The sequence below is a fragment of the Poeciliopsis prolifica genome, unplaced genomic scaffold (genome assembly GCF_027474105.1).
Source record: "Poeciliopsis prolifica strain line A6 unplaced genomic scaffold, Auburn_PproV2 SCAFFOLD033, whole genome shotgun sequence".
NCBI classification, from domain to species: Eukaryota; Metazoa; Chordata; class Actinopteri; order Cyprinodontiformes; family Poeciliidae; genus Poeciliopsis; species Poeciliopsis prolifica.
In genome coordinates this window covers 3,452,400-3,578,026 of record NW_026562408.1, presented here as the reverse complement: position 1 = coordinate 3,578,026, position 125,627 = coordinate 3,452,400, and the positions used below count along the sequence as shown (strand labels likewise).

The following is a 125,627-nucleotide window of genomic DNA, read 5'->3' as shown; positions in this document are numbered from 1 at the left end:
CATTTCAGGGGAACAAAAACGTGCTTTCCTGCCCCGTGTTATTTGGACTCTTTGCTTCTGTTATTTCTCTGTATTGATTCCTTATTTTTCTTCTTCTTTAGATATTCACAACAGGCTGTATCTATTAATTTTGCACGACTGTCATCTATTGGGTTTAATTTCTTATTGCTCGTCAAATTCTCCAGATGAGACCAGTTTTTTTAAAATATCTCATTTTCCTTCATTACTGTTTAACTGAACAACCACATTCTCAGATTTAAATTCCCTATTATGTTCAATGATCTTCTGTGATTCACATATTTCCTACAACTAATAAAAACATAGTTTCTGTGGTATTACAATTACATAAACCAGTAAAACGTTTCCCTGTTTTAAGAAAAAGTGCCTTTCAGAAAACTATGACAAGTTTTTATTATATTAACATTTATCTCCTCCCTCCTGTCTATTCCTCTAATTCTTATAACCTCAGCTGTACTTTGTGTCCTGTATCAAAGGGCACAAAATACTTTGTACTTGTGTCAAAGTACTTGTAATAAATTTATTTATTTAATGTCATTATCTCACCTCATATTTCATAATTTCTAACTTTATTTCCACTGTTGCCTTCAGTCCCATTTGCATATCAATAACTATTTTGCCTTGTGTCAGTCAACCAGCCCACCATTTACTCCAGCTGATAGTCATTTATCTCATTAAGTCTCATTCGCCCCCTTTCCCAGCTGTAGTCAGTTTCCTTACTGGTTCCTCTCTCTCCCTCCTCAGTTCACCTCTTTGCTCTCTTCTCATACCTGAAACTTGTCAGCTAGTCAGGCCCAGTTTTGCGGTCCAGCACCTCAGTATTTAAACCTGTGTCCTTCATGGATACGTTTGTAAGTTTCAGTTTTTTCATTCTTTATCACATTTTTAAATGCAACTCAAATTCTCAATCTGCTGCATTTGGGTAAAACACCAACAGACATCATGACAGTGTCAGGACAGTTATGTTCATTTTATAGCTATTTGAATATTTGCAAACAACTAATATTCCAAAATAGCATTAAAATAAATGAGCATTCAACTTAAATCATGAGATTGAAATAATAAATATAAGCTGAGCTTGTTTTACACCCTGAGATCTGTCAGGATGTTCTCTGTTGATGGAATTCAGATTGAATTTTTAAAAAGAAAGCAGAGATCTGTCATGTTTTATGTATATAAAAAAATAAGCACATAAGAACAGGATGGTTTGGTAATTCCTATGAATTTTAAATCTGTATCTATTCACACACACACTCATGCCTGCTCATTCATACTTTAGAAACATCTCTCTTGATGCAATGATTATACAGGAGTTAAAATTAGACCTCTCTCTCTCTTGCTAACACACTCACTCAAGTGTGCCTTTGTGGAAGAGAAATATCTTCCAGATCGCCGTGAAACGCGAGACTGAGCACTGTTTGCCTTCCTCTCACCTCGGGAGAAAGCCTTCACGTGTGTTTCTAGCCAAATGAGGGTTTGTTCTGAGGAGTGTGTGCTAAGGCTTTCAGTGCGACTGTGTTTCACACAAGACTGTTGTAACACAAAGTCAAAGCCCATCTCAGGAGATCCTGCTGATTCGCGGCGGTAACAGCCCCATGTGTCATCTTCATTTTAAATACCAAATATTCCCTCCCCGATTCTGCTCTTTTGTGTCTTTGTGTTCTTTACGTTCCCTTCTTCTCTGCCTCTGTTTCACTTTTTTTTTTCTTTTACACCCACACTCTCACTTGTAGGCTGAAATTTCCCTGTTTAATTTTTTAATATGAAAAAGAAGTATACATGAAAAAGCATTACGCTTTATTTATTATTATTTTTTGCTGTTCAGGGACACTGTTTCCCAAATACATTGTCACAGTTTTTGTGTTGGACTATAGACAAGCAAAACTGTGAAACACTGAGCCTGCTTGATAATTTTTCTTAGCATATGTCATTGTGTGACTGTGATTGTGCTGAAGCGCTTGTATGTATCTGAATGTGTGAGTTTTGTCGATGAACATTGCTATTGATGTCTGGTTGTCAGGGATAACACTATCCTGCTAATTAACACTTTAATTGGAAGGTTGAATTTAAAACAATATAATCTCTGGATGGTGGAATCACTGGAATTCATTAAATTGCTATTCAATGTTGCATTTTTGTCTCTTAAATGTTTCAAATCATCAATAAACAATGGAATCAGACAGCGATTAAAAAAAATAGTACAAATAGCATCTTATTTATCAAATGGTAAATGGTCTACTCGCTTCATCAAATCCAGAGCAGACCAAATCAGCAAAAAACTTAAACTTATATTCCCCGTTCTTGTTTTGTACATTCATTGAAGCTTTTTGTTGTACAGTCAATCCGGTTCAATAAAGAAGGCTTCAGGTGAATCACTGCAAGCCAAATAAATTCATGCTCACAACTAAACTCTGTAGCACAAACACATGAGCAAGATTTAGATTATATTTGTCATATTCTAAGTTTTATTTTTATAAATGACAACGAAACTTACATTTGCTGTTCAAATGTGTGAGGACTTTTCAAATTCAATCATTTCTATTAAATGTTACATTCTGTCTTTTACATTTCATTCTGTCAACAACATTTCTTGGTTCCTTTAATAGTATCAGATTTGCTTATGACTAAAATATGAAATCTGTAAAACTGCAATTTGAAGATTCCCAACTGGGTCATTGTCTTTCACTTTATTCCTGATGCTCAATCATGACCTACAAATCACCAGTCAAGAGAGAGAGAGCATGAGCCTACAGTATGTAATCCAGCTCTGCTCCCTTTAATGATCACAGCCTGAGTATAAAAGGCTGTAATGCCACAATCCTGCAGACAAAATGTGCATCATGAAGACGACGCGACACACCAGAAATAAATCAAATAAAATAAAACTGTAGAGAAACTTAAAGCAGAGTTATGTTCCCACTAGGAGTTTTCTAGCATGGTGATTAAGCACAATTAATTACTATACTTGCTTTGTAAGCTTTGAAATGTTGACATGCATGTTTCCAAAAAATAGTCAAGAATATGTTTTTATTGTGTCAAACCAAATTCAAATTGTGATTTTAAATTTAAGGTAATTGTGGTTTAAACGTAAATCTAGAAATGTTAACTGCTTTGGTGGAATGATAATTTATCGTTGAGATATAGGCAACAAGCTACTTCTTTGGTTTTATCAAAACATTTTTTCACAGGAAAATTTGAGCTCACCAGTTTGACTCTCCAAGTAATTTGTATCATGTAATAATAACATGTTAAACTTTTTTTTCTTAACCACATGTGTTAACAGCCCTAAAAATAACTCATAATGTTTTTTTGGGTTTGTGACTCGATTCTATTAAAAACATGTATAAAGTGTAAAATTTGCTACCCACTGGTTTGCAGCATGACAGTTTACTACAGCTCCACTAACATGAATGACTGTAAGGGCAGAAAGCTCAAAGGAGATAATTCACTTCTGTTTAACTCTTTAAGTGGTGGTGCTGTGCTCTGACTTAATTTGGTTTTTACCCAGGCTGTAAAGAGATTAAAACATAATAGACATGTTCGTCTGTCAGTAAGGCAATGTAATACTGCACGTCTGACATATCTGTAACAGTACTCTCAGATAAAGACCATCATATGTGTGTTTCCCATCTATGTGAATGTGTAAAGAGAGAGGGAGATAGTATTGTGGTGCATGCTATGAAACATCTGTGCTAGCTTTTATGCTCGGGACACAAAGAGACACAAATCCTGCTGTTTGAGCAAAGCCTGAGATTGCCATCTTTGTGCCATCCAACAGTGCTAGTGGGTGGCTGCTGAACAGAACAAGCATTTAATAATCTTGATATTGGAAGGTTTAGTTTGTAAATTTCATTGTCTTAGCTCTAAAAATAAAGATTTAGAGTTTTTATGAGGAACATTTGTTTATTTAGACGACCACTGCACTCTTTGCTCCTTCTTTATCCCTCAGTCTCCTGCCCACTTGCTGTAGAACCTGCCTTATGCATCTTTTAAAAGATGACAGGGAGGCTCCACTTTCTCACGAACATGCATGGCGTGATGGGCGAGAGCACGAGACAGATGAGGCAGAAACAGTAAGTAGCAGCACAGCCTACAAGAACACATCCAGTCATCGCACCAGAACGCATCTATGAAAATAAAAAAAAAAGGTCTTTTGTTTCCCTTGAGCTCTGACGTTTCTGCGTCGTGAGGTCTTCCCCAGATCCTGCTCCTCCTCTTCCTCCGCATTTTGTGCTTCTCTCTGTGAATCTCATCAGGATAATTATTCGTGCACAGGCATCCCAAGCACGAGCATCTGCCTCTCCTTCTGTTGACCTCCCGCTTCCTCCCCCTCATCCTCTCTTCTCCCTCGCCTACCCACAGCATTTGCTTCCTTTCCCAGCTTCACCTGTCCTGTTTTCCATGCTCAAGTCTTTTACTTGCTAAGTAGAACATCCTTCCTATTTACTGGTCTTTGCAAATTTTTAAAAATAATGAAATACAAGGCTTTCAAAGGGGGACATAAAGTGTTTATCGTTCTCCTAAATAATCTATTTTAGACTCATCTTCCACGTTTGCTGTTTTCCCTGCATGAGTCGTAGATTTGTTTGAAAACTGAAAACAGATTTCATAGCTTTCTTTTTGCCTCTTTTCAATAAAGGACAGATTTATAGAGCGAACGTTCTGGTTAATACATCTCTGTAGCTACTCCAAAGTTACCATGGGCATCTTGTTTGCCTCTGAGAAAATGATTGGAAGGTTCTCCACATGATCTGAGGCAACCCTAATTCAACTACAGCATATATCCATTATCAATCTGTCTGTAGTCATAGATTGCAAATCTTATTTCTTAATAAAAATCCTGAGGTTCTCAAAATACATTTAGTGCCTAAAAGATGACCAGACTGCATCCTGCTGCAATAACCACAGGGAGCGGGATGTTATGAGGTTTGGCTATTACCGCCTACATATGCCCTTAAATGTCCTAATGCAATCAATACTGAATCAGAGATGTGTTACAGGCACCTATTGTGAGATCCCGCTGCATTCTACAAAGCATGTGGTCTACAGATGCTGACCTTGTATTATCACATTGAAGATGATAAATATGTGTGCAGAGACAGGGCCAACACATTACTTTCACAAGGTGCTGCTGGGAACCGCATCAGTATGACTCACTCATTTGAAATGTGCTTTTACTGGATTTAGATAAGTACCAGCCCTGCATTGGCATCTTGAAAAGGTAGATTGATGTATCGGTGTCTGCATGTAACTCTCTGCTGTCATTTGAGGGACAAGATGAAATATAAGAACCAGCTGCAAAGGTTGGTTGGATCTTTTTGCTGATTTGAGTCCTTTTCTTTGCTCTGAACACACCCAATGCTATAACAATTCCAATCTGTGCTAATAAATGTTGCAATCAGGTCTGCTTAGAGTTTTCATTTTCGAGTTCAAACTTTTCGCCACACTAACATTTCACCTAAATGCAACATCCCTGTGGGAGAGACAGTTCAACATTTTGGTGATGAAATGTTTCATGCAGTTTGGCTTTTGTCTCTGGTTTTTAAACTGCCGTAATTCAATTTTACCCAGATTCTTACAAACCGTTCCCCAACCCCAAAAAAGAGATTTGTGAGCAAAATCTTGCATGTATCTACAGTGAAATTAAGAAGCTACATTTAACACAGCATGTTAGCATGTCAGATTGTTCACATTTAGCTACATAAAACTTCCCTTATTCAATTTGGATCATGTATATTGCTTATTTATTTTTTCATCCTCTGTGTTTCAAAGACATATTCAGCAGCAAAAAAAAAATAGTAAGCCTTTATAAAAGGTTCCACATGTATTAATATCGTCTTTACCTTCACAGCTTGCTCTGGTGCTAATTCTGCGTCCATCTGTTAGCACATTTCACTGGCACAGACTAAATCTTTAAATAGCAGAAACTGCTCTGTAATTATTTTATCCTTCTTTTATGCTGAGTTTAAACATCTGCAAAGCTACAGAGGGATCTTTAAAACAGTTTTGGTTAAAGAATATGGGCCTAAGATGGTTTTAAAATCAAAACATGTTGATTTTAAAACATGTTTAGCAATAAATCAATAAAAAAAAATTTCAAATTCCATTAATACAAGCAAACAAAGGTTTGAAAAACAAGACGTTCTCCATATTCCCATAAAAACAATTCTTAAAGAAACTCATCTTTCTGTTCTGGTATTTACAAAAATCTTTATAACACGTTTATCACCGGAAACTTTACCTGTTGCAGAAAAACAAATTAGAGCATAATCATTAAGATGAAGTGAAATGACACACAATTTCTGCCAACTGAGAAAGGCAAGGATTATAAATGCTCACCACATTTTTCAGATTTTCACAAATCTTTGTCATTCACTACTGATACAATCCTATATGTAATCCTATAAATCAAAAAGCCATACATGCTCTCTTAGATATTGCAGATATATTCAGAAAACTTTGAAAAGGTCAGAAAAAGACAAAAGAACAAATTCGCAGATGAAAGATTTAGTGAGACACAGCCAATCAAACATATAATTACATCAGTGTAAAATTAATTAAATGGATGATAAAGTTACGCAATGAGTGAATCTTTCATGCAAAATTAGAGCACATTTACATTAGACTTTGGATGTAATATTGGGGGATGGGGTCTCCTCCTAACTGCCGCAGCAGGGGAGCTCTGAACATATTCATATTGAAAAGACAACATAAGGCACAGGATATTGCACCAAGATGCTTCAAGGGCAGGTGCAGTACTGTAAAGAGTGTAAAATCCAAATGTCCACAGTGCATGAGTCTGCAATCATGCAAATTAAATGTAGACATGATCCATATAAAACAGTCTGTACAGCTCACAAAAGACCAGTTAGGTTACAGGGAGACATAAAGGTTGGGGCATCAGCATGACATTGTATGGCTAAGACCTATTAATTAAACATCAATGGCCAGTGAGGGATCACTCAGGCTAAGCTGAGCCTATTTTTATATCCCACAAAAAACCCCTGTGCTAAGCCGAGCCTCAAGCCCAAAAATAGAGCCGCGTTGATTAAACACGAATGCGGCCGTTGGGTGAGTTTAATGTGCGAGTGGCTCGCCGGGTCTTTCCCCAGAGCGGTTCTGTTCTTCTCCAAGGTGACGCCGGTTACCATGGCAGCAATGCCAGCTCTGAATCTCTCCCTCTTCCTTTTCCTCTTCCACCCATTTATCCCCCCTGTCTTTTGCTCGCTCGGTGCTCTTCGTTCCCCCTCATCCTCCCTCTTTCCGTCTTTTTTGGCTCGTCGTCTCCGCAGCCTCCATCACACAGCACAGTAAGCGGGCCACCAGCCATCATTTGCATCATGGCACAGTTGGTCCGTATCCAGGCTCCCCTCAATCCTGGCAGAGAGATTTACTGTAGGTGGAAATTATAGAAAGGTCACAAAAATCACCAGCAAGTTATCTATAAGTATGAGGTCATTTCTACATTTTCATTCAACATTTTACTTTCTCTTTTCACCTGGATTGTTGCACAACAGTTAAATAGATAATCATTTTCATATGCTGTGTATTTTTTCACTTTTATTCATATGTTGTGAGGATACATGCAAATGGAGCTCAATCTGCTGTGCTTTAGTTTAAATGAAACTTACTTGCTGCAGTTTTTCTTTGATTCAGTGAAGAAAAGCATTGCTTTGCATATTTTTCCCTGATCTGTGCATCCTGCCTTCTGTATCTAGTTTGCACACTGAATCAACATTCATCAGCACCAAGATAAGGACAGGAGGGCGAGTGTGATGATGAGCAGGGACTGCCGTTCCCTGTGGAAATCAGCATCATAGTAAAATGTGTGCACACTCACATTATTTTCATTCTGTTGTCTATTTAAATTCTTTTTTTATTGTGTGTTGCTAGATTTATGTATATTGTTATTTATTCCACATTTGAGTGCAGCGCTAACAAAAAGATTGTCAAATGTTCAGAGTGACTTAGAAATGTTCCTTGAACTTTTTCAGAATTATTACTTCACTTTCTCAAACTTCAATGTATTTTGTTGATATTTCCTTTTTATTATCATGGGTAGAAAAGCTGGTGAGAGTAGAAGGTAACTTGGAATGTTTTGCACAGGATAAACCTGAAAGCATGTACTGGTGGCATGTTTGTCAATGTTGTTGCAGAACCAAATAGCGGACAGTACAACTGATAGGGTTGCAATGCAGATGAAGATTATATAGATTAGAAAACACAATTCAAAGTTCAGCAAAATCTTATTACAAACTGTAAGGTTCAATGCATTTGCAAGATGGCTGCTGCAGAATACTGACATGGATGGAATCTGTGTGAATGTGTGTAGCTCTGGTATTTGATCCACTGTGTGTGTGAGAGAGGGTGTGTGTCCTTCAGTGCAGTGGAAACAGAGAGGGTGTGGCTGGTGGGCAGACAGGGTCCCAGTCTCAGTCCTTGGTGTATGATAACAGTAATTCAATTGCGCCAGGGAGGCCTGGCCTGTGGGACTCACTGTGGTTGTGTGTGTGTCTTTCAGTCATTAGGCAACCTGATCCTACTGCCTCTCTTCTCAGGTTTGAATGAATAAGTGATCAAGGTCTGTATCATCCTGTGTGGGTGTGTGCATGAGTGTGTGCTTGTGTGTTTGCTTTCTTCCTGATCTTTCCTTTCTTCTCCGTGGTTCAAACTGTTTTCATTCTCACTGTTGGCCAACTGTCTCCCATTCTGTTCATCTGTATGACTAATCAAATCAGGGTTATAAATACATAAATATCCATGAAGCATAACTTTGGGGATCTATTGGAGTTCATGCTTTGCCTGGTTCACACTTTTGGTAGAAAAGTGTGGGACAAAAACATTTGATTGGTGTAAAATGGATTGAAGGCATTTCAAACAGTACTTTTTATTGTTAAGCAGATGACAAAACTTACTAATGGCAATTTCAGTTTTGACTGAAGGCTTGAGGCTTTTGTACATCATTGCTTTCTCAATTAATCTGCGCTTTTTTAAAAGCTAAAAGATGTATCATTTGTTCTCAAGTAACAAAGCAGCAGAAATACATGGTTAGATAAACAATAGTTTGTGTAATCTAAATAATAAATAAGAAATTCAGCTATAAGGCAAAAATAAAAATATTTTCATCTTTTGTTGTTTTGACTTCATTTCTCACATCATCCACCCCCTTTTCCTGCTTGAGCCAGTGTCTGGCATTGCCCACTCCTCTCTGGGCCAAATGAAAACAAATGGCTGCCTCTATCTGCAAGAGCTTGATGATCCACACACGTGCATAAACACGGCTGGACATGGTTTCATCAAGCACCCACGGGTGAGCAATGGGATGCACACACAGAACCAAACATGAAACACGCTTGCTATGCAACAGCATGAACAAAAGGTCCCTTGAGCAGTCACAGTGCATGCATGTGGCAGATTCATGGCCACACACAGAGCGACAGAAGAATTGGACACTGAAATGGTCACATGACTCCATCCTGCAGCGATGTTCTGGTGTAATCCTTGGTTTAATATTTGCCCCAGAGCAACATTAGCTTGCTTTACTATGTCGAAATCACACACACACACATACAACACATATTTGGGTTGGACCAGATTCTTCATGCCAACTAGTTCCAGATTGGGTCCTCCTGGTGACAGGGTAATGAGAGCAAACCAATATGTTTCCTGCCTTCTTGCCTCCCTGTTTTTGCTTCCTTGGGAGTTGGGATCCTTTTTTCCTTCTCTTCAGTTCCAAGCCTTGGAGAGGCTGACCACCTCCCACTGCGCCCACTTACAAGCCTCCCTCCTCTGTCACATACTGTTTATCTGACGTGTCACAAAACTGCAGGAAGAGAAAGGGAGAAAAAACACAAATCTACTGCAGAGTCAAAAGTCTCAATCTGAATATGAGATATGTTCGAGTTCTCACTAAAACCAGAAAGATAGAGCACATAACACCAGTCTTAAAGTCCCTGCACTGGCTCCCTGTTGCTCAAAGAATAGATTTTAAAATCACTGACAGTTTAGCACCACAATACATCAAAGATCTGCTGTTGTTGTATCAAATTTCCAGACCTCTCAGGTATTCTGGTTCTGGTCTGCTCTGCATCCCCAGAACCAGAACAAAGAGAGGAGAAGCAGCTTTCAGCTTTTATGCACCAAAATTTTGATTTGATTTGATGTGGAAATCTTTGCTTTAACGGCAATGAAGTTGATAGAATGTAAGATTATTGGCCATAACTAAGAGCAATTGTGCTAAGGATGCATTAATTACCCATTTAACAAAGCCATCAACATACGGTAAAATGGTTGCATTATGAACATAAAATGTAAATATGATTTTTTGACAAGAATCACATTGTAGATATGAAATGCAAAAATCAAGAACCGTGTCAGAGTGGGAAAGCTATTTGTTGCTGCTGTAACAAGATTCCATGTTCTTCCTAATGTTGTGCAAAGTAATCTCTGGAGCTTATGACTCTCAGGAGATGGCTGCCACTCTGATGTAAATCCACCATCTGTATACATTATACATCTTTTTCCGAATGGGTTTTCATAGAACAAATGATGTAAAAGGATATATGTTTGGAACTTTCCACAAATTTGGCAAAACCCACAAAACTTCAGAGTAAAGACCTGAAATATGAGGTAGAAGTAAACCATATTCAGCCCCAATTTTAATTCTAATGTGCAAAGAATTTAATTATTTGTAGGACCACCTTCACATAACTCTAACAGCTGAAATTCAGTCCAACTGCATACACTGTGTCTGTCAATAATTTTCCAATGCTACCACATATTAGGAACTGCATTTAGTGTTTGCTAACACATGAATATGCTTTGATATAAACCATTCCAGTCATACACCTGGTTTTAGATTGGAGTGTGAAACTCAAAACAGTCTCAAAACTTTTGCAACCTTCAGAGGATTGCCCCATATTTAACCCCCTACATCTTCCTAGCAACACTGATTGAAAGGAAGAAAGAGAGCCCCACAGCATGATGCTACCATCACCATGCATCACTGTGAGGAGTGTCCTTTCAGGGTGAAGTAAACTAAAAGGTTCAATTAATGTTCTCCAACAAACCTCTGGAAACAGAACAGATCGTTTCTATTTATAGTGACATTATATTACATACAGCTGGAGACTGTATGTAATATAATGACTTCTAAAAGCAATTAATTATATTAGATTTTATTGAGGGGCTTCAAAGGGGTTTCAGAATAATGGGGGCTGAATACAAATGCCCACCACATCCTTAAGTCTTTATCTTCATAAAGCAAAGGCGTGCAACACAGACTCTGTTACGTCACTCTTAAAAAAACACAAAAGCAAAAAAATGACTTAGAATTGAAAATCTAAACATTATATTATGTAACATCCTCAAAGATGAAGCCTGTGTCCTTAAATTGGATAATTTAAAGAAATAGATCCTTCATATGTTTTAGGTTCTTCCTGGAGCTGTAACCTCAGCAAAATGGATGACAGACAAATGGAATCTCAGTCCGATGTTATTTTCACTTGTTTCCTTACATTTTTCTCCAGTCATGCAGGTGAAAATAGATCTTCCTTTCTTCTTTCCCACCTCCTATTTAATTGAGCTGTTTTTCATTCTAATTACACTCACGGTGGCCTTGTGGTGACCTCTTCCAGTATTTCATTACTTGAGATCAATGAGGCCTGAGTGACAGATTTTGCCCTCAGGACTTTGTTTTTATTTATAATATTACATTACAGAACAATTTAATATAAAACGATGTCTGAGGTATTGAAACAGCCTGTTACGTTGTGCACTCAGAGGATAGTCTCGCTTTTGTCTTATTACAAAGATTATTTTCATTGTTACATGATGACACGGCTTAACCACATTTACTCTCTATGTAAACAATGAGACACTGAGGTTACATCAGAGTACATGGGGTACAGGTCAAAAATTACAATTAGACTGCGCTTCGAGAAAAAAAAAACATTTCTAAAGTTTTTCATGCCATGATGCTCAGTACAGCATCATAGAGCATAACTATGACGATGGAAAGAATGACTAAACATGGTTGTGTGGTCTGTATTTATTCACTAATTGTTGGAAGAATTTAGCAAAAACACAAAATCTCACCAAGTATTTTTGTTTAGTTTTGTCATAATCTTGGCACACTTGAAATAAGACCAAATTAAGTTAAAGTAACTTTTTTGCCAGACACAGGATCTTGTTTTAAATCAATTATTCTTGAATATAGATAGAAAAATACTTGTTCAATTGGCACATTTCTGCACTTATGGCAAGATGTGTTTCCCATTTTATAAGTGAAAACATCTTCTTCTAAAACTACTACTTTTAATCTGTGTTAAAGAATTTAATGAAATCAAGCTCCTATATTTTACTGAATAGTTACTTGTAGGTCAGCAATGTCCTTATTCAAGTGCACCAAAATATTTGCAGTAGGAACTAGACAAAAATGCTTGGTAATTTATTTTTTTCAGTGTTAAGTTTTACAAGATTTGTGTCTATAATTGTATATTGTGAAGCTCTGCCAGTTGGCTACAGGTGGCTGTCTGGCTATTCTCACATGAATATGCTTTGAAGTAAACGGGTGGCCACCTTCAGTCCTCACGAATGCATGTCCTGAATGTTTTAAATGTGTCCCTGCTCCAACAAAGATCACTTAAATAGCAAGGTTATCTCTGCAGCATGTCATCAGGCTCTGCGGTAGCCTGCACATGAATCATTCATTTAATCCAGATCTGCCAGAGGAGAAAAAGTTTGATATCGCTAATATAAACCCTTCCATTGTGTGTGTCTTAAGGGTCTTTAATGTCATATTTTTAATATGTATTTGGTACGGCACACCTATGTCAAATGCTAGCATTACCTATTCAGCATGTCTTTAAGAGCTGCAAAAGCATATTAATCACTCAGTCCTTTAAGTGAGGTGTGTGGCGGCAGGGAAACACCTAAACATGCATTACCAGACCAGGACTGAGAACCACTGCACAAACTCCCAGTATCCCCCGTCTAGTTTGCTCCATTCATCTTTCAATCAACTCTGACCAGCTTTCTGTGCTGTTTGTGTCTTCAAGGTCATGTGCTGAGCTGGTTTTCTGCTGCACATTGTGTTTTGTATTTAATAGTCACTGTGTTCCTTCATGATCTGTAGCTTTTTCATTTTCTAGCAATGGATTTCTTACTTCCAGTAAGGACAAATTAATATCACACTTTTCATAGTGTCATTTGTAAAAGAATCAGGAATTGTTAGTCCTTCTCTTTCAACTTCACAGGTGTGTTGTTTGATTGCAAATAGAACTAAAAAATACATTCAAGTTTGTGAATGTAATTTTAAAATATATTGAAAATACTACCTTTAATAATTTTGAAACAAAATAAGTTTAATGATTAATGTTCTCTGCCTTATTTACCCACCTGCAGGGCCACCTGCAGCAAAGAGGGCAAAGCACGCACACACACACACGCACACACGCACACACACACACACACACACACACACATGTTTCGCCCGCTCACCCTGAATCACATTCTCTTCTTCCTTCCTCTCTCCCCCTCACTTTGTTTCACGACTTCATCTCATGCAGGTTTCACACACAGACAGATCATTGCTTTCGCAATAAATACATTTCATGCCCACGGATGAGGGGGAATTTTAGGACAGAGATCTAATCTACAGTCATGAAAAATGATGAAATCTCTGTGTAACATCTGACGTGACACTGGGGAAACCTCGATTTAAAAAAGAATCAGAGTTGCAGATGATGGAGTATTTATAATTGTATCTCGTTCTTTCTTTTCTCTTCTATGTCGCCTACATGATTCATAGCCACCCAAAGACTGAGGCGGTGCTGGAGTCAGCAGTAGCAGGTGCAATCTTTGGGTCATGCATTTGCATATGTCCCTCTGCGGCCTCTTTGCAGCTTCTCTCATCTGCTGCAGATTCTGCTGCTTATGGCTCAGGTGCACATACAGAAACAAAGAGGGTGAGATATGATTTCACTACTGAAATAACCAAAGTATATAATCTGGTTGCACGAAGCTGTTGATACTTGAACTACTCGGAGTGAATTGACAATAGCCAACAGACAGGTGTGTTCTGATGGATCTGATTTGATCGGGATGAGGCCAGTTTTGGAAGCTAAATAGTGTCAGACAACATTCCTCTGCACCACCAGTTGGACTGTCTCCTGCCTAGCAAGCCACATTATCTTCACAGCTCCAACCAGCCATGCATGTGCCTTTACCAGAGCTGGAATGGGAACAGCCCTATCAGCACTTTGCCTTTCCACTGCGCTGCAGTGTGTGTCTGTGTGAGGGAAGTCAGCGATTGTGAGCTGGCGTGTTAACAAAACAGTGTGCTTCCCTCTCTCTGTGCTCCTCTGTCTTTGTCTCTGCTCTTCTGCTGCCCCGTGATGGAGTGAGTTTGTTTGTGTGCAGCCAGCAGGGCTGAGAGGGAAAAGCTTCATCAGCTGAATTACTGGAAGTTAGCTGTCTCAGTCAATTAGATCTTGCTGGCTGGGACATAAACACATACACACACATACAGCCAGAGCTGCAGTCTCCTTTCATGTCCTCTTCTGTTCTGCCATCATGTCGTTCTTCATTTAGTCTCCTCTCTTCGTTTACTTAGCTTGTCCTACAGCGCGTCCCTTCTGTTGCGCTGCTAATCCACATACATATGCAGCAAACTGCATTCCCCATACTGCGTGCACACCAGGCGAGATGGCCATCCACAAAGACAAGCTCCAGGTAAAATTTGCTTTTGCTCGTCTCAGTGAGCTGCGGCTCGTGACAGAAAAGGCCGAGAAGAGGGAGGAAGATCCTGAGGTCCAGAGATAAGCTGCAGCCGCTTTTCACTTTTTCTTCCACTGTAGAAATGCTTGGAGCATCTTCACAAACCCAGTGTCATCCATGCTATCTTACACATGCACACAATCACTGCTGCAGGTTTCCCCATTAACTGCTGCTCTTCACTTCTTAAATATGGCTTAAAAAGGCATCATTTAGACTGACGCAATGACAAAGGTTATATATATCACCCCAAAGACTGTCAGGATACCAGGATACTCTTCCAAGCCAGTACAGCCATAACTTTGTTTGCAGCAATATTTGTTATTGTACAAGTTGAGGAAGATAATGAATGTCAAATTTACAAGGTTTAATGAATAAATAAACCTTGACCTTAGGAGAGCAGTGACCACAAGCTGGTGCATTTCTGGCCAAGTACATAGCAACATCACAAAAGATGTCTTAGTGATGTTGTTTTAATGGGTGAAAACAACATCATAAATCTGGCAGTATGTGAAATGATCAGCTCAAAAGGTCAGTGAAACTAAAATGATTAACAGTTTCTGTGACTTCTCAGTGATCAGATTGAATCCAGATTAAGTGGTTCTGTCAGATTAACTAATCACAGTTCAGCCTGGATTGTTCATTTGTGTGACTCAGATTTTGAATCAAGTGCAAAACAATATTAAAGGAAAGATACAGACATGGCCAAGAAAACAAACAGAAAAAGAAAAGATAAAAAACAATCACCACAACTTCTCTCTTTCTGTTTCCTATCCTACTTATATGTGGCTTTAATAACATCAACAAAAACAAATAAATAACGGAGGAAGTAACACCCGCAATTTGGACACTATGCATTTCTCTTTCGAACTCAGCTGACTTGGAACAATGCGCTCTCAGGGAACCTTTGATGTATATTGACAGTCAGAAATTATATTAAAAAAAAATAATAAACTTTTTAGATTATAACCTCTGGGTCATAAAGAAGATAAGTATTTTGGAGATTTTGCGGTAGTTTCAGCATTGAAACCATTATCTTATCCTCCCTTATCCTCCACATATTTTTCAGCTGACAAGGAAATCAGCTGGCAGCCGACCGATTAAAAACATTCTTTATTTTAACAAAAACGCCTCAGAACAATTTGTTTTAGTATTCCTTAGTTCAGATCACTTTAGTTAAATGTATAGAGCTATTTCTCAATAAATGTGATTTGAAGGCACTTTGTAAGACAAACATAAATTTTTCTTTCAGTAGGTTGTATTAAACATCAGTTTAAAACCATCTGATTCATTCCAGTACAGTACAATCACAAAGCAAATGCATGTTTATTTACAACCACCTCAGTTCAATCTAAATGACCTTTCCATACAGTCAGTGTTTGTTTGTTTGTTTGTGTTTCTTAGTTGGTGATATGTTCTTGAGAAAGGAAGCACATCTGGTTACAATAACTTATTTACCTTGCTGCAATTCTTCCTCCTAACCAAGCATGTGGTGTCAGCGGAAAAATTTAGATAAAATCCTAAAATTCTGTCACTGTCCAGCTCTTTAATTCAGAAAAGAGCCACAGTTGAAAATTGAAGCATGAACAGGTTTGCTTTCCATAGAAAAGAAAAACATGGAACAAGTACATAGTTTATTGCCACAATAAACAGCGTCTCTTTCCTCAGAAAGAGATGCTGCTAAGCACAAGCACAGAGTACGAAACATTTTCCACGGCAGGTCTAATTTGGATATGTCATTAGCAATTAGGAAATAAAAATGGGAGGCGGTTAAAGATCCACTTAACCTGGTGATAGTTTCTTTTACAAATTGCTGATTTGTCTCCTTTGTTACACAGTTTTCATTCATGCTAGCACAATGCCCAAATGTTTCTGTCGGGATGCCCACACACAGCTGTGAATTTTCTAATCACACCTGGCAGGTGGAGTGTAGCTAAAGCATAACAGCATTAGGCTTGTTCAGGTGGATAATAATTGGCTTGTCACATAATGTTTGCAGGTGACCATCTGGCTAGTTTCCGATACGACGCCAAGCTTATTATCAGCTGTCAGTGCTGAGCTAACACGCTCAGTGTTGCATTTTTAACGCAGCGGGATGTCACAGGGTGCGTTTTATTGTGACTAAAAAAGAGGTAAAGCTACGCTGAGAAGAACAAGATAATCATGTGATTTGTGTCTTGAGATTTCCGTCCAACAAAAAGTGCTTTTGTGTTTACACTGCAGGTCAAAGTTTAATCTGGGCGGCTCCTTTGGGGGTTTGTGCTTTAACTGCTATCTTATGTGTTAGGTCTTAAGGATTTTGTTATATCAGTCTGTATGTGTGTATGTGTATGTCAGATTTGCTGCATCCTCCTCCTTGTAGTAGTGCAGATGTGCCCAAGAGACAAAAACAGACACAGAGGCTCACATGGAAGAGGTCACATGGGCTCAGCATGTGCTGCTGCTGGAGGCCTCAGGAACTGGCTTCAAGCAGCAATCCTCTCTCTCTGTCTGTGTTCATGCAAACAGCACTGCATTAAGCCTGTGCACGTCTTGTTTGGATGGCCAGGCTCATTGCAAAGAAAAAAGTCCACTTCATTCCAAAGATATAAAAGTTGCATCTTTTTATTAAAAGGCTCATTTATTCTAACAAGCTTGATTTCAATAAAAAAAATACAAATTTAATTTTAATTTAAGTTTGACAAAAACCCTTTATGTAGAAAGAAAGTCTGAAAATGTCAAGACTGATGCTCAAGAAAGATAAAAAAAATTATTCTCAAACTGTTAGAGGACCATGGAGTAATTATCAGATTCTGAATAAAAGATGTTTCACCAGAAAGTAAAACAGAAGGGAATAGATCTGCTGAAGATAAAAGGGATTCAACACTGGTGTACTTTTCTCTTTCTTGCTTTTTCTTACTGAATTCTGGAATTTAATAGAAATTGTTTTCCTTCCACTTCATGAATATTTATTATTAATAAAGTTTGTGGCTGTAAAGTCTCAAAACGTGTAAGCTAATAAATTAGTTGTCAAGCGTGGCATCAGTTTGACTTTAATGATTTATTTTCTGAACGGTACTAAGACAAAACAAAATACCTATAAAAATGTATCTAAAAAGCAATCAAAGTAGTTTTTATTTTCAGCTTCTCGTTGTTTAAAATTGCCTGCTTTGTCTTTGTCTGCAGGAGTTTGATGTTGTTCACCTGTTTCTGTGGCCTCTGACTCTCTTTGCTCTTTTCATACTCTATGTACAATGTTCACAGACGACACAGGCAGGAAGTTTCGAGATGAGTGAGGAGAGGAGTTAGAGGCCGAAAGAGAAAGGGGAAAAAAGGAGGCAAATGAAAGGACACAAGGGAAGGTCACATGCTGCAGAAAGGATTCAGTGCACAACACATCTGAGTCAGAGTATACGACCAAGAGCAGAGCTGAGAGAGACAGAAAGAGGTCAGTCAATAAAAGAACACGGTGACTCCTACTTGTGAAGGAGTGTTGTAAGCTGTTTTTATGTAGCACATTTAGGAAAAACGTTCATGGAAAAGGAGAATATTTGTACGTTTTAAGGTTGTTTTCACACCAGAACCTTCATATTTTTAATGATTTGTGTGTTGTACCAAAACGCAGCACAATTCTCAAGAATAACTGAGAATTTTCAGTAGTTTCAACTGTACCTGCATGTGTTGTGTTGACTTTTGTCGAATTTCCCTCAGAAAGACCACTAATGCACCACAACAGGAGTTTTAGTCCCACACTATTCATCAGCTCCTCAGTCTTATGAAACCTGATCCAAAGTGACTGATTGGAGCGGAGAACATAGAGGCAGAAAGTGATCAAATGCATTGAATGAAACATTTTTCTTTTAGATTAAGAGAATGGAAATACACAAGGCAGTTTTTACATAATTTAATTTATGAAGAGAAATGTTTGTTTGGAACTTTGCTGCCAGACCCAAATAATCAAGAAATCTCTGAGAGTATTTTGAATTTATACAGACTCATGAATAAATAAATAAATAAATAAATAAATAAATAAATAAATAAATAAATAAATAAATAAATAAATAAATAAAGGGAAATATTAAATAAATCAAACTTAAAGCTGGTTGTAATAGAGTGGAATAGAGACCAAGGAAGCAATCTTTACATTAATGCATTCTGTTTCAGATAACAGAAGAAAATAGGACAGCAATGAAGTTACTTTTTTCTTATTCTTTCAATTATGTTGACTGTTTGTTTCTGTTCATATGCAGGAGAGTCAATACATTTTTAATGTGTCAGGTGATATTTATAGAAATTTCACAGTAAAAGGTGAATGCACAAGCAACATAACAGATGTTCAAAAACTCATTTTAATGACAGGATGGGAAAACAGTGCAAAACAGACGACCAATGCCAAGGTAGATCTGGACCTGCAGCATATGCAATGGTTGCTATGTAACCAGAGGTCGCGAGCTGGCGTTTCAGTCACACAGTGAGGTCACTTTATGCTCTCGGGAGTCAGATCACTTATCACATCAGGTCCACAGTGGCACATTTTTTCTGTCAGGCTGTGAATTTGAAACCAGTTCAGTGTTTCTTAGTTCTTTTATGAAGTGCAAGGAAAAATATAAGTTTGACTGATTTCTCTTTTCTCATCAATGGATTTGGCAATGCGTTGGTTCACTCTTTGCTGAGTTTTTCACCATTCTTCTAGAATTCCATGTAAGAGATCAAACACTGATGTTGGGTAGTAAGGTTTGTCTCTGAAGCTTCACTCAGATTTATTAAAAAGTGGTTTTACCAGGTAGAAGTTATGACTTTGAGATGATTTAAATGTCCAACTGAGAATTTATTTTGTTGAAATATTAAAATCCCAGGAATTTTAAAAAAAGTGGGGATTTAGATTGGATCAGTTAAACAGAGACAAATAGTGAAGTTAGTGAGTATGACATGAACTGACATGGAAATCTGATCTCTTTAAAGACATAATAGCTCCTGAAACTTAATAAGGCAAGCCAAATGTAGTTTCAGCTCACAGGGAAAAGGAAAGTTGCTTTTACAAGAGCCTATTGGGTCAACAGGAAATGGATCCAGTCGCTGGCAGCTAATGGTGACAAAGAAGTGTGCCATGCTGCACAGCGGTGCCCCAGATATTAGAGCAGGTTAACCAGGTGTTGCACCTCAAAGCAACATGTGTGTTGTAGAAGCAGGTTAATAACCTGTGTATTCAACACAGGGTCACAACAAGACAACAGGAAAAATATCACCACAATAGTTCATGAAGGAGGTGTGACACTACACTCACATTTAGATCTATTTAAGTTCATAAAGATTATTTTAATATACTTTTAGTTGCAAGGGATTTATTTTTTGTTCATCCAAGCAAGTACTTAGAAATGAGATGGTAAGTCATCCTGCTCTGCTTCCCAGATATGCCCCAGAAATTCTTATGATTATGATCCTCATCAGAAATTGTTGTTAGGGCTTAGAAATGGAGCACCAAACAAAGTATGTCACACATCTGCAAGATGCAACCGCTGAAAATTAGTAAAGAGCAGAGCTATGAGTTTGCTCTATTCTACCCCGAGTAGATAAATAAGTATTGCAGAACTGAGCTTGTATTTTACTACCCAGTGGAACTTTTTGCAGCAGTACAGTCCTTGTACTGTCAGATTTATGCAATATGTAAATAAAGTACTGTCTTGACATGAATCTAATATTATTGTAGAACAAGCTTGTACTGAAAATGAAACGACGCACAAGAAGAAACTACAATGAAACTAAACACAAGAATAACTCATTTGTTAAATAATCATCTGCTAAAATATTTGAGTGTATTTAAATTACACAATTTTGACTTGATGATGTTCTGTTCATAAATAGCATAAAACCCTTCATGGTGCCAAACATGCTAAGGTTGACCACACATTATATCAATAACTGTGTTGTAAAATCTTTTGGACAGGACATTTTGGATTGATTTCTGATATCATTACAGTTAAAAGCAGCAACTGTTGATAAGAAACGTCTTCAACCAAACTACAAAACAAGAGTTAAATAAAAGTTTTTGTATTATCTTTTTATTCCCTGAAAAAGATCTGAAATTCTTTCGGGTTATGTAAACCTGTGAACACTGCAATATGACCTAACACATGCTCCATCTGACTAATGGATGCCATGTGTTCAACACTTCTACAATCTTAAAGTAATAGCTTTTTCTCCCACGACTTCACCAACTACATACAGTATCAACATTCGATGCTGCTGTCGCCCACTTACTGTCTTTTAGATCTGAGCTTTTTTCATCTGTCAGCTTTTCTAAGCTTTGTATAATAACATCTATTATAACACCAACACAAGCTAATCGTAATCATTGCATTATATTAAAAACAGCAACAGAGGTCATTGCAGAGTGTGATGCATATATACAAGGATTTATTCCTCTCTGTGGTTTTGACAGTGAAGCAGACTTGATTATTTATTTACACACTAAACTCAACCCCAGATTAGGACTGACCTACTTATCTATTTCCCCACCCAGGCTCTGAGTTTCCCTTTACTATCTTCCATCGTGATTCTTTCCTCCATCCCTCTGGGTTTTTCTTTCCTTTATTTCCCTCTTCTCTCCTCTCCTCTCCTCGATAAGCAGCCATTCGCACTTTTGCTGCCATGACGGGTCGTTGTTCACAGCAACACCAAACGTGATATACAAATGAAAATGGAGAAGAGCAGGAAAGGGAAAACTGAGGAGAAGGGTGGACCTCAGAGAGCACAAGTTGGGAAAGAAGAAGAAAGGTGTAAGAGAAGCAAATGTTGCAGAAATAAAGATTAAAATTGGATAAAAAACATGTGAGAGCAAATTGTTTATCTTAAAGAAGGGATACTGAAGTGACAAACACATTTGTTCTTTCTTTTAAATGATTCATCCATGTCATTAGGGTTCATTTCAAGAATAACGCTGCATCACTTCCTCATGTTGTCATGGTAATGTCATCACCCTATTTTTACCACACAAGGAAATTTTGGCAGCACCAAGACACGCAGGCTCACACACGAGGAACAGGTTCTAGGAGAAATTAGGAGTGATCATGACAAATGATGTTGCTGTCAAAGCGATGCCATGGACGTTTGGCCATTAAGTCATGGCAGAGCAACAAGATTCATTTAGAAAAAAAAAAAACACTTTTCTGATTGCAAGACAAAAGATGATTGATGTCCATCTCAGTTTTGATGTTAAGAATGACTGTGCAGTTTTTCTTGCACGTGGCCCAATCTTTGTCTATATGCTCCACTTTCCCTTTATTTTTAAAGTCCTTATGTGTCCAAACTTGCAGACTGGGTCAAAAAATTATGACAGGGGGTTTGAAGAGACAAAAACCTCCATTCTCACAGTCACATTCATGTGTGCAGACAACACAACAGACAAATGGATCGGAACTGGAGTGGAAGAGCAAGGTCGGGTTCTATTTTTCCTTCGGGGTGCAACAACACCCGCTGCAGAAGACGACAAAATGGAAAATGGAAGGATCTATTTCCATAAATGATGAGTTCTTCTTGACCTCAATTATAGCAGTATATCAGGTGACGAGAAGTTTTTTTTTTTTTAGGAAGAAAAAAATGGATTTAGACATCTATTCCAGCAGAGAAGAGGACAATTAGCAGAATGAATTGTAATGATTGCACATTTTTCCACAGGGATAACAGAACAGTATGTCTTTGTGTCCTTGTGGAAGACACATGTGCATATAAATGCCATCTTTTACTGGCAACTCCTCTCAAGTGAATGCACAATGGAATTTGTAAATGCAAAGTTTAAATTGGGATACAGTAACTAAAGTAGTCATGGCTTCTTGAGAAGCACATGCATAAAATGTAATATTGGAAAGTGAATGATAAGGAAGTATAGCGTGTCACGAATTCCAGGTTGCGCCTTGAAGCTTAACTATTAATGCTCTGCCTGTGCCTCTGGTAATCACTGTGTACAGACATCTTGTGAATGCATACACAGCGGCAGTTCTTGCATAAGTTGTTCTCTAAGCAGGCCATTCCTTCTTAAGTAATAAAAATGTTGAAAATTGTATGAGATTTGAGGGCAGTTCCACATAAAGACACATGACCTTATCTTTAGTAGCATACAGGGGCAGCAAATTTCCCATTTCCTGCATTCATGAAAGCAATAGAAAACATGTTCAAGGCAAAACTAATACAGAAGATATATATTTTTGTTTTGGTGCTTGCTGCTGCTCCTCGCTCCTTTTTAATGCCACCCTGTGCAATTCCCATTTCTCTCATGTTAAAAACATACACTACCCCATTCATCCTAATAGTCAAGAAGAGTTAGTCTGTATGTTAATACAATCATTGAATTGTATTAATTCAATGATTTCTGATAGCTATTATGTACTACTACTGTTTTTGTGGTACCATTTATTTGGTCATGCAGATGACCAGTTTATATTATGCAAGCTCATTTGAATATTCAAATGTAAAAAAAGCAAGAACCTGGTAGATTGTGTTGATGTTGAAACATTTTAAAGAAAATATTGCACATATCTAGAATGATGTTACCCTCATATTTAGAATGTAATCTTTTAATTTTATTAATATGCTTTATCTGAATGGGGTCACTGGCTTCAAAGCAGCTTTACTATTGTGATCATGGATAATCTGTGGTATGTTTAATTGAATTCTGGCCCATTATATTTAGGTGCCTCATGCATCACCTAAGTGTTGCTCAGGAGAGAAGGAACGATTGTCAACGTACTGCATAAAAAAAGTCTGAAATCCCAGAAATCGTTGAAATGAATCCTCCATGGACCAAGAATGTCATCAAATTTTATGACAGGCAGTTCTCACACAGTGAGTTTTACAACGCTGAGCTTTGGAGCAGGTGTTTAATCAACTCACTGAGTGACAATCTGGCAAATGAACACAGGAACTGAAATCAAGTAAATTTTGCAGCGATTAGGTCAGCAGCTGAAAATGAGCAACAAATGTCACTCAACAAAAAGCTCAAAAGTTTACCTTGAATTTATTAGCGATAAATGATGAGATGTTACATAATGTCAAATCTTCACTGTCTTTGTGTCCCGGGTTATTTAAATTGTGACTTTTTGATGAGATGTTCCTGACAAATTCACAATTTATTTTTACCCTTTATTTCAAGGATGGTGGCCAATTATCCACACCAGATGTCATACAAAGGAGCTGTTTGTTACTCAATAACACCAATGTAAGACAATACATAGTTTATTTATCCATAGGCCACTTTATTAGGTATAAATATAGAGGCATGTTGACGTCATTTATAAATTTGTTATAAAAGTATTACTGATTCAACTTTAGCTTTAATAACATAAAGCTACATATTTTTTTACGTTTAAACAGTAATATTTTGATAACAAATTTATGTCAGATCATGATTTCTTGGTTAATGTCAAGTTGTCAGAGTGAAGACATTTTGAACAATGTTAATTTTGTACTAAAAGTGTCATAATTCACAGAATGACACTTTATGACAACAGTCCTAAATATTTATGAAGCCTTACTCATGTTCATGACAGGTGTTATGTCATGTTTATGATGGTGTCATGACAGTCTTATTCACAACCTGTAAAATAAAGTGTCACCCAAACAATATTCCATGGAAACTGTTTGCAAAATTGTATAATGTTTGATGGTCAAATCTGAGATGTGACACTATCTGCTAACAACGACTACTCATATCCCCAAACCATAAAATACAAATTATCCCTTTACACAATCTATTTGTGCATATATTCAGTTTTTCACCTTTAAAAACAGTTAACCACCACAACCACAAGTTTTAGCTGCATCTTTTAAAAAAAATTCCTCCCATTTTTAAAAAAAATGGTGAGAAAATAATTGCTGACAATCATTGTGGAAGCTTTTATATGTGTCCTGTGGCAGTGAGGAGGCAGAAGAAAAAGCACAGGGCAACTAGAAATGTTTGCTTGTGACCTATTTCTTGTTCCAAAAGCAGATTATGCTTCTTAAGAAATTGTGTCCAGAAGTAGGACAAAGAACAAACAGTTGTTTGCTCTTTGGAAGGAAAAGGACAGATTTTCCTCATCAGTGGTGGTCTGCACATCATTTCAGCAGTCTGGGGAAAAAAAAATTAATACATCACAATGGTTTGTCATTCAATTATATGCTGGTTTACAGTGACTTATTCTCCAAAGGATGAGTACAGTGTATGGATTGCATCTGCTGTGAAGGCGGAAGGAAGATTATTTATATTTCTGGTAATAATTAGATTAGAAGAACTTCACGAGTCGCTCCTGGAAACACATTTTTGTTGACATCTTCTGTTTAAGGAGTGACATCAGGGTGGATATATTTTTTGTTGATTTGGGGCAGTTGAATCATTTTCTTTCTCAGAGAAAAAGAGGAAAAATAAATCTTCAATAATCTAAGGCATCATAAAGGTCAATTTTTTTCTGTATTAATTAAGAAAATGAACAGTGATCACTTCAAGCCACTGCCAACCCCTACTAATTTTACAAGAGTAACTGCAATCAAGTGACAAGAAACTAAAGACAGCCATTGTTAGGATTACATTTTAAGCCCTGAGCATTGCAGAGTACTGAGTTTTTTGTAGTTGATATCATTTTCTAATCTAAATTGCCTAAAAATAATAATATTTTTAGAGTTTACAGATCCAAGATTGTTTTTTTAAACCACTCCCCCTCTGTGTACCATAAGTCGCAGTGCATCTATATCTCACTCATGTGTGCGTGTTGAGAATCAAGTCGCTTGCTCACAACTTGGCAGAGCTCAGCTTAGACCTTGCTATGCATCTCAATTACTGCAGGCACACTGCAGAATGAGTCAAGAACAGCCGACACTGTGAGGGCATTCAGAGTGATCACTGGCACCAGGTTTACGTTTCTAAAGGCTGAAGTGTTTGTGGACTAGTGAGTGCAGCAGAGGGAGAGTGATGGAGAGAAATGTCACTTAGCATCTGTTCGCTAATTAGATGAACTTCCTGCAGTATGATTTCTTAGGTTAGAGGACGTACAAATGTGCTGTGTTGTAAAAACAACATATGCACTGACTGACCTGCAGGCTAAGATGTCTTCTCACTGTGTCCCCTATGCTGGCTTTCTTGTGGTGCCTTGCATGCATAATGGTATTATAAGTAAATTACCTGTCCTAACAAAAAAATTTATGGTCCAATGACTCAGATGGCTTATTAAAGGCCAAGGTGTGATAATAAGCAGCATGAGCAGCAGATTGTCTATGGGTGGTGAGTGAGTCAGTGGCAAGCAGGCAGCTTCCTGTTCTGCTTTAATGCATCACTTGGGGATGTTGCTGTCATAACTCACAGCTTTGGTCCAACTCCATGGCCTCTTTGGACATTGTCAGCTGTGTGCTTCAGATTCATCACTCCACTTGTAATATCCTGCAAAGGCTTAATGGGGAACCATTAATGGTTTCAGTGCCATTATTTTTTAAAATCTAATCTTTCAAAGGCAATGTTTTGCAGTAAACATAATATTTCAGACTTATAAATATAGTTATTGGATGATAAAATAATCTAAAATAGTTACAATCTCAGAAATACATAAATACCGGTATTTAGATGAATATTCAGTGTTTGTTTCTGAATTGTAAAAACATTTAGCTGGTCTTTTCAAAAATGTTGAAAGTTCAATGTTTCTTTATTTGCCTCCGACGGGAGAAATTTGTGTTGGACAACATAATACAAAGATAACAAAACAATAACATCAATAATAAGCTTAACCCTTATAGACATTTACATGAAGTAAGTAAAGCCTTCTTTAGGTCAGCAATTGGTGTCTTGCTCCTTGAACACATCCAACATGTTAAGGAGTTAAGACACTGTAAGGCAAAACTTAAGCACGAAACAGCTTTGCATATGCTGCAAAGTAAGAATGAAATGTTCTGATGAGACCAGCATGATTCAGTTAAATAAAACTGACCAGAGGTGGCCGTGGTTGACTTGGCAACCAAATCTATGTGGTGCCGTTGGGATAGAAACAGACTGATGATTATTGAGATGTTTAACTCTTCCAACTATATGCTTTCATAAATGTTCAAAATTGTTCCATTTCCATGTTCACTGCAGAGACTGTAGTCCCAGAAATATCTGTAAATAAATACCAGAAAGTACAATTTCTTGTCAAACTTAAAAAAGAAAAACTACAGATTTAAATAGAATTTGATCAATCTTTCAGATTTGAGATTTTTCACTTATTTAGTAGATGCAAAATGGATGGATTGACTAAAAATCTGAGGGACATTGTTCAATGAAAGCCATCCATCTGTCCATGCTGGTTTCTGTGCCTCTTCCTCCGCCTCCTCCGTCTCCTCCTCCTCTTCTCCTCTGCCTGCTAATCATCTGCTTTTTGCTCTCTCTTTCCATCCTCCTCAACACAGTCATCCTCCTCTGCCTCACACTCTCTTTCTCCATGCACCTTGACTCATCACATCATTCTTGTCCTTCTCCATTTGGACGAGAAGCAGGACCCTGGGCACTCAAGACTGCAGCAAAATGGGGTCTGATGGATTTGGTGTGTCTTGATAAACAGCCTACACCAAGATTACTCACCATAAATCAGGAACAGGTCGATACCTCAAGTTCTTATGGACTTTAGATGTTCAGATCTGAGAAAGACACAAGAAAATTCTCATATACAGTGAGAAAAATACTTAAAGAGTGCTTGTGTATTTCACAGTGTGTAGGCATACATGAAGTAGTATGGGTGAACCTTTACAATGCCAGTGCACTGAGTGATGAGGCTGTGTCAGTGGGGTTGTAAATCTTTGATGGGGTTTGATTTTACCATCTGTCCACAAGCACTGGCTCAGGAAGGAAAGACCCTCTGTAGACTGGGTCAATACAAAAAAATGACAGAATAAATTTAGCTTGGACTGCAATATTACAAAATATTCTAATCATATCCTACATATTTAAAATATTATAATACAGGAAAAGTAAGTGCTCTTTCTTTGACTTTGTTCCCAAAAGCTTTATCATCCATGATGTTTGGTAGACCTGGAGGGATTTTTGTGAGTAAAGTAAAAAGCCTTCAAGAATAAATATATTGACAGGACTGTGTAGAATATATTCATAAAATACATCCACAGTCTCCTGCAATTTCTATTAAATATGAGCAAATAAATTAAGAGAATCTGAGATTTTTAGGTTTTAAAATAACGATCAAATTAAAATATCTTTGCGCACATCACTGCAGTTCTTGCTTTGGTTTTTTTTTTTCATATGTCATTTAGTCTTCCCAGCCTTGTTAAGATGTGGCATTAACATAAATCTTGTATGATTCAGTTACAAAGGAACAGCTTTAAGCATAACTGTTCGCACCTGGCATCAAAATCTGTCCTAAACGATCAGACGCATCATGAGTTTCATAGGAATGAGCATGTAGCTGCACAATGGGCTGTCAACTGAAGCACAGACTGTACTAAGTAAATATACAGTATGTACAGGCAGCAGACTTACAAGTTGACATAATGGTCAGCGCAGAGCAGATCTATTCTGGGTTTACTTTAGCAGATGGTTACTAAGAGATCATCCTCAACCTTGCGTCGTGATCTGCACTGATTCTTAAAGCGGCAAATGTCTGCAGTACGGGAGGAATACAGGAACTCCACAACTAAAATCCAGAACTTAAGCAGCACCATGAAATGTAGGGTTTCTTTACTTGACAGTTAAATGTATAAGTCAGCCATAGGGTGAATTTCTGTAGTTGCATTGAAAGTGGAGGTATACAGTCATTCAGTCTGTTTGTATTGATGAAATCTCTGTGTGATTTAATTTGCCGTCAAGAAGTCCTCCAGCTGGCACCACCATCCTAACACATTGTTATAGCAGCAAATTTGTAACAACATTCTTCTAGTGTTTGTCTCTTTATTTATTGTGCAGAAGACCTTAAATGTTGTTTGTTTTAGTCAGGACTGTCATTTGGCCTTCTAACCAAGTTTGGTTTCCAAGTGTTTTAGCACTTTTACAGACTTCATGCCTTCATTTGCAATTCCCTTGGTGAATGCAGCTCATTCAGGCTGCAGTGCTTCATTTCCAGTGACATGTGTGGATCCATATTCATTGAATGGTAACCTCTACAATTTTGACATCTGAAAATAGGATGTTAATGCACTTTTTCCAGCTCCTGGTGGTATTTTCCTCCTGCGCTTGGCCAAAACGCTTGAACACCAAAAGTTTTCTTTGTGATGTCGTTAGTTTATTAACTTCCACTTCATGATTCATATCTCATCACCTTTTTTTTTGAGGTTTGGCTCAACTCTGTCTTCACCACAAACTGTATGAAACAGTTCTGACAAGACAAGATACTTAAACTTGAGACAAATACCAAACCCCCTACAGACTGAGCATACTGTTTATATTTAGACTGAGATTTCAGAGATTTTTTTTAAGGCTTACTCCCAACAGTCATCAAGTTTTCCTAGATAATCATCAGCAAACTGCTGGTGGTGCATGTTTAATGGTAAAGTCAGATGATTTATTTCTGTAAATCTCTTTATGTCACTTTAGAGGGCAAAATATAGTTTTTCTTGTAATAATGAAAACAATTAAGTTTTTCTATAAGGTTTTTTGTGATCTAATATAGAACATGAATTAAATGTATGTATTATACAGAGCGGAAACTTTGTAAAGTCAAATGTCAAACAGTGACCTGCAACATATACATTTGCAGTAGTTTAAGAGTTTGCTAAATTTATCTTCAACTTTCAACTGTTGTTTGAAATATTTCTAAACTCAAAATGTGTCTGTCTTTGGTGGTGTTTAGCATATCTAAAAAAATTGCGCTATTTTTTACCATGTAAAGAAATAAGACATACTTTTTTTCTCTTTATTTAGTAACTTCATTTGCATCTTCAGAGGGAAGAATCACACATTATAAGGGAACATGCTGAAGTACTACGGATCTTATGTAGTATTGACTTCTGGGTTCTGTGATGTTAATGTGGAAACCATAGTATGATTAATGCATGTTTACAAAGAGCACATGCAGCATGCTAATGAACATTTTTAGTGATTTTTACTCCATAGCTATGCAAGAATGCACATAAAATTTTCCTTTGCATGGATGCATGTAGGGATGGCCTGTCACACCCCACCCCAACTGTCAGATTACTGTGAACCTCACATGACCGCAGTGGCTGGTGACTGGTTGAGCTCCCAGTGAGTGTGATTATAGCACATTGATCCTGAATGTGTTATACTCCAATCAATGGCTCTAACTACCAGTGGGGCAGATTGTGAATTCTAGAAGCTTAGGTCAATAAATGGAACAGATCCTGAGGGTTTCTGAGAGGGTTTGGTAGGTGTGTTCATGAGGGGGTGGTGATGGGTAATTCTCCTGAAGACCTACACTTTGTATACTATCAATTCACTGGAAAGGTCATGTGGTCTGTCTGCTTGATAGTGATGTTAAACGCTGCTTATCCAGCAATCACCCCCCCATATCAAACAGGATTAGTGAAATCTTGTTAAGTCTGGTGACACACAGGGCCTTCATATGTAACCTTCTGTTGAATCAACTGGGAAAAGATAAATTCCTGAGATTTTGCCTGAGTTTATCAGAATAGGAAGCAAAGCAGTGAATCGTGTTCTGTAACTTTAGTGAACACATTTAGGAACTCTGCTATCAGAAAACATGCTACTATAAAAGCTTTGTTTTAAATTGGTTTTAAAACTCCAATTTAAAACACAATTAACCTTTAGAACATTTCAAATTGGACATACTAAATGCATAAAAAAACATGCATTTTGTCATACTAGAATTTTATGTATAGAAAAATGTAATGTGGAGACTCACAAAAAGGATACATAGTTTTATTTACATTTTTTACAAATAAAAAAATTGGCAGGCATTTACATGCAGAGGGTATGTTTCTATTAGTTTTGCACAGGTGGAAACTCTCTGTACTTTATCCCTGCTAGTTCCATTGGTAGATAAATTTACTTATAACAAGACAACTTCCCCAGGTTTTCAGTGAAATAATCTACCAATGGAAATCATACTTTTTCATCAATACCAATGAATTATTTACTTAAAGCAAGCTCATATATCTTGCTGATAAGTTATTTTTAAGTAAGTTTTGTCTAAATTCAAGCTTAGAAAGATATATGCGCTAGAAACTAGAAAAAAAAATACTTGGTAAGATTTTGTATTTTTACTAACCCTTGGCAAATCATGACTTTTACATATGAGACTAAGGCAAAATGGAATGACAGGTTCTTCACATGTGGGTTCTCCCAAAAATGGCTTAACTCTTAAGATTCAGCCAAAGGGATGGACACATCAGATTTGGTGGTCGGGGGTGTATTTCAACTTGCTGGAGGAAGCACACTTTGACTTCAAGCTGGTAGTCAAAGTGTGCATCCTATTCATACAGTGTCTGCTTCCTCTGCCAGCTGACACACACATCGCAGTGCATCACATTGTCCTTGGAGGAACAGCTGTGTCCACCGATAAGACACTCTGGAGGAATACCTCCAAGTTAAAGAGATCTTGATGAGCCAAAAGCACAAAAACACACGCACATACACGCACGCACAGACACACACACACTTCCATACACTACTTTGACTTGTATTTCAAGGTGATAGTGTAATATAAGCAAAAGTAATTGTTTCAAATAGTAATGATTTCTTTAAAAAAGGACTTTAATCTTTAACATACGCAATTCTAACACACAGAGAAGCGTGAAGACTTGGCCAATGCCTGGATAAACAAAACACCTTAACCTACCTACACATCAGAAACTTTCAGAGCTTAAGAAGGACAGTCAATAATTGATGAGGCCATATGCTGTTTACCTTTATTGGGGTGGGGAAGAGCAAGTCCTGCTTGACTCAGCAGTTGTCTGTTCTATGCTTTTTCTTTTAGCTTCGGTCAGCATGCTGAAAATAAGTGTATGTGAAATTTTACAGACAAGCACAAAAGGATGAGGAGAACCCTGTGGGATGCCTTACAGTTTTAATCAGGAGAGAAACAACCAGACTATTATATGAAATCTTAATTTGTGGATCAATTGTATGAAGCCAAGATATCGGTTAACCTGAAAACAGCTCCAGTAGACGTTCTTTATAAGACAAAAATCAAGGAATATGTGTCCATTTATACTTTTGAGATATTTTTGCTCCTTGATCACAAATTAAGCTAAAAGAATAGCCATTAAAAACATTTAAAATACCCATATTGTTATCCCTTCTGGGCTTTTGACTTGAACACAATCCAGTACAAAGACAAATTTTGGTTCCTTTCAAAGTGACATCCAGCCAGGCTCATTAGACAAGCTTGGAGAAGTGCCCAGAAGGTGAATGAAACCATTCTGCCTTTTGAGATACCGCTATCCAATTGATTTCACACAGACACACAGGTGTATGTCCTTTATCCATAATTATCTTCATCCATAATAAACACAAGGTTTTACAAAACATCAATACTTCTTCTTATACTATGCTTGAAAAATGTGGATGAAAAGGCGATGCAAACAAGCCTTTTTATATGTCATGAGTTCAGTGGATGACTGTACAAGTACCCCGAATTTGACATCACCATGGCAACTGCAAATTCCCACACCAGACTGCCACATACGGTAAAATCTGAGAATCATTAAGCATACGGGAATTAGTTTAAAGAGAGTTACATTCATCTTGTGCACATTCTTAAACCAGATTCATAAAATCAGATTAATAAAACTGTATTGGTCATGACAGGATTAATTAACTAATTTCTGTGGAGGAAAAGTAACCTGATTTGCTTCAGCAGGACTTGAACATTTGAGAAAAAATTGAGACTACCTGGACAAAAAATGTACATCAGTGCAGAGCGGGATTCTGCATCCTGACCAAAATAAGTAAATCCATGAAGGAATGGTTGGTAAATGAAGTACGAAGTAGAGTTCTGGACTGAGTCAAAGCTCAGTTCTTGTTCTCTCTGAGATGCTTTGGAGTGACAGGATGTACATGCAAGAAACTCATCAAATATCTTTCAGCTGAAAGTGAGGAGTGGAGAAACCTTCCTGAGATTGTGCTGATGGATAGAAAAAGCATTTTATTCCAACCAAATGGAGTAAAATCATCTGTTTCATGGTTTCCTAACCTGTTCAATAAATGAACATAAGTTATGTTTTGATGTACCTGTAATGAGATTATTTTCTTTCTCAGAAATAAACAGTAATAAAAAAACAGGTTTTGCTTTGCAGTATGATAATTTCTTTCAGAATATTTAAGATGTGTCCTGGTTTCTTTACATTATTTTAGGATTTTCTGTCTTATTTAGAGGCAAGAACTGTCATGAGATTATAAAATAATGATTTTTTATTTTCAATTGGACTTGGTAAAGATTTATAGCTCCAACTAGAAGCTATGCATTTTCTTTCAGTAAATGCAGCTTTTTTTGTACTTCACCAGGACAAAGACGTTAATCTTGCTTATTTAATTTGTGCCATTTCCAAACAAATCCACTCTCAATGCACTTTTGCTATACAAAGAGGTCAAATTCACAACCAGTTAGATAAATGACACTCCTACAATTAAAGAAAGTCAATCCAGTTTATTTAAGTATATCCAACTGTTGAGTAACACTTAGATTAAATTACAGAGTCAAATTCTACTCAAGTCTGTCACATCCTCTAAAAGGTTTTCCGTCTTAGGAAGTTCAGTCACTTACAGCAAGTATTTTGCAGCACTGACTCGACCTCTTTCATAAAACATTTTCTCATAAACCTGCAAAGAAGGGCTTCTTCTTTTTTGTCATTCATAAATTACAAGGATGTATAATTATACTTCATAACTGTGTATGCAAAAATATACCTCCTGTTCCCCAGTATGGGACAACAGGAGTCTCTTCTGATCTCAGTAATGTGCTGCTCAGCAGATCGGGAGGCAGGTGGTACACGTTGAGGATGGTACACTTCTTCTTGCTTGTAATTTAAAGTATTAAATGGATTTAAAAAGCCTGTATGAGGATTGCTGGCATTTTTGGGAATCTCCCTTTGGAAATTCCCTTCAGATTTAATGTAGGTAAATGCTGTATGTTGTAAACCACCCCCCTGTTGTTCCACATCCAAACACCAATAATGTGAAAGAACTAAGTGATCTGTGATAAGGGTTGGTGGTTGTACGTTTAACCCAGAACAAAGATGTGAAAGGGGTCCATGCATGATGGGTTAGATTTCAGCAGGCATAGACTCCTAAATACAGACATTTAGACATTTGTTGATGTCTTAGGATAGTAACTAAATTTTGTAAAAAAAAAAAAAAAAAAAAATAATAAAAAAAAATAGACTTTCTAAATGGAGGGAAATTGTTTTGTTCTTTGCATTGCACGACATGCATCAACCCAACACAACACTTACCGGCAAAACTACAAAATGAACGTAGTCTCACACACTAGCAATTTTTTCTGATTTGAGCTGACATTACACTAACTTGTAGTGATTTCCTGGGGGTTTTCTCTGACATCAACTATAAAAACTATTTGCCTATAACCCTCACTCTAATCCTCCATATCCTTAAGACTTGTCTTTACCTTAAATGATTTAATGATTTATATCACGATGACTTGCTGTTCACCCCAAAAAGGAAGATGAGTCCTCTTAATTAGACTGTGTAAACAGGTTTATGTCCCCACAACCTAACCACACACACACGCACACACACACACATCATAGACCCCCAGCTGCTGCTCTCTTGTAATTTATTATCCCTTCGGTACCCAGTGGAGTCATGAAATCAGCCTGGCCATTGCAGCACATACACACACACACACACACACACACACACACACACACACACACACACACACACACACACACACACACACACACACACACACACACACACCCCCACACACACACACACACACACGCACACATGCACAAATACACATATGGATGGTTGCACACATGCATCCATGTGCTTTTTTCAAACAGTCATCCCAGCCTGCAACCCAGAAAGACCTCTTAGGCTTAATTAGTACAGGGTCCCCAGGGAGAGCACAGCAGTGCAAAATACACTAGACGGATGAAGGATGTGAGACGGTTGAGCTGCTGGAAAAAGCTGAACAAAACACTGACAAGACACTATGTTCTGTTGTATAGACAAGGGGCAAAGTTGCAGATTTTTCCTTTCAGTTTGAAATAATTGAAATGTTGATTTATGACTGTCACTTTACGGCAGATCAATATGATCCCTCCCCCATCTTTTAACCTCATTGCCAGAGGTCATTTGCATCCCATAGAAACACCCGGAGAGTGCGTCCATATTGTGTTGTTAGCTACATTTAATATCTCTGAATATTTTATGGAACCCAAACGCAGTCTTCAGCTGTTCTTCAGCAGTTCTTCAGAAGGCAGAATATTACACAGTTGAAACTGCACATTAAACATATATGTTTTCATATCATTTGTGATGTAAGACATAAAGCCATACCAGGGAACAGGATTATTTTTATACACTGCATGGAAAATTGTTGATATTACAACTTTATAAGCCTCCAGTAGGTTAATTAAAAACGTTTGTGTTAAACTGAGACACACCTATGGATTTATTTTAAAGGATAACTTGAATCTGCTTCCTTGTGTAATTACAAAAGAAATCAGACACAATATCAGGGACAGAACTAAGAATCTAATTGTGCAAAATGAGCACATCAACTGCCAAACAAGCCACTTATAAAATAATTTTGTTTATTCTAACTGACCAAAACCTGGAAATGTTTATTCTGGTTTGATGTCAGACAGTGAGAAAAGAGCCTTTATGCAGTGTATGTACCTCAAAAATTTGGTTTCAATACAGCATAGATTACACCAAAAGATAACAAATATTCCCATTTAAAGTCACAAGCAACAATTCTTAAATGCTCTTGGCTTTTGTAGTTCATTCCGAAAAAAACTATGGCTCAATGCAATCTAATTAGCAAGATAAAGTAGTTTTCTGCGTGTAATTCTTCAATCTTTTCTTAATATTTTTATTAAGCAAAATTACAGTTACAAAGATTGGTTGGATTATGATTGGGAATTTTACTGGGACATAGAAGGGACTCATAACCCTGTTAAACAGGAATGCTGACGCCTGTCTTCACAACGCACTTCTACTTCTGCTCACCCTGTGAACCTGATCTGTTGGAGTCAAACAATTACATTTTTGAACAGAACTTTTCAGCTAGAAAACAGTTTGAGCAATCCATGTGCACAATTGCAGTGATAAACACACTTGTGCACACTGGGAGGAATTGCACCATAATTGTGCCTAAGGTAGGGGAGATTAATTTTTTAATAGATCTAATGTTTTATTCATACTACTGTTCCACTATTGGCTAACGCAATCTGCCTAAAAAAACATAAAACAACCACACTGTGAACACATGGCAGAACTGGCAGTTTGCAATTTCACACAGTCCACCAATCCCATATCTCTGAGGCTTTGAACAAAGTAGAATTTCAGGGCAAGGCTGTCGACGTCGAGATAAACATCATTATAATACATATGTATGTATTAAGATATGTAATTTCTCTCTGCTTTTTGGGACTTTCTATGTTCTGGCTTCAGAGAATTTGATTTAAAATCTGTCTGTGACAAACAGTGAATTATCAACAAAGTGACCGTGACAAGAATAGGGTGTTGTCCTCTAGGTGAGGCCAGTAGGACCGGTTATTCTGTCCTAGAAATCCATTTACAGAGCCTAGCATTATGCCTAATCATCCCCCCCACTGTGAGAGGAGTACATTAACCTGTGCAAACAGCACTGCAAAGCTGGAGCACATTTAGGACTTTCAAACATTTCTCCTTCTTCCTGCTGATTCTCATCCTCCAGTGTATGAATAAGATCTCACTTGAGCAATTCTGTTTGTGGAGCAGAGGGAAGATTACCAGATGAGGGGAAAGAAATGAAGGTTATAACGTGGCTTTGTTCTGCATATAAAATAGAGCCAAACAGCAACAAAAGAAGCCAAATGTTACCACAATATTCTTTAGGCAATCAAAAGTGCAACTATTTTATATTTTTGCACACTTGTGCATGATGGTTGTGGGTTCAGGATTAAGGGATTTTTTGTGGGATGTGACTCCAAATTATTCTAGGCAAACATGCATATTTGCAGATTTCTGTCATATTTGACAGATTTGTGTTTAAAATGGGCTTTTATTTATCATTAGCATGGATGTCATATTATTTGTTGGATTTTCAGTCTTGCTCTTGGGCTGCTATTTTAAAAGAATGGTCATGACTTGCACTACTTCAGTGAAAGCAAAAATGTTTGACCCACACTGTACCCCCTAATAAATAGATAAATTAACAAGCTGCATCTTGATCACTTGCTTTTTGTAGTCATCAACAAAATAGAAAAATAATTCTGGCTGGACATTTGCCCCCTCTGCTTGGCACAAGTGGAAGAAAATGTCTCAGCTGGTTGATTTTCTGCCACCAACACCTCTTTTAAGCATAGTCCATGAATTTCAAATTGGCCTGAGGTTATGACCATTCCAGACTCTTAATGTTAGCCTGCTTTATTAGCTCCATAACACAGCTTTGAAGTGTTTCTGCTCCAAAAGCACAATCTTTATGCTTGACTAGTATTTACGGCTTGGCTACTGTTTGAGCTTTATGATCAGGTGAGACAAAGATTTAGTTGTTGAACACAATGGCAAAAATAATGTTTGAAGGAATCAAAGTTAATCCTTCAAAACTAAAAACAAACACCTGTCAGGATGGTAGTGGGAGCGTCATGCTGACGATCTAAACTAAAACTTTGGAGTCAACATATCAGTTATTCAAGATCAAACAGATTCTAACAGCTTAAGGGTTTTACACCAAGACGTTTGTAGAAGTGATGGTGAACTTTAGGAAACCTAACTCCAGTTCCACTATTATTTATTATTTCTTCAGAGACCATCTAGTATATTTTTGAAAAATAGAAACGCTGTAAAACTTGGACACTCCTGCAAAGTTAGCTAATCGGATGGTTCACATTTCATTCAGATACTGCTGTAAATAAAAACTCTCAGACCTCCTCCTCTTCTTTTGTTTTGCTGTTTTAATTGCTGAAGTTTGTAATGGGTGTTTGTCCTGAGTAATTTATGTAAGTAGCTTCTGGAGGTTCAGTGACTAGGAGAAATTCCTAGCCTGTGTGAGCTTGCTTGCCAATAAAATGCATTCTGACTGTGATTCACTGTTACTGGTTATGTTGCTTGACACATAGTGGGTGGGACTACAAATTCATCATCTTCTCTACAGTTGATAAGCAAGATGGTTTAAACTTCTACACAGTTATGTCTTCCTGCAGGGGAATCCCAAATCATCAAAATTAGATTTTAAATTAAGAAAGCAGCCTGATGCCAAAACTTCAGAATGGCCCCAACCTCCATCTAGTATCGATAGACTTTCCTTGAAAATCAAAACCATTTCAGGAAACCTACAAAATTAAATTGGAATGGTAAATATTCAGCCAGAATTGACCCTAATCTATTAAAAGTATCCAAAAAAAATTCTTGCTAAAAGACTTGATTAACTGTTAGTAGGGCTATATGTAGTTGTGTGTAGGGTAAATCTTATCTTGTCTAATTCATACAATGTTTCATTCATACTATTAAATAAAACATTCAGCAGTATGAATTAAAAATTGTCCAATAGGTTGAGACTTCCTCCCTCAGTTGATGTTTTCAAAATTCCCTGAAGTTGTTTGTTGATCAATCATACAACTTTTAAAGCTAAAAGGTCCAGAGAAATCATTAAGGAAACTTTATTGGCCCATGATATGTGAAAGTCAAACCAGTCCCGCCTATTTTATATAAATTAATTCAAAACAAAATACTGTTATGAGTTCAGAATATTTGGCTCTTGGTGTATTTGAATGTACAGGAATGCATGAGCCTGAATAATTTTTGGAAGCTGGGAACTGTTATCATCAGACATGTAATCTATTTTTTTAATCGGATTGCTTTAATCGTCTCCCCTCGCCTGCTCATCCTTTCTGTGCATGCTTAATAATGCAGGACACCGCAGATTTTTCTAATTTATCACTCCCTCCCAGCTGGACTTGAAGTGACAGATTTATTAGATAGCCATTTCAACTGCATGTAATACTGCCATTTGAGAGTCGGTCAGACTGACAGAGTCAAAGCAGCTTGATGACCTCTGTGATAATGACCAAACAGGAGGGAAGGACATAGAGGAAAGAGGACAGGGAAGCTGATAAAGACATGTGGGGAGTAGTGTGGGTGGATGAAGAAATGTGGCCAGGATTTTCAAACATGAAGAGAGTGGAGTAAGAGAATTGTTGTGCTTGTTGATAATTTATTTCACACTGTAATACAATAGAAATAATAGAATAATGCACATGTTGCAGATTGTAGCACTCTTTTACATACATAATGAAGCCATTCTTAGAACATCAGAAGATTGATAATATTCTCATGTCTGCTCTTTAAAGGGGATATATTACATAAGATTGACTTTTTGAGTTTTATATCATGTTAAAATGTTATTCTCTTGTCAATATGAAACATGAAATTCCTTGAAACTCCCCTGACAGCATACCCTGAATGCTCTCACGAAGCGCCGCCTTTTTCCAAAAAGTTCCTCCTTGGAGCTCCAGCTAAACCTCCACCAGCTTGGTGGAGCCAAACAGAACTGAGTTAAGTTAAACAGGACCACTTTCCCAGTCACATTTATGTCATGTCATCTGTTTTAGATATGTTTTTGATTAGCCATGATGTGTTGCTTTAAGGCTACTTTCTGTTGTTTGACGGGCTCCACTTGAGAGATTTCATGATTCTACAGGACTGACAGTAATCACGGCTGGTTGGGGTTGATAAAATTAAACTTTTTTGGAGCAATCATATGTTCAAATAGGTTGGTTTGGATAACTATTTTTCTTCACCAATTGAGGTCATAAGAGCATTTGTATTGAATTATATTATGTTTTTGCCTGACATTAGGATAAATGTGATAATTTGAAACATTTAAGTGTGGAAAACAGCAAATAAACAAACGAGGAAATTGTTAATGGGGATAATTATGTTTTCATAGCACTGTTTCTATTTGGTTATGTTTAGTAATCCAACAATAACTGAAACAACACCTGCAGGGTTACAACACAAAATGTGATTTTAGTGGAGCAAAGTTCCCGTGTGAAAATATAACATCGTGTTTAGCTGCATTGCATTCATGAGTGAAGGTGTTAATTTTATTTTTAACTTTGCACAGATATGTCCGAAACTAACACATTATCACATGTTTATGCTGATCTGCTTGATCACACCAATTGCCGGCATGCGTTTTGTTGCACATCTCATGATCGGTTCTAATGTGCTGCAGTTCCGCCCTCTATATGCAAATAATTTGCAATATTTATTATTTCTTTCGCAGATCAACTTGTGCTTTATCTAAGTGATTGATGTGGAGTTCTGTAATTTTTTCCTCTAATGGACCCACAACAATTACAGTCCCTCATCTGAAGAGGTGCAAAAACAGATATGCTAATACTTAGGCCTGTTCTATTTTACAAACTACTTTTGAATGGAAGCTGTTGGAAAACCAGGAAACAAAACAATACACCTTGATCCAGAGGAGTAAGAGGAAAGGGGGCAGGAATTTGTTTGGGAATACATTAACAATTATCCATCATCTTCCTCTCTCTTCAAAATTTCACACTATTTAGTGTTGGTATTTATAAAGTTATTTATCTTATCTTATCTTGTATTATATTATTTTATCTTATCTTATCTTAAAAAAGGCAGAGAAGAGCAATATGTACGGCGCTGAGAACCATAATATAAAGATGATGTTTCTCGCGTTGGGCTATAAAAAGAAGATATTTTGAAAGATAAATAACAAAATCATGCATGCATTGCATATAAATCCGCGTTATTTAACTTCCGTCTTTTACAACAAAGGATCATTAGATGAAAGATAAAGCCTGGTTGAAGAGATTCTCATTTTCTTTCCATCCTTCTAAAAGGGAAGTGGGCCCGGGTACTCATTTTTCTCACGACCTGCTACTGGCTGCATCGTGAAAGGACAGGACGGTGGTGGGAGGAGTCTCTTTCGCTGTTCCTGACCTCCGTGGGCAGTACATATTGATATTATGGGTGTGTTACTGGTGCATGACTGCTAACGGATGAAAAAACTGGGCGAGATCACTGACTAGCCGGTCCAATCGTGTATCGAGGTGTGCCTCCTTGGAGGCGGAGCCACAGTGGTCTGGGCGGTCCTTGAAGCGGAAGCGTGCCTCGGCTGATCTCTCGCTGTCATTCGGCCACGGTCGGTTCCAGGAGAGAGGGGCAGCCTAGAAACACACACAAGGATCGGCTGGCTCTGTAGGAAAGACAGCAAGCAAAAAACAACCCCAAATCAAACGGACAATGAAACCGATCGAATAAGGCTCAAAAGGGGACCCCGCTCAGCTACCATATTAACATAGCTATTCGATGATCGAGTCCAGATCAGAGACAGCAGATAGAGAGCTGTGTCATTGAGAGGCAGGACACGTCAGGAGAAGGGAGAGAGAGAGAGAGAAAAAAAAGCTGACCGACTGCACTGTACGACTCAGCTATTAAATCGCCTCTGAAAAGCTTTGCCTGCCGCACTCATCGCTTCAAGGACATCTTCTCGCTCTCAGCCCGAAGCAAAGGAGCTCGACGAAAAAGGCATCTCCGAGGTCGAAGGGGGTGATCAGAAGGTGAAAATGATTTTTACTCGCCCGCATACACAGCCTGTCCAGCGAGCTAGCATCTGTGCTAACAGCCGTTAATAGCTAGCTTGCTAATGTTAGCAACGGATAAAAAACTTCCCTGGTCACCTTTATAAATTATAACTGGCTGTATGTCAACAACTGTCGCAGGAGTATAAAGACATAAAATGAAAAATACATATTGTCTGGTTAAATGTGAAACGTTGTTCCCAAACTGAAACTTATCTTCGATTTAATTTGATCATAGTGTCTCCTGCTGACAGCTGTCAAAGCAAGGTCGACTGTTTTATTCCCAAACGTTAAGGCGGTTAAGTTGTCATATTTTAAACATTGTCCGAGTGATTACGTTTGTGTGTTCGTGTCGTTGTCGTGCTGTTTGTAGTTCAATGCCTGTCAGCTAATTTGCCTTTCTGAAAACCTCCTCCTCCTTCTGCTGAAAGAAGCCTGTCCTCGACACAGCAGTGTTTCTGGTTTTACGGGAGGCTGACTGGAGCTCAGCTGGGCTCCTACAAACTGGCAACGTCACGGGGTTATAATTAGCTAAAGATGGAACGTTGACTTGTTTTTTTCCTCCGTTGTATTAAGGGTCAGCTCATATGATCATGGTTTATTATTATGTGTCCATGATTAAATTAAAAAAACGGCTACTATTGATGAGTAGTTTATACTTACAGAATAAGTAAGTATTAAATACATATAAAATGTATTTAACACGTACATAATAAAATGCCACTTCTAAATCTGTGTGACTGCTACAAGGTTTGTTTAAATAAAAAATTGTTGGTAGACTACCAATTTTTGTAAAGCCTTTGACCTGGTGATGCTAATTCTGGTTTTTCTTTAAAAGTCTAAATATCAATATACTAATGAATTTCAGGATCTTGCATGTTTCTAGTTTATTAGCTATGATGTCATTTTAAAATATGTTGCTTAACACTAAATTATGTTGAAATTATATTTTTAACAACCATACCATCTGATGTTATTGAAGTAGTCTTGTATGGGGAAATAAAATGTCCCCTTTATAATTTATACATGCTGTAAATTTGCACCTCTTAACTAACCTTTGTAACATATGCCCTATTTATTACAAAAAAAAAAAACCCAAAATAAAAAAACAATTAGTTTCTACAGGTTGGATTTAGATGAGCACTGCATCATCTTACCATTGTTTGGAACTTTGGCACTATATGAGATTATATGAGAATATCATTCAAATCATTTTATAGCCTTTCTGACATTCCTGATCACTATTTATTTATGTTGGAAGAGAGTTGACGTCACTTTGGGTGCATGAAAAGGCATTCTCAGGAAAACCGGTTTTCCTGAGAAAACCGATTATGACAAAGACATAATCTTTATGACAAATATTGTCTTTGTCATAACATTTTATGACAAAGACAAATTGATGACATAGTTGAAAGACTTTAGCAGTTTAGACAATTATGTCTTCATAGCTGCATTTAAATCAACAATAAATACAACCAATATTTCTAAAATTTGTCTTTTTGTGTGTATATTCTCTGGAGAAAGTATATTTTTATCTTTACTATCAGCTTTTCAAAAGGGTACCAACATTTCTAAATCCAGTTTCAAAAGCTGAAATGAACAAAACGGCCTTCCTGTTATCTGCTGAAAGTTTTGATGTCATCCACAGTCTAATATTGGCTTGATATGTCTTGAAAATTGGAGTACAGACGTCACAACCGGGCTTGGTTATCCTAATTGGTACAGTTCTAATTACTGTTAGCAGTATGACATTTTCATGTGTTGAGGTACACAAATAACACGTTCACATGTTACTTAACTTTTTCTCAAAATAGCTAATTATTTTGCACTGTAAGCACTGTTAGACTTGTGCCGACTGGCAGTACCTACTTCTAATGTATTCAGTTATCAGAAAAAAGACATTGGATATATGAGTTTCAGACTGATTGGCCAATGAACATGAAAACTGATTTATTTTGACTGAACAATTGACATTAATGTAAGTCGATTTTGGTAGAAAGCATGTTTTTATGAAACTGAAAAGATTTTGTTTAATTTTTTTCATTTTTACAACTCCAAGTGACTTGGGATAATTCTTTTGTGTCAGAAAAGAGATCATATGTCATCATATTTTTAGACACATTAAAGTCAATTCAGAATTTCTGTTTGAATAATGAGCCAGGAAGCTGAAAGATGTAGATATTTATATAGAGGCCCCTTTTGAAACAGGGGAAGCTAACCTCACACCAACTCAGATTTTAATCGTATTGCCGAATTTCTTAGGCAAGATATTCTTCTCACCATCTTATCTCAAGTAAAAGCAATATCCAATATTGTATTATTTAAGTTAGGTTGCCACTTCTGTAATTAGGAACGCAAAAGCAAAGCAAGAAACCTTTTATGTGATGATGTGGAACCACCTGGTGGATCCTAGATCCCTTGGATCTATTGGATAATGAAAGACTGAGTGCTAACCTGCATGCCTTTCTGTTTGCTTTTTTCACAGTCTGACCAAAGAGATCGCAGAATAGCATTTGTTCTGGGGGGAGAGAACAAATGGGGGATTACGGGTTCGGAGTCCTAGTTCAAAACAACACTGGCAACAAGTCTGCTTTCCCGGTCCGAATCCACCCGCATTTGCAGCCCCAGCACCACCACCAGAATGTGTCTCAGAGCCCCGCTGCTTTCATAAACAGCACTACAGCCACAGGGAATGGCACTACGGGAGGTTCTCCTTGGCTCTTCCCTTCCTCTGCCACCCACAACAGTGTGCAAGACGAAATCCTCGGGGGCGCAGAGAAGCCCAAAGCACAGCAGCAACAGGAAATGCAAGAAACTCAAGAAAAACAGCAGCAGATATCTCCTGGAGGTCACCAGGAGACTGGGAGCGGTGGCGGAATAATTGCAGAACTGGAAAAATCCCGATCAGAGGAAGCCAAGACAGAGAATGGCACATCAGAGGGCAGCAACGGAAAAGAGAAGCAGCTTCGTCTTGAGTCACCTGTCCTGACTGGATTTGATTATCAGGAGACATCTGGTCTAGGTGGAACAGGCCCAGTACCGTCGAGCACAACCTCGTCATCCCTTACTGGCTTTAACAACTGGTCAGCTGCCATCCCACCTGCACCGTCAACAATCATCAATGAGGACGTCAGCTTTTTTAACCCAGCCTCTGCTAACAACGGGCCTCTGCTATTCCAGAACTTCTCACACCACGTCAGCCCAGGGTTTGGGGGAAACTTCTCACCCCAGATTGGACCAGCTCCGGCCTTGTCCCAGCACCACCCTGCCCCGCCACCTCACCCCCATTTCCAGCACCCCCACAACCAACACCAGCAGCACCGACGCTCCCCAGCCTCCCCCCACCCACCGCCACCCTTCTCGCACAGGAATCCGGCTTTCAACCAGTTGCCGCATTTGTCCAACAGCTTGAACAAGCCCCCATCTCCCTGGGGTCCGGCCAGCTACCAAAGCCCCTCTCCATCCCCCGGCTCCTCCACCTCTTGGAGTCCTGGAGGAGGCTATGGAAGTGGAGGTGGTGGCTGGGGAGGATCTCAGGGCCGAGATTATCGTCGTGGGCTTAATGGAGGGATGACTCCCATCAATTCCATCTCTCCACTGAAGAAGACCTTCCCTAACAATCACGTGGCATCCCAGAAGTACCCCAGAAACAGTCCCGCCGGCTTCAACCCAAAGTCGTGGATGGATGATGGAGTAGGTCGTGATAACATTTTCCCTTTTCAGGTCAGTTTTCTTGTGATAATTTCACCAAACAATGTTCTTCTGAGCTACCATTATGTGGCATTGCTGCTATTTTTAGAAATGGGGGGTGGCATGGATTTGCACAATTTGCTTGTTACTGTGTAAAAGCTGTCACTGGACTCTGCACTTTCACAGTTGAATGTCCCTTGTGGTGACTCACATGGATATATCACTGCAGTGGCGTGTGCCACGTTGGTGGAAGGAAGAAGGGGAGGCAATGCTGGGAGGAGGATGGGTGAGGGGTGCATTTGATTTAGTCAAAAGATGGGGAAGGGAAAATGGAAAAGGCAGCTAGGAATGAAGAGATGGAGAACAGCTTCAGTGAAAACGGTCGGAAATGACCAAGATAATCTGAATGAAACCAAATTATCTTCCTGAGCCTTCCTGGTTAGTTGCTTTTTTGACGTAAAGGGTTTCAATCTGTTGTAGTTGTAAACATACTTATCCTCAGACAATAGAAATCCATGAGGAATAATATTATTCATCAATACCAATATTAACAGTTGCACCAGATTTGTCGTCTGCACGTCTTTCATGAAGGACTCATATCACTGAGTCTTGTAGACTCTGTTGTATTGAGATCTTGTGAATCTGGAGGCCAGGGTTGTACTGTAAATTCATTGTATTTACAGTTCAAACCAAAAAACAGTTCAACAGGATAAGGTGAGCTTTGTGATGTGCTGCTGCATTATTGTGCTGAAAGTGTCCATCAAGAAATGGATGTGGTCAGCAACAATAAGAGTTAAAACAATGCTGAACTGGTACTAAGTGGCCCAAAATATGATTAGAAATATCCCATTCACCACAAACACTGACCTGAACTGTTGTTTCAAGGAACGATGCACTCGTACTTTCATATTGTTTATATGAAATTCTGAAACTACTACATGAACATAATGTGTTGTGCAGTCAGATTTTATTTAATGTGTTTGGGTTGAAGCAAATTTTTATTTGAGCTTGCTATCATTTTCAAAACCTTTTCTGGGAAGTCTGTTCCTTCATATTTTACTTGCTCGTAAAATACCTGCTGGTTAGATGTTGCTCGGTTCGTCATTGGTGAAATATTTTGAGGTTCGTGGATGAACGGCTTTGCAAGGCTGTATCTGTATGCTTTCAGCATGCTGGTTCCAAATTAAGTCAACTTAGTTTTTAACAAGTAAGACCTTCCAAACTATTTTGTTCATTTTTCTTCATTTGCATTCAGTCAATCACAGGGTTCCACAGGTTAAAATTGAAGGACTTTGTTCTGACATGTCTTAACATGCCTTGACTGTTTGTGTACATGGCAAACCTAAATCAACAATATAACAATCAGACAGCTACTGTAAACAGTAAGTAATCTCTGTTGGTGGGCTTCAGGTTTATGCAAGAGTACATTTTTGGAAACCAAATTTGACTTTGATAGTTACATTTGTTCTTGTGGTTCTTAAAGCATTTTAGACACATTAAAAAAAAATGCATTGATCTTGGTTTGTTTCATGCAAGCAGAAGGAAGAAGTTGCTGTATTGCATTACATAATGACCAATATGTTGTCACACTTTAAGTGTGTGCACTTTACTGCAGTCAGGGACATAAATATCAGAGAAAAAAGAACATCACAACTACCTTGAACTAATTAACACCAATATATATAAAGTACAATTATTTTTGTATATCTGAAATAACTTCCTTTCAGCTTCATCACAAGTCTTTGTGTCTAAATCAATATCAAAATACAGAATTAGCATCCTGCTCTGTTTCATCCAAAATATAATTTTACTCAAAGTCATGATTCAGTTTCTTGAATCCTTTTGTTACAACACTTTGCAAAAGTATCTATACTTCTTTTTATTTTTTATTTAATCATTTATTTATTTTCACATTTTGTCAAGTTACAACCAGAAATTGCAATTTATTTTGGCCGGAAGTATGTGTTGTATGCACAAAGTAACATGCTGGAAGGTGAAGGTAAACGGCACTCAATGCAATGTGGGAGTATCCTTTAAAACCAGAAATCACCTGATCAGAAAAAACACTTATGCCATGAAGTCCTCAGTTAATAAACATCCGAATAAAGACTAAGGAATGCCATAATTTCTGGAAAGATTTTCAGAAGGATCAGCTGATAAAACGGTATTTCCAATCTTTAAACTAGAGATGGAGCAATGTTACACCCATTTCCTGAAACCAGAGAGTGCAGCATAACTGCAAACCAAGAAGATATTCCCATCAACCTACATTGGCAAGTTACAGAAATCCACCGATCAAGTGAAAGCAGTGGATTTCTGCTCAAGTGGGATTTTTGGAGTTAAATTACATCCCTGGTATTTTAACTCCAAATATCTGACAAATAATAGAAAAAAAAAAAAACATGTAGACTTGTTTCCGGTAGACTTTCAGATGTCTGCAAAACAGACTTCTGAAAGATGTCTGGTCTGGTCAGGTGAGAAGAAACTCCTTCATGGCCAGCATGCCAGAAACACCTAACCCACCTGACATCAGGATCCTGTGAGTGGCCGCTTTTCTTTTCAGGGCCAGGGGAAGTTGGTCAGACTTGATTGGAAGATGAGTGGAGCAAAAGTAATCCTGGTAGAAAGTCTGTTGTGGAAAAAAAGCTTTGTCTTCTTGCTTGATGACAATCTGCAACATACAGCCAAAAGCTATAGCAGAATGGTCTACTCCACATGTTAATCTTCCTCCATCCACACCAATATCTAATTGAGAATCTAATTTAAGATAAAGGCTATCCAACAAATTTGAATAGTCCTGACCAATTTGGTGGTTTTACAAAGTATTCACTCAGGGGTGCTGAATACACAGGCATTCCACAATACATGTGAACATTTTTTATAGTTTTCTTTTCAATTCACAATTAGGCGCCACTTTGTGTTGGTCTAACACAAAATCCCAGTAAGGAACTGTGTGACTGTAGCTGCAGCTTGTTGTTATGTGTGGCTGAATCAGAACAACTAAAGTAGCATTGTCCTCCTGGCCTCTTGACTCTGTAAGGGCAGATTGGGCATGGGACTGTGAATGGGTTTTCTGTGTGAAGGAGAGAGTTATGTAAATGCGGCCTATTTGACAAAAACAACCAGACAGTTTGCAATTAAAATTATCAACAAGTAGGAAGAATGTTTTAAGACTTAAAAAATGGCTTAAGCAGAGAAGGTGGCTTGTTGTCGCTGTTTGTTTTGGTCAGCTGGTGCAGCAGGTGGTCTGTTCTCCATATTTGTATTCAGGATTTGTTCAGTAATAGACTTGGAACAAAGTGTCCAACAAACTGGTGTTCTCTGATCCCTTCTGGTTCCATATGAGTTTCAGAATTTTTTTTTATTGTTAGCCGCAGTCCTCCGCAGTATGATCCGGAGCAATGACCTTTGTTTTTTTTGGGGGGGTGTTAAATTCCCTGAAGTTGATCTCGTCCATCTCTTCCTTCCCTCTTTCAGATGACTACCCAATCACTATTTCCTTTAATGTGTTTTGTTGTATACCGAACCCTTTTAATTTTTTCCCAGGCACTGGCACGCTCATGCTTAACTGACCTTCATCTGATAACTTGTACTTTAGGGAAGCAGTAATTAAAAGGGAATCTGATGGCACTACTGCTCGGATAACTCCGGCAGTTTCCCAGGCAACGAAACATAGGTCACATTTTGCTCCTCGGAGGCACCAAAACACAAATCATTATTGATTTTTCCCAAAAAATTAATATTTGCTGCTATTGTTTCCATCAGAACTTTCTTTTTTGGCCCGCTGGGAGTTATTCTTGGCTTATTTGTTTACCAGCCTTAAACAGATCTTAAGAAAATTCTAAGATGGCCGCTTCTACACTTGTTATAAATATTTCAAACTTATTTTGCCAGTGTAACTTACCAGGGATTCAAATTTTATTATTTATATTTCCTTTGTTTTTTTCTGCATATCAAAACCTCTGATCTCATTATGCAGATTGGCAGCAGCTAGATGTAGCTGTGCATGATTCCTCTGGAGTTTTTATTGTTTGCCAGTAGAAATTATGAAGAATGTTGTTCCAGCTAAATATTAGTACTGCTAGGGTTCATTTATTTTGAATTCTTTAGAAAGAAAAACTTAATCCTACTAACTTTTAATCTTGATAGTGATTACTTTTGTGGAAGAATATTTGATGTTAGAATTTTGTTACATAACTCAGTTTCAGAGTGTTTTATTTGTGGTGGCAAATTTATTCTGATGCAGTGTTAAAGCTGTTACTATAGAAACTATTGCTAAATGACGAAACTCCTCAAGGTTGGAGTAAGTCAACCTTACTACACCCTACTTAGTCATATGTTGCATTTATACTCATGTCTTAAATTGATTAAATAACTGTTCAGTTTTTGCTTCTCCCTTTCTTTCTTCTTCTTGATTTATGCATTTTATTCGTGATAAACACACTGATAACATTTGCCGATGAATTCAGGCAGAGCTACGAACTGTGTTGACAGAGCAGCTCTGGTCAGTCTCCCAGAGACTGGAATAGGACTGTTGTCCCTGATTGATTTTAATTCTGGGAATCTTGAATATTTCATTAAAACTAAGATCTTCCAATATTTAGTGTTCTATATAAACACATACTCAGCCGAAGGTTAGCATGAGTTAAAATGCTGTATTTAAAAAATGTGTGTTATTTTTCTTCTTTGTGTTATGGATCGAAACTGAAATTGGCAATCATACTACAAGGAAAACTGCTAAACAGTATTGTTTGGAAAACACTTGATTAATGCATAACTACCATATGATACAGGGAAGCACTGAGTTCTGTGGAGAGACAAATATTCCCAAACTGTCACTCTTTAGTAGAAACCTGAAAAGCTACTTACTGACTTTAAGTTGAATCTTTTTTGCTTGATTAAAATCCGAACATTCTTTTATTATCCATATCCGACTTGTTCAATGTTGAAGAGTTAATGTTTTAAAGAAGTCTACTTGAAAAACAGGCATCTTAACTATTACTCTTATGGTGCATACTCCGTACTTTTGAGAAGTGTTGAAGTAACCTTTGTATAAAAACATACCAAAGCTTAAAAATACCAATTAAAGTTTGCAATCATACTTAACTTGCTTTTGATAAGTTGTTAGGTTATTTTTTATAATTCATGTTGGTTATACATTTAAATCCAAGTTTAGTTTATTAAAACTCAGATAAACCCTGTTAAAACTAAAACAATATCTTAAAAATGAGCATTATGTTACTTTAAATATGACAACATACCTCATAAGTTCCATCATAATCAGCTTTGGACAATTTATTTCATTCCCTTCCATTTAATTTCATTTTCAATAAGATCTGAAAAATAAAGTTTTCTTGTATTATTTTTACATACATCCTTTCTGTACATGTTTTTAGTCCAGATTACAAAATGCAACATGAGCTCCCAGGTTTTAGTAAATTAAACAGGATAACAGTTTGCTAACTGAACAGTCCCCATGAGGAACCAATGTCACACTTTCCCACTGTAAGCTCTCCAACTGCTTCACATACTTCCCATTTTAGCACCGACGCGGCAGATGAGGGATCAACGGCTTTTGCTTTACACTTGTCATTGTTTGGCCTTTTGTAGGCTTTCTGAAACTAAATTCGCACTGTGCTGCTTGACTGCATGTTTTTAGATCGATAAGTTTTTACGGAGCTGTTTTGGATTGTTAATTTAAAATGCGTTTTCTTCAGAAATGGAGCTTTATAATGGGTAACTCCCATTACAAGGATCAAACCTCTTTGTTTGCCTCATGCCTTGGATTTTTGAACAATAGTAAATGAAAAGAACACTATTTTAAAGTAGTTTGAAGCACTGTAGCGTGCACAACGTTTCCCTGCACCACTGAAGATTTCAAATATTAGCACGGTGTAATACTTAGAATGGGCCTGTATCCAGCCAAGCTGCTGCTAATGCCCTGTTCAACCAGTATGTGCTTTTTAATCAAACATTTTTACTTCCATATAGTTTTGTTTAGCTTCTCTTTCATGTTGCTTCTGCCCTGAATCCTCACCTGTTCGACCTGCTGTTGTGTCAGGTGCACACACTGGGCTGATTTGGACTGAAATTTGACTTGTGACCAGGTCAAGACCCGCAGGGCTTGAGGGAAAGTGAGCCAGGCCAGGATATTGTCTCAGTAAGCCACCTGGGTTACTGCTGGTTACTGTTCCCCTCTTACTGTTTGTGCAGCTCAGAAACCTTCAATACGTAAAAGGACATTATTAAACAATCTCCTTACTTCATTGCATAAGCTTTATGTGAATAAAATGTATATTTTTGAAAATGACATAGCTTGCCCCTGTGGTATATAAAAATGTCTTAGGAAATGCATCAATCTTTCTATAAATTTTATTGATTTTACTTTTATTGAGTAGAAAAGTGGGGCAATATAGTTGACTACAGTTCAAAGTTTTTTTTTTTTTTTGTTGGATCAAATGCAGAATCAAAAAAACAATAATATTGTGCAGAAGTGTGATGAGAACTGTCTGACCATCATAGCACAATGGAAAGAACCATTCAGATGAAAGTTGAGTCAGTCAAATAACCAATTAGGCCTGATTATGTATATATCTAAAAAAAAAAAGCCAAATCAGAATGGGTAAATTACTATATAAAGTACTCTATTCCTAAGAAATGTAAGGATGAGTGGTGATGATGAGGATATTGAAGACCTCCCTGCTTTTTTTTAGATAGTACACATTTGAGGGACAGATGGCAAAGATACTGTAAGCTCAAAGGTCATATAACAGCGTGCTTATACCAGGCTCATAGCATATTTAATTCATGTCCTTTCCATCAGTTGCAATTTTTGCTGACTAGTTTGTAGTTGGCATCAGGAGATTTCCTGGACCTGATATTTTACTAATTGCCAACTATAACACCTAATGGAATCAATGTTCTTAACAAATAGCACCAAGCCAGCATTACAGCATAAGGTATACTTTCTTTTATTTAGCATGAAATCCAGGCAAAATTAATTAAAACATCACCCTTTTTAGCTTTCTAAAAATATTTTTTAAATGGCGCATGTGAAGCGATGACCATCTGTCGGCCACACGTGGCCTTGATAGGAGAGTGGAAAGTAGAACACAGTTCCTACTGTGAAACATGGTGGTGACAGAATCATGCCATGGGATGTTTGTATTCAGCAATGGGACTGAAGCCTGTCAGTTGTTGGAAATATGCAAGCAATTAAATTCAAGACAATCCTGCCAGAAAGACGTTTTGGCCAAATCAATAAAGAAAAAAAAAACCTGCCCCCACAAATTTCTAACATTTTTTTTCTGTTTTGAACTTAAAGAAACTTTATCTAACATGTATCTTGTTGGACATTATTTAGCTAGATAGAAATTAATATAAACTTGCTTGAACACTTTATATTAAACTGAATTGAAATTTGTAACAGAAATGTCCAATGAGATACTAGGTCTGAAAGGTAACATGCAGAAGGTCTGCATACGTTAAGAATTTTTATTTTTTTTTTACACATCCTGTATTTATGTACACAACCTGTTGCTTTAGAGCCTCCTAACATATCAGTAACTGAGCTAATTTCATGTGCATCTGCTTCTAGGGTTACTTTCTGTTTGAAAGAGTAAAAAATAACCTACTATTCAGCTTAATTTGCATTGGTTTCTTTTTGCTGTTATACTGTACCCAATTTTGTATCCAGTTTGAGTATATGATTTAAGCCTACAGTTACACACCTAGTTTTACTACAGAGTATATTTTCCATCTTTTCACTTCTCTATTGTTGTTTTTCCAGAGGGAATTGACTCTAAACAACAGAAACCGCAGACAGCTTTGCACACAAAACCTTTGCTATTTTCTTTTTCTCTCTTCATTCCAAGGTGATTTAGTTCTTTAACTGCAAATGTTCTTATGCATATATGGTTATTTTACAATAATAACATATTAAAATGGAAACCAATGTATGTTTGTGAATAACAAAGTAATTGTGTGATATGTGCTTGCCAAACTACAGGATATTTTGAGCAGCACAATAGCAAGCTTGCAAACGTTATCTGTACCTTGTGTTTCCAACTAATGAGTGGTCTGAGCTGCACAACGCGGCTCTTAAAGGCCTTGTTGTAGCCTCCTCATACCCCTGACAGACGCTTGAAAACAGGAAGAAAGAGCATCTCTCTGCACATGCGTGTCTGTGCTGGACTCCTAATTAGTCCCAAGCCTATGGTTTTCTCCACGTGTTTTGATAAAGGAAGAAGGCTAAGCAGAGCCTCACTCCTAGCAGGAGTCTGTTAAGGTTGAACTAATCCTAGAGCTGAACAAATACTGCTGTAACTTAGCCACTCCTGTTAAAACCGTCCTAAATTCACTCATGCACACACTATTGAGCTATTCAGCCAACACTGAGCAATTGGTTGGTTTTGACAGTTGGGGGTATTTTGTGTCATTATGGGCCTTTGAAATATTCGACAAGGAGAAATGGCATCAGAAGCGCAATCTGCTTCCCTTTCCTGCCCTCCTTTCTGTTCTTTATACAATGCTTTGCTTGCCTTCCCTTTTAATTTTGGTTTTCTTTCCCCTGTTGTTGCCTTCTAATAAGTGACCAGAGGTTAAAATTTCCAACTAACTCAAACTACCTATTGACTGTAAAATCCTTAAATTTCATTTAGATCCAAAATGTTCATTCTTCACTTTTAATTCCAACTTCTTATTCTCCTTTTAATTAAACAGAAGCAGCTTTTACACAATTTAATTTGGAGAACATTTTGATAGATTTTAACAGGTGCCTGACTTCTGTTGAGGATGAATAACATCATTAAAATGAGCAAGCTTGGACTCTATGGTGCAGAGGTTTAACTGCTTAGCTTTTCAAAAGCTTGAACTGCACCTAAATTCTGAAGGTGCTATGGGAACAAGGTATGTTGGTCTCTTTATGAATATGTCTTACTTTACAATACACATGGTGTGTCATACAAAAGACCTTTACTCTATACTTTTTCACAATCCATGACATCATGACAACAGACTTTGGATTTTATTGGGATTGGATCATGGAGTACACTTGTATACATTTGTTTGCCACAAATGCATACAAGTGTGGCATACGTTTGTATTCAACTCTTACTTGTTCACTTTAATGAGATCCAATACATCCAGTAGACTTCTGAAGTGTTTGCTCAGGAAGTCCATTTCTTTTTTGATGCAGACTAAAAAAGCGAAGTCCGATCCACCTAAAAAGCTTGATCTGGGTTTGGTTGGAGTGAATGCCAAGCGCACCGGAGACCACTCCAAAATTTGGAAGCGGATTAAAGAGCAGGGCATTCTGGTTAAATAGAACCAAAACCAACACAGAAGTTTAATGTTAGCTATAGAAATTGCTTTCAGTCTTTTGCCAAGAAAAGAGATATCCTACCACTACTAAAATCTGAAGCCACTCCACTTGTGTTTACATTTTGTGATGAAGGAAGTCAAACTTATTGTGTTGTAAGAGGTGTTTGTTTTACAATCTTCAATGGTTCTTGGTACAATGTCACGACAGGCAAAGCTCCTTCTGGGTTTTTTCAAATGGTTGATTTGATTGTCTCACACTGCAGCAGCGGAAAATGCAACAAACGTTACAATCTTGGTCCCCAGTCAAACTGAAACTACCAGGTATAATAACTTTATAGAAGGTATGGTTTAAAAGAATAAAAAGTAAAATAAAATTAGCTTTTCTAAAATATTTGATTGTGTAGGAATGACCCAGTCAAAATATGTGAAATAATCCATTTGAGAATCTATTGCAAATCTTAAAAATTGATGTTTGGACGTTATGTATTTAATATGAGTTTAAGAAGTTCCTACCAGTTTCCGCTGTAACAAAGAAAATTTGAAAACAAGGTGTGCCTTCACTATCATTCCTTTCACATTATATTTATGAGATGCTTTGTGTTGATCTGTCACAGAAACCAAAATACACTTAAATTGTGGTTGTGATGCAGCACAGTGTAAAAAAAATAAATCTTGGAGATTTTGGATAATTTTAGGAGATGCAGGTGAAGTCTTCATAAATCCACTATTACGATCGTCCTCCATCATCTCAGACAAAACATTTTGTCCCCTCAAAATGTTTTTTCTTACTATGTTTTTTTTCAGATCTGTTATTTTCTTTCAGATCAGTTAGTTATTAATTTCATAATCAGCTATTGTTCTTATCTGATGAGTTATTTTCCAGTTGTCTTACAAGTATTATGACATTTTTAAAAAGCAATTTGAGCATTTTCACAGTAGATAAGATTTAACTGTCAAGTACACATTTCTATCAAAAATAATAAGATGTAAATCTACTTCCAGCAAAGAAGTAGGTTAAAGTTTTGCCAAACAGCTTACCAATGTATAAACGGTTTTACAGTGCTGGTAATTTTAAATGTTTTGGCAGCATTGCCCAGGTTTGTAAATTTGCAACAGGGTTTTCACAGGGTTGTAAAATTTATTAAATTTAACTTAAGAATATCGGCATTGTGCTGTACAGTGCCTTTTTATTTCAGTCGAAGAAATGATCAAAAAGAACTAGGAGATTCTTTTTTTTCCCCTCCATGTTTCTAAATGTATGAGTGTATAGGAGAAAGTAATGTAGTGCTTTCACCTAAAAAGAAAAATGTTCCTAATTCACAATAAGGATGATTACAATTAAAATTCATCAATGTGTTAATAAATACCAATATCTGTATCCAAAGGTCATTGTTACTTGGCCTGATAAGATGCTTCCCACCAACCAGTCATCATAAAAAACATAAAAAATAACCCCCTTTTTGTGTGCACTGCTGCCTCCCCGTCATTTCAGATTTCATTTTTCAGACAGGATGATTTATTCACCACTTGCATCTCCGAGGTACTGTTAGCTCAGCATAGGATTATGTTTTAGGTCATGGTGAAAGATTCATAAATTGTAAGACGAGTCTGTTGTCTTGCAATGTATAGAAATAAACCCTATTGCACCAAGTTTTTTGCTGATTCATCTTATTATAAGGTGTGTCGTGGCTTTTAGATTCTGTTTAAATCCCATACCCGGCCACAGATGGGTAGAATGAGGTATTTTATTGATCCTGCAACAATGCAGCAACAAATGACAAGCTATGAGCTGAACCTGTGACCTTTGTTAACTGTAGGTCATTTCTCATGGACTCATGACACAGACTTCCTTTTAAATTGAGTCTTTCTCATTTCAGATGTGCTCAAATGTGTATCTGTGCATGCCCTTCAAGCTGATATGTATAAACACTGCCCAGTTGTTGAGATAGAAGACTTCTCAGATCTGATGATAAATCAGATCAGATGGGCTGAATTTTACCAGCTGCAGAGTACAGTCCATACTGATTGTACCAAAGCTACAGAATGAATTGCTTGAGAATTGCTTCAGCTTCTTTGTAACTGTTTATTGTGGCTTGGGAATTTGGTTTGATTTCGGTTGTAAGGTGCTGTTCTTTTGCAGATCTGTATTTAATGTCTGTTTTGTTTGACCTGAAGCAATGGCCCAAGCCTTGCATATGATACTATGGAGGATATGAGAAAACAGAAGACCCAGTTTGGCTTGTATTCCCGTGCTGATGTTTGTTCTACCGTGTCAGTTCTGTTTTTGCATGTTCTTTCAGTTAGTGTGGGAAATCTGCTCTTGTACAAATCTAAAATGTTGGTCAAAGCTTGGCAAGTTGGGCTGTTTTCAGACATTTGTAGTGTGTTGCTACATTTTTACATCCTTCAAACTTTTTCTAATTTTGTCACATTACAGGAATGTGACAAAATGAGTTGTGACTCATTCCATTACAGGAATAGAATAAATAAGTAAAATTCAAACTCAAAATTCAGTGAGTTTGAATTTTATAGGAACAACACAAGGTTGGGGATAATCTTAAAAATATATGGCAAAATGTGCTTTTGTGTTCAGCCCTATGAATAAATCTCTTAGAACTGCCATGTGCTGTAATTACACCTGCAAGAATTTGCAGTGTACGTCTTTGGAATCTTTCTTTCCCTCCAGATTTTGAATGTTACACAATTCTTCATGTTAGCTTCACATTAGCTTTTAATTCTTGCCACAGATTCTTTATTAGATTTGTTGTAGGTCTGGACTTTGACTGGTCCATTCTAAAATATACATATACTTTAATCTTAGCTGTTATATTGTAGCTCTGGTTGTACATTTAGGATTTTTGTTCTGCACGAGGATAAACTTTGTCTGAAGGCTTTTGTTGGCTTTGAACTTCTTGAAGGATTTCCCTGCATTTAACTACATCCATCTTTGTATCAATTCTGACCAGATTTCCTGTTCATCCTAAAGCGAAGCATTCTTACATCATAATGCTGCCACTTCCATGTTTTTCTGTGGGGATGGCATATGAAATGTGATGTGACGCATAAGAAAGACTGTCCCTGAATGAGGAAATTCTAACTTTAGTGTGCAATATGGCTGCCACACATGTTGAATGTAGTGAAAGATGCCAGCATAAACAGCATAGTGTTGTAAAATATTTATTTGTATGTATTTGTTTATATTTAAATGCATGAAATTCTGAGAAATGCATAATTGGCTAGTATTGCTAATGGTAGTTCGTGACTTGTAAAATTAGCTAAACTTGTGGGTGACGTCATTACCAGATCCACACTCTGATCAATGAGACAAACATTAGCTCCACAGATTGTCCTTTCAACTGTTATCAAGTATTCTGTCCCTGCTAGAACATAGCAGATCCTCACAGCATGATTCTTCCACCTTGGCTCACAGTAGGGATTGTATTTCCAGGGATTATTTCCAGAGATACAGTTTATTTTATGCAAGTTCTCTATTCATTAGAAAAGTGACTACCAAGAGTATCAACTGAATCCTCTAAAATTATTTTAGAGGAACTAAAGTAAATGTGGCAGAATGCATATTCACAACACACTTTTCAAATTTTTCTTCATAAAAAATTTGAAAACCATCATTTCTCTTCCATGTTACAATTATGAGATTCTTTGTATTTGGGTATCACAGCAAATCCTAAAACAACACACTGAAGGATTTTGACTGCAATACTACAAAACTTTGGATGTTGTTAATACTTCTGAAAGGCATTGTAACTACGCTCTTTAACCCGTCAGACACATAAAGTAGCTTCTGAGTTTAGAAGTGGCTCCAAACACCAGGGAGGGGATGAAAAAGTGAGGTGCCTGCCTGGCAGAGCGTAGGTCATGTGGTTCACAGAAGTAGGTCTGTTTTTCTGAACCCTGTAGCATTTAACCCCTGTGGAGTTCATGGTAATAGTGTGTGCTATGAGCTTTGCTTTCCACAGTGCCTTCACCCTCAGGCTTTCTTTACTCACATAAGCTGCAGTTCTCCAGGATTTTAACCTGGTTTTTAATAAATACTAGAAAATCCCAAGACAGTTGCACAGACTCAACTACAGCATTGCAAGTGAAAATGCTGTGCATCTATATTACTTATGTTGACTGGTATGTTGCGGTTATTCCTCTTGTGCAAGTTCTGAGTTTTACCAGTCACAGTGGTAGTCTCTGTACATTGTTGTTATTGTCAAGATTTGTTTCATACTTTCCACTTGTTTTTGTTTCTTTTTTTTTTTTTAATCACAAAGCATGGCAAAACTGAAACTGTACTGTTTCAGTTTTGAAACTGTACAGTAAAAGTTCAGATTAGATAATGTACACATTAAGCAGGCAACAGTAAGCCCAAAAACTAAACCTTCATAGAGGCAAATAAGGTGATGAACTAATAGCTCAGAATAAAACCCCAAGAAGGAAGCATCATAATATATTTGATTGTATTCTCAGTGGGGGAGTTAATGTGAATCCACTTTCCTTCATCTGAATTGTTGGCTCAAATATATATGTCTGACATGGATAACTATAAAGCAAAACCAAGAAATCGCAACATATTGCCATCAACATTTGTGTCGGCTGATGCGAATCATGTTTTGACATATCGGTAACGGTCCGAAAAGTGTCAGGTGATGTGACAATGATGGAGTACAGGATTGTGACATTTAACCGAAGCAGAGAAGTCATATAGTTTGTCACTCCTGCACTTTTGAAAGTAGAGGGGAATATGCATAATACATGGTTTAATATCGTCTATTGGCTGACCTGACCAGGATTTTAAATTATTTCACTTGTCCCAATTACTAATGTAAGTCATTTAACATAACAACTTTTTTTCTTTCTGAACTTTGATTGTTGTGGTTCAGATCAAAAGAAAACCCTTATTCTAATGCTGAGTGCTAATCTAAGCTTCATTAAGTTCTGAGTGTCTTAAAACACGTTTTATGTTGCAGTCTGAAAATCCTCCACCGTTATTAAAAGTTAGTATGATGAAAATGTCAGACTTAGCAAATCATATAGTCATATTTGGATGTATTTCTAATATAATGGAACTCAGAGAGTACCTGCAGGCCTTTCAGAACATCACTTTGAAGTACTGAAATGGATGAGTGCAAAAAGTAGGTTTTAATTTGACAGTTTTGGGAGAATAAACATCTTTAAGCTTCTTTGAGGCTGAAGGTAAAGCCTACTGAGCAACAGCTTGTAGCCAGAGGAGTCGCTGGCTTTTTAAAGTCTGGGATCTCTGATGCACAGATGAGAACTATGACAGTATTTAAGGAATTTCTATTTTTGAGGTGACACTCACTATAGAATGACTGGAAAAATAGTAAAAATAGAAGGAAGGAAAGGATGAAATGTTCAGATACGTGGTGGAGTTGGGATGTTGGACACTTTAGATAAAAACAATAACGTTATGAATTTCAGATATTGGTCTTTGTTTGTTTTTGAAAAGCAGGAAACAAGACAAGTTTGTTAGCGTTGCTGCTTGTCGTCAGCTGCATACTTGGCCAAGGCGGAGTCGAGGCTGAAAGCTTATCAGTGTGCCACTCGCAATATTTGTTTGTGGTCGGGGTCGTGTTTTTCAGCGTGAGAGCATATTTTGTGTATACACATTGTAAGGGTGTGAGAGTGTTTACACATGTTGATGTGTGCATACACAGATATGTGGCGTTGCCGGTATGCCAAGGATGGCCCAGCTGAAGGTGGAGCTGTGGACGTACTGTGCTCTGTTTTGTTTTTAAAGCCATCTCATCAACCCGGTTCATCTTTCAAAGCATTTTAGACTCTGAACTAGAGTATTTTGATTAAAATTTAGCAAATGTTTCAAAAAGCAGAATGAAAATGAACATAAAATAGATTATTGACAAAGGAGTTTAACAAAACTGTTTTTCAAATATTTAGGTCGATCTCAGAATGATATAATACTTCAGCAAACAGTTGTACGTTAATTTATGCAGCTGTTTATTTTTGAACACTTCAAAAAAGGAAAAAAAAAACATGCATTAAATCCATGTGATCTGTCGTATCTTTTGTATTATTTTGTGATATTTTATGATCTTGCGCAGAGGTGTTCAGCCAATATTTGAAGCAACAATTCTCGGATCCTATTTTCATGTGCAAATTAGAAATGCTGTCTCCTCCTCTTGCTACGGTCTCTATGTGTTAATTAGGTCAGTGCTGCATTAAAAGATAAGTCTAATGACTGCTGCTCCACTTTAAACACTGGTTGCCACAATAACAAAAAAGGAATCTAAACTACATGCCTTCTGAGGGAAGGAAAGAAGTCAAATTTGTCCTTTTTCTCTGTCCCCTGTAGGAGCGAACCAGGTCATTTGACAGCTTCAACATGAACACTCTGGAGAACTCCCTGATCGACATCATGAGAGCTGAGCAAGACACCCTGAAAGGTAAATATGACAACTGAAAATCAAGAAACATGTCGACGAGCAGGAGTACAATGCTTTTTAACAAGCCTGATGCACATGGAGCAATCAAACAAAAAAATACACATACTCTTCCTTATAACTTAATTCAATGTTTAAAATTTGAAATAAACCCTTTTGCATGCTGTGATGTTTGGACAAGCCACAATTAATGATGCATTTTATGCATACTTCTAAGTTGAATTTTACAATTTTCTTTTAAAAACTACAAGACAACGCCTGCAGACGCTGAAAGGCTGTGCTTTGAGCGTCCTCAAGCTCAATAACCAACATTACTCAATGCTCATAGAGTTAAAGTTACAGGTACAACCTTTTAGCAATGCCAGAGGCTTGTACCCTGATAACCAGCAGCACACTTAGTAAAGTACAACATGTTAATTAAGTTTGAGCATGTAAAATGGAGAGAAGTTGCAATGTTTTTCATACTTGCAGTGAGAATGTGATGCAATTCCCAGACACAAGTTCTTTCTTCTAAAGCAAACTGAACTTTATCCTTTGATTTTCATCATTTCTAAACTTCACAAGACTTTCCCAACAAATAACTAGAAATTTTCTGTTAATCTACAAAATTCTTTTGTGTCAGCAGCCTGTGTTCAATCAATAGAAAAAAAGTATATTGACTTTTTTTTTCCATCAGATGATCAGTGTTAGTTGATCAAGGTCAATTGATTGTAGAAATCCAAAACTTGATTAATTAATTGCTTCTTTGCAAATCAACATTTTATTACATGGTAAAAACTATTTTTGTGTCTTTTGGAGAGAATGTGAAGAACAGATGGGTGTGCTCTAAACTGAAATCCATCTTGTTCTTATGCAGCCCTATTTTAGGTGTCAACAGTTTTATTAAATAATTTTGACATACATAAATACCCTATTGTTCCAAGTGATTTTGTGTCTTTTGACCAAAATGTATTTATAATTTTTGATTCAACTGTGAGATTGCAAATATTTATATTATGATGATGACTGTGATTCAGTACATTTTGCATTTCTGTTTACAAAAAGATCTTGTAATAAATCACCACTTTTAAATCACCAGTCCTGAACATTAAGTGGGAATCTTCAAGGGTGCACCGACTGTAGTTTTCTGGCTGATAGTAAATTAATTCCGATTTTGGCCGATACATTTTTTTTTTTTCTGAAATGTTCCTCAATATAGCAAGAAAGTTGTTGAGTTGGCAACAGTAGGGTAACTATTGTTAATTGTAAATGTGCAAACATAACTTGGAGCGCCAGTCTGTCAGTCAGATCTTTCTCACCAGTGAGCAAAAGAGGACAGTCGTTGATTCTTAGATCTTTGCCTGGTTAGATAAGATCAGTGGCTGAGATCGGCTTCACATGAACTCCCACAATTAAAGAAATCGGCATCGATAGATCGACTGGCCAATAAATCGGTGCCCCCTTACAATCTTCTTTCTAAGGGAAATTAGTTTAGCGTAGTTTTTTATGCTAATCTATATGCAAACCATTTCTAGCAAAATTTTACAGTAATCATACCTGAACAATACTTGGGTAATAGTAAATCACTGTCACGATTCTTATCTGTTGGTTAAGAGTGAGGACCTCTCAACCTTTAGTGTAATCCTTTGAGTGCTGCATGCTGACTAAACTTGTCAACCCCAATGTCTTAGCTGTTAAATAGATTACAAGACTTCAATGCCAATAACAGCCATGTTTTAATTAATTGTTACAGATTGAATGAAAAAATAGAAATGATGAAAAAAATAAGTGATTTTTAAAAGTTGTCCCACATGGATATAATAGATTCACTCATTAACTGTTTAACATTGCTGAAGCTGAGTGGGGGTGTTGCTTTTTCTATTTGAATACATGGCATAATATTAAGCTTGTAACATTTGAACTGTTTAATGAAGTCCACAAGCCTGCCTCCAGAACCCAAAATTAGCGGTTTTTATCTCTGGCTTGAGAGAGCTCCTTTTTTATGCTTTAGCGGAAGAAATGGGTTGGACAAAAATAGTGGCTAAGCTAACTCTGGTTTTTGTTTTAAACTGGGGGAAGTTTGGTCATAAATGACTCAAAGTAGCCAGGGTTTGTGTTTTTTTTGTAATCCATCTGAACACATAAACTTCCTTACAAAAAAACATAGGTCTAGATAAGAAAATGATTTTTTCTTTTATCTCACCAAACACAATAAAATATCTATAAAGGGCACCACCTTGTGAAACGCATAAAATTAGTGCCACTATGACAATAACAAGATAATAAAAACATTAAAATATAGGCTCTTTTTTCATGAATACCTTTTTTATTATTTTAACCCTAAACACGCAAAGCTCATGTGCGTCCAGCCGTGATTTTGTGTTCTTTTGTCAGAGCTTATTATAGAAAATATTTTTAATATTACAATTGAAAGTTAAAAATCTTTATTACCGTCAGTGTTATGGTATCAGGCTTTTGACACAGTTTTCTTTGACACTAGCGTTTTATTATGTTTGTAGTAAAATGAATCACAGCACATTTTTCACTCTAATTTTTTTTCTCCATTATACTCTGGACTGTTAGTGAAATGTACATTGCACAGTGGTAAAACCATGAAGCACACCATATCGTCTCCCAGACTTATCATCCTTTCCTTTGACGTGTAGATCTTGGAAGCAATCAAATTTTACAGTCATAATTTTCATAATTATAGTGCAGCTTAGTACAGTAGTATGACAGGTGGAGCTTGAGTAAATTTGCACTTTATCCCATAGAGGATAGTTTTAAAAACATTATTACAAGAGGTTTTCTTGTAATAATTTCTCATTTGAACTGAACGTGTTCAACAAAATTGAGCACAACAAAGCAAGGGAAGAGGCAAGACAAAATGTCTACAGAAGAAGTGGCTTTGAATCCCTTCCAGCATTGTTCCGACTGACAGAAAGGGTTTCTCTGTTCGTCCACTGCACATAAACACACCACTGCATTGTGCGAGGTTGTTCATACATGTGTTTTTAAGTGGACTGTTTGTGTGCAGCCAGCAGCATGCAAATAAGCGTCACAAAGCAGCTACAATTAAGCCCTGCAGACACACTGGGTTATGGTGTACCTGTTTACTCCTCAGAGATTTAAAATGAATAATGGCAGCCTGGAGCTTTGTTGGACTTTGAATTTCAGGTGGTGCAACTATGTGCACCTTATGTTTATTACCTGGCGAATTCACATGGGGAGATAAATAGGTAAATTCTGCAGTGAAGAGTCACACTGCAGTCTTTATCTGGTTCGGGTCAGTCCCTATGGTTCTGTTTCCTCTGTTCTATGAGTTCAGTTTGCAGAGTGTGGAGGAGGGGCCCACAGATTTTCTTGTGACAGGAGCATCGGAATGCACCAATCACCAGGCAGTCCGTACCCACACAACAATGGCTGCACTATTTCAGCTCTTTCATCTCATTATTCTTTCTGGTGCAAGCGGGCCTTGCATAACTTTGAAGATTGTTTGGCATCATAACATGTATTTGTGTGTTTGGGAGGTGGCCCTTGCAAATTGCTCAGTGTAAAAAGTATGGTATGAGGATACAGATTGGAAAATGGAGTTGCATGAGAGGGCGAGAGATGGTTCATATTTTGTAGCCCCAGTATCTAACAAAAAGCCAGTTTTTTGTAATTTCATATTTTAAAAATACATTGTAAAACTAAAATCTAAGGTATAAAAAGACCTCTGGCACCAAACCCATGGGGTGGAGGACATTTAGTCTGGTGGTGATGGCTCTGGACATTTTTGGGTTTTCTGTTTCACATACCTCTAAAGTGTTGCATGAAGAACTGGAACAGTAGTTGTGAATTGGCAGTCGGGGGTTCCTAATTATGAAGAAAAGGACAGGAGAATATCTTCCAGCAATTAAGTGATTGCACATTCCAGTCTCCCTGGGGAAGCTTAATCTTGGACGTTGGAAAAGAGGCTCCATCTGACCCTCCAAGCTCTGATTTCAAAAAAGTAATGTAGCCTTCATCCTGGCATGGAAGAGTGGATGAGAATGTGTCAAATCTGGGTTGCTTTTAACTGGTACCCCAGCCTTGTATACCAAAAACAAAGCTGAGATTAGTTCTGTTTGTGGCGTTCATGGAAATGATTTCGAGTAGTAGTATCAATATCCCTCACAGCAAACCCACCATAAAGTGGTGAAGAGTTAATGACATTTTCGACTTCAAATAGTAAATCTTTATCAGTTCATGTCAGTGATGGTTCATAAAACATTCGTGTTTGTATTTATTTAATTGTCTGATTTATATTTGTTTTTAAGTGTTGCATGTGGTCAGGACGTCAGTCAAATGCCAGGTCTCAGGACCTGAAATGGTCCTCATAAGAAGGCCCAGTAGAAACTGCACTCCTTGTGGTAACTCATACAGCACAGCCTTCCTTAGGAGCTGCTGGTCATGTGCTCATCCATCACTGTGTGGTTTGGCCTACCCATAAAAGAAAAAAAAAACAAAACATCAGTCAAGTTGTACATTGATTCCCACTTGTCATTTTCATATGCTAAAAAAGGTTCAGAAACTTTCCATTGGAATTTAACCCGTCAGACGTCCTGAAGAGATGGAATCTTTTTGTCTGTGAGCATGAGTTCTTGGCTTTTTCTTGCCAAGATGGAAATGTTTGACAGTGGCTGATTATCCATGATAACACTTTAGGACTGTAGATACAACCTTGAAGTGCCTGGATAAAAACAAACAAACAAACAAACAAAAAAATTCCAATTTGAAACTGCCCCTGAACTTCCTGAACACTTGATCTGTTATATGGCGTGTTGAGGGTCTCTGAAGTTGTGGATATTGGATTATTTTTTACGTTTCTATGGCTGGACATTAGCCAATTTTAGCTACAGCATGAGTCTTTTTCAGATAGTGTGATGTGTCTTGACTATTACCTTTTGTCTTATCATATACTGCAGCAGGTGAGCCTTATCACCTTTTAGACTGCTTACTAACCAAACTAAAAACTGCAAAATCATACAGTTTGGATCACTACATTATAACACTTTTGTTTCCTGTTATTGTTGCCATTACAAAAACAGCCTTTCATTTCTGGAGCCTGCATCATTATGATAAAAGCCAACTTTGTAGTTTGTTCTTTACTTTGGGTCCAATCCTAAAGCTTCTTTACTTTGGTTCCAACCTTGGATCCTAGGAATAATTAGACTGTTTTCTGGAAATACTTACACAGAGTTAAAAGAGAGTAAAGATATTATATGAAACACATATTGTTCTGTTTTTCTGTGTAGGTCGTCTGGGGTTCCCTCACCCTGGGGCGGACAACCCTCTGCCCCTTAACGGTATGTATGGCAACCTAAACACATTCCTCAAAAGTCTACTAACCCTGAAAACCAAAGATGAGTCGTCAAAAGGATTTTATATGCAAATCATGTTGAGTGGGAAACCTTAAATAAAGTAGAGATGTAATAATCATAATTTTGAGGCAAATGTGTAGTTTTTGTATAGCATTCAACCTGCTTATAAGGATTTTAGGCAGCTTTGGTAATTCAGCAGGACTAAAAAGATGTCTTTTTTTCTGAACTATGCTTTAACACAATTGGAGGTAGAAACATAATATTACACCCTGTGTCTGAGAGAGCAGTTGATCTAAAACATGGTTTTGGCTGCTGAAAATAAAAACAAAGAATGACCAAGTTGACATTTGAAATGTGTCCAAGCATATTATATTAGCCATTAGCATGGTTACCATTGCTGAAATTACCACCTTTGTGTCTTATTCCCTCCCAACATTTTTCAGTGCAGCATGTTCCAAAGAGAGGTTGAATGGTCAAGAGGAAGCAATAGAGCAATATTTTGGTACTTTAATTAACCACCTTATCTAAAGTGACTGAAAATCTTGCTCTCTCTTAGTTTGAATGAAGCATAAAGATGCTTTAAACTACCATATACCTTTTCCTTTTAATTAGCTGTTCAGTCTTTTTGTATTTTGTAATACATTTGAAAGTTAATAGTCAAAATATTTAACTTTGAGTCGAAGAAAGTCCACACCAAAGAGTGTTGTCAGCATGAGATGGTTGCACGTATTCCTTGGTACATTCACTGATCAGAAAAGTGGTGAACCTTTGAAATTTTGACCAACCAATCAAACTGAACATTAGTCGACAGAAATCTGCCTCATGAGGATACACAAATGTCTTGGTGTGCTTCTGAAGCTTTGGAGAAAATCTTTGGGATCATGTTTTAATATTGCTCTATTTTCTTGCTGGACTTATATTATTGTCTTTCTGTCTTTCTAATGATGTTTTGCCTCTGGGAATCTTCTGTTGTTTTGCAACTCAAAGCAAAATAATCATTTCTTTTCACACTTGCAGAGGAGCTTAGGCTTGAATACTTGAATATAAAATAATTTACCTTCTTGTTTCATTTTGTGGCTGGATCTATTGCTTTGCTCTTGAATTAGAGAAGGATGTAAGAAATCTAATGAAATGGAATAATTTTTATGAAAGCAGTGGTTTGATAGATACAGAAGATTTTTTTGTGGAAGATATTCTAGATTTTGTCTGGAATTAGTGAACTCCTGTGGTGGTACAGCATGTGAGCATAATTGGAAAATAGGATCGTTCTTAGAGTTGAGATTTAAACTGTCATGCAGTCTTTTTGTTCATTGCTCTGTACTTGTAGTGTTTTAACGTCATCTGTACGGGCTTCGACCGGCGGGTAAAACAGGAACTGCCAGTAGTTTCTTGAAAAGCCTGCTGGGTCACATGGTTGGATCACATGGTCAGGAGCTGTCATGGTGCCCTGAGACAGATGGTGCCAGTGGATAGAGGCTGCACACCAGTCCTGGTTTTCTCTCTCTGCCTCATAAGGATACGCAGATTGCATTCCTCATTCTCTTCCTTCCCCCATCCTCCCTCCCTCCAGTCACTCTCATTGTAGCTCACCCCCTCACAGCTTTTTATCAGCTCATTTCTCCATCGCTTCTAATCTATTTTTCTCTTTCACACTTGCATATACACACACACACGAACACACACATGCATCTTTTTATAGCACTCTCTGCTCTCTTTCAATCTGCTTTACTACCTCTCAGTATTTTTCTCCGTTTCTGGCTGCCTTTGACCTTCCCCGGCAGAGTTAATGTCCATCTGGTTTGGAATGTCCACTGAGGGAGGATTACTGCTGCCGCGTTCCGGCCGCTTCTTCACCCATTCCGGGTTCTTGCAATTGGAGATTGTTTTTGGCTGTTTTAAACTCCTGTTTAAAAAAGCTCTAGTTTTCATCCTTATGAAACTGCTTCCACTGCCTCCGCTTGGAAAATTATACACTATGACTGAAAGGACATTACTTTTTTCCAAATACAAACTGCTCAGTTCTCAGGCTGGGGCTGCTTGACCAGCCTTGCAGAGTATTGCTTTTGTTTGACTGCAGCTCTGACGTTACAGCGCCATCTTTGAATCGTACTAGGTTCCGTGATTGACTGTGATTAGGTAAAGTGATACGCTTTAGTCTAATTCCTGCTTCTTCCTTATTCTCTACATGATTAATTCACATCTCCTCTCGCTGTTGCCTGTAATTGTGCACACTTACTTTCTTTTATTACTTTGCAGTCAAGCTCAGTAAATGGGATCAGTATAACAGTGTTTTGCTAAAACTGCTTATCTAATCAAATCTGCAGATTAAAGTCCAAACACAGTTCTTTTCTTGAATACTTCTGTAAGCTGCTCTTTTTGCAGTTATGTTGCATTTCCAGGTTTAGCTTCGGGTGTCTCCAGGGTTACAATGTCCTATTTGGGCCTGATTCACTCTTTTAACTATACATCCTGTGGGCTTTATTCCATTGTGTTTTAATTGCCTCTCTTTTTATGCTAATGCTTGTTCTGTATTGAGTACAGATCCTTTCTGATGAACTGAGATTACCCTTCTACTCTCAGTCTTTCTGCATAAATAAGCACAATGCACATGTCACGTTCATCACAATAATTTAGAATATAATCTAAATTTATTCCTGTAATGTGATTCTGAAAAGTGAAATTAAGGTCAGTACACTCAAAGGGATACATTTCTGATATTTTTGATGGCTGTGGCTTGCAGCTAATGGAATTCTGAAATTTATTTTCTCCGAAAATAAATTTTCTATTAAAAAATATATAGTATATGGTTTTAAATCCAAAAATGTCACATTATGACCTTGACAGTCATGCAGAAGATTGCTGGCTTAACAGTTTTTCAGGCGACTGTGACTGAAACATGCCACAAGGAGGGGGTAAGTCACAAAAGGTCACTGCTAAAGAAGCTGGCTATTTGTAGAGCTTTACCCTAGCTTAATGATGGTAAGTTGAATGAAAGGAAAAAATATTGGTATGAAGTGCTCGAGCAACAAAGATGGCTGCAGCAGATTATAAAGAAAAGCTTTTTCAAGAAGACATTGATGCTTCAAGTGCCAAAACCCAGTTTTATTTAGGCTACAACTTTGCATTATTTGTGTTAAACTACATAGTTTGTTGGTACTACAGTGTTAATCTGCTGGTTTCTGTCAACTTTGTTTTATTAAGTCCAAATCACTGCAGCCATTTACTTGTAAATTTGATCTCCTCATGCTTCTCTCTGATGGCAAGATTTATGGAGACGCTGATTTCATTTTACTGGAGAAGGAAAAAACATCTTCCAGTGCTTTTCAGTACTAACTCTTTCTGCTGGATTACTGGAATAAAGAAATGTTTCAGAAATTCTCTAATTTTGGAAACATGCAAGATTAGATAAAAACGTCTTCTTGAAAAGGACTTTGTTTATAATCTGCTGCAGCCATCTTTGTTGCTCTAGCTTCATACCTGTAATTTTTCCAATAATTGAACATACTGATTCAAAAACCAAATCTATAAAAAAATGAAATGCATCCACTCGGTACCCGCTTACATAAATTGATATTTGTGTGAGTTCTGCAGGCTGATTATGATTCAGTGCTGATTAACAGAATCGAGTGCTAGCAGGCGAGCTAACTGTGGAGCACATTGTCATGAACCACCTGGCACTTTTATTGCTCTGGTTTATTATGCCATATTTACAAACAGCCTCTCCTTTGATTTATTTACTTATTTATTTATTTATTTTTTTTCCCCTCGTTCCACATGCAGCCAGGAATTATAGCAGGAGACGAGGTAAAACATATTCATAAATCTATAATGTCCATCTGTGGAATACATTATTTTAACCATTTATTTACTTTTTTTTCTATTAAACAAACTGTTTTCTGATTTATTTAATATTACCTGCATGTTTTTTTTTTATTTTCTTTAAATTTGATTTTCATGTTTTGAAATAAGTTTTTTTTTATGTGTGTGCAAAATTTTCTAAATGTTGAGTCTTGGTATAAATTTGTGAAACTGTGTCTTTTCCTCTCATTATGCTTCAGTCTTTGCATATTTCCTTTCCTCACGTGCGTTTTGCAACATTAAACTAGTGTTGCATTGAGCTGAGAGTTAATGAGGCAGCGAGCTACACAAAGCATCGTATGTCATTTACCCAATTCTGTGGTGGAAACACACACACACGTCACACTGTGGAAGTCAAGGCTAACACTCTCGCATAAAGCTTTGTAAAGCAGCTCAGGGCAGTTCGGATGGGATGGCTTAGCCTCCACCACGCATATGTTCCACAGTGAAAGTATTCAGACTTAAGAGGACTGCTGTGATTGTGTGATTAAGCCTGCATGCCTGCTTTGTGGGAAATCATTACAGTTGAGTAACTTCCACAAGATGAGCACATAACTTTTTGGAGATTTCTTACTTTTTGTTTTCACACTTCATATTTCTTTAATTTTAGTTTTATAGGATGCTTCCTAAACAGCAGCTCACAAAGTGTGCACACCAATTGAACTTTTTCCCCATGTTTCAACCACAAACTATATGAATTTAATGTTATCTACCAACTATGTAGATGAATTGGCTGGGAAATAATTTTTGGCATTTTTGACTTTGATAATCATGAAAAGGTGCAATCCAGAGATCTTTGACATGTTGACAGGAGATCACTAACCAGAGAATCAACCCAGAGCTCCATGAAAACTCTGGAGGAGCTGCAGGGATCCACAGCTATTTTGACAAAACAACTCTTAGGCTTGCATGCTACAAAATAGTTTTGTTTAGTTTTCATTCGATCAACAAGGCTATGGAGACATTTTCAGTTGTAAAAGATTTAAACATGCTGCATCAAAGGAAAACACAAACATTCCCTCAGTTTTTGCTTCTTTCTGCACATTTGCCAAGGCAAAAATCTATAAAACAGAAATCATCATCACCATTATGACATAACTTATCTTTACACTTTTCTTCTCATCTTGGCAACTGAATCTATTCTCTTCACCACCTTATGTTCTCTTAGGCCACTCCTCGCTCTTTCCAATGGAGGACAGTTTCCCTGATGACGAGCGAGCTGACCAGGGTCTTGCGGGCCTCAGCTCCCCGCACTGCTTTCCACATCAGAACGGAGAGCGTGTGGAACGCTACTCACGCAAGGTCTTTGTTGGCGGACTGCCCCCAGACATAGACGAAGGTACAGTCATTAAAATGAAAAACAAAGGCTTATTTCTCTCATATCAGAAGCTCTTTGTGTTTGAATTAAATAGATATTTAATAATTTTTCTTTCTGTTTCAGATGAGATAACTGCCAGCTTCAGGCGTTTTGGACACCTGTTTGTGGACTGGCCTCACAAAGCAGAGAGCAAATCCTATTTTCCTCCTAAAGGTATCGAAAATAAGTTAGACTTGTGCATGGCGCATAAAAGTTCCAGACACATGTACTGTAAAAATACTAAAAGTTCATTCTTTTTTACAGCAATTTTCTTGCGAACTGATATCTATAAATCTGCTTCTTAGTTTTCCTCAATACCTGTATTAGGTCAGCTTCATCCAAATGGGTCTGACTTTAGGTAACAATATGAATCACTTTTAGTAACATCTATAAAGTTTATACTTGTTTAATAGAGGCTCACCACTTCAGGTTGTAAAGCACATGCCTGAATTCGGAGATCGGATACACAGTCACAATAATCGGACTGTTAAATTGGAACTTCTGTACTTGAATGGCCTGCTTATGTTTGGTGCAGGCTACGCCTTCCTGCTGTTCCAGGACGAAAGCTCGGTGCAGGCCTTGATCGACGCCTGTATCGAGGAGGATGGCAAACTGTACCTCTGCGTTTCCAGCCCTACCATTAAAGACAAGCCAGTTAGTTTAAAGTCACACCGTTTTTCCATTTCTCTTTGTTGTCCTGACTTTTTTTTTCTTCTTCTTTTTTGAGTCTAAAGCTTTTTGTGTGCATGTGCTTCAGGTCCAGATTCGCCCGTGGAACCTGAATGACAGCGACTTCGTAATGGATGGATCTCAGCCTCTGGACCCGAGAAAAACCATCTTTGTGGGAGGAGTCCCCCGTCCTCTCCGTGCAGGTATCTTTCACTCTTTGTTCTTCCAGAGGTTAAATTGAAAACAAATGGGTATTTGTAATAAAAACTGTTGAATTTTAGGTACGCACAGTGCATACAGGCTGGATTTATACTTCATTTATGACCCATATTTTGAGCTCTTCGTGGAAAGTCTTTAAAATTTTTCTGCTGTTTGTTTTTGATCTCTGCATAAAAATAAGATATTTCCATTCTGTACTTTTCCTGCCTTGTTCCCATTTGCTTAATACTCCTCTCTGCTGTGTAATCAGACCTGCTGGATAATAAAGCTACAGAGGCATTGACCTACACTGGTGGTATTAAAATCAGCTCTTTGCAACCTGCTGAGCAGTTTAGAATATTGAAATGTATTGTTTCCTAATAGCAGTGGTATGTGTATTATGATTTCATGTCTGCGCTGCTGGTTGCTGCGCTTTAAGCCTCTGTCCGGGTGCTATAGTAGTGAACTAATATTCTGTTAACCCCTAAGATGGATTAAAGTAAAAAATAGTCAATTCCATAATTTTTATTTTACTAAACAAAGGTTTTTTGTTTAAAATCAGAACAAAATTAAATGTCCTGCAAAAGTATTCATTTCTTACATTTTGACAATTTTTTATGGGGATTTTATGTATTCGTGCAACAGAAAATAGTACCTGATTTTGAATTAGAAAGAAGATTTATTTTTGCAAATAAAATCTCTAAAGTGAGGGGTTAATTTATACTCATCCCTCTTTACTGTAAAACCCCTAAATACAATAAATACATTTACTTCAGAAATTTCAGTAGTAAATTCATGGAGCAAGATGTGCAAGAAGAAAGTTATATTTGAAAGAAAGTCATAAAAACCCCATATGCAGTTTTCCACAAGTCTTGCAGGAGATTCAGTGAGTATATTTTGTATGATGTAAATATGCACATTTACTCAATATGTTATTTTTATATTTCTTTGTGGTTTCAGTGTAATATTTGTGACAATCTTCAGCAAATTTTGTAATGACTTTTACATTTCCATGTTCGTGGCATTTGGTCGAATGCCAGGAATATTCTAGATGTACATGGTTTATCTGATGAAGAACCCATGTTTGAGACGACCCGGTTCTACATCATGGTGCAACGAAGCAGCTAAGACGGAACTCCTCCGGAGTAAAACCTGCTCCTGTTTATGAAGAAACCACTGCTGCTCATCCCCAGGAATGGGACAGTGGCAGTTTCATGCTGTGGGGATGTTTTTCTTCAGCGGGGGCTGGGAAACTGTTCGTAGTTAATAGAGAAAGGGATGGAGCTAAATATATGGTGGTCTCAGAAAAAAAAAACTGTTAAAGACTTGAGACTTGAGCAGGAAACCCCATAAACATCCAGCCGGTGTTATAGCTAAATTGTTAGGCTGGCCTGGTCACTAAATCCAGCTGGTAACTTGGAGCAAGACCTGAAAACCTTCCAATCTTACGACTTTCTGTTGGTAAATTACATAAAATCTTAACGGTGGAGTTTATGATTGTAATGTAACAAAAAGAAAATAAAAATAAAAAGTTTAAGGTGTGTGTATTTTTTCTCACTAGAATGTAAACTTAGAATCTTTTCACATCAGCAAAGTGTGTGCCATTCATGCTGGATTTTTCGCCGGGTATTTTTCACGCCTAGTGTTTCTCCTTTTGTTAAAACGACGCTGCTTTTGTTTTTGCTCCTCAGTGGAACTGGCCATGATCATGGACCGCCTGTACGGTGGAGTTTGCTACGCAGGCATCGACACGGACCCAGAGCTGAAGTACCCCAAGGGAGCGGGGCGGGTCGCCTTCTCTAATCAGCAGAGCTACATTGCTGCTATCAGTGCTCGCTTTGTACAGCTGCAGCACGGAGAAATCGATAAACGGGTGAGTGGAATAAAAAGGGAGCCTCTGTGTTTTTCCACCTCCCTCCTCGAAGCTCCTCTCTTTCTGAAGTTGTCTCAACACCAGTCTTACTTCCTGTTCCTTTCCCTCAAACTGCATTGCCTTTCTCGTTACAATAAGCAAAAAAATTAGATTTTTGCTGAAAGTAAAATATATTTGTTGGAAGTAAGGCAGTAAGCTGGAAGTTCAAAGTGTCAAACATTGCTCCTACATGAAGAATTATTTGACCTTCTCTTATAAAAGAAGTTTCTTTCCATGTTTTTTTTTTTTCACTTAAGTAGAAAAGCGGGAGGATGGGCAGAAGTTCAGCAAGACTTGCTTTAAGATTTGGAATCGACGATTTTCAGTTGAATTTCCATAAACTAACTTTTTGAGGTTTTAATCAGAGCCATGCATTTTGTAACGCTCTTGTTCAACAGAAGGATCTGCACTGATCCAAGCTGTAGATGTGCTCCAACTGTGAGTCACAAAATTGTGTGTGGGAGCAGTAAATGGGATTCTTGCATCTGGAACAAAGGTGCCGAAATCTCCCCTCCCACTCTGCAGCATCTCTGTAAACACTTTATTTTTACTACTGCAGGTGACATTTCTGTGTGTTAGCCTCGAAACAATAGTGCTAATAATGCTTCTTCTGCTGGGAGACACAACTCTGAACTCTGCTGCTTCTTGGCGTCACCACTTTCCAGTTTCAGTCACGTGGTTCCCTCATGGTGCAAGCTTATTTATTTGAGGATTCACACTAATATTCACAGCACTGGTGCACAATTTTCCATAAACAGTGAATTATGTGAATTTAACTAAGCACTTCAGTAAGTGAGGATACCTGAAAATCAACCTGGTGGAACTTCTAGTAAGATGTTTTTTCACACTTGAGGGATTTTTCAATATCTATCTGCTAATGATGGCACGATGCCAACTTAATAAGCTGGTGAAAAGTGAAGTTGACTGTTTCTGGAGTACAGTCTGACCTTAAGAAAGGAAAAGAACAGATTTGAGCATTTGGACAACTATCTTGAAAATTGACATTTAAATTTGACCTTAAAAAGCTCCTCAAATCTTTAAAAAATGCTCTGCGACCTTTAAAAGCAAAATGGAGCCAAACTATTAAACTGACTGTGTTTTCTTTACAATTAGTTAACTAGATGTTCATTAAAAATCTTGTATTTTCATTCTTCAGAAAACATGTCAAATTAAAACAAAACATATCACCTGGTAATAACATGTTTTAAAAAATTGCCAGCCTTATATGACAGGTAAATTTCTAATGAACACTGAAAAATATTTAAGGCTGAAACCTGGTCTAAACATTTCCCTTCATTTGACATCTGTCAGCAGATTTTTTTATGATCCAATAACACTTGGAAGCAGTGGTAGTATTCATTCTGTACATGTAATTGTTGGTTTTTGTATAGTTCAGTGATTTGTTGGTTTTCAGTATCAGAATGTTCCACTTGAAATCCCCGCAAAGAGCTGGAAGTAGCAGGTAAATTTGCTTGCAGAAGTCACTCTGACCTGATTTTGTCAAATGCTGGTTTGAATTCTCCACAAGGAAAGATTTACAACTTGAAGCAACTCATGAAGGGATTGTTGGCCAGTTGGAGGGAACATCTAAAGTAAAGACAATTTTCCACGTGTCTAATGCAATCTGGAAAAGTCTGGAATAAATTTTGTAGTTTTCAGATCTGGTTTCAGGTTTTCCTCTTTTATATCATTTTTCCTCCCCCCTTTCTTACTTACTTACCAGCCTGATTGCCAGCCTTCTTCCCTTCTTTCCTTCATCACTCCTTTCCTTACTTTTTTCTTTCTTACTTAGTTAAAACTTACTTTTGTTCTTTCTTCCTTTCTTAGCTACTTTGCTACTTACTAACTTAAAACTTACTCAAAAGGAAAGAAAGTTACTACACATCTTTCCTGTGTCCTCCTCTCTTCCCTCCATCCCACTCCTTCATTCTCATTTCTTCAGGCTAAATATTTTAAAGCCTTTCTGCTATACAAATATGTGCCATGAATTCATAAAACCCACTGAGTTGTAAAAAGTAGAAAATATTGAAATGAGAAATGTGTAGAAAACTATTATCTACATCACCTAGAAACTTTTCTAGGGAAAAGAAAAAGTCTAATCCCCATCTCTGCGTCCAGGTGGAAGTGAAGCCATACGTGCTCGACGACCAGCTGTGTGATGAGTGCCAGGGGACCCGCTGTGGCGGCAAGTTCGCGCCGTTCTTCTGCGCCAACGTCACCTGCCTGCAGTACTACTGCGAGTACTGCTGGGCGGCCATCCACTCCCGCGCTGGCCGCGAGTTCCACAAGCCCCTGGTGAAGGAGGGAGGTGACCGGCCGCGCCACATCTCCTTCCGCTGGAACTGAGCGACAGACGGAGAGGCGACAGAGAAGCAGGGGAAGGAGAGGTAGTGCAGGAGTTGCAAATCATTGTACAAATAAATGCACTTTTCTGTTGCTGGTTCCTTTTTTGCTCTAATTTCACCTAACAGCATTTTGTTTCTGGTTTTATTTAAAGTTAATATATATCAATATTTTGGAGATAGAAAAGAAAAACTGGAATTGTATCCAAATATGTCCATTTAGGGGGAAAAATGTAACATAATTTTATTTTTCTTCTGATTTTTTGAAATATTTTTATTAGTTCTCAAAAAAAAAGATATATATATAAATATAGGAAAGTTTTGATGTGTGATATGGTACTCTGCTATTCAATTGGCATATTTTTCTAAAAAGAATATTTCCTTTTGATACAAGAGGCCCTTAAAAACACCTTTGATTTGACATTCAGCTGTCTTATATTGTAGCAGAGCTGTTGCCTTTTTCCTTTTGTACAAAGTCTTCACAGCAAATGCTGCTGAAAAAGTGCGTCATTGGCTATTTATTTCTGAGACGTGGGATTAAGTTTGCTATTGCTGCAAGAAGCTCCAGAGCAAATGTGATTAACAAAGGTGTTGCTGAAGAAGAGTGCACTTATTTCTTGTTTTAAAGAGTGAAGACACCGTATATGAGACCCTTTTGTAGTTAACCAAAGCTGAATTCTAATTAACTTTGAAGAACAGAAAGGGCCTGCTGCAGGAAGAAATGGAGTCTTTTCTCTCCCTGTTTGAAAGAAAGAAAAAGAAGAAAAACTCTTTCTATGAGTTCCAAGACCATACAGACATTTTGACGTTACTTGAAAAAAAAAACAACCACACAACAAATTTTAGCAACACAGATTTGGGTTTTGATCTCCATTTTTCACATGCAAAAACCAATACCTCAAACTCAGCTGCTAATGTGCCGAATACATTGAGTAGAAGAAGGAAAAAAACAGCAAGTAAGCAAGAAAAGATAAAAACACATTACCACTCTCTGGTGTTAAGCTTCCCTTTGAGCGAGAATCAGAGGGAAGTGATGCAACAGAAAGAGAGTGACCTAACAGGCACAGTTTTCTACTCGCTTGCTTCATCACCTCCTTATTTTTGTAATCAAACCCAGGGTTGTGCTAGGGACGGAGTAAAGTATCGTACAGTATACAGTGTAACATGGGAATGTATGGCTAAAGGAGGATACGGAAGAGGCAGGTGAAGAGATGAATGCATCCCCGCTTCCCTTTCCTCATGTCCGCTTCTGGCCTCTAGAACAAGACTAACAGCTCACCGAGAGTGCGGCCACGTTGTTGGATCAAAACCAGATTATTCAGGACATGAGGTGAAGGTACAGCGCCTTTCAGAAATATTTCATACCCCTTAATCTTTTTCTACATTTTAGTTACATTACAACCACAAATTTCAGGTCATATTATCTGTTTTTCACAATATACCAACACAAAGTTATGTGAGGAAAAGAATAGTTTGTGTACAAATATAAACTGGAAACTGTGGCAGGCTCCTGCAGTGTGCTCAATCCAGACAGAGGATATCTTTTGACATCAATTTTTAAATCTCGCCACAGATTTGTAGTCCTGGACTTTGACTGGGCCATTCTAACACATGATTTGATCCAAACCCTTCCATTATACTCTTGGCTGTTTGGTTAGGAATGATCCCATATGAGAAGGCTTTCCATTATTTACCTCCAGCCATTGTCCAGTCTGCTGTAACTACCCTGCTCATGTTGCCTCTACCATGTTTTACCTTGTGGATCAGATATTCAGATTGATATGCAGTGTCAGTTTTCCTCCATACAAAACTCAGATGGTATGAAACCAGAGTTTAGTGGCATTGAATTTCATTTAGCGGTAGCAGATTGAAAATCAGTGGATATGTTATTTATATACTACTTTGCGCTGGTTTATTAGGCAGCATTTCCTAGAAAAAATAAACTGAAATGTAAAAAAGTTTAAGGGGCATGAGTATGTTTGTTTGGTGCCACCTTTTCAGCACCAAACAGGAAGCGCCTGTCTCCGCTGGTTCCCTTAAAACCCATTTGTGCAATTCTCCCAAGTCTTTAATAATAAAAGTGCTCCTTTTCCATCCAAGATTGAAAGCGACGCTCAATGAAGCGTGCAGTTTGCGTTAATCTGCTTTGCACATCATCAGCACGCGTTCGATTCACGGAGGGGGCGTCCCTCCATCCTTTTTGCTGCCAAGTGAATCCAACTCAGCATCCAGTGTTTTAGAAGCATAAATGAAGATATTCTTTTGCAGTGTGCTCTACTACTACTACTACAACACAATCGTGACCCACATGCAGTTTTCAGGCCCATTCGGTTGCACCCAGTGGCTCATGGGAACCAAAGATGGCTGTGCAGTAGTGGGTCATGCTGTAGCTCATTGCCTGTCAGGATTTTTATGTTTTCTCTCATTTCTTTAGAGTTTGTTTTTAATTTCTCTCTCTCTCTGCCTCTCTTTCTTTCTATATATATGCTCATAAATGTATCACTCCAACCCAGTTTTTGTTTCACCCTTAAGCCCTGGTGAACTACAACAAACCAAAGATTGGCCTTGAACACAATGCAGGCGCTGCAGATTTATTTAACAGTGAACACCATTTGTGGAAAACCCAACAGGGCTTGCAGACGCACAGAAAAAGACCCCAGCTCAAAGCGGAGGTGGTTCTGTCAGGCACGTGTTTTCTTTTTTTATTTTGTTAAATCTCAAATACTTCTGCAAGTTTAGAGTGTACATTCCCACAGCAAAGATGAAAATAATCCTCTCATTTTCTTTGGTGTTTTCCGTCACTCAGTGGCGATCTTCTAGCCGAGCATTTAAACGTCAGGGAGTTAGTACCGAAACTTGATTTAATAACACACACTAGTGAGAATCCTCATATTGGCGGGGGGTGTCGCTTTGCGCCCCGTGCATCAGTTTTGCGGGTGAGCATTTTAGAAGTTTAAAAAAAAAAAAAACACTTTGTGAAGAATTTGCTGTTTAAATGAGATGAAAAAAAAAGATTATTTTATACATGGCCTGCTGATTTTTTGGTACAGTGTTTTCTAGCTAAATTATTTTGTCATGCACATAAAAACATTTATTATGCACTACTTTTCTAAATATTTTTTTTTCCCTTTTTTTTGTCTTTTTTTCCCAAACAGTCATTTTAGGCACATTTTTCACAAAATGGGGAAACTCCTTTTTGCAATACCTCAATTTTTCACATTGTGAAAGGTAGCTTTTGTACTTTTGTTACTGAGAGATCTGCATATACGGAGATGTTTCATTTTTTGAAAAAAAGGACAAAAAAAAGTTGAGTGCTTTCAATATATATTATTTTCAATTATGCTTTTTATACATTTCCGTGCTGAGGAATCTTTACAACTTTACAAGTGCACAGTTGTGTTGATGCGACTTCAGATCTGCAGAGGAGAGACCAAAGCGGAAAGCTCTCTTGGTCTTTGTGTTTTATTTTATTTTTTTATTTTTTATTGGTCATATACCAGATGTTCTCCAGTTGATCTGCTCAATAAAAGCATGGCGGGAACAGAAAAAGAAGAAAATCTTGTAATTTCAAATTGATGTAAATGTCTCCAAACTTGGCTGTACTAGTTGGAGAAAATGGTAACTTCTGTCTTGGTTTCCTCTCCATAGATGGAGCATAACTTATAAAGAGGAGAATGCAAAATCTGGTTCACGCTTAACGCTGAATCTTGTACCACAAGAATGGATGTTTGGTGTTTTAGATATTTTAATATTTGAAAAAAAATCTATATACATATACATATATATATATTCTTGAACTTGCCAACTAGCACCTATTGTAACCCTTAGCATGCATGACGAAAAAAGAGAAAATGACAAGTACATGAATTAGATATTAAAATTAACTGTTGTGGTGTGCACCAAATGTTTAACTATTACGTTAAGGACACCTCAGCTCTCCCCCTCACTCCCCTCGTGTCGATTTCCCCCCCGCCTCCCCTTATCCGCAGACCTCTGCAGGGATGCACATGACGGAGAGATAAACATAAAAAAAAAATCAATCCGATGCGACAGTGCAGGACTTTGAGCATCCGTGTTTAAAAAAAATAAAAAAACTTAAAAAAAGATTTAAAAAAGCAAACAAACAAAAAGAAACACTGTTTTGAAAAGACTTGAGAACTTATCCCCACCGTGCGTCGCGGTGAGCTTACGTAGACCTATCTGGAGGAAAGGGGAGCTTAAAGACTTGAATGTGGTAAATTGTTGCAAGTTAACTTCAAGTTGTTATGTGCAATACTTCTTTTGAACCTTTTTCCAGAGAAAGACTCTTTGCAATGTAATTCTTTAATGCCATTTTTAATTGCAGACATTTAATTAAAGAAGATGTTAATATGTTTTTCACAGTCATTTTCTACTGTTATTGTAATCCTTTTCATGCTGGTGTTTGTAAAAAAGAAAAGAAATCAAACTATTTGTACTAATATAAATAATTGAAGTTATTTTTAAAACATTAAAGGTTTTTGTGCTCATTTTGCTTATTTTTTTTTTTTTTGGTTTATTTTAAGCTACTGTGATTGATTGCATTGTAATTATTAGGTCAACGATGTATTTAGCTGTTTATTGGTATATTTTTAATTGGAATGTATAATTGATTTTTATAATTTTGATCAGATTTTTGTTATATTTTTGAGGTGAAGCTTTTAATATGTTAAAGTGTCTAGTTTTTACTAATTGCTATATTGTGCTCCACAATATATGGTTCACATTTTCTGAAGGAAAATAAATATTTAAATATTTGTCTGTTAATGATGTTACTTAATGGCAAGATTTCAATAGTTTTTAACTGTGTATGGGAAGGTTGTTGTATTTATTAATAGCATTTTTTTACTTAAGATATCACCTTAATTTTTATTGTCATTTCACTTTATAAGTTCCTATTTTTGTATTTTCCTTTCTAATTAAGTTATGTAATACGGATATGTCCATATTTCTAGGAGTTGGTCTGTAGAAGTGCTAGTGAAACGAAAAAGAAAAATCTAATGTTATTTAATTGTTTGCAGCCAACTATTTATAACAGTATGCATAATTTTTAAATATTTGTAATGTGAAATGTTGAATGAAATAAATCTTAACTGTGATGAAAGTGTGTGTTATGGTCTGATTATTTATGCTTTGTGTTTGGACTTTCAAATTGTATTTTGCCTTTTACTAAATGTTTCCTTGTGTTGAGTTTCCTGTATTTAGCTGAGTATCACTCAGCCTGTGGCTCTGAGATGAAACAGGCAGTTCAGGTTGCTTTACTTTCAGCAGCTAACTCTCATTTTCCACTTGACAATAGTCCATAAATTCTGTTATTTGGATTAGAGAAGTTTTCTGGCCAATCAAATGCATCGATGCAATAGTTAATGAATCACTTATTGATGTTTTTGTGCAATGTGGACAAGTGCCAAGTCCCTCTGAAATGGAAAAGCAGCATCTCCAGGAAGCTTGTCAGTCTGGAGAAACATAAAGTGCTGTAAAATGTCCTGGTGGATTTACTTTGAACAAAAAGCCTGGATAAACACCAGCAGATGAAACGGCTCCTCAAATCATTAGTGACTGTGGAAAGTTCACAATAATCCACCAGCAGGAGTTTTCTGATCCTAAGATCCTAATTTTTCAAAATTGAATGCAACGATTGTTTTCATCTGAAGTGGACTTTAGACCACTGAGCTACAGCACAGAACTTCTGACATTGAGTCGGAACTTAACATGAGGAAAGTGACAGTTTGTGTGTGCAGACGCCTCCTTGTCTGTCTCCAAACTCTTCAATGGACTTTGCGTCAAAACTCTCCTAAAGTTGTCTTCTCTGTTACTGGAGCACTTTATTCTACCACACGTTTTCCTTTCACCCACCTTTCTGTTGGCAGCTTTAATGTAAGGCAGCTTTAGCAAACATGTTTTGTGATTTTCTCTATTAAGGAAGGTGTTTATGATTCTCTGGGAAATTGTCAAGTCTGTATCAAAGGTGTCTCATTATTGGTCAAATTTAAATATTTGAGAAACAGATTGTTTGGGTTTCACATATTTATCAAACTTAAAATGTAAACAACTGCTTATATATGTCTCTCTGTGTGTAGAGACATTTATTAAAAAGTCACATTTTTGAATGGTGTCATTGAAATAAATTTCCTTATAGAAGTCTAATTTCCTGAGGAAAAACTTCCCATTTTGTAAATACCAGGTTTTGTCAGTATGCATGTAAATATCAGTTTTGTTTTGCAGGCCTCCATGCTTTCATGCCATGTGAAGGCTTAAATCAGACTGACTGTTAGACCCTGTAATTTTATGACTGGTAATAAATGAGTGGAACTGCACTTAAGTCAGAGGAATAATACCTTCTCATTTATTAGCATCCCTGGTAAAGACGTGTAAAAAAAATTGCAACTGCATATTTCAAATATGAATCGATGCATACTAAAGTAATACATGTTAATGAAAAATAAAATCTACTACATCATAAAAGCCACCACTTGGCTGTGTGCTTCAGCTGCAAAAACGTTTTCCCCTCAATATCATTTTTCAGCCAAACAAATGCTTATTCTCTGCCAGCACAGTCTAGACTACTCAGCTTTTATTCATACAACTAAAGTGCTAAGTCCAATTTTTCAAAGAAGGAAATCAATACTCCATTTCTTCAGAGTGAAAAGGCTGTCCTCCTTATTCAACAATGTCATGTTTCAATTCTCATTCAGATACCTTGGCATGGTTTGTCAGAACATGTTTGCTCTTTTACACCTTCACAGTTTAATTATTTTTGGAACACTGTGGTTACAAGCAGTACAGAACTGTTTAATGGTATGAAGTACAATGGGCCTTTTGTTTAGTTGCTGTCAAAACTGCAACAAGGCATCCAAGTTTTGGTGCTTTGCAGAAGAATTTTGACTTTTCACACACAATCTCACCACAGATCTGAACACATGCCAGTATATGACTCCATTGCTGCTCAGTTTGTACATTAAGAGCTGTTCTCCTGCTGAAAGGTATATTTTTGGCCCAAGGTTCAGGTTTTTGGCTGCGTCTAATGGGTTTTCTTCCAAGATTGCCCTGCATGTATCTCCATCCAGTTTTCTGCCCTCGATGGAGAAATGCATTTCCACAACATATATTGCTGAATATATTTTCTGCTACCATTGGTAACTCCTCCACAGTTAGTATGGGTCTATTTACTGCTTTTCTCATAAATATTTTCCATCCCTGACAGTTTGGTAGGTTTGCACTTGTGCTATACTGTGTTCAGTTTTGGCTGATGATTGAAATACTCTATGTTCAAAGTTTGAAACATTATTTTATTGCCTAACTCTCCTTTAAACATTTCCACAATTTCATTCCTGACCTGTCTGTTGTGTTCATTGATCTTCATGCTGTTCAGTCATGTTCTCTAACAAACCTCTGAAGCCTCTGTAGAACAGATTTATTTATAATTAAATTAAATTACAAACAGATTGTCTCTGACTTGATTACTTGATTTTATTTTGGGGTGTTAGAGGGAAGGGGGCTGAATGCAAAATGCCTGCTGCACTTTCCAAATTTCAGTTTAGATCTTCATCCTTAATAATTATGCCCCAATTTGTGTTGGTTTATGGAACCCAATAAAATAAACATTATTTTTTGGGTGTCAGAAAATTCAATGTAGTATGAACACTTGAAGCAATATAATATAACTCAACTCAAGGTCTGATGCTATGCTTCTCACAGTCTGTAATACCGTAAAAAGATCGCCAGATGGCAGTGTAGGACAAAAAGTAAAACTGGCACGACTCACCTGGTGTTGATTGCGTTTGGTTGCCATGCAGACGGTTTTTCAAACATTTATAGCCGTGATACACATTTCTACATCTATGAATAATTGAATATATATATTCAGATAGCAATGTGTGGATTAGGAACAGCTTAAGTATCCATATGATGTGAGAGATTTTCAAAGTAGAAATCAGCTTTTTTTTTTTTTAACATTTCTAATTTTTATTTCATCATCTGGGTTTAAATTATTATATAATAGATTTTTTTTCCAGATTATTTTCCAGACGATTCCACCTTCCTAATGCAGAATCTGGAATTTACGAGGCACTGTCAAATGCAACATTAATTTAGCTTCCAAACAAACGTGACCCGGGGATTCAGGAGGCGAAACGTCCCTCTAGCGGCCAGCAGCTCCAGCGGTTGGGTGTAGCTCCACGGAGAAGAAGAGGCTGTGCTCGGATTAGGGGGTTGGGCTGTGTTTGCTTGACGGAAACCCGCTGCCTGACATCCAGCTTGTCCTCGGCGGCGCAGTGTTGCTTTCCCGCAGCATCAGCAGCAGCGACACCGCAGCGCAGCTTCACCTGCTTCACCCCAGAGCTCAGCGCTGCCGCAGCCCAGAGCAGGCGGACGGACAAGGACGAACAGCTGGAAGTAAGTGGCATCACTTTTCTTGGCTAAAACGGCGGTGAGAGATTGTATGGTCTGTTTTTCCTCCAATATAAAAATCGTGTGTATAATGTCCATGTTTTTGCATATTATCGCAAAACCAGAATAATTTCTGCCTGTAAACAAATCCACGAACTGACAATATATCTGTGACTTCTGAACTTATTTCTCTGTGTTTGTTCCGGGGAGCATGAGACGTACAGTTTTTTTTTTTTGTGTGTCTTTTTGTTTTCAGGAGCAGCTCTTGAGGGAAATAAAGGGACACAGCAAAGCTGACGATGGTGAAACTGGGGAGTAATCTTCAGGACAAAGGGGCCAAAGCTGTGAGTGTTGAGGACGGCTTTCAGAATGTGCCCCTCATTACTCCTCTGGATGTTGGCAGCCTCCAGAGCCAAGCACCTGACAAGGTGAGACACGTACAGCCCACCAGCTCTGTGGGTTTTATCTGTGTTTGTGTATGAGGGACAGCAGAGCCGGCCTGAGGTATAAGCAAACTCAGTCTGCTTTTACCCAATCACTACCATTTGGGGTGATGTATGCAACGTGCCAGCTCGATTGTTGGGGAAGATACGTTACAAAGCTTAGCAGAAATTGAGTATGAAAAGAATTTGTTTTCTGACACCCCTGGTTTGAAAAGTATTTATGGAAACAACCATAATCTAGAAATGATTTGTGCTCATCAACTGCACTTACTATTTATTTTTCTGATTCTAATTGGATTTATTTTAGTTATTCACATTACCTACACATATGTGATGAAAACAGAATGAAGAAACACTTATTTGGACGGCTGCTGAAAGTCTGGACATAATTCCTAAAAAATATCAGGAATATTAACAACCACTTCCCCGCCTTTATCGTCAACTAAAGGTTCTCCTGTATCTTCGGCTAATAAGAAAACCAGATCATTTTCCAGGAAAACTTTGTCCACCTTGTTTGTTTAGAAAAAGGTCAGTGACTGGAGCCAAATATGACTAACTTTTGCAGTAAACACACCTGAACACATACAGTGAGATAGATTAAAATCATACATTTGTCAAAATTATACTCTGAAAAAAATATATTGACAAATCTATAAACCCAATATTATATCTTACCCATTAATGTTGTTTATTTTTTAAGAAAACTCAAGAAAAAAAATCTAACATAGTGAAAGCCATTGGCTGACACGTTTTATAGCAAAAATGTTGGAGTTTCATTTTGCAATTAACAGAAAAAGAAAAAAAAATGTTCCTGACCGCAGAAAGGGGGGAAAAAATAAATTACTGTCAATAAAAGGACGGTTGCTAACTCTGAGGTGGCTCAACAGGAAGTGGACCTCCAAATGACATTCTGCTTGGGACCTCTAATAACTTGGGCTGGCCCAATCTGAGTGATTATGTCAGGGAGAGCTTTATTGGATGTGCATCTGTCTGTCTGTTTCTGATGCCATTTAAGTCGATGTTGTTGATCCATGCCATCCTGAAACCCTCTTAACTAAAATAACCCCTTTCTCCAAAGTACTTACACACATTAACACACACGCCTATGATGTTTGATTCATTCACACGTTCATTCATCTCAGCTGTCTCCCGGCTGTGTCCTTTGTTTTCCAGCTGAGATTAGGAGACAGATTTGGTGCCAGACAGCTTGTCATTTATCATCCTGACATGCCATCGTAACTCCGCCGCTGCTCGTTAATCCAGTCGCCATGGCGGTGGAGCAGAGCCGATTGGTGCATCTATCTGCGGGGTTGAGTCAGAGAGCTGTGCTGATTGCACATTATGGAAATGAATAGAACGAGGCAATAGGCAAGCTCATTATCACTTTCACCACATTTGGAGGCTTTATGTATGAAATGTGTTTCAGTGTTTTGTGACGTTCCGTTCTGCAGTTGCAGCTCCATTATTTCATTTTTCAGATGCTTAAATCTATATTTTTACCTTTGTGCCACTCATCAGTTTATTTAAGATATTTTTTTTCCAACTTGCAAAACTTTAGAAGCCTGGAGGTTGTTTGCACTCCTGAGTCAACACAGCATCTTCATTATTTTCAGAATGTGAAGTCATCCTCAGCCGAGTGGCTTTAAATAGGAAAAAGCACTGGCATCAAGTAAAAATGTGACATATTGGTGTGTTGCCCATTTTTCAAGTTTTTTGTTGCTTTAATGTGAGATCATTCAGTGGGCAGTTGGTGTTTCCTGCTTGTAGCTGGGAATAGAGTCAGTTTTATGTGCTTTGTGTTGGACTTCTCTGCAGATTTTCTCAAGATTTAGATGGTTCCCTGTATTTTGATTGGTTGGGGCTGTGGCAGCAGAGGAGGGACTTGCCCAACGTGCCATTCATGCAGAACCTCCATCAGTGAGCATACAGACAACAGCTAGTTTAATTTGTGGTATGACACATTTATCAGAAGAATAGTTTTCAATTTTCTTTGGTGCAGGTCTTAGACAATGGCTATATCATTTAAAATTCTTACCATTAACGTGATTTAAATTTTATGCTGCAAGTATGTAACATTGTTTTCCTCTAGAGAAAACAATTTATTACATGACATTATGAACACAAAGCCAGTTTTAACTAAATATTGCTTTTGCAGACCAAAAACCAGTCACCCTTCAAGGCAATGGGCTCAGTTTTTCAATGTTTATTGAATTTATTCTTATTTATTTTTTCACTTTTAGGTTGTTCATTGGTCATTTTGACCCTTTTATTGACTAGAAAACATGTTTAGGTGTAAATAAATCTGTGTGTAACAATAAATTTAAACATTAGAAACATGGATAGTCTGATGGACGAACACAATCTTTTTCAGTACACAATATCAAGATGGAGGAATGCCACATCTCAACACCACTGTACTGGAAAAAACTCAACAGGAACAGAAGCTCTGTCTCTTTTCACAGCCACTAAGAGAGGCAAGAAAAACATTTGGTTAATTAAAAATGAAGAAAATTGTAGACATTGGCAAAAATATCAATAGCATGTATTATTTTTCTCATCAAAATTTTAAAATAATCTAACGCTTTGTTCTTTATTCAAAATGATTGTTTTTTTCAAATTTGCCTAAATTTGAAATGTTCCTTGAATTACACAATCGGATGCAAAATAGAATAGATTTTGATGTAAGTTAATTATTTCACAAAAAATAATGCTGGAATATTATAATAAACTGTGTGCACAAGTTTTTCTTTAACATAGAAGTGCATATTTTATGTGCTGGCACAATTTCTAATGATTTGTAATAACATACAAAAAAAAAGCATAACAAAAGAATATAAAGAAACAATTTCTACTGAAAAAGAAGCTCCAAAACCATTTTGCATGCATAATTGTCAAATTTTCAATAAGCTGAACATCTGAAGATGTGTTCTTGTTATTTAAGCTATTCTTTAACACAATCATACAGCTGCTGTTACAGTGCGCAGAAAGTCAGTGCACGGTCTGAACCCGCATTTATTCTGCTTAGGGAGCCACCGTCTCTTTCCATTTCATAAACCTGCTAAATCACTTGTCCTTCAATGCACTTACACACTTGCATTTTTACTCACAACAACAATTGCTTGCTTCCAGCAGCGTGCATGTCGAGTGCAGCTTTGTTGACACATGCAAGCGAGTGTGTGAATTGCATGTCGATCATGTCTGCAGCGACCAGTTTGTAAACGGACATCAGTCAAGCTGTCACTCATTCCCCGCTGATTAAATCAGTCCCAGCAGAATCAAGAGCAGTGAAACTGCAGCCAAAGCAGCCACCATAACCTGAATGTATAGAAATATTAATGTTTTACTGCATTGTTTTTCTTTCAAAGATTGCACTTGTTTCCTGCTTGTGAATAAAGTTGCTGACAGATGATGCAGGTAGTGCATGCCATTTCTCTGCTTCGCAGTAAGAAAGCTGCTGCTCCAGACTCTGCATGCTGATACATGTTTGTCCTTGCACAGGACACAATGAGGGTTGGAAAGATTATTTGCCTTTAAGTTTCTTTATGTTAGCAACCTTAATTGTTAGAATTTGTGCTCCCAGCAGGGAGAGCATGGATGCAATTCAAGACAAAAATAAATTAAATCTGTAACTATACAAAGAATGGAGAATGACGACTGAGTAAGGAGGAATACAAGTAAGAACACGCCCATAATTTATTTGTTCATAACGACATGAACATGGATTCAAGGTCTTCCACAAAGTCACAGCTTGAGAGACACAAAAGAAGTTTTATTAAGATTCTTCTGCAATTTAAAATATTGAATTAAATGTCAGAAATGGTTTACTTTTTTTTTGTTTTTGATAGGTTTGTCACACTTAAATATTTCAAATAATTAAACAAAATTTACTACCAGACTGTAGTGTATTTTTTTTCTACCATTGTGAGAAAATACACAATGCAGTTTTGAAACAACTTAATTTTTCCAGGTAGAAAAAAATCCTAAGCCAGTAAGAAAAAGTAATTGCACTTTAAACAAAGTAACTAGTTTTCTCACCATTGGCTGGAAAAAAAAGTCTTTTTATGAACCTTACATTAATATAGAGAAATCTTGGCCCTCTCTTCTTTTCAGAATCTTTTTATTTCAGCCACCTGTGAGGTATTTCAGAGACATGCAGTTTATATTTAGGTCATACCACAGCATTTTCATTGGATTCAAGTTTGGGCTTTGATTAGGCCATTCTAAAAGCTTTTGAGAGTTGGTCTTTTTGGTGTTCTTCAGATCATTTTTGTCATTCATCCAACATGTGACCTTGAGAATATGTTCACAAGCTAAAGTTCACAAGCAGTGAACATTGAAAAATGGAGTGAAGACATATTTCTGTATTCAGAAAATGTGTTTTCCTGGTGTCTAGTTTTCATTCACGGTTTTCTCATGAGAACTGCTTTGTTTTTTACACAAATCCTACATTCACCCTTATTATGCTTGCTTTTTTCTTGAAAATAAAAATATCTAACTCTTCTAATGTTAAGTGCTTCCCAGCTATACTTGCTCAAAATGCTGTATGCTGTTCAGCAGGTTATGCACATTTTTTGCAGAGATAACACTGAAGAGGTGACAGAAACCTGGAGCAATAAACTAAGCAGTCTGTGAAATAGTAATTAGAAACATGTTTTAGCACTTCTTACAGCCGAAAGGAGGATGCTTACTAACTTTTAGAGTTGCTTTTCAATGTTATTTTGGTGTTCTTAATTTATTTTGACCTTAAACATAAAAAAAAATTGCTCCTAAAAGTAAATTCTTGAAATAAAATCGATTGTTTATCTACTTATCTGAGTCTGTTGTTTTAAATCTGCCCTTGCCCAACCCACCAAAGCCCCAAAGCTTTGGTGGGTTGATTGAGTGGGTTGATTTGTGGCTCACATGATCAGTCCTGGACCTCATATGACCCATTTGGTTCTGAGCAGCTTCATAAACACACACACTGCCTGTGGAGGACTGCGCTGTAGCTGCTGTATATTTTCTCATGGTCTCTCAGTGTTCTGTGTTTAGATAGTGTGTAACCCAGCTGAGCTGCTTTGAAAGCTACTCTTACTCCAGGTTTGTGCTGCACTTTTATCCTAGCTGCACTTAGAGACTGATTAATTCCTCTGATATTGGGAGAAGGCAAACTGCTGCTTTTATTTTCCAGATGGTTGCCAACTGGGCTTCAGAAAGTTTTCCTTCTTTGAACATTATTAGTCGCATTTAAAATGTAGAAAACATTTTACATTTCTTGCCAATGCTAAAAAGATGTATAAAAACCTTTAAAATTAATTAATCTTCCCCTGCATTGCAATCCTCAGTGTAATGTGATGGGCAAAAAAACAAAAAGAGTCCTTACCCTATACTGTTTGTTGAATTCTTTTTAATTATTTTCAGAAGAAATAATTTCTTGACTTTTAAAAATCACATGCATGACATCTCGAGCATTTTGTTGCCTTTCCTACTTTTTGAAGTCGAAGCGAAATTAACGTTTTAGTCGCATCTTATTTATTCCACAGAGAAACAAAACATGCTAAATAGAAGTTTGTCTGAATGAATATTACATTCTTCAAACATAAAATATAAAAAATAAAAGGCTAGTTATATTTATTTTAATTGAGTTGTTAGAGGTGCTACAGAAATAAACAAATATACATATTATCTGTTTTTGTTTAGGCCACGACAATAATATCCTTGAGGTTGTTCACCTTCATAATGTTTACTATGAGGTGTTGAGAGTACAATACGTAAGTTATCTTTACTTTTCAGGCCTGTATCTTTTTTATTTACTTTTTTGTGGGAGCAGGTTGTGATTTATGTCTACATTCTCTAAGTGGAAACTAAATATGATTGCAAATCCAACATGAGTGGATTTGCCATCGTGTAGAAATGCATGGACGATTAGGAGATCAGGCCTTCTTGTCCATATTTGCTCTGAAACATGACATGTTAATATTTACGTTCTGAGCTCCCACCAAAGCCAAGCAACAACGCCAGTGTCTGTAGTTCTAATCAAATAAATATGACAACATAAAAGAGTGGCTGATTAAACATTCATCATCTTTGATTAAAATATCACTTGATCCTCTTGGAACTTGTTATGCAGTACTTCAACAAAGAGAGATTCCATTTTTTCTTATTTATAAAACATGTTATTTACACCTTTATTCATAAGGAAACAAAAGAATCCAAGATGCCAAGAAAAAAACTAAAAAGATTTTGTGCAGCTGTCTTCCACACTGAACCTTGCCAAAAACCTCCACTCCCACAGCTTGCTCTCCAGGGATTACAGATAAAACAGCAATCACTGCTCCAGCAGTTCTAAGGAATAACACACTGGGAAAGACTCAGAAAGAGGAATTCTGATGGATTTCCTGCAAGCAAGATCAAAACTGAAATAAACATATATAGATAAAGAGTTTTCTTGTAAATATAAATTCTTCTCATCTTTATGCCACATTCTCTTCTCCACTTATTCAAATACACAGTTGAAACTTTCAAGGCATTTTAAAGGAACATTTAAATATTCTTCATCAGCTCACTGCATTGAAACACAATGCTTCGCAAAAGTATTAATACCCCTTCTGCTTTTACATATTTTGCTATGTTACAACCACAAATCTATTTTGTTGGGATTTTATGTAGCACATACTTATTAAAAATATAAATGCATGGTTTTTAGTTTTTTATTTTATTTATTTTTTACAAATAAAAATATGAAAATAACATTACAACCTTTTGATACTTTGTAGATCCATCTCTTGCAGACAGTAGAGTCTATTGTGGCATGTCTGTTTGGCTATTCAGACATACAGGGACTGAAATCTCATCTCATTAGTCTCATCTAATCTTTTGCTAAATGGTTTTGGTCAAATTGCAAATGGATCTTTGTGTTTCTTTCTTTAAACAGAGGCTTTGTTCTTGCCATTCTTACATAAAGATCATTCAACCTAAACCTCAAATCTATGCACATCCTTGAGAGTTTCTAAAGATCTTTTTGGGTGTTTTTAACAAAATAATCTCCGTTCCAAGCTTGCAGGTTTTAGTGGACAGCCCTGTCATCACATTAAAATAACCAATTTGTGCATTTATGTTTTGCGGTCCTAAGATTCTTGCATGTTTTTGGTATAAATCATGCCTGTCTAAAACAAATCAAAATGCAACTCCATTTCTTACAGAGAAACATTTAAAGGTCACAAGCTTTCAAAGTTTTAAAATAAACATTACTCATGAAAATGAGATTCTCCAGGGCTGAAGTGTTGCTTGAGCTGCAAACATTAGCTTACCTTTTCTTGATGTTGGACCGTAAGTCTTGCTGGCAGAAAAAAAATCAAGAGATAGTGAGCAACCGTGCAAGAGATGAAAGGACAGGTAGGACAAGGCTTTGTAATGCAGCCAGTATAAGGCAGCAACATCAAAAAGGTGCAGCAGGGGAAACATTGTGGTGATTGTTGTTTGCGAGATATATATAGTATTATTGAGCCAGGAAAGTGTATAAAAATATCAGAAAAAAAATAACAACTGAATTTCTAAACTTGCTTTTTTGTTTTGGATCTTCACATCTTGACACACCTGATAAATAAGGAATCCGGCATGAATTTATTGATGAGGGTAAGATAGTCTTTAGTCCTGATGTTGTCCACTATCATGGATGAGAGCCACCTCAGATCTATGGGTTTGTTTGCTGTCCCTGTCTTTTTCTAATCGCTCTAAAAATACCCTGCTTTCGTATTTGTGGGGCAGCTTTATAGGCATTAGTTTGTGTTTCAGAAGGACCTATTTTAGGATGAGATTAATGGATGTAAATTAAAGGTTGCATTTGGGTAGATTTAATGTACCATCAGCATAAAGCTAAATGTATCTATATCTCTATGTTCGTGTCCTTCAAGGATATATAAACAGCAAAAGCTGAACTAAACCTACAAAATGCATGTGCTCAGGAATGACCTCAACAAAAATGTAATTAATAACTTTAAATATGTCTTTTGACATTGTACACTGAAAAAGGCTGGTGTTCATAAATTGTTGGTTTTCAGAACAAAGTGGGACCTTTCTAATCAGAGATGGTGGTGCTGGTGGCTAAAGACGCGTGAAAATGAGCTAAAGTTGATTGATAGCCACTTCACTGGGTAATAAGAAACAAAGATGTGGAGGTGGGGAAAATGTAATGAAACAACCTAAACCCCATTGTGTTTGAAACATGAAAGCTCTGAGCATTTTGTTGTGAAATGACTTCAAGAATGAGAAAGTTGTAATAATAATTTTAGACATTAAAAATGGTAAGCAAGGCATTTTGTGCTGCTGTACCGACAGCCACGGGGATCTGTGCCTCAGGAGTCCAAGGAAAAGCGCCGCATTCACCTACTGCAGCTTTCAGCTTCCAGATAACAGCATTGTGGAGCAAAACGAAAGCTTTGTTGTTCAGATAGAGGAGTCGGTTTGTGTGCACAGCAGTTTCTGGCTTTGTCTCAAAGTGACAGTGAGCTGCTTAGCAGCAGCACAATCAGCCACAAGGACACTGAGACATTGGCCTTGTTTTTCTTTTTTCCTCCACCCCATTTTTCTTTGCTGTGTTCAACATCACTTACCCCTAATCTTGGGGATTACTATCCAGGGATTGCAAAACAGCAGCTTAAACACTGTGTCCATTTGCAGTGGTGAATTTTCATCATCTATAATAATGAGGTTAATTACTGATAAATGTTCACTGATGTCACATTTCAGTCCTTTTAGTAAAGGAAAGAACATACAAGAGAAAGAATAATGCAAACATACTCATACTTACAGGCAAAATTTGAAAGACAAATCAAATTTTATAAGTGTGAACAGATTTGCAAATTTTATGCAGAAAGAGTGCAGAACAGGATTTGAACCCATGTCCTCCCTCCAGTCATCAGTTCATGGATTATAGTTGACTCATACAGTTTACTGTTAACTTGTTGTGTTTCATCCAAAGTCAAATATTTATGCTGGAGTGTTCATATTTAATCCATGTTTTTAATATGTTGATTTCTAATAGCAGCATTTCTGAGACATGAGGCCGTGTCATTGTATGAAAAGCTTGAGAAAAATTGTTTGTGTTTAAATTTTATGTTGTTTTTTTTTCTTTTTTTTCTTAAGGTGGTGGTGAAAACTCGGACGGAGTACCAGACAGAGAAAAAACAGCTGAAGGTTCCCAAGGTGGAGGAGTTTACTATCAGCTTCACCGATGGGGTTTCAGAGAGACTCAAGGTAATAAAAATAAAATGTTATTGTTCTTGTTCTTAAACCTTTGGGATTACAAAAAAATATAGTGTGTTGTTTTCTCCTCCCACAATCAAACTTTAATAACTGAAGTAACTAATAAAATTGCAGGTACTTCAGATAAAACTGAAGGTCTAGATGTTTCACTCAACCAGCTGCAGCTTGGTGTTTAAATACTGTTTCATTAAACCAGTTTTTCTTAAATTTGAAATACAAACTCTTCAAAGAACAGCGTTTTTATTCCAACCAAAGAAGAATAATTTATTTACCAAGAGTTCACTATCTGTTATTATACATTTGATGCGACCGTCTCAAGTTCAAAGCAGACCCTGCTGCACCTGCTGGTCTTGTACTTGCATCTTGAGGGTAATAAGGTTAGATAGGTGCAACAAATTATGCTATATTGAAAGAGTGGGTGATGTGTTGTTGTAGCCCAGGGCAGAGATATTGTCTTGAGTGGGAAAGGAACAGTCATGTCATTGTGGTTACTGATGAGTTGATATTTAGTATATCAAGTGTGTATAGAAATGGACCGAATACACAGCCCTGTGGTGCTCTGGTGTTGATGGTGACAGCTGTACAGAGGAAATTGTTCTTGAGATCATTAAACCAAGCTGTGCATGTTGAGGTTAGTCAGATTCTGGTGCAGCTAAATGTATTAATGTGTCATATTGGAAAAAAAAAAATATGGTGGCAAAAAACCATTTCTGTATTGTTTTTCTCTGTCCTTATGTGTTTTGCAAATCATATTTTTATCTGTTTTACATCTCAGTGGAAAAGAGTAACACATGTGACTCCAGCACTGTGCGTGTGCGGTGTGTTTGTGTGAATCACACAATCATTGTTTCACAACGTCTGCATGACCCAAAACACCGTCTTTCTGTCGTCACGGGAGACCAGAAAGATCTCATGTTGTCATGGCAGCAAAAAAAAAATCCCTCCATGGCAACCCGGACAGAGAGCAAACGAGGAAACGCGCGAACAGAAATGTGCAAATGAAAAGCGTAACTCTCATCTGAAAGGTTTCTGTTAAAGACAGAGGCAACAATTACAAAGAGGGCATAAGACATGTACAATGTGCTAATGGAGGGAAAATGAGGCTTTTTCAAAAGTATACCTCTTTAATTTTATATTCTTTGTCTAGTTATGTTAGAATTTAAAAATATGAATGTTTACAAAATACCGCCTTTCAGATAATAAAGGTACGGCCACGTTTGAGAAGCCTAGTGTGATGCGAAGGGTTGGCATGGCTCCTTCGAGAACCGTTTATCTTTCAGAAACGTTATAAATACCTCCATCTGTTTTACTGTTGTTGGCCTCAGCGCTATAAAAAAACACCAACTCTGAAATAACATTACAAAGTTATATTGGCCATAAGACACTAAAGATTGCAATGTGTGACTTCCTTGGATCCGTTGGACTGGTTGCCATATATTTTGAGTTATCTTGTTGTATCATTGTGCTTTGACCTTTTCAGTGCAAACCTTTTCTTTCCTAAACGGTGGTTTTTAACCACAAACAGGGCTTGAGATGCAAACAGCAGTAAATCCAAAAAATACCCTAATCCATTTTTTGTAGACTTGTAGATGCAGCATATTTGTGATTTTAATAAACAAGGGACTGATTTGAACTAGGATCCTTTTTAGGAATGACTGAGTTACAATTATAATTATTATAGACTCCTGGTAGAAATTTTTTGGCCTGTTTTTGAAGTTTATTCTGTTTCGGATTTGGTGGATTATTCCATCCTCTCTGCCTTGTCACACCACATCCGTTTTTGTTTGGTAAAAATGGATTTCAGTCTCTGTGATTCTGTGCGATGTCTCTTACTTTTGTTTGCTGAGCTGAACCGTTTCTTCGCTTGACAGACGGAGCTGATTCTGCAGGCACAGAAACATCCACAAACGTAGTTCACAGAGCGACAAGCGCCCTTCTGTGCAGAGCAAACATTTCCAGTCGAAATGCTTGCATGCACATCTCTCTCTTCTAAGTCCTGCAGATTGTGTTGATGGATGAAGAGCTCAGATTGTGAAATGCTCTTTAATCTGCCCTCCCTCTCCGCCTTGTCTCCCAACACTTTACCCAGCTCTCGTGTCCGTCTTTTCACTTCATATGTATCTGCTGGCAGGACATCTTCCTGATTTAATCTTTTTTTATTTAATTCCCCACTGAAGCTGTTACAGTACACTTTTACTTATAAATGATATGTCATTTTTGCTGACCTTAACCACTTACTATAGCACAATCTTCAATGGCAACCTTTAAACCTCTAAAAAATTGGTGTCGATATATAGCAGGAAAGCCATCCAACTTTCTTCTTATCCATTTCACCAGATCCATTCATCCCCAGCTCCTCTATTTTTCACAGTAAAACTTCTCCTTATAGCAAGCTGAGTTGTCATTGCTTAAAGAGTCCGTACTCTCTCCCTCCTTTTCTTGATCCATAAGGGAGGACAGTCTCCTTGATTCGTCCCTTGCCGCCTGTCTCTACTCCTCTCTTCCTCTCTGTCCCTCTTGATACTCCCAGCAGGTAGAAGCTGTCTTTTCTCTGTCTTTTCTCTCCAGGCATTTTTTGTTCCATATAAAGCTTTAGAGGAAACAATTTCCCACCTTTTTAAGAATCAGACATTTAAATTAAAAGCTTCTGAGTTTCCTGGCACTTGGATCAAACTGAACTTTGAGAGATTCTTGCCAGATGACAGACTTTCAGTGCCTCAAAGATTATAATGACTGAACAGGTTTTACACGGATCAAAGCAGATATTTACACAAAGTCTCACTGTCTAATAATATACATTTATTATTTCAGGTCAGTTTGGATTGACAAAAATATTTCTGTTTACCACATACAGAATAATGAGGCTGTCGATTTGTTAGCATACTGTAAGAGAACTATGCCTTCAAATCTTTTAGGAAAAATGAAGATGATGATGTCATGACTGGAAATGTTGAAATAAACTCATCAGACACATCTTCCTTGAGTGATATCATTATAGAAAAATTTAATATAATCAGAAAATGTATAATGATCGTCTACAAGTGTAGTTCATTCTTGGATATAATTTTCATATTCATGAAGGTGCCTCATTCATCTCTTTAAACAATCAACAATTAAACATCCTATTTTATTACGAGAAACTATTTGCTACTTGATTATTAATTATCAATCAACATCCATGCACACTGCCTTTATCACTGCATTAAGGTCATTAGTTGTAGTTATTTTAGATTATGACAGTTTTGCAGCTAGATAAAATTTGCAGTTTGTCAATTAGAAAATTAAATGAGTAATAGAAATAACGGTCAACGAGTAGAAAGGAGGAAACAGCCGAATTTAATCTAATCTGGATTTTGAGTGAAAATTATAAGCCAGTATGTCCTGAATCCTTTGTTTTTGTTTTTTCCATTATTGAGCCATCTTAAGCATTTCCTGGCAATATTCTCAGCTCCTGCAGTCTGTGGTTAAGAAAATATTTATCTATTTTTAAAGCCCTATTACACACAGTAACACGCTAACAAATACATGCTACCGCTGAAACTAAACGTCCTACATCAAAGGACTAAATGGCAAAATGCCTCTTTGTGGAATATTTGATTGGAAGTCACCTCACAACCTTTGCTGTTTTTTACAGACCGCTGACTTTCCCCTGAAGCAAAAGCATAAAATTGTGTTTCAGAAGCAGAAAAACAGCACAAGGTTAGTCCTGCAGGGCAGGGCTTAAAAGATGCAATTGTGGAGGTTTGTGAAAGGTAGATTGTATTTGTACTTTACTTCCATTTCTTTTAACTGTGACCAAAATTCACCATATCTACACACACACACACACACACACACACACACACACACACACACACACACACACACACCCCCCACACACACACACACACAACCCCACACACACACACACCCATACACACCACACACACACGCACGCACGCACGCACGCACGCACGCACGCACGCACGCACACACGCACGCACGCACGCTTATGTCTTTCTTAACCTTTAAACTCAATTCCCACCTTAATCATAAATACCACTTCTTCTTATGGAGTCTGGGCTCCATAAGAAGGCAAAGGTTAATTTCTGCAACAAATATTTTCATTTGGGTCGGGCCCAAATGAAAATATTTGTTGCAGAAATTAACCTTACAATAAGAGAAGTGCTGAAACACACACACTTGAAGTTCATACAAGAACTCACACTTCATTTTAAATCCCTTTACACCTTTCACTACCAAATCAGACACCAGCAGAAGATAGTGAGGCTTTGCAAGTAGCAGAGACAGCCATCTTCCAAAACAATTATCCCATTATTACCTTCACTTTTACCTTCAGATAAAAGCTTTTCTGCAGGCTGCCGCCTCCACAAAAGGCCTTCTCTGTTCATCAGGTTGAAGGTAATTACCGCTGTAGGTTGGAAACCGTACACATTTTCCAGTTTCACGTATCCCGCCTGCCTGCTCTCTGCAGATGACTAACAGTGCACTGATTATAGGGAGTGTTCAAAGCCTTCATTGGATTTCAAACACCCACACTGATGCACATGTGCGTACTCTCAAATGAACAATAGAGGAAAACAACACCACAAGTAATACTAAGATTCAGATTGTTCAAGCAAAAACTGAACTTCAGGGGATGTTTAAGTACTTCTGAGGATAAGAATAGCTTTCTGTTGGTTCTGTCTGAGAAACATTGTACATCAAACAACTGAACTTAGATGTTTATTGGATCTTGTTCTTTTAGAATTGAAAATAACAATAACGGGAGGCAAGAGGAGAATAAATAATGTAATAAGAGACAAAAATGAAGGGAAACCAAATCTGAACTGTTTTGTAGGTTGAGGGTCTAATTTACAAGCAAAGGACTTGGATTTATGGATAAATGAGGATATTTTACTGATAATGAAGCTGAATTTTACTGATAATGAAGCTGAAAAGTGTGGAAGAAGAAAGTGGAAATAGCAGTAACGTTAGTTACACTGGTTGGAACGAAACGAGGAGACATTTGCAGTTGAAAATGTTTTCAACTTTTGAGGTAACAGAGTTCATCCATCTGTTGCCGAGAGAAGTGGGATACATAAGGAGAAACGGTGCAAGGGAGTTGAATAAGTCTGGAGAACATGGTATGTGAATTTCCTTCAGCAGACTGGATGAGGGAATCATAGAAACTTTTTCTGTATTTCAACAGGTTCATATTATAATTACAAATATTTTCGGGGCAAAACATCTTAGGAACATCTCAAATTGAACATTTCATTACAGACGAGCCATGTTACATATGAAGAATTACTTCAAACATTAACTTCATAAAAGGCAGTTTTTCCTTTACAATATTGTAGTAAAATGTCAAATCAGATCATCTTTCCTTCCTCGTCTGATGATCTGTTAACTGCTGCTAACGGTCTACCAAAAATGGATCACGCACCATGGGAGATCACTTGGCTTGTAAACTGCATTGTAACATGGAGGATTAACAGTATGTAGGTCAGTGTTAGAAGAAAGTCAGAAGAATTTATGTTTTGTAGTTTTCTACAAGCCATTTCAGAGACACAACAAACATGTGGAGGAATGTGATCTGATAATATAAAACCAGAAGTGCACTTGTTGCCGTACATACAAAATAATATGAATGGCAGAAAATTAGCACTGACAAAAATGCCATGGTGAAGCATGGTGATAGTAGCATCATGATTTGAAGTTATCAGGGACAAGAAGCCAGTTAGAGCTGATAAAAACTGAATTGAGCTCAATACTGGAAGAAAATCTATTCTATACTGCATTAGTTTCATGAGTAAATTATCAAAGCTTTGTAGATATGAAATCATGTTTGCTAATTTCTTCCACATATTTTTTTTTTCATGAAAGCGAGCTTCTATTAGAAATGTATGCATCAATCTTTCATCAAAAACAACATTCATGAGGGCAAAATGTTCCCGACTGAGAACACCAACAATGTAGGTGGAAACATGAAGAACACAAACATGACATTTAATTCAGACTGATAAAATGAAGGAACAAAGTCAGAGGTCATGGCGCTCCCTTTCCTCTGCCTAAGTCTTTCACTTTGCTGCTCCTGTTCTGACAAGCTGAGCCAGGGGAGCAATTAGGAAACGGGCTGACTGCAGAGGAACGGTCTGACCTGCCACTTCTCACTCTCTGTTGTTTCCTCTTACTTTAACATTTGTCCTCACAATTGATTCATCTTCTGTAGGTTAGCTCCAAGCTCTGCAGACATCAAATATTGACATTTTTAGGAGAGAATTCAAGATCAGTTTTAAAGCCACAAAGCAAATATTTATAGTCACGTCTTCATTTTCAAATTGATCATGTGTTAAAACAAAAGATTAGTCAGAAAAAGATGTTTGCTGTTGGCACATTTTACTGTATTTAACTGAAGATTTCACCATTCCTCAATTTAAACAAACTATGAAAAATATCTGGCTGGGTGTTTTTAAGGCTGTTAACTGTTTTTACCATATGACCTAAAAAGTGCTAAAACTATTTAAAGAAAACTTATAAAACAGTCCAAGGAAAAACAAGCTTTCTGGTGGAAAGGTGTAAGCACAACTTTAATCTCTGGGCCAGGAGTTTCTCCATCTAGCAGAAATAAACTCTGTGTAGGTGGGTTGTTGCGTAATTTCCATCAGCTATTCCTTACTGCAGTTTCAAGATTCCTTAATATAGTGCTTTTTTAAAAATAACTGTTGCAATTGGTTGGTTTGGTGCTATGTTGCAACAATCTTTGTTGCAACAACCTCCAGTGGGACAGATTTCTCCTCCTGGAGACTAAAGACACTGGCTGTGATTAAAAGATTTTTTATTTCTGGCAACTTTAAATATTTTCTCATTTGTCTGCATAACATCTTAAGTTATGCAGACAATTTTTTGTCTGCAATTTTTTTTTCAATTTTTTTAAGCACAGGACCAAAAATGTCTGAGTTGACAATACAGAAGAGGAAAATGTGGTTTTATCAAATAATTTCAAATAAAAACATAACTTTGATAGCTGAAAAATTAATTTTACTTGCTCAACAAAACTTCTCTAATTTTTTAAAGGAAACAAAGTAACAGTAGCAATATGTTTGTAGAAGATGCATCTTCCGTTAATTGGTGATGCAAAACATAGAAGTGGCTTCACATGTCTGCCTTATTGAAACAAAGGAATCCAATTTCTTTACACTTTTTGACTCCATCATGACGTCGGTAAAAAACAGTTTAATGCCTTCTGGGTTACTCTTGCTTCACAAACAAATGTAATGTGTAATGTGTCTCAAATCTGAATTTAAGTAAAAGTTACCAAATGTTTGCATTCCTATTTACTATCAAATTAAAATTTAAAACAAGAAGGTTCTGAATTATTTTTGTGTTACATAAAATGTTCCATTTTAAGGAGCTTTTTGTTCAAGTAAAAACAGAAGTAAAAAATGACTCAAAATATATGCATAAGGATTATAGGTGCATCATATAAAAAACATATAATTGTTACTTCATCACAAGTTTGGCAAATGGATATTGTATAAAAATATACATCATATCTGAGCACCCAGGGAAGTCAGCGCCTGTCCAGCAGGCAGTAATAATAGAAGGATGCTCATTTGTCTGGTTGTTCAAAATGTGGTGTTTTTATATTTTCAGTCTCTAATGGTTCTCATAATTTAACCACTTGCTGTATTCTACATTCTGAATGTCTCCAAGTAGGAATATCTGTCTCTTTTCATCACTTCTACTTTTATTTGTCATTTTTCATTCCTAAGCACTTTTCTTTCTTGAAATTATTCTGACTCAGCTATTGGGCTGTCAGTGCTCAGTGGATTAAAGGGCGACTTTCTGAAATGGTTTTCTGAAGGTTTGCTGAAAAAGCAAATGGTGTTAGTGCCAATAGCTGCTTTAAAAATGAGCATAATAAATAATATTGGGGAAAAAAATGAACATTAATAACCAAAAGTGACAGGTAGATATACTGTAGTTTGTAATGACTGCTATTCTTAGTTAAGAATTATGGATGGGGAAAAATCATAGTATGGAAATTTGTATTAAATATATGAATTATAAGGTACTGAGTATGCATAAAAAGAGAAAATAGTTTAAACTTTCTTTCAATCGCTGTAGTCAAAGTGTTTTATGCATCAATATCTCTTTTCTTTCTTCCTTTTAGATTAAGAGTAAGTTTTCATGAACCACTTCAGATCCTGGTGTTTAAGAGAAAAGAATGGATTTCTGGGGTTGGTAGATGTTTGACCTTTAATCATTTTGCATCTGTTTGTGTGTCTTTATCTCTTTAACGTTTCCTGATTTGTATTTATGTCTCATTTCTTCAGCCCACCTGCTGCTTGATTGTTTTACCCAAGAGCACATTCTCCTCCAAGCAGAGTCTCAAAATAACGTGACATTGTGCATCGATATAACCTTTGAAGTTTAGTCTCCATAGAGACCTAGGTTAATTGGGCTACATTAGCATAATTAGCAGCCATCTTCTGCTGAGCATGCACTGTGTTATTGGACCATGCATATTTTGTGAGTTTGTCCTTTAATGACAAATCTCCCACAGTTGATCAAAAATAAAAATGAGGAATGAATTCAACTTGACCAAACTTTATTACATTTTAGAAGAATGGGATTTATTTTTTTAAAAATATTTTTTATTTATTGAAACCTTCAACTAAGGATTATGAGAAACAATTTTGAGATAATCACTGAGAATCAAAAATTTAATTTATTATTAATCAATCTAGTGTGTATTTACTAATGATTGAGATGAGCAAAAGTAATCCAGGAACAACTGCAGAAGGCAAAGACCCCACTTTAACTCTACTTTACAGATTAAAGGGAAGTTTAATCTGTAGTTGTCCTCTCTTTGACTCAGTGAGGAAAAAAATGTTCAACAGCCTGACTGTGGATGTCCTTTGCGAATCCACCTTCAAAGCTTACATTAAACATGCCTAAACATTTGTTTTTGAAATAATCTACAGAAACACTCCTCCTGCTCTGTCTTTTTTGACACTAGTATTTCATCATTTTGGGGGAATATTTGGGAATATTTTATGGATTCTCAGTGAAATGCAACTTTGTTTTGGTGATTTATATCTTTAGTACAGCCCATGAGAGCATTCTTGCATTTTTCTCCAGTCTTAAGATTTTAAAATATTTTAGAGTGTATTTTGAAATAAACGTTTAATAAAAGATTTTTTCTGGATTTATCTAAAGTCCTGAAGTCATCTATGGGATGGTCAGATTTAAGGTGTCTGGGTGCTTTTAGACAACTTTCATTATACAAATCTGACATGCAGTAAAGTCAGATTTTTTTTCAGATATAATCCTAACTTTACTTAAAAATCATTTTTGGGATTAAATGAAGGCTGTGCAAATCTTCAGGAAAAATAGGCCACATCCCTCTTTTCCTCTGGTGTTTAGGGGTTTAAATCTCCCTGTGCAGCACGTGAGCTGCTGGATTTTATTTGACATTTGATCAAATAAATATTTTTTTTATTATTTTGAATCAAATTGACTAATAAATTAGTATAATTCAGTTATTACATGTTTAATGTTCTTTTTATAGCTATTAGGAATTTAAAGTTCTTCTATTTTGTGTTTTTTAAGAATAATATGTGGAATCTAAAATATTTGCTCTGTTGAAAGCTTGTTCAGATTAAAAATAAAATCCTGCCACTCTTTCTTTGCTGTCATTGCAAAGTGGTGGGGGATATTCAAGTGGAAAAAAATTGCAACTTCTGCATAGGCATAGTCAGAGAGAGGAAGATTATATTTGATCATGCCTGAAAGAAATTAGGCTTTTTTACCTAAAAACCTGAGTTTAGAATCCAAGCATATGCAGAAGTACAGTTGGTGAAGGGGTTTCGTAAATCCCAGAGATGTGCTTGCATGAAAAAATGAGGTTCTACATGAGGAAAATTCCTTTACACCCATCAAAATAAAAACAACAACAACAAAAAAAAACGCTAGTTATTGTTTTTTGGTGTGAACGTAGTAGCCAGTTGACTTCAGATGAATCTGTGCTCATGTGCTGACCTCGGCTGACCTCGGTCGACCTTACACCCAAGCAGAATCTCCACTTTCCTCAAGTTGACATTTTAACCAATCCGTGTTTTCATCAGAGACATGATGCGTCTCGACAGTGGAGTGTTTGTACTTTGCTGCCTGACTACTGTAGCCGTGCTTGTGTCAACCGGATAAGCCGTCCTCGAGAGCCCAAATCCGCCTCCAGAGCCTCCTTGACATCCCACCAGCCTGTCTCAGATACTCGGCTCACAGGCACCAGTCTCCCACGACACTCTGCTTTGTCACTCGTCTTTGTTTCGGCAGACTGAAAACAAAACAGAAATTCTCTCTTTGCTGAGAATATTTGGGTAGAATGAAACCATAAAACACAAGAGAAAAAGAAAATCAATGAATGATAGAACTGTCAAGGTTTATGTACAGTCTTGAAAAGTCTGAAGAAAACTTTTTTTTCTTTCTTAATGTTTCCAGATCTGGATCAGTAGGGAAATGTGAACTTTAGGACTGAAAGCCATTTGATTTCCAAGGCTTGATTTCTCATCTTCACTGTTCTAAAGAATAAAGCTTAACAAATGCATTGATTTTTATTTAAACACAACAATTTATATTTGATTTTAACTCTGTTCATGACAGCACTGGCTTTGACTTACTTTTTTTAAAGATTGATCTGAAAATTTTTTCCAAATCTTCTTTATCAGAAAACCTGCAAATCTTCACTGTTCAGACATAAAACCAGCATTTCCAGTCTTACAAAACAGAATAGAAATTGTAAAGATAATTTTCTCACCCAGTTAGAGACCAGAGTTTGCTCATTTTAACTTCCTTTTTTAAACTACTGCAGTGAAATCATATCCCTTCTGTACTTTTGTATTAAGCATTTTAGCCAACAGCAGATATCATCAGATTTAAAAGGAATATTTACAACCATGGTAGTTGCTGAATTTAACAGCCTCTGAACTGAAAATCACTTTGACACAAATTGTACTGCTTTCATATTAATATTCCAGGCCACATCTGCCCAATTATGAATTATTATTAACTCCTCAAAACAAGATAGTCACATAGAAATGTGTTAAAATGTTGGTGGAAATTATTCTGGGACTACATTTAATCAATACTACAACTATTGTCTAGACAAGGGTGATTGCTGGTGAAATGATATTGAACCTAAATTAGGTCTGATTGCTATAATTTATCTTTTGAAAGGGCATTGTGCTTATAGTCTGTCTGCTTTTAGATGTTGAGTCAGATTAACATTCTGGCCTTTGCCTTAACTTGGTCAATCTCATTTAAGCTCTTTGGTTTTGTTTCAAACAATGAAAGGTCTCATTTTACATTGGCTAAACATAAAAATCCAAACATTTCATTTCACATCCAGCTAATATATACCTAACATATTCTTATTTTACAAGCATGCAGTGTTTTACAAAAGTACTCATGTTGCTAGAATGTTTTTGCTTTTTACAAAAGTTTTTATTGAAATTTTATGTAATAGTGAAACATAAAAACCTGTTTTTAAACATTTTGAAATGTGTTATTGTCAATAGGAGGTAAAATTGCATCAGCATTGTCTCCTGCCTGTCCACCTCTCACAGCTGCAACCAAAAGATGAAGGAATCTACATCTACCTCTGGATCTCATACTCTGTCTGCCTTTCTGTTGTTGGTTTATTGTCTCTGTCTCCTGCTTTCATATCTCACTTTGCCTCCTCTGTCACTCAGTTTATCAAATAAGTTTCTCTCTACTGTCACACTCCCACCTTTCTTTTTCACCCTTCACACACACACACAAACACAAACACGTCCATGTCCACAAACACACACACTCTTGTTCCTTCAGAGAATATGAGGTGTTTGCTCCTCCATATGGCCCGTCAGCTTACAGCGGTGAAAGCGTGGGTGGTGTGTTGCATTCTGAAAACGCACAATGTTATTAAAAAAAGAAGGCCAATCATATGGGAAATGCTGGTGAAACAAGCTGTGAAAAAAGCCATTTAGAAAATGCCTTTGAACTTTTCATTTATCATGAAGCTCTAAATAATTCAAGCAGAGTGTATTTTGTTGATAACACTCACTAGGATTTACAAAAAAAAATTGATTCACACTGAGGTAGTTTAAAGAAAAAAGGCAGGTAGTGAATTAGTCTATAAATCAAGTTACGACTAAAGCTGAAACAAGGAATATAAGTTAAATAAAAACAAATAAAATTAGATTCAAAAAATTATTAAAAGATCTACAGAAAACTGCTAAAATGTTTGAGAACTTAAAATGCAATTCATTATTTGACCATAAATTTGCCATTTTAATAAAAATCTTTAATTAAGCAAACTACGCTCTCAGGCCCCGTTAGCCAAAAAGGTTAACAGAGTTGTAACTTTTAGAACATAATCTTGGAGTGGAAAGAACAAAATAAGTTCCTTAAGCCACATGTAACAATATGGTCCAGGCCAAGTGTCTGATTGAGAAGTACAAAAAAATCATATGAGTTGTCCATGAGCCAAGGATAACTCACGGAAAGCCTCTACAAATACCTGGAGTTACTAAAATGTCCTCCACTTCTTGTATTTTCTAAAGTCTCCAAAGCTCTTTACACTATCAATGAATCATTCATGCACATAGTGGTAATTTACACTGTACACAGTTATTGCCAATGAATGCTAGTGGGAAAAGGCTCCACTCCTGAAAAAAGTTTGCTCAAAGTTTGATGGAGTTCATTAGGACAAGTCAGTGGCACACTGAGAGAATACAGTCTGGTTATATGAGGCCAATGTCAACCACTTTGGATGTTGTTCCAAACACTGTATTCAGGGTATTGGCATTGTACATCACCCTAAAAGCACCAACCATGTGAACCTCGTTGTAACATGATGAGAGAGGCGTTTCTCAGCATGTGGTACTTTTATATTGGTTTTTGTCTGATTAGTGTTTATATTGTTTGTTTCCACCTGCATTCAAGACAAACAAACTGTTATCTATGATGCTCAGTAAGCAGGTTGTGTTTGTGGTGATAGAGGTGCAGTGATTAACTGCACCATGGGAAATAGTTTATAATTCTGTTTCCAGGCAGTTTTCCTGTTTTTAGTGTTCCCTGGGGTTTTGCTCCTATATATGGTTTCTGCTTAGTGATACTAAATGTGTCCACTCCCTTTGTTTTATCCTGAAGAATAAAACAAGGAACCTGCAGAATAGTGTCATAACATGCATGGAGAAAATAATATCTGAGCTGTGCTGATGCTCTGACAACATCCTTAGGTTTACAGCCGAGTTCAGTCAGGTCATGAATAATAGAGAAAGGTCACATTTTTTATGGATTTGTGCTCCACATGACCACAGCACCATCAACAGGGAATTTTGAGCAACTATTTAGTACAAGTGAAGTATGTATTTGTATGAGGTGTTGCTTTGACTGAAGGTGCAGTTAAGATGAACATTAATTTTAATGTTAAAAGCAGTTATCGTTTCCCATCTTTAAATGTCATTAAATACTTTGTAAAAAGTAAGGTGGTTTTGTTTGTGCTGATTGCATAATATGCTGTGTTTTTTCATAAAATAGATACTGGAATATGATTGAAAAATAATACTCAGAAGACTATGGGTGGTCTTGGTATTCGGACAATATTTGACCATTTGACATGAACATTGCAAATTTATTGATAAAGTCAGATCAGGTTTATTCTGTGCTACTTGTACACAGGCATGAATAATCTGGAGGCTTTATTTTATGTGTCTAAACAAAGTACACAGATAGTAAACACTTCTGCTGCGTCCTCAGTGATCTGAGAGGCTTTACTATAATCTCTCTTCTTAATAAGACATTTAATTTCCATCACTATCGATCGATTCAAAAGAAGCCATTGAGCGGGTCTTAATCAGTCACTTCCCGTCTGCTGTAGTTTTAAAAGGCGGGTCACAGTGACTTTAAATGCATCCTTTTAATGTATGGCACTGCATGATCTGGGGAGATGTAATTTTGCAGAAGTGTCAGAAGCAACCAAGGGTGAGAGCCGTGTCCCTCAGTTGACACCGGGTAAACAGTCACTTAGCGTGCGTGTCCCTGTCCGCCCTCATAACACTGCTGGAGACTGATGATCTTACTTGTGTAATTGCTCTGACATCTCACTGTGACAGATTGTGTGCAGAGCAGTAATCCAAAATGGCTGCAGCACTAGTCAAGGATGGAAAACAGAACATTAGAAATATTCAGCCATGCATGGAAAATTAGTTTCTTCAGCTGTATTACAACCAAAATCTGAAGTTGCCTTTTATTTTTGAGGATAAGAAAAGATGTGATCATAACTCAGCTATCCTTTGAACTTGATTTGCATAATTTTAATTAAATGTTCACTCTAATTTATAAAATCAGAATATCAAGTTGAAAATTTAAAGGGACATTCCCTTTTTTAAGTTATAGCCAACAGCAGTTTTAGTTTGTCTACCAGGGAAAATAATATTTTACAACTTTATCTGCATTTGCATCGGTATATTTGCTAGGGCTTTTGTGTGGTATTGACTTTCCTAATCCGCTCAAGAGACATTTGAGAACTGATAAGAGTATCAATGTTCATGTCAAATGGTTAATGACAGTCTAGTCAGATTACACACTTCCATTAAATCCACCTCCAAAACATTTTATTTTTATAGTTACCTTCAATAAAAGCAGCTCAAGGAGGGTAAAGTTCAAATTTGAGGAAGTCAGTTAGATTAGACTGTTACAACAAACCATTTAAAACTTATAGACATATAGAATAGAATAGAATAGCATTTATTGTCATTGAACAGGATTCAACGAAATTTCTATTGCAACTCCCGTGCAAAAAGTCAAAGGGCTAATTTGAGTTATTGCTTCCTTATTTCCTGACTTTGTTTTGTTTTTTGCAGTCTCAAGAGGTACACAAGTGGATTTAATGTCATGTAGTTAAAGTTTTATTATTCAAGTGAGTATCGTAAGGAGCATATCTTTATGTCTGTAAATAGTCTGAACTGGGCTGTTAAAGGACACTCCAGGCACGATTGGAGTGAAAAGAGGGATAAATGTGAAAAATGACCAGATGCAAACTGCAAAATACGGCGGTAGAATCTGTGATACGATGAGCATTTGTGTTTTCCAAAAGCTTTGACAACCTTGTTAAAGTGCATGTTTTAAAGGTGGTTGATACTCACTAAGAACCACTTCATATGCAGATTAATCCTGCAGCGTATGAGGCCAGAAAAATCAAATCCAAACAAAATCAAAACAAGAGGATTAAAGATGTAACCTGTCTTCTGATTCACCTCAGTAATTTTTTATGTTGTATTTCACTGAACCATGCAGTGTTAATAGAAACAAGGTAGTTTCAAAGTGTATCTCATCTTGAGATATCCAAGGTGTAGCTCAACAGAACACCTTGCCTCGAGGAGCCATTGACCTCAGTCAGCAGCACCTTATCATTTATTATGACAGCATGCAGACACACTCCAGTGCACACACTCCATTTTTCTAACTATTGCATAAACACACCAAATCCGCCGTACCACTTTGACAGACACACTGACCATGTGTTTGTTTCCCCTCCAGGTGACAATTTTGATCATCCTGGCCTTGGCCTTCCTCGCCTGCATCGTGTTCCTGGTGGTTTATAAAGCTTTCACTTACGACCACGCCTGCCCAGATGGATTCATTTATAAGGTAACAGCTTTGAATAATCTCGCAAAGGTGACTTTTGAGTACCATGAAACGGAGAGGAGGGTCATACTTTGGCATATATTTTCAGTTATGTTGGTCAGTTTCAGTTCTGTCAATTCCTTGGGAAAAATTGTCTGTTGCCCAGATTTCTGTCTTCTTTTTTGGCATCGTGTTAGGGACATAACTAATCTCAGTACAGCAGTCAGCTGCTCAGCAGATAAAGACAACTGTGTTCTGAAGAAGAAAAACAACAACAGGGCTTGTTTTACATTAGTACAGTGAGGGAATATCTGTTCTTTACTCACTGTTAATTTGTTAAACATCAAAGAAATAATCTGTTTTCATATTCTGGTGAGAAACCACCTCCCCGTAGCCGTAAATGTAAACTGTACATTTACTCATATGTGAAGTATGTCAAACACTAAGGTCTAAAAACAAGCTTCTTGGGAAGGTTGCAAAATGATGTATCAATAAAACTTACCATAGAATCAAGATGATAATTTTCTTCTTTGTTGAAGCGTTCCTTAAAAGTCACTTAAGCTATGGTAATTTGTCAAGCTGTACTCTTAGCTAGCAGAAGTGTCCCTGAGCAAAGCCCTCAATTCTGTGCCCTTGACTTTCCCCATCTTTCCTTTGTCACCTATCTAAATAAAGAAAAAAGGGTGAGTTCAGTCCCTTATGAGCGCAGATAAAAAAGATATTTCTGACCTCTTTTGTACTCAAAGGTTAAGTTACAGGAGACTCACAGTTTCTAGACAACCAGATACTTTCTTATGACCTGTGTAATCAGGTGTAATTTACTAAGCAGCCGCAGGCTATTAAATCTGCAGCCAGAAGTTATTAGCTATAGCTATTAAGGAGTGAATAGAGACATTGTAGCCCTGTAGCTGTTATTTAATAATCAGTATAAAATACTGGCTTTCCATAAGGCTGTGGTCAAAAGAAAATAGCTCTCAGATGCAGCACTGTTCAAAAATTTGCTGCAGAAAAAAATTGTTATTTTATGGTATATGAACTGATGCAGAACCAAGTTACTGTGTAATGGAGGAGGTCACCTTCCATGTCCTTCAATATATCCTGGCTTTAAGGTAGAAAACATGAAAATTTTGTCCTTTGTTAGATTAAAGCCAGAATATCCAGGGAGAAAGATTGACGTTTCTCACTAATCCTGACCTCAAATCCAGTAAAGCTGCCATGGGTTTAAAAACAACGCATGACGGTTGTTTTCAACATAGATAGATCTACAACACACATTTCCTTAGTGCTTGATTGCATGACATATAGAAACTAGCATGACTGGTTGGGAAGGACCCAGATGCAGAGCAAAACATAGGTTCAAATCTAGCAGCATTATTTAATAAAGATCTTACAAGAACATAAATGACTGTCCAAGAACCCTGAACTGAATAGAAAAAAGAAGGATTCAGTAAAAACAATGAGGAGCTTAAATGCTGAGGAGAGATGGAAATGATAGTGAAAACCAGGAGAATCGATTAGAGAATGATGGGAAACAGAGTGAAGGCAAAAGGAATTCGGAGGATGGAAAACAGCTGGGAGCAAACGACCAGGCTGAGGGAGGTGATTGATAAACACTGGGAAAAAACTGAGAAACTGACAATCAGCACCGATCTAAGAAATCAAAATCCAAATGTACAAAGAACAAAATGCAAGAATAAACTAAGAGCCTAAATACAAACGAATTAAATATATGGCAAGAGCTTTGCACAATAATGAATACGGGGGACTGAAGACCAAATGATCAAAATACAAACACTGAAGGAAATGTGCAGATGAGATGTTAAGAGATCATCTTTCTGTTTGTGTTGGGCTTAGTAGTTCTACACTACATCAATTTATTAAATGTTTATCTTGTAATTTTTCCATATTTATTTTAGCTAGACAAGCAAAACTTTATCTGAGTGCCACTGGAGGCAGCTTTAGTAAGTTGACCTGTAACAGAGGAACAATACTAAATATGTTGAAATGACATTAGAATTGATGGTCCAAATTAGGTGCAGGGAAGAAATACTTTGGTTTAATGCATAAATCTGCTTCTTCTTCTTCTCACAGCATAAGCGGTGCATCCCTGCATCACTTGAGGCCTACTATGCTGCTCAAGATGCCAACTCACGGGGTCGTTTCTACACGGTCATCAGCCACTACAGCATGGCCAAGCAGACCACCTCGCACTCTGTCTCCCCCTGGCTGCCCGGAGGGGCAGCAGGCCACGAAGCTAAACCGCCGAGTGGCGAGGGTCACTGAGTTTGTTGAACCAGATGTGAACAGAATCACATGAACATAATAAAAACAAAATAAAAATGAAGGTAGATTAGTATGCAGAGACACAGACAAGTTGGTAAATATTTAGAACCGTAGACAAAAGAAACAACAAATATAGAGTAAAATCCTGCATGCAGACATTGATTCAGTGTAGATTTTAGGTCATTTTTAGTTATTGCAACAGCAGTGCTTGAACACAAGTTAACAGAACTTCTCTTTGTTCTTGAAGGTATTTTCTTTCTCGTCTGAACGGAGTTCCTTTTACATTAAGCTCTGTGGACATGCAGAGACATGAAAATACTCTAAGACATAATCTGAACATGTTGTCTGGCCACCTGTATGCTCATTTTCATCAAGACTTAACTTTGAGATCCAGTTAAAGTTCATACATGCACATGCTGCCCACTCATTGCTCTTTTTATGCTTTCCTTTAATTTATTACTCTGTTTCATTTTTATTCTAATTTATAAATGTTTTGTAAGTGATTGCCATACTTTGTATAAAGCCACCAGTCACAGCGAAATGTCATGTTTCTTTAGTGTGTAGCTTCTCTCTAACTCTCGTTTCTCAAGTGTTTTGAAGTATTACTGTAGATACATTGAATTCCTGTTTTCTTTATTTTTTAAGTTGTATTTAACAAACATTTTTTGCCCACATCTCTGACTTTGCATTTGAAGAAAATCAGCCTGTCAACCACATTCATAGCTGCTCCAGTTGAAGATCATTTATGGGTCTATTGTTGATGTTTGATAACTTGTACACTAAAATCACGATTTTCAGTGTTCTGTGCCATAAACCCAGCTATCCCCTAAAGTGTACATACATTTTACATTGAGCCGAGCTTTGTGTGTATACATTGTAGTAACAGGTTATATTTTCTGATTAGATCTCTCAACATTTTGCCTCTGCTGCAAGGCTTGTCGTTTTCTGAAACATGATGTTTTAAAAATGAGATGTGCTGTACATAACTGTCTCTCGCCAAGACTCTTCTGCTGTCCACTGTTACCTTCATAGATGGGCTTCAACTGCAGCTACATTTTATTTGTGTAATGCTTCTGTTCCTCTCAATTTGTAATGTTGGATATGTTGTCAAGAGCACTCCAGTGAGATATTGTGATGTTGTTAGATGTGCTGATACCTGACGTAATTTTCAGTGTGCAACTTTGTCCCTGCTCTCTTTGTTTGAATTGAGAATAAAACAAGCTGTGACCTGTGTTGAGCGTCTGTCAGTCCTATTTAATGTTTGCCTTGTAGCTCCAAGGCAGTTCAAGGTGATCAGCAGTAGCTGTTTGTTTTATTATTATTTTATTTTGCTACATTAAATTAAATTCCTCCTTTGTTTGTTCTATACAAAATAATGAGGGTTTGTAACTGACAACACAGAGAGAGCAAGGAAAATACCTGTGTGTTTGATGTCTGCAAATTGTGTGGATGTTTTATTCATCCACACAATTCTCAGGGAATACAAGATAAGGCCTCTTTTTTGACTTCTTTCTTAATTAGACCGGATGTAGCTAACAGTTTTGTGTTACTTTCACTGCAGTAAAGCAGCAAAAAATTCAAAAGCTTGTAGAAAGAAAAGCAAATAAAGGAAAAACAAATTCTTGATACCATGCTCATTCTCAATTTAGCATATTTTAAACATCATCAATAGTAGAAGCATGAGTAGTGACTACATGTTTACTCCATTTTTGTTCAGGCCTAAAATAAACAGCATTTCTTTGTTAAAAGTCCATTTTTATTTGGGGATAGCTAACAGTAAAATTGTCTATGAAAGTGAATTTTAAGTGTTATTTTCTATAAGTAAGGGAAACGACTCACACACATAAACCTTTAAAACCATTCAGTTTTCTCTTGCTTTTCAGCAACAGCAAAAAAGATTCAGTTTTGCCCTTTTTTCTTCTAATATTCACTGACTAATAACCACACAGTCGACCAAACAAGCCCGACGATGTATCTTGATAAATTGGACAGATGGTAGCTTATGCAGGCCTTACACGACCAAAACAACACGCTGACTTGTGATTTGAGCAAGTCAGGTGAAGAAACACAGCTGGTGATTTTATTTATGCAAAACAAGGTAAATAGCTGTTTTTATCCCTTCTTTAGATGGAAAGGTTGGCAACACTTACACTAAAAATATAAGTCATGTTACAATACACATTACTCACCTTTCCTCTAACAGCTTTTCAACTCTCCCAGTGACTAAATGCTTGATGAGTATAGTGCTACATTTGCATGATTACCCTCAATATTTGAATGCATATAAATATATTCTAGTAAACGTTCATTTTGCTCTGGAAGAGGACTTTAAAGGCTTTCATCATACATATGGCCATCAGTGTGGTCGACACCTCCATCTCTCTCCTCAGCTGTCTCCCCTGCTGTCAGAGAAAAGGCTGCCTCTCAGCAGTCTGCCCCCCGAGGGGAAGGAGGAAAAACAGGGAGGAGGAAAGAGGAGAGAAAAAGTAGAAGACACCCTCAGGGAATTAGAGGCATGGAAGGGGGAGCCAGGTAAACGCTGTGGCGGTGGATTCATCAAAGCAACGCTACACCTGCCACATGCACACGGTTTGTTATTCAGCCCCAGTTTGAGCTTTTATACCTCCACATCAAATGTTCACACCATGTGTATAAGAGTGGGGGATGGGTGAACACACAGGATTTCACCTCAGGGTTACTGATGCACTCCTTTCACTACATCCTGCATAATTTTGGGAGGCTGGTTCAGAGGTTTACACACTGAAGCAAAGAGAAATGTGGCTTTGTTTATCTTTCTGTTTTATTGGTAATTTTTACAACTATAAGTTTGAGATTCCAGCACTTATAAAATCAATTGTTGTCATATAAATTTTTAACATTACAATTCAACTTCAATAATAAACAAATGTGTTCAGAGAAACATCTGAATAATAAAAATAAGGACAATGATCTAGTTCAACAACAGCCTTTATCTCATGTTTTGATAAATCTCTTGTTGATTCATTTTCTGTATTCTGTCCATTTTGTCAAGTTTATCTGTATTTCATGTCTGCACATCATATGGGAGGAAATCCTTTAAGGAGATTTTTTTTCCTCTTAATTTCAGTTTTAATAACCAATAAGAAAAAGTTTTTTTAGACCACAAAAATGACGTGTCCAGTTGAGCAAACATAACCCCACAGCATGATGCTGCCACCACCATGTTGAGGTCAACTTGTTAATCTGTCAGTGTGTGAGATCAACTTATCACATACTCTCAAATTTGATAAAAACATGCCATAACTGCAACATCAATTTAAGAAATGATGCAGAAAAATGTATTTCGGAAAACAAAACCGTATTAATATTTTGAAGTATCAAGCTGGAGACTGGTTCTCTGTGGGCCGTGGTGACTAGGGGGCATCCCTAAAGGATACCAGCCTGATTTTCTACCGATCTTATTCACACCACAGATAGATGTTATGCTGCTGCACACACTGGGAGAGATAGAAGATAACAAGTCAGGTTGTGTTTAATTTTTAAGCTTAATACTTCATGGTCCATTTCTTTGTGATGTGTTGGAATTTTCTGAATTTTTGCACAACAGAATTGAAATATTACGCCTTGAAAAGTGTTAGTTGTTTGGGGACAGTTGGGCCCGAACATATTTTCACGTCAGATGTGAGGGAGCGTTCCAGTTGCTTCCTTTGTGTTTTCAATCAATCTCAATCCATTTATGGCATCTGGATGGGTACTATAATAAAGTTTACCACACCTAGACTATAGAAATGGAAACCAATTTAAACCAAGTTACCACAGTGTTACAATACACCCATGAGACAAGATCCGTCCATCCATGATCTAACCTGCTTATCCGTGCAGGGCAGCAGGGGGGCTGGTGCCTCTCCAGCAGTTATTGGGTGAGAGTCGGTTACATCCTGCACAGATCACCAGTCGATTCCAGCATGAGACAAGATGGTTCACAATATTGTGTTTGAGAGAACAAAAGACGGTTTTAATCAAATTTTGGGTGGAAACTAAAATGCGTTTTTGAGAAATAGAAAAAAAAAAGGTAAATAAATATCAAACACTGTAGAATTATCAGGCTTAACTTTGATTCATTTAAATATTTATCTCAAGTTTAATCCAGATTCTTTAAAATCTGTGGAATATCTCCTGTGCCAAATTCTGCCCACATTACCAAGAATAACATGTTAGAAATTATTGTTCTAAACTGGAAAACGTGCTGTAATTTGTGGAACCCCAGATTCAAAGCATCAGATCGATATGAAACGCTCTAAAGACCTTAACAATTCTGTGATCATTAAAAAACAGCTTTTAGATTTCACTGACCTCTGATATTAAAATGAGTTTGATAGTTCAAGACAATAATAGTGAAAAAAAATACTAAAAAGTTTTTGTTTATTTTGCTAAAATTTTATTGTGATGGACATTGAAATCTGTGTATGCATATTTTTTCAGCTTTACCTTAATAATTCCTTAATATAATTATTGACATTTGTCAGAAATGTTCATATCACAGCATCCCTGATGTGGACTACTGAATTTGATCGCTGCCTTATGATGGTTAAAAATTATTTCAAAATAATTATAAAAGACTTTGATCATTGCACAGATCCTGTGCAGCAGATATAAAAGCAATAATGGGGATTTCCTCTAATAGCTGCAAAATTAAAATCTAATAAAAAAATACATCAGCCTTATATTAATTAAACACAGGAACAAGCAGCTCATGCTAAGTTTAAATGTGTTTTTCTGTGACAGAAGGGAGTTACCTTAATTAAATCAGCATATAAATGTTCAACGTTAATGCATCTCTAAGTGTGGAGCATCACTAACTACTTTTCTGACCTAGTTTCCTTCCCTCATTTAGAGCAATGTCAGCGAAGTTCATAAACACTTACTGTTGCTGGGCTGCTCCTGCTGCTAGGTTTGGTACATGCAATATTCAATACACTGAATACAGTTCAATTATTTACAATAAAATGTCTGGGTTAAAGGACAAAAGCTTCTTTCTTGGTCACAGTGCAACTGCTACAGATTTGCAATGCTGAAAAAAATCATTCTGGCTTATTATTTTAGAAACTTATTGAGACACACACCGGTAAATAGATACATCAGTATTATGGATACTTTACTTATCTTGCAACATCTTAATATAAGCAGACAGCCAGTAAGTTAAAAGGCTATTTTGAACTCTGGTGCGATCCTAACATTCTGTTTACTCCTCTTATCCTGTACAGGTAAAAAATGACCCGCCCTGACAAAAGCCCCAAAATAAAGCAAATTAATAAAATTTTAAATCCACAATCTATTTTGCATGATGAAACAATCTGATATTAATCAGTCCAATGCAATTTAGTAAATTTTTTATCATGTATTTTTGCTACACAATACAAAAAGACAACAGCATTACACATTTGTTTACTTTTTACCACAAACCAAGTGTTGTAGCAGTTTTCTTTTGCAAAGATAGACACACAAAAACATAACTAAACTTGCTAGTGGGCCACTTTTGACCCGCAAGACAACACAGGGGTTAAGCAAATGAACAGATGCAGCCGCAGACAAATATGAATGAGACAGGATATGCACGCTTGCACACATTAAAAATGAAAACACATTTAAAAGTTGCAGTTGCTGCATTTAACCCAGAACCTCTGTGACCTTTATGCAGCCTTTCTGACACAGTGCTACCAGCTCATCGGTCTAACTAAAATTGGGTCAGTGGGTTTAATCCCTCTTTGGATGCCAGTCAGATTTTAAAGTTAACAAATTGTGTGCTGCAGGCACCAAACTGAATGCTAAAAATAAAAACCAGTACAAACAAATGTATCCATTTGGTGTGTATTTGGTATGTTTACAATGTGCTCATTTAGTTATTCATGATTTTGTCCTTTTCTATGTAATGAAGCTGGTGGCAGGATGGTATCTGACTTACTTCCAGCTCTCAGAACAAGAAATCAGAAACAGGAAACGAAATGTGAGGGAAGCAGCATCTATCATCTGAATTAGCTCTGGGCAATTCTGTAGATGAACTTGGTATTATTCCTAAAATGCTGATTGACTTGATTAGAACTTATTCAGTAAATAAGTTCAGTTTAAAATACATTTTTCATTTAAAGTAAAAAGTCAGTTTAAACGATCTCATCTTTATAATTTCATGTGTTGTTAAATTTCTTTGAATTGGGACATGATGTCCAGATTTCCTGGATAATTTTTAGCATGCTTTATATTTTGGCACAGGTCATATTTAGGATATTTCTTGATTCTACAGATCTGGGAGTCATCAGTTCTGGGTTTGGCTACCGAAACTGACCCTATGGTTAAAAAAAAAATGAGGTCAATTACTATTAGTTTGTGTATTAATGAGATGGTAAATACCTTTTCAAAACAGCTTGGGATGGTTTAGATAGTTCTTCTACCTGAACAAATAAAATTGACAATTGGAAAAAGCTTCTGCAAGATTAGTTTGCAACAAGGACATTTTAGCACTTTACCTAGCTTCACAACTCAATCAAAAATCAATAGGGGAATCACAGTGACTGCTAGGTCTTTGATAAATCATCTTCCTCATTTCTGGTTTCAATCAAAGCTGATTTATGTTGATTTTCAAGTCAAATAGGTGTTATTGGACTATCTTCTGCCTAAGTGCTTATTAAAGTCAGAAGAGCAGTGTTCACTCCAAGACCGTATTCACAACTTTCCTCACCTATCCGCTGTTCTGTTCTTTTTTCTTCTTGATCCCCGCTCTAATTATTCCTAAATTGGGCCTTTGTTCACCAGCATATCAGTCTCATTACGCAGACAGACAGAAATGGAGCCTAATCAGAGGCAAGAAGGGACAGCGAGAAATAGGCTGGGTGGTTATCTCTCATGCCACATTTCTAAACCTCATCCAGCCTGCTAGTTTGGATTTTAGCTCACAATTTTGCAAAAATACAGTGAATATTGCATCAGACTAAAAAGATGACACCATTTGCTCAGTAACCATTTCTGCCATTGGTTAGAAAAAATGCAGGATGAGTTCAGTGAAGGGATGATGCCAGAAGGAGATGGAAGAACAAAACTTATGATGCATTACAGAACAAAATGAGGACAGGGTGACTCACTGAAATGCAGAGTTGCCAAAGAAAAATAAAACAGCAAAAAATCTTTTCTAAGGAAAATGAGAGAACTCTGTTAGTGATGAGGATGAGCTGAGAAGGAAGTGGATTAGTATGTTGACTGAGACAACAAGTCACAATGTTGTCTTAAATGTTGGCCCTCTAGTTTGGTCAAATAGGCAACAATTAACAAAAATACTACATTGCTAAATGCTGCACCACAGTGATCAAAGAATGACTAAAGATCCGAAGTATGATCACTTGCCTGTTTTATTCTAAATAGTCTATAAGTAAATATTAGAAACATTTTTAGTGTTATGCATGTAATCTCTCAGCTATTGGCTCTTTCTGCAGTTAATCTTTTTTTTTTTTTGCACAATCAAGCATTAACTAATGTTTTGTTTATCAACAGGTTTATAAAATCTCAATTTTTTGATATTAAAGAACAGATTAATTTGGTATCAACTTTGCACTTACGTCAGTCTTTTTAATACACTTTTTAAGTAATGTTTAAAAATGTATAAATTGTTTGAATTCCATCATCACTCTGCATATGGAGAAGCACCAACACATTACACATCTTCATTAAAGTCTTTTTGCTGTCCGCTTCAAATTGTAGTAAACAGTTCAAATCAACAAAGAAAACTGAAATCCAAATCAACATAGAAAACTGAAATCCTCTAACACAACTTTCTCCTCCATACTAATCGGTCATAAAATATGAAATCACCAAATAAATGTTCATATTTTAACCCCGAATTGAAGCTGGAAACTTTTTTTTCATTCTGCTTGATATTGTGGTATGCCTGCATTTAAAATGAAACTTCATCACTCTTCAGAAACTTTCTGCTTCTGTCTCAGCTGCCTCTGTGCTAACGTCTTTGCTAATTGAATTGACTTTAGATGGTACAGTGCCTTGAGATGATATTTATAGCAGCTGCTATATGAATATGCTGGTCAAGAGATAAAAAATAGCAGAATCTTTGTATCAAATTTAAGAAATACTGTGGGGATGTGACTTGCTATGTATTATTCAATAAATGGGAGATGAATATGAGCTTGAACAGACAATATTATTGTTTACCTTGCATCATAAATCATACGTACTGAAAGCTTTTTACTGCACTCCATTTAACAGTTACTATCATCATGATAAATATAACAGTAACCGGTCACATGTGAGTTTGCTCATCAGATAAATCAGCTCATCCTGATGCTGCATGACAGGTCTTCTCCATCAAACCTTCCCCTGATGGTAAACGCAGGAGGAAACGCCTGCAGATACCTTCTGATTTACACACAAAGCACATTCAGGACGCTTTGACTGCAGCCTGTCTCTCCTTCTTTCTGTCTGCCTTCCACACAAACACAAATAGAGCAAACACACACAAAAAATATGTGTCTGCTTGTCTCCCAGTCTTTGAATGTTGTTTCTGACGAGATCGATGCTTCAAAAAGAAACCACATTGAATTGCATTTTTCTCCTGAATCATCAGGGGGCAGAATATGGAAATACTTTGCTTTTTTACCACATATTCTATTGTGTTGATTTCATTCTGTTTTTTATGCTAGAACAAAACATAGATAAAAGAAAGAAGGAAGCAATCTGCATATCGTCCCTGTCCTTCAATTCTAGTATGAATGGCCAACCGTTCCCGGGCTGGAAGTTTACCACATTTATTCTCTCTCAAATGCTAACGCTTTTCTTGTTGCGTGAAATGTCACAGCATTGAGGACAGACTATCTCATAGAGGTCAGGACATTTTTAGAAACTAATACAGAAAAACAGTTTTACTGACACAAGAGGAAATCTCTTCTCATTACTCTGAAAATGTCAAGAAACTGGAGGATATGCTCACCCAGCTCTCCAGACACACAAGCCATCCTCAGAGGGTTTGGTGGAGTATTGCACTATGACTGTCTAAAAACCAGGAATTTAATTGTGGACTACTTCTCCTTTCAAGGGTTCTACTCTCAAAATTGTGATCACAAACATCTTTCTGACATCAGCTGAGAACAGACATGAATCTATCAGTTTGCTTTTATTCACGGTGGCAGAGATGCTGTTTGCTCTGAGAGCTCTGGAGAGCCACTGATGTTCTGAGGTTGTCATTAAGATGGCTTCCACAGCTGACAAGTGGATCCACAAAACACTGCACAGTCTGTGCACTTGTGCTGAAGTGTGAAAAACTGCAGAACAAAAGGTTGTTCAAACATTTATTTTGTTGTGCTTTTATGAGTATATTTTTAAAACTTTTTCCTTCATTCTGTCTACTGTGTAATATTGCGTAATGGTTAAGCAATCTGAAATCCATCACCACAAGATTTCAAAATGAATAAGAGTTTTTTATATGTTATTTGCATTTGTTGTGTTACTGAGGACTGACATCTGTGCTCAGCTGGAGTCAATGTTGCTAAAAGACACATGAGGAACCTGACTGTAACATTCACATAAAGTCTATTATTGAATTGACTTTATGTGACTTAATAAACCGTAACAAAACTGTAAGAATAAAAGTTTCTTGTCCAAATAGAAAACAGAAAATCCTGCATATTTTCCTGCCTGAGTCAATATAATCTCACTTCTTAAATCACTGCTCTGTTTGTTAAAGAAAAAATTATCTAATTTTGCTGTTGGTCAATAAAAAACTAATTGGTCTTGTGCTGACATATTTCTCTACTAACCTCCTGAAAACATAAAAGGTGCAGAAACTGTTGGTTCCTTTAAAGTGGGAGTGAACACATATTTTGGTTTTCACAGCTTTTGATGAAAGCGTCTGACAAATACATTGGTTGAGACATTTGTTTTTTTTATGTATTTCATATCCGTATTTTTTTTTTCTTTTATGCAATGCTTTTGTGGTTATGCTTTGTCTTTTTCTTTCTGTCTTTTCTTTGATGTCTTGTGAAGCACTTTGGATTGATTTGCATGAATGGTGCTAAATAAATAAACTTGTATTTCTTTGAAATTCTGCATCATCTTTGGGACGGCAGCCTTCATACCAAAATCCACTCCTCTTTCTAATATGGTGCATTTCTCATTTTCCTCCACAGTGCTTAAAACTGGTGAAAAAGAAACCTTTTCAGGATTAAGGTTAGGTTGCGGCTGCTTGTCATTTTGTCAAAGAGGCCCTCGAATGAAAATGGAACTGTTCATTGTTCCAGTTGACAGGTCAGTACCTTGACTGGCAGGTCAAAAGTGTGTGGATGAGATGTAAACTGTAAAATGGTTTGCTTTTGTTGGAGAAGGTAAAATATTTTTTTTTACTAACACATTCTTCCGTGCATGAAGAAATTTACAAGCCATCACTGTAAAAATCAATGGAACGTTGTGGCTCTTCTCCAAGCATTTCACGAGGTTCTGATGGGTTCTGTCAAACCCATGTTTGTGTGATTCAAAAAGCAAAAAACAAGCTTTTTATAATCCTCTTAATCTGTTTGCTTGTTAAATTAAGAAAATGTAAGGAAAATTCTGCTTCACATCATCTTTATGCTAATTAGACAGTGGATAAACCTAATCTTCCTTGAAGAACAAAACACAAAGCTCTCTGTGTGAATTAAATATTTGAGCAACTTGATTTGTAAAGACTTGCCGGGTTATGATTAAGCAACGAAATGCCTCACAGTTTGAAGTACACTGGTTATTTTAACGTTTCAATTTTATGGACAAACAAAATAATGTTAGTTAAAAACTCAAATTGGAGGCACTTATTTAAAATATTTGCATTTTAAATAAATAAATTATTTATGAAATTAATTCATGTATGCGGTTGAAATGTGAAAGGAAAATTAGAAAAAGCAACTGGCGAGCTCTTGTTTGGTTTGATTTGGATTCCATGTGAGTAACAGGCAGAAAAACAGAATGACAAACAGGCCCAGTTTGCAATTTTAGAAAATAAAATCTCCTCACACAGACGTACACACACCAACTCTTCCTGCTGAATGCTGATCTCTTGGAAAGTCTGTTTTTCACACGGCAGGCTCGGGGTGATGGGAGGAAGACCTCATCATGTGTCCAATAACCACCACTGAAGGACTTCTCAAAATTGAGCCAGATAGCAATTTATCAGAGGCATTTATATCAGGGTTAGGTGAAGCTCAGGCTCTGAACCTAAAAGCAGTTTTGTGCTGTTTTTTTACCCCAAATCCTCTGATACATTTGTTGTCCAAGCAAACATCATTGATCATCACATATTATCATTCAGACTTCTGTGAAAACTTAATGCTCAAAATTCCTTTTAGAGGAGACAGATTTTCAGCTCAATGCATTTTCCAGAACCTCATAAAGGCATTCAAGGTTCTTATCTGATAAATTGGTGGTTCCGTTTCAGAGGATGAAGCCAGAGATATGATCTCAATCTGCACTTGAAAACCATAATTAGCCTGATAATGAAAACCTTAATAATAAAACCTCTATCTTTCATTCACTGAACAGAAAAGGTACTACAATGCTAACTGGGCTTGGCTTCCCTCACCTCTGGCTTTTGGTGCCTTTGCATCATTTTGATCTTTTGTCGGAGCTTTCAGTGAAATATCTGCTATCTGTAACAGCGGGCTAATGAGAGCTCTGCATCTGAAATGATGCTGTGACATTTCTGGTCTTAAAATGTCAGCTGTGACTTTATGAAACATCACTCAAGAAAAGCCTAAACCTTTCATATTAGTGACAATCAGGGTGGATAAAAGCATGTGATAAAGGCTCCACTTCTAGAATAAGAAAAAGACTGATAAAAATTGCTTGAAGAAATAAATTATCTCTGATTTTGATTGAGAACTTTGCCCTTCAAAATGTATTTAATTGGTGAGAAGCAGTTTCATTTGAGGCATTACTGAACCTGTGAAACATTATGAGCCAGTCAGACATCGCTGCAGGTACTAAGACATTACTTTCCTCATTTCATATCTGCAGCTGACAGCTTTGCTTAGACAAACACATATACACATTTTGTCCAAACGAAATGTTTAGTTTGAAACTGAATGAATGAGTCAGATTACTTAAAATGAGGTTTTGTGGACTTATCAGCAATTAGCTAACAAGGTTCTTCTGGACGTAAACTGGATCTAATTCTGTTGTAAGTGTCTTTAAGATAATATTTATTGTAAATTGGAGGTACATGAATAAATTGAATTCAATTCCATTTCTTCTTAATCTTCATATAATTGAGTACCTTGCAATTCTAAACAATTCTATGCTTTGAGAAAAAAAATTATTCTGTTCAAATCACTTTGAATTAAATTAAGCATTTATAAATTCTATTGTAGCATGTTTTACAAGTGTAATTGTCCAAAACCTTATTATGTAGGATACTTCTAATAATGCTAGAATATTTCTCATAGAGAACAGAGTGGGTCATTTCTTAGGATAGAAAGATGGCTTTGATTCTTGACTCAGACCTTTGAGTCTGTGCCTCCATTACAACCTTTATTCATTAATTATTCATTAATCAGAACTTTTCTTCATTCTAATTCTTGGTTCATAATCAACAAAAAGAAAAATGTTATATCTCCAATTCTCTAAATTGCAAGAATGTATTTTTGGGCACTGCCGAGGCTGTTTTCTGGGACATTACACTTTCACATTTTATTTATAGGAAACACAAAAGCAACACCTGGATATATCTTCATCCTGCAAATACAATAGATTCAATGCAAAATTAGGAATTCTATAAATATACTGGATTTTTTTGGAGGACAACAGTTTCTGTTTCTCTGAAACTTCAGAGTTCAGCAGACGCATCCAGTGCTGGAGTAATTGTGTAAAACATGTGGGTGTGCTAATTACAAGCTGCCAAACAACAACCATGTTTAGTCTGTAACTAAACATAGACAACAGCTTAAATTGCCTGTTACTCTCCTGCTGCTTCCTGACGAAGCCACATAATAATCACCCTCAAGGACGCCCACCA

At 37.0% G+C, this 125,627-nt stretch overlaps 2 protein-coding genes across 3 annotated transcripts; both read left to right on the top strand.

The window, feature by feature from the left end:
- Positions 1 to 40,873: 40,873 nt before the first annotated feature.
- On the top strand, positions 40,874 to 81,705 carry cpeb4b (cytoplasmic polyadenylation element binding protein 4b). 2 transcript variants are annotated; one of them, XM_055051359.1, is made up of 11 exons: positions 40,874 to 41,466; positions 43,973 to 45,210; positions 60,836 to 60,926; positions 66,182 to 66,232; positions 70,028 to 70,051; positions 71,274 to 71,444; positions 71,547 to 71,636; positions 71,998 to 72,116; positions 72,220 to 72,334; positions 74,021 to 74,202; positions 76,360 to 81,705. In XM_055051359.1, the coding sequence occupies exons 2-11, from the start codon at positions 44,023 to 44,025 to the stop codon at positions 76,585 to 76,587; spliced, it is 2,259 nt and encodes a 752-aa protein (XP_054907334.1). In that variant the 5' UTR covers positions 40,874 to 41,466; positions 43,973 to 44,022; the 3' UTR covers positions 76,588 to 81,705. The 2 variants fall into 2 exon arrangements, with proteins under 2 accessions (XP_054907334.1, XP_054907335.1); XM_055051360.1 differs by lacking the exon at positions 70,028 to 70,051.
- Positions 81,706 to 84,938: 3,233 nt separating this feature from the next.
- Positions 84,939 to 113,848, top strand: nsg2 (neuronal vesicle trafficking associated 2). Its single transcript, XM_055051681.1, has 5 exons — positions 84,939 to 84,995; positions 85,246 to 85,417; positions 94,556 to 94,666; positions 110,246 to 110,356; positions 112,424 to 113,848. The coding sequence occupies exons 2-5, from the start codon at positions 85,289 to 85,291 to the stop codon at positions 112,613 to 112,615; spliced, it is 543 nt and encodes a 180-aa protein (XP_054907656.1). The 5' UTR covers positions 84,939 to 84,995; positions 85,246 to 85,288; the 3' UTR covers positions 112,616 to 113,848.
- The last annotated feature ends 11,779 nt before the right edge of the window (positions 113,849 to 125,627 follow it).

Bases quoted from the DNA above. Each gene is read 5' to 3' on its own strand.
- nsg2 (XM_055051681.1), top strand. From the start codon at position 85,289: ATGGTGAAACTGGGGAGTAATCTTCAGGACAAAGGGGCCAAAGCTGTG. The intron at 85,418-94,555 runs GTGAGACACGTA...TTTTTTCTTAAG, and splicing joins AGAGCCAAGCACCTGACAAG to GTGGTGGTGAAAACTCGGAC. The intron at 110,357-112,423 runs GTAACAGCTTTG...TTCTTCTCACAG, and splicing joins CAGATGGATTCATTTATAAG to CATAAGCGGTGCATCCCTGC.
- cpeb4b (XM_055051359.1), top strand. From the start codon at position 44,023: ATGGGGGATTACGGGTTCGGAGTCCTAGTTCAAAACAACACTGGCAAC. The intron at 71,445-71,546 runs GTACAGTCATTA...TTTCTGTTTCAG, and splicing joins GCCCCCAGACATAGACGAAG to ATGAGATAACTGCCAGCTTC. The intron at 71,637-71,997 runs GTATCGAAAATA...TGTTTGGTGCAG, and splicing joins ATCCTATTTTCCTCCTAAAG to GCTACGCCTTCCTGCTGTTC.